We start from the raw sequence: 144,179 nt of genomic DNA on the forward strand, positions 1-144,179 counted from the left end.
ACTTGCAATGTTTAAATATACCTGTAATGTTAATATGTACCTGTAAAGTTTTCAGACTTAAATAATAAAATACCTGTAGTAAAACACCCATTACAAGTTCCCTCAACAATACAATACACAAATGTGTGTTTGTGGCGGCGCTTAAAGAGACAAAGAAAGCACAGATATTGCAAAGAAAATAAAAATTTTATTTAACAAAAAATAATTGGGTTTAGGATTGGGGTCTATCTGAGGGTGATATGGGGTGGACCTTGGGGGTGTGGAGCTGAGAGGATTAGGTGGTAGTTGATGAGGAAGGGGTTACAGGGGAAGGGGCAACAAATTGAAGGATTGGATCATGGATGGAATCATGGGAATGGATAGCCAAACTGGAAGGTACAGACACAAGGGAAGGTAGTGACACATTTGACAACAGACACATTGCTAGGTGAGGGTGGAGATGGTGGGTCCAATTTTGGCAGGGTTTTATTCCTCCGGGTCTTCGTCCTGGTGGTAATCTGTTTTTTTGTCCTTTGTTTTCTTGACCGAGTGGAAGTGGTGGCCTCTGTAGCAGTCTTCTGACGTGCTGCTGGACTGGGCAGCGTGGTGGATGCTGCAGACTGCAGGGGTGCTGAACTTGGGAGTGTGGTGGATGCTGCTGGTTGCAGGGATGATGAACTTAGGAGCATGGTGGATGCTGCTGGCTGCAGGGATGATGAACTTGGGAGGCTGCTGAATGCTGATGACTGACAGTTTTACATACACACACCGTACAGCGGTGTACGCTCCTCACACACTACCGTGTACCGCCTTCTAGCACGGACAAATAGAAGCTACCTCTGTGTTACTCTGGGAAAAAAAAACGAGGAGTTTTTCCATTTTTCCAGACCGACACCTTAGAGTCGTGTCCATTTTTCAAACAGATTCGTATATCTGCTGTTTGATAACGGTCAAAACTAGACAGAGACAGCGTGTGTCAGTCCATATACAAATACACGTAGCTTGACAATTTTACATACACACACCGTGCAGCGGTGTACGCTCCTCGCACACTACCATGTACCACCTTCTAGCATGGACAAAGAGAAGCTACCTGTGTGTGACTCTGGAAAAAAAAGCCGAGGAGTTTTTCCATTTTTCAAGACCTACACCTTAGAGTCGTGTCCGTTTTTCAAACAGTTTCGTATATCTGCTGTTTGATGGTATAAACTAGACAGACAGCGTGTGTCAGTCCGTATACAAATACACGGAGCTTGACAATTTTACATACACACACCGTACAGCGGTGTACGCTCCTCACACACTACCATGTACCACCTTCTAGCATGGACAAATAGAAGCTACCTGTGTGTGACTCTGGAAAAAAAAACGAGGAGTTTTTCCGTTTTTCCAGACCTAAACCTTAGAGGCGTGTCCGTTTTTCAAACAGTTTCGTATATATCTGCTGTTTGATAACGGTCAAAACTAGACAGAGACAGCATGTGTCAGTCCGCATACAAATACACGGAGATTGACAATTTTACATACACCCCGTACAGCGGTGTACGCTCCTCACACACTATCATGCACCGCCTTCTAGCACGGACAAATAGAAGCTACCTGTGTGTGACTCTGGAAAAAAAACGAGGAGTTTTTCCATTTTTCCAGACCTACATCTTAGAGTCGTGTCCATTTTTCAAACAGTTTCGTATATCTGCTGTTTGATTATGGTCTAAACTAGACAGATACAGCGTGTGTTAATCCATATACAAATGCATGGAGCTTGACAATTTTCCATATACACATCGTATAGAGCTGTCCGATTTTCCAACAATATTGTATATCTGCCGTTTGCATTAAAATCACTTTTATACCTAGTCAGCGTGTGTGTGACACTCCGTAAATACATATACGGAGATTGTTAGTAGCACAAAAATTGTATACAGCTGTACACTTCTGATACAGTTCCGTATATCTGCTTGTTGGATTACGGTCCAATACATACTGTGAGAGAGTCTGTGACTAACATAATATGTATGTTGATTTAATTTGCTTAATACACCTTACACAGCTGGACGCTCCTCATACAGTACCATCTCTCCGCTGGTATTTTTGGTACATTTTCCCAAACATGAGGAAGTATGGTAGATGAGGCCGTGGACGTGGGCAGGAGGGCGCAGCTGGTACTGATGGTGGTGGTGCATTGGCTGGTTCTGGCAAAAGCACAATAACAGCTAAGGCAGGAGGTGTTGAGCCTGCGTCATCCTCTGGCCCAAGAAGGCAGGCCTGTAAGGATGCCTTTTCTTGGAGTAGGAAAACCACTTTTAAAGCCGGAGCATCAGGAACAGGTTTTGGCGTACATTGCCTAAACAGCCACCTGCTCTATTGCCTCCTCTTCTGAATGGTCGAAACCTGCAAGCATGGAGTCATCAGTGCAGGGTTCTGGTCATAAAAAACACCTTTCCTTGTGTCCTTCATCCCCACCAAAAGTTAAGGATGCGGCAGCCAACACTTCAGATTACTCTATGGAGCTCTTCTGGGTTATCCAGTCAAATCCTGAATTCCCCAGCCCAAGATGAATCTTACATGGAGTGCACTGATGCACAGCCACTGCTTGATGATTCTGCTAGTACATTGACCCACAGCACTACACTGCCCTCGCAGTCTATTGAGCCAGAATCTGACCCTGATGAAACCCAGGTGCCCCTTCCTGCATTCTATACCACCTAAAACGGTGACACAGAGGAAGGTAAAGAGGAAGGTGCAGATGACTTTGAAGAGGAGGTGATGAATGACCCAGTTCTGGACTCGGATTGGCATCCATTGGGGGAGGAGGGTGGCGCTGGCAATAGTTCAGATAAGGAGAAGGATCCGCAGCAGGCATTGACATCGCAGCAGCGGTTATCTAGCAGGCCCGTAGCTGTCCTAAAACGTGGAACAAAAACTAAAAGAGTTGCAGGACAGCTTGACCAGATGGTCAACTTATCACAGCGTGCAAGGCCAGAAAATGTTTACCATAGTAGGAAGAGTGCAGTGTGGCACTTCTTTGTCCAAAATCCTACTGATGAGGCAAAGGTTACCTGTAAGAAGTGCGGAAGGACCTTTAGCTGAGGTAAACAAATCAGAAATTTGAATACCAGTTGCATGCTTAGACATTTAATCAACATGCACTTGCAAGCGTGGACGGACTACAAAACCTCAGGTAGCACATGTGCACCTGCTCTGACTGAAGGTAGCCAACAATGCTCCATTGCTACCCCCACTGTAAGACCACCGCCACCATTAAGCACACCACCAGCACTAAATGTGGAGGTGTCGTCGCAAGGCAAAAGCACTCAGGGAATCACAATGGTTTTGCAACACAACACTGAATCTAGGCCATCACCACCAATACCATCACCAACCCCCTTTTACTCCATCCGGTCCACTGCTACTTCCCATATATGCAGCTCTCCAGTCCAGCTCACCCTACCAGGCACTCTGAGTTGCACAAGAAAGTACTCATCCTCTCATCCGCGTACACTGTGTTTGAACGATTACATTGACAAACTAATCTCATTAGAGATGATGCCCTACAGTTTGGTTGAAAGCAAACCTTTCCACAACCTCATGGCCTACGCTGTCGCATGCTATGACCTACCCTTTCGGCTCTTCTTTTCTCAAAAAGCCATCCCTGCCCTCCGCTGACATGTGAAAGACCGCATTGTCCATGCACTAAAACAGTCAGTGAGTGGAAAGGTGCACCTCACAACAGATGCATGGACCAGTAGGCATGGCCAGGGCCGTTACGTGTCCATCACTGCGCACTGGGTTAATGTGGTGGATGCAGGCTCCACTGGGGACAGCGCCGGTGGTACAGTGCTGCCTAGCCCACGGTATAGGAAACAGTTGGCTGTAGGCTTTAGCTCCTCCTCCTCATCTTTCAGCGAAAGCTCATCCACAGAGCGCAGTCGCACGAGCACTACATCCACAACTGGCAGTGTTGCACACGATGTGTCCCACTATTGAACAGCTAGTGGTAAGCATCAGCAGGCTGTTTTAAAGATGATGTCTTTGGGCAACAACAGACACCTTGCGGAGGTACTGGCCGACTACTTGCAGTGATAAGCAGAGTCATGGCTGGGCAGTCTACATCTTGAGGCAGGCAAGGTAGTCAGTGATAACGGCCGTAATTTTGTGGCAGCCATAGCCCGTGCAAAACTCACACACATACCTTGCTTGGCTCACACTTTGAACCTGGTGGTGCAGTGCTTCCTTAATAATTATCCAGAGTTAACATCCCTGCTCCATAAGGTGCGAAGACTGTGCTCGCACATCCGTTGCTCGGCCGTACACTCCAGTCATATGCAGAAGCTGCAGCGATTGCTCCACCTCCCCAAGCACCGACTAATCATAGACATTGCAGCAATGGTTGCACATGCACATGGTTGAGAGGCTGTGCGAACAGAGGCAGGCTGTAATGCATTTGTGGGATGATACACGGGCAGGCAGTTTGAGGGAAGACATGGAATTGTCGGGTGTGCAGTGGTCAAAGCTGAAAGACCTCTGTAAAGTCCTTCAGTGTTTTGAGGAATGCACATCTCTGGTAAGCGCAGACGATGCCATCATAAGCATGAGCATCCCTCTTATGCATCTGCTCATGCAAAGTTTGACGCACATTAAGGATCAGGCGTCTGCAGCGGAGGAGGAGGAGGAGGGAAGCCTTGATGACAGTCAGCCATTGTCTGGTCAGGGAACTGTCCTGGACGAGGTGGAGGAAGAAGAGGAAGAGGAGGAGGATGAGGATGAGGGGGATGATTATTTTGGGCAGGAGGATGTTTCTCATGGGGCCAGAGAAAATGTTGGCATTCCAAGGTCAGGGACAGTGTATGTGCATGACTGTAGGGATGTGGATTTGCCAGAAACTGCTCCTCCACCCACCATGGGCAGTGCATCATTGACACCGGGAACATTGGCCCACATGTGCGATTATGCCTTGCGGATCCTAAAAAGGGACCCCCGCATTGCCAAAATGATGAGAGATGATGACTACTGGCTGGCCAGCATCCTCGATCCACACTACAAAGGCAAATTACACAACATTATGCCACATGAGAACCTAGAGATAATATTGGTAAACAAACAAGCAACTCTGGCAAACCGTTTGTTTGAGGCTTTCCCAGCACACAGCAGCGGTGCTGGTTCCCCCACGAGCCGTAGTGGGCACAATGGAAGAGGTGTTCATGGTGCACACAGCAGAAGTGGCGTTGGAGACAGGGGTTTAATGACCATGTTGTGGAATGATTTCTCAAGTACCGCTCACACGACTGCTAATACTGCATCGATTAAAAGTGACAGGAGGCAGCAGTTGTCAACTATGGTTACAAACTACTTTTCCTCCCATACCGATGTTCTCCCTCACAGGTCATTCCCCTTTGACTATTGGGCCACTAAACTGGACGCCTGGCCTGAATTGGCACAATATGCCTTACAGGAGCTCGCTTGCCCTGCTGCTAGTGTGTGATCTGAAAGAGTCTTCAGTAGAGTTAAGCGACTTTAGTCGGATCGGGTTTCATAAAACAAAATTTGTTTCAGATGAAACTGGTCGTACTAGGGCAAAAAAAGTCGGAGTTTCATCCGAAACCCGACCCCAATGCAAGTCAATGGGAAATAAAAGTCGGCATTGAGCGGATGACATTCATCCACTCAATGCCCACTTTCATTCCCCATTGACTTGCATTGGGGTCGGGTTTCGGACGAAACTCCGACTTTTTTTGCCCTAGTCGGACCAGTTTCATCTGAAACAAATTTTGTTTCATGAAAGCTGATCCGACTAAAGTCGCTCAAGTCTAGTCTTCAGTGCTGTTGGATCAATCCTGACAGAAAAAAGGACCCATCTGTCGACCCAAAATGTTGATGATCTAACCTTCATTAAAATGAACCATGCATGGGTTTCAAAGGATTTTGTCCCACCTTCACCTGATGACACATAGGTTACCAAATAAGTGCCTCGGTTTTTTCCTCCTCTTCCTCGGACTTGCCCAATTACGCCCTTTGCAGCAGCTGAATGTCCAGCCAACACATCTACATATGCCAATTTTTAAACCTCCCTAACTGGGCTGCCCACCCCTCCTCCTTCAAAATCCTTTAAAACCCTAACGGCTGGGGTCAAGTCCTGGTGCACCCGGGGAAGTGCCATTGCTCTGAACAGGTGGATGGGCCCACTGATTGCCGACGGCAATGGCGCAGGGCCCCTCATAGTACAATACAGTATCTCAGACGGTGGGAGGGTCCACTCGCCGTCAGACACACCAGCGTACTATGAGGTCCCCTGTGCCAGTACCGTCGGCCACGATTGTCCCCCCCGCTTGGTCATGGCCACAGCACTTGCAAGTTGCAATACTTACCTCTCCCTGCTCCACCACTGTGTAGTCTGGGCATTTACATCCTTCACAGGGACGGCCACTAGAAATTTGGTCTATTGATCAGTGATGGTTAAGATGTAGCTATTGCCTGTCCTGCTGGCCTCTACCTTCAGATGATCAATGGCTACCATTTGAAATAGACGTCAACTTACAAATGGATGCAGTGGTGGTTTATGATCACCTTTCACAGTTGTGATAGTCACAGACGTGTGACATTCCTGCCACCATTTTTAAATGTCTCCTCTCATGCCAATCCAATAGAATCGCCTACGGCCTGTGGCTTCTGTCTTTTGCAGTACAAAATGACCAGACAAATAATGATAGGCAGTGAGGACCATGGGTACATCTCTCCCTGTGATCACAATTTGATGGAGACGAGTAACGGTGATGTGATCCATGCTACTGCGATAAAGAAATCCTTTCTTCACAAAGAACCTTTTGTGCTTTCTCCACAGACACAGTAATTGAGGGTCTGCATCGCCTCTGCAACATCTACTGGGATGTTTTCCCATGATGTGTAATTTCAAAATTTCTGCTAACACTCGACTTTGCGTCTATACTTGTATCCATGTAGTTTCCAGTAGCACAGATTCTGGACTGGCTTACTGAGATTGAAATATATACGAAGATTTAAAAGTACCACAACACTGTATACTGGTGTACACTATGAATACCTTTCCCTTTTTCTACTTTTTTAATTCTGGTGTAATACATAGTGAGCCTGTGAGTGTCTGTGTCTGACTCCGGAAGTATAGACAGAAATTTAACCCTAGACTGGAACACCTGGTATGTGCTGATACAGTACCTTGTTTCAAAAACTTGTATTAAGGTATCATCTGTAGGATAACCAACTGTGGGGGGGACCCTCTTCTTGCCGCAGACAAACACGAGACTGAGACAGAGTTTGTATTGAACAGGTCCGTTTTTAGTGCCCATCCTTCTGTCGACAATAGCAATTCACCACAGCCGTTTCATATTTCTCTGTACACAGGTCCCGATACCTTCACTTTGTAACTATAATCGTGGCGTCCTCTGTGGCTCTTCCACTGTGGCTGGCCTAGGCCCAACCACCACAGCGCTGCACCATTCTGAGGACACTGTCCGTATCATAGCCCAAGGCCGTCTTCGTCTGCAGCTACCATCCTCTGGGCCACCCCCCCATGACCGCGTCAACTGTCAGTCCTCTCTGGAGCCTTTCCACTGTCTCTATTTCCTCAGCAGAAGGTCCTCTTTACTGTGCTCCCTTCGCTGACTGACTCTTCCAGAACCTTCCCTCAGCCTTTTATACTTCCAGTACTGGCAACTCCGCCCACCATCACCTAACAGTTTCTCTGACCAATGGCAGTTATTCAGTCCCACTCCTACACTCTCGACTGCTCTCCAATGGGCAAGCTAAAGCACTGCACCCTTTCTCTTTATCTTAGCGGTTTCACACCTACACTGCGCTACACCTCTGCTTCTCACTACAGGCTGGTTTGTCTGTCAGTCCTCCTTCCCTACATCATCTATAGTGAGTGAGCATGTGTGGGTTATGCCTTCTATATATACAGTGAATCAGAGAAACAAATTTTTACACTATACTCGATACAACTTGCATCTTGTTATACAGTACCTTTGCTCGACATTTAGCATTACGGTCAAATCCATACTGTGTAAGCATCTGAGAGTGACTACGGGACTATTTATATGGAGATTTCAATTGTACCCTAAAAAATATATACATGCTATCTTGTTATCCAGGACCTTTTTTACAACATTTTTTATTATAGTCAAAACCAAACTGAGTGAGCGTCTGAGGGTGACTACGGAAAAAATATATCGATATTTTCAATTTAGCCAACACTGTATACAGCAGAATGCTTCTGATACAGTAACCTTTTTAGCTATTTAGATTCTGGTGTAATCCATAATGAGCCTGTAAACGTCTCTGTTACTCCGGCAATATATTTGGAACTTTAAGATTACCCCACCACTGTCTGCAGCTGTATGTTTGTGTTACATAACCCATTTACAGCTTTTCATATTCTTGTGTAATCCATACTGTGCCTGAGAGTGTTTGTGTCTGCTTCCTGAAATACGGAGAATCAGAATGTTTACACTATACTACATATATACCTTGTATCTGGTGATACTGTATCCTTTTTCAACTTATTTTATTGGGTAATGCATACTGAGCCTGTGAGCATCTGTGTATGCCTCATGAAATATATACGGATATTTACTGTTATCCATAGACTGTATAGAGCTGTGCGCTTCTGATACAGTACCATATATCTGCTGATATTTTAGGTGTCAGGATCCTGACAGCGCCGGCGTGCAACCTCCGCTGAGCAGGGACTCACCCGCACTGTAGCGACCCCTGGGGACAGGAACAGCCGGGAAATACAGATGCACAGGACCTGAACGCAGAAGTTTAGCAAGCTGGCACAGGACCTACGGTCTTGTGACTGCAAGGGGGCGGGGCTTAGGCCTCTTTCACACATCCGGCTTTTGTAATCCGGCACGATGCGGCGAAATTTTTAATAACCGGATCCAGCACCGGATCCGGTTTTGTCCCATAAGCTTTCATGGTCGCCACATCGTGCCGGATGGTTATGCGTCATGTCCAGTTGTTGCCGGACACGGCATAAATTTGCCGTCCGGCATCTGCAAAAAACGTTCTCTGCAACGTTTTTTGTCAGTGCCGGACCGGCTTTTTCCACAGCGCATGCCCGGACTCTGTGAATGTTAACCCCACAAGTGCCAGGCGAGAGAGAGAGAGATCTCTCTCTGTCACCCGGACACTTGTGAGAGATCTCTCTCGCCGGGCACTTGTGGGGTTAACACTCACAGTGTCTGGGTGAGAGAGAGAGATCTCTCTGTGGGGTTAACCCCACAAGTGCCCGGCAAGAGAGAGATTCTCTCGCCTGGACACTGAGTGTTAACACCACATGTCTCTCTCTCTCTCCAGCCCCCTCTCCCCTCCCCTCACCTCCCCTCACCTCCCTTTCAGCAGCTGTCTCTCTCAGCGGCTGCCTCTGTCCACCTCCTCCTGCGGCTCCTTTAAATCCTGTCCGAGCCGTATCAGACGCCGCATACACATCCGGTGTCACGGCTGCACGCCGGATCCGGCAGCCCGGCTGTTCGCCGCACGCCGCCGGACCCCACACACCGGATGTGTGAAAGTAGCCTTAGCGTCTTGCTTTCAGAGAATGTATAAAACTCAGAGTCGGGCAAAACCGAGGTCATAGACAGTACGGGCAAACGAGGTACAGGATGGATAAACAGACGGGAGGTCAGACAAAGCCAAAGGTCATACACAAGAGGGCGGTGCGGTTCCAAAGGGACGAGCAGAGAGCAGTCGAGTCACAAGCAGAGAGTCATACATGAGAGAGCGGTGCGGTACAAGAGGGGCAGGCAGAACTCGTAACAGGGACAGAACCGGATCACAACCAAATAAGCAACAAGTTATCAGGCACAAGGCACATGTATACAAGAGGTCAACTAACTCAGCCAAGGGCAGGAGTATAACTAACACTGGACCTAAATCCAGTGAGCATTAAATAGCCGCCCTCTGCCAGGGAGATGCAGAAACAATTAACCCCCTGTCTGACCAGGATGGGCCAAAGCGAAACCCCGTCCTGGATCATAACAGTACCCTCCACTCAATGGGGTCCACCGGACCCCCAGGTCTCTCAGGGTACTTGGCGTGAAAGGCCCGGACCAACCGATCCGCATGAACCGATCGAGCAGGAACCCACGAGCGTTCTTCAGGACTCTAGCCTTTCCAATGTACCAGATATTGAAGGGTACGACGGACCAACCTGGAGTCAACAATTCGTTCCACCTCATACTCCGACTGCCCGTCTACCAAAACCGGTGGCGGGGAAGCTGATGATCCCTCCCCACCGGACCTCACAGATTTCAAAAGGGCCCTATGGAAAACATTTGGGATCCACAGAGATGGTGGGAGACGCAACCGAAAAGCCACTGGGTTAACTGCTTCAGTAATTTCTTAGGGACCAATAAACTTGGGTCCAAGCTTCGCAGAGGGGACCTTGAGCCTTATATTCTTGGTGGACAACCATACCTTATCCCCAATCTGAAACACCGGTCCCGTGGATCATTTTTTGTCTGCAAACAATTTAAATTTGTCCTGGACCTTCGTAATGTTACTCTGGACCTCGCGCCATACCTCCCCCAACCGCTGGATCGTCTCATCCACCCCAGGACACCCAGAATTCAAACGGGAAAATTCTCCGAAATGAGGATGAAACCCATAATTGCAAAAAAAGGAGATGTACTTGTAGACTGGTTAATGCGGTTGTTAAATGCAAACTCAGCCAACGGTAACACAGAACACCAATCATCCTGTCGGGCTGAGGTCAAGCAGCGCAGAATTTGCTCCAGAGACTGATTGGTCCACTTGGTCTGCCCATTAGTCTCTGGAAGCGGATGAAAAGGACAGACCAATACCCAACCTCTTACAAAAAGCCCTCCAAAATTGGAACCAAATTGCACTCCTCTATCAGACACCACATTCAAGGGTACCCCATGCAACCGCACCACATGCTCAACAAACAATCTGGACAATGTTTCCGCATTAGGTAGAGCTGCCAAAGGTACAAAATGTGCCTGCTTACTAAACCTGTCCACCACAACCCAAAAGACGGTATTACCCTTGGAAGGGGGAAGGTTGGTGATGAAATCCATGGACAAATGAGTCCATGGTCTCTCAGGAATTGGCAGTGGTACCAATTCCCCGGCCGGCCAGTTATGGGGGGTTTTCGCACGGGCACAAACATCACATGCAGACACATATTCCCCAACATCAGAGGCTAAAGAAGACAACCAGAATACTCTAGCAATAGCCTTCCGGGTAGCCGAGATCCCTGGATGTCCACCCAGAACTGAGTCATGAAATTCCCGGAGGACCTTGAGACGAAACTGAGCTGGCACAAAAAGTTTATCCACCGGCTTAGCAAGAGGTGCAAGAGACTGGGCTTCCCGAATCTCCTGTTCCAACACATTAGAAATACCTGCCACCACAACCCCAGGCTGAAGAATGGAGGATGGAGGTTAGGGGGAGACACCGGATCCAGACTGCGTGACAAGGCATCAGCTCTGGCATTTTTGGATCCTGGCCGAAAAGTGATCGAGAAGTTGAATTGGGAAAAAAAAGTGACCATCTAGCCTGTCTGGGAGTCAACCTTTTGGCTGACTCAATGTAAGCTAGGTTTTTATGGTCCGTAATTATGGTTATAGGATGGACAGCCCCCTCCAAAAAATGCCTCCATTCTTCAAAGGCCAACTTAACAGCCAGAAGTTCTCGATTCCCCACATCATAGTTTCTCTCCGCAGGGGAGAATTTCTTCGAGAAAAAGGCGCAAGGTCTCAAATTGGTCAAAGTGGCGGGTCCCTGGGACAGTACCGCCCCCACCCCCACCTCTGAGGCATCTACCTCAACAATAAATGGTTCAGACAGGTCCGGTTGAATAAGAACCGGGGCAGACACGAAACATTTTTTCAAAAACTGAAATGCCGCTACCGCTGCAGTTGACCAATTTTTGATATCCGCCCCCTTTTGAGTCATGTCTGTGAGGAGTTTAAACACCTGTGAGAACCCCCTTATAAATTTACGATAATAATTAGCGAACCCTAGGAAACGCTGCAGAGCCTTCAAATCACAAGGTTGAACCCACTCGACAATGGCCTGCACCTTATTAGTATCCTTGCGATACCCTTCAGCAGACACGATGAACCCCAGAAAAGACAGTTCTTGAACAAAAAATAAAAATTTTTCTAGTTTAGCAAAGAGACAGCTCTCCCGGAGCCTTTGGAGAACTGCCCGAACATGACCAATGTGAGCCTGTTTATCAGGAGAGTAGATCAATTTGTCATCCAAATATACCACCATAAAATGTCCAATAAAATCAGAGAACATGTGATTTATGAAATTTTGGAAGACCGCTGGAGCATTGGTCAGGCCAAAAGGCATGACCAAATTTTCAAACAACCCTTCAGTAGTGAGAAAAGCGGTTTTCCACTCATCTCCGTCCCGGACTCGGATAAGGTTATACGCTCCCCGTAGATCTAATTTTGATCTTAGCTCCGGACAACTGGTTGCATAAATCAGGAATAAGTGGAAGGGGATACGTATTCCTCACAGTTATCTTGTTTAACTCACGAAAATCGAGGCATGGGCGTAAACCACCGTCTTTTTTTTCTTTACAAAAAAGAACCCCGTCGCTACGGGAGAAACAGAAGGACGAATGTGTCCCTTACGGAGACTCTCGGAAATATATTCCTTCATTGCAGCCCGTTCTGGACCCAAAAGGTTATACAAGCGGGCTTTGGGCAATTTAGCATCTGGAATCAGGTCAATGGCACAATCAAATGGGCGGTGTGGTGGTAAAACCTCAGCCTCCTTTTCGGAGAAAACGTCTGTATAGCCTTTCAGGCACTCCGGAATACCTTCCAGACCCACGGACGACACAGACACAGTAACAAGACATTTTTCAGAACAATAGGGACCCCATTTAACAATGTCCCGATATTCCCAATTAATCACAGGATTATGCAATTGTAACCATGGGAACCCCAACATCAGTCCCGCAGGCAGATTGTCCATCACAAAACATGAAATATGTTCCTGGTGCAAGGAACTCACTTTAAGGAGAAACTCTTCAGTACGAAACATAACATCATTCTTAACCAGTGGCGTTTGTCAATGGCAACAATGTGAATAGGAGTCTCCAACCTAACTGTCCCTAACTTACACCTGACACCAAGTCATAGTCAATAAAGTTAAATGACGATCCGCAATCCACGAAGGCAGAAGTGGATGTGGAGACACTCCCACAACAAAGTTCCACTTGCAACAACATTTTTGAAAAGGCAGAAAAGGGTACCTGAGAGCCTGGGGGACCTCCACGACAATTACCCGGGCTCAGTCGCTTGTTGGCCAGTGGACGGGAGGGGCAATCCTTTTTCCAATGTCCAGAATCGCCACAGTGAAAACAGCATTTTCCCACGTGCCGTTGTCTCCTTTCATTCTCTTTGAGGTCGATGGTTCCCATCTCCATGGTTTCCAATGTCGGACTGGCTCCCCTTCCTTGGGAAAATAACGGTGTCTCAATTTGCATCACTCCCTTCACCCGTAGCCTGCGATCCATTCGGACGGCCTGTGTCATAGCCTCCTCCAGGGAATCAGGCGGAGGGTGGAGAGCCAAAGCATCTTTCAGATGTTCAGATAGACCTCTACGGAACCAACCCCGGAGGGCGGCATCATTCCAGCAGACCTCAGCAGCCCATCGTCTGAACTCTGAGCAAAACCACTCGGCTGAATGCTTCTCCTGGCACACACACATCACCATGTCCTCTGCCATACGCATCCGATCAGGCTCATCATAAATGTGCCCCAGGGCCTCAAAAAATGCATCCACAGTCATACGCTCAGGGGCTGTGGTCGGAAGGGAGAAAGCCCAAGCTTAGGGGGCTCCCCTTTACAGAGCCATAATGACCCCCACTCTCTGACGTTCATCCCCAGAAGAGTGTGGTCTCAAAAAAAAAAAAGCTTACAGCCCTCCTTGAAAACTCTGAACCCCTTTTTATCTCCAGAAAAGGTATCCGGTAACTTAACCGGAGTCTCAGGGGAAACTAATATAACATCCCAAGCCCCCGATGAAAACACCCCCTGCACAGTGTCAGCGATCAGCTGCTGAGACTGAGCCAGGACTCTTTGTTCTCCAAGGAGTTTCTGAGACATCTGAGTCAGGTGCTTTACCTGCTCAGAAAAAGCATGCATAGGATCCATCATACACACAGGAGAAGGGGAGCAGAGAGAAAAAAATGGTAATGGTCAGTTATAATGTCAGGATCCTGACAGTGCCGGCGTACAGACTCCGCTGAGCAGGGACTCGCCCACACTGTAGGGACCCCCTGGAGACAGGAACAGCCAGGTTCTACAGATGCACAGGACCTGAACGCAGAAGTTTAGCAAGCCGGCACAGGACCTACCGTCATGTGACTGCAAGGGGGCGGGGCTTAGCATCCTGCTTTCAGAGAATGTATAAAACTCAGAGTCGGCCAAAACGGAGGTCATAGACAGTACGGGCAAACGAGGTACAGGAGGGATAAAAAGACGGGAGGTCAGACAAAGCCAAAGGTCATACACAAGAGGGCGGTGCGGTTCCAAAGGGACGAGCAGAGAGCAGTCGAGTCACAAGCAGAGAGTCATAAATGAGAGAGCAGTGCGGTACAAGAGGGGCAGGCAGAACTCGTAACAGGGACAGAACCGGATCACAACCAAACAAGCAACAAGTTATAAGGCACAAGGCACATGTATACAAGAGGTCAACTAACTCAGTCGAGGGCAGGAGTATAACTGACACCGGACCTAGTTCCAGTGAGCATTAAATAGCCGCCCTCTGCCAGAGAGAGGCAGAAACAATTAACCCCCTGTCTGACCAGGACGGGCCAAAGCGAAACCCCGTCCTAGTTCATGACATTAGGTCCATTTTCCAAAACATGAGGAAGTATGGTGGAAGAGGACACGGATGTGGGCGTGGAGGGCCACCTGGTACTGATGGTGGTGGTGGTATATCTGCTGGTAGTGCCAGAAACACAATAGCAGCTAAGGCAGGAGGTGTTGAGCCAGCATCATTGTGTAGCTTTGGAAGGCCTGTAAGACTCCCTTTTCTGGGAGTAGTAGACTGCTTTTAAAGCCAGAGTATCAGGAACTGTTTGTGGCTTACATTGCTGAAACAGCCTCCAGCTCTATTGCCTCCTCTTCTGAAGTTGTAAAAAATGCAAGCACTGAGTCGCAACTGCAGGCTTCTGGTCAGGAGCAACCCCTTTCCTGGTGTCCTTCACCCACACTAAAAGTGAAGGATGTGGAAGCACACACCTCAGATTACTCCATGGAGCTCTTTTCACATACCATGCCTTGGTTAATTAAAAATAGGGCCCATCATGTACTGGAGCAATGTAAATGGGGCAGATCAGACACTGGAGCAGCATCTAAGGGGCCCATTATACACTGGAGCATTACAAATGGGGCCCATTATATATGGAGCATTATTGGAGCCCATCATACACTGGAGCATCATCCATGAGGCCCATCATGTACTGGAGCATTGTAAATGGGGCAGATCAGACACTGGAGCAGCATCTAAGGGGCCCATTATACACTGGAGCATTACAAATGGGGCCCATTATATATGGAGCATTATGTGGAGCTCATCAGATACTGTATGGAACATTATATGTGACTAATTATTTGGTGTCATGATCCAGCGTGGATCTGACAGTTTAAATGGATAAGTGAACTTTTTTCCTTTGGCTAGGTGCCAAAGTGATGTGATTGCCCCCGGTGGCCATTAGAATTATTACACGTGGTGTCATTCATTCTAAGTTGCCCAGGTGGCGGTGAGTGGTAGTGCACTTTAGTTTCTTTGGTTTAGTGCACGTAATTATAAATCAGATGTGAGGCTCTTTAAAAGAGTTCAGGTGCGTTTGATGACTGTTGGTGAGATTGTGTTCGTCATTTGGGAAGCAAGCCTGGGTGAGGAAGGAGCTGAACATGAGTCCTGCGCAGCCCAGCCAGAGGGGACGAGTGGCAGCTAGGTGGTCTGCAAGAAGGGCTGGTGGAGTCACAGTTTATGGTGTTGGCAGGAAGTGCTTGCATGACTTGGTGGAGTGACGACTATGGAGAGAGTTGCACTCAGCATGCAGGACTTGGTTGCTGAGAGCTGGACTCAAGCATGTTTGACTTTTTGGGCAGGAGCTGAACTCATCTTTGGGACTCTGTTACTGGACTTCTGCAACTGGTGGTGGACTCTGCTCCAAGGCTGCACTATGGTGAAGGATCCAGTTATGGTGATGGATCCGGGTGGAGGAGAAGATGCACACAGGTAGTGGGCTCTGTTGCTAGGAGCGTACGCAACAGAGCAAAGCTAAGTGGTGTTTCCCCTGTTTTGTCATCTTTCCTAATGTGTGTTTTAGTGCAGTAGTGGGATTAGTTTCCGCACCGACCAATTCCCTAGTGAGGGTTTAGGTCAGGGCGAGCTAGGCTTTTTAGGTTCCTGTTGCGCGCCCGGTGCGGAACCGGCATAGGGAACGTTAGGAGTGCAGGGACACTGGCTCAGGGGAGTTCAGGAGGTCTCCACTTCCCTATTCCCTATCGCAGGGCCCATCATTGTTAATGTTTCCCAGGTTTCCCTTATTGTTTAAATTCGCCTTACTGGAGGCGGGGTTTCCAGACTTGTATATACATGTAATGTCTGAATTCGCCAGTTGGAGGTGGTGTTTCCAGCTGCACGTGTTTATTATTTAAATTCACCCCACTGAAGGCGGTGTATCCAGGGTCACGTGTGTCATATGGGTTCGCCTTGCAGTACTCGCTGCGTCCAGACACACGTGACCATGACATTTGGTATGGAGAAATATATGGGGCTCATTATTCTGCATGGCGCACAATGTGGTGGCCAAAACACTGTATGGAGTAATATACTGTCCTGTTTTTGAGCCATTGTACAATTTAAAATAGATCAGTCATTTCATGCAAGCAGTGAAGTATGTGTCATTGTACTATACCTATATTTCTGTGGCGTATCGGAGCATCATGAGTTGTGGTATGTGTTAAAGGGGCGCACTGACACTCTTTGAGCCATGGCACACGAAAACCTGGAGCCAGCCCAACCCCCCCACAACTTTAGCCAAATAACATCCAGTTTTCAATGCGTAACTATTATTAGGAAGTAAATTAAGGTTGACAAGCTTCAGTTATAAGAATTGATGTTTTTGCATTGAAATGGGCACTGTAGGTGTGTTTACTGTCTTCCACTCCCTGCTGACTTTGCATCCCCATTGACTTGCATTGGGTTTCGTGTTTCAGTCGGCCTCCGACTTTTCCCTATAGTCGGCCGATTTCGTTCGACCCGACTTTTGCGAAAGTCGGATTTCATGAAAAAAGGCCCGAAAAAAGGCAAAGTCGCTCATCTCTAGTGGCTGTATTTCAGCTGCATGGACAGGATGATGAAATCCTCTTCCAGAGTGCTCTGGACCTCAGACTTGGCCGAAGGTTCACCTTCCAACAAAACAATGACCCTTAGCACACAGCTAAAATTTAAAAGGAATGGCTTCAGAACAACTCTGTGACCGTTCTTGACTGACCCAGTCGGAGCCCTAACCTAAACCCAATTGATTATCTCTGGAGAGACCTGAAAATGACTGTCCACCAAGGTTCACCATCCACTCTGATGGAACTGGAGAGGATCTGCAATGAAGAATGGCAGATGATCCCCCAAATCCAGGTGTGAAAAACTTGTTGCATCATTCCCACATACACTCATGGCTGTACTAGCTCAAAAGGGTGCTTCTTACTCAATCCTCTCTCCTTCTGTACTTATGTGTGTCTTGTATTGCTCATGTTTATTGTACTTGTCTATATTTGCCCCTTTCACACGTAAAGCTTGCTGAAAAAAATATAGTAGGTCACTTATCTGAATAAAGATAACGTTGTTAATCCCAATATCCTTGTGCCTACGCGTTTCGCCCCCTCCAAGTTTAAGGGCTCATCGGGACCGTAAATAGGAGCACGTCATAGTAGCGTGTAATACTATTCCTGATCACTGAGACTATTCAATGGACTTATAAGTGGTTGAGACACTATATTATTTGCCTGTTTGAAGCACAGTTGCACCTTATCCCTAGTCATTATTTGATAACTGTAAAGGAAAAGTCATATCTAATGTGGAGGATACTTTAAGTGAGAATTTTCATCGCTTGTATCTCCAATTTGCTTTCATAAACATTGTGGCATTGCATGTCTCTGGCTAATCTAGTTAATTTTTATTAGAGTTACTCTTACTGGATTTAACAATTTAACTAAGAATATATTGTATTGCTTCTAGTCAGCCTAACAAAAAGGATTGAAGTTTTATTATACTCAGAGAGAGACTTAGTCAAAGTGAACTATAACTTCAAGTATTCCTCGAATAGACACTATGAGATATACGCCTCAGATAGATCAATAAGTGTTTGTGTGCATGGTTTTGGGTTTTGGGCATGGGTAATTGATAGGGCACTGCAGGGATTTTAAGGGACAGCCGACGCTGAGTGGAGGCGCCACATCGAAATTTAGGGTGCCAACCTCCACTGTTAGGAAGGTGCACAGACTATTAGGGACCGATCAGGGTCAAAGCAGGATTTTATAATCACGAATCCATATCCCTGTCCCGGCATGGTATGCCAATCATTCTCTAGCCCTTTTTGGTGTTGGTAATTTGTACATTTTATAGTAACATTTGTCATATTTTTAATCTATTATCAATAAAAGGCATTTTTTTAGGGTTGTTTTCTTTTATGGTGATCAAATTGAGTATACCTGATTTGTATTTATTTTGGTTTATCACATTTAAAAAAAACCAATCAACATGAATTAGCAATGTAAAGAAAATTAGTAAATTATTTTGTGAATAAAGATTTTTGTGCCTGTTTTTTTAATTTTTCTTACTGGGTTAGTAATGAAGGTGTCTGACAGACACCTCTCCATTACAATTTGCAGGGGTTGATGCTAGTCGTGATTTTTGACAAATCATAGCTACGATCATCCCCAAATCCCATTACCCAATTTGCCACCACACCAGAGCAATCAGGAAGAGCTGAGACTTGGCACCCGAATTGGCACATCTAAACTGATGTGCCAGCTCTGTGGCTGCAGCGGGCTTTTTAATAATAATAAAAAATAATAAATTTTATTTCTATAGCGCTGACATATTCCGCAGCACTTTACATTTCAGAGGGGACTTGTACAGACATTAATCATTACAGCATAACAATAATCACATAGATCATAACAGATACCAAGAGGAATGAGGGCCCTGCTCGCAAGCTTACAATCTATGAGGAAAAAAAGGGGAGACACGAAAGGTGGGTGGTAACAGTTGCCCTGATTGTATGGACCAGCCATAATGTTAAGTGTGTAACAGTACGGATGCAGAGGGCTAATGGATGCATAAAGCATGTGGGAACATGATGCGGGGAACATGGTTATGGTAAAAAACTTTTGGCTGTGCCACACAGGGATAGATTAGGTTAATATGTTGAGGCGATAGGCCAGTCTGAATAAATGCATTTTCAGGGCACGCTTAAAATTGTGGGGATTGGGGACTAATCGTATTGACCTGGGAAATGCATTCCAAAGAATTGGCACAGCACGTGTATAGTCTTGAAGACGGGAGTGGGAGGTTCTGATTGAGGATGCTAACCTCAGGTCATCAGCAGAACGGAGGGCGCGGGTAGGATGGTATACTGAAACAAGGGAGGAGATGTAGGGTGGTGGATGGGTAGCCAGTGTAATGACTGGCACAAGGTAGAGGCATCGGTGTAACGACTGGCGAGGAATATGATCCTGGCAGCTGCATTCAAGACAGATTGGAGGGGGGAGAGTTTGGTAAGAGGGAGACCGATTAGAAGGGAGTTACAATAGTCGAGATGAGAATGAATAAGAGAAACAGTAATAGTTTTTGCAGAGTCAAAGTAAGAAAAGGTCGAATTCTAGAAATGTTTTTGAGGTGCAGATAACAAGAGCAAGCCAGTGATCGGATGTGGGGGACAAAGGAAAGCTCAGAGTCAAGTATGACCCCAAGACAGCAGGCATGTTGCTGGGGAGTAATAGTAGAACCACACACGGAAATGGCAATGTTGGGTATATGTACATTAGTAGCGGGAGGAAACACAAGGAGTTCAGTCTTTGTCAGGTTCAGTTTCAGATATAGTGAGGACATGATGTTAGACACAGCGTTTAGACAATTGCCGGTGTTTTCTAGAAAGGCTGGCGTGATGTCAGGAGAAGAAGGGTATAATTGGGTGTCGTCAGCATAGAGATGGTACTGGAAACCAAATCTACTGATTTTTTGACCAATAGGGGCAGTATACATAGAGAAGAGGAGGGGGCCTAGGACTGATCTTTGAGGAACCCCAACAGTAAGGGGAAGATGAGAGGAGGAGGATCCAGCAAAAGATACAGTAAAGGAGCGGTCAGAGAGATAGGAGGAGAACCAGGAGAGAACGGTGTCCTTGAGGCCAATGGAACGGAGCATAGTGAGGAGGAGCTGATGATCCACAGTGTTGAATGCTGCAGAGAGATCCAAGAGAATTAGCATGGAGTAATAACCATTTGATTTAGCTGTTAGTAGATCATTAGAGACTTTAGTGAGGGCAGATTCAGTAGAATGTAAAGAGTGGAAGCCGGATTGGAGAGGGTCGAGAAGAGAGTTTTCTGAGAGATAGCGGATAAGACGGGAGTGGACCAGGCGTTCCAGGAGTTTAGAGATGAAGGGAAGATTAGAAACAGGTCTATAGTTAGTGGCACAGTTTTGGTCGAGGGATTTTTTTTAAGTAGTGGATGTATGATGGCATGCTTAAATGAGGGAAAGATACCAGAAGAGAGAGAGAGGTTAAATATTTTAGTTAGGTGAATGGTGACAGCAGGGGAAAGGGTCTGGAGTAGATGTGACAGAAATGGGTCACTGGTGCAAGTGGTTGGGCGAGAAGATGCAAGGAGCCTGCTTACTTCTTCTTCTGTGACTGGTTCAAAGTCAGAGAGTGAGCTAGATGCAGTGGGGGAGGGAGGACAGTGCATGGTATGAGGTGATTGGGAGATAATTTCCTGTCGGATCTGGTCAATTTTTTCTTTGAAGTAATTGGCCAGATCGTCAGCTCGAAGCGCCGTGGTAGGGGCCTGCACTCTTGGGTTGAGTAGAGAATGAAAAGTGTCAAAGAAACGTTTAGGGTTATTGGACAGTGAGGTGATGAGGGTGTTGAAATAGGTTTGTTTTGAGAGGTGAAGGGCAGTGTTGTATGTTCGAAGCATAAACTTATAATGGATGAAATCTTCGGTAGGTTGGATTTTCTCCACAGACGTTCGGCGCACCTGGAGCACCGCTGCAGGAAACGTGTTTACACGGTGTGCCAGCGTTGTCGCCATCTGTGTTGTGGTCTTCTATGTATAGGAGGAGCAAATTCATCCAGGGCACTTTGAAGTGTTTCATTGTAATGCTTCAATGCAGAATCAGGACATGAAAGGGAGGAGATAGAGGCCAATGAAGTGTGCAAGTTCTTCATAAGTTTCTGGGTGTTATTGGCCTGTATGTTTCTATAAATATGGGCAGTGGGGGTGACCTGAGCAGCCTGGCAGTTCTTGATAAAGAATGAAAGAAGGTTGTGGTCAGAGAGCGGGAGAGGGGAGTTTGCAAAATCATCCACTGCACAAAGCCGAGAGAAGACCAAGTCGAGGGAGTTCCCGTCTTCATGCATTGGAGAATTAGTAAGCTGCAAAAGGCCAAATGAGGAGGTTAGAGATAAAAGGTGAGTAGCAGATGGGGAGAGTGGAAGAGCAATGGGGATGTTGAAATCGCCCATGATGAGGGTAGGGATGTCACAGGAGAGAAAATGTGGAAGCCAAGTGGCAAAATGATCCAGGAACTGATGGGAGGGGCCGGGAGGACGATATACCACTGCCACTCGCATGGAAAAGGGGGTGTAGAATCTGACGGCATGGACCTCAAAAGAAGGAAAGACAAGTGAGGGTACTTGAGGGATAACCTGAAAGGTACATTTTGATGATAGGAGCAGACCAACGCCTCCACCTGCTCTATTGTCTGATCTTGGGGTATGAGAGAAGTGTAGTCCCCCGTATGAAAGAGCAGCAGCAGTGGTAGTATCTGACTGCTGAATCCAGGTTTCAGTAAGAGCCAGGAGGTTAAGAGAATTAGAAAGGAAAAAGTTGTGAATGAAGGAGAGTTTGTTACACACTGAGCGAGAATTCCAAAGTGCACAATTAAGAGAGACAGATGGCATGCAGGGAATATTAATAAGATTAGAGGGATTTCTGAGTGTAGCATTTGGGGGGGTTTGACTTTCTATAACATGAGGGACCAGGGTTGGGAGCAATGTCTCCTGCGACTAGGAGAAGGAGGATAGAAAGAGTGAGCGGAGGGTTAAGTGATTTGTGAGAGCGTCTCTTATGTTGAATGGTGGAACTGAATGGATCTGTGCAATTTAGCAAAGTGAAAAGAGCGTGAGTGCTATACATAGGAGAGTAAAGGAGTGAGGGGCCAATATGGACGGAGTGTAGAGAGTTAATACCAGGGCGGTGAATGTGCATAAATGCAGCGGCCAGGATATAAATTATACAAATGCATATGGTAAATATTTGGGGTTGCCCAAATGTACAGGGAAGAGATATATTTATGTGTCTTACCTGTCTCCTGCCCTGTATAACTGCCATGTTATAACTGCCAGCGTACTTAGATACATGTACTTTGATTACATGTACATAAATGCCCCCTGCATAAATAATAAATTTTTATTTTTAAGCTGGGAAGGGGCCAATGAGCATGGATACCACCAGTCTGATAATATCAGCCTGCAGCTGTCTGCTTTGCCTTAGTTGGTTATTAAAAATAAGGGGGACCCCACTTCATTTTTTTAAATTATGTGTTATTAAGAACATCAGTGAAGTAAGATCAGAGATAGGCCGGGGTCACACTAGCGATTAAAACGGACGAATGCAATGCGATAAAAAATCGCATTGCATTCGAACCCATGTTATCCTATGGTGCTGCTCACATCATGCGATTATTTTATCGGATCCGTTCCTCGGACCGAGACAATCGCTGCATGCTGCGATTGTTACCGATTTTCGGATCGGATTCGACAATGCAAGTCTATGGATGCGATAAAAAATCGCATGGAAAACGCACCACACGTGTGACTTGCGATTAAATCGCAAGACTTCTCCTGGGCAACAGGAAAGAGCAGGAGGCATGGCCAGGAAGCTTGGGTATGCAAATTTCTCAAGCAGCATAAAAAAAAAACAGGAAGAACGCCTCCACGGAGTCCTCCATCATGTCCACGCCAGTGAATGTGGAAATGCTGATAGTTCTGGTCCAGGAGAGACCAGAACTATGGGACCAGAGAGATCCCCACAATGCTGATCGCAGACGCAGGGAGGCAGCGTGGACAAGAATCTGTGGCCAGATGTTCCATGGATATGCGGCAAGACCTCGGGAGGAGCGGGACCAAATTAGTAAGTGAAAGAATGTGTTCACATAATCAAATCCCCTAATCTAATCTGCACAATGTAAGGCCCAATAAGTCATTGCTCAGATATCAGTAATTAATGACTTCGCCTTTATTTTTTTTGACCATATTTACATCATCTACATTCCAAATCCTGGTGGCAGCATGAAGATTTTGCGTGAAAAAAGTTTGATTTATTTAGCTAATTGTTCTGCCACCAAATGCAGTGATCTTCTATTTTTTTGGGCCCATATCTTAGCCACTATATACAGTAACTAGTGTTTTTGTAATAAAAACAGCATAGATGCTCGCATTATTACCACAGGATTTTTTAAATTTGGTTAGCAAATATGTTGTTTCGAAGGTCCTTTGTAGTAGGCCTCAACCTTTTTTTTTTTTTGGTTGATTGGTGTGGAGTCAGCAGGAATATAAATCATATCATTTGTAAAATGTGTGCCTAAGCATGGGGTAACCCTTGATTCCATAGCCATATGTGTGTTGTAACAAAATCCTGTGTTTTTGTTAACATTGTAGTGACTGATGTGACAAGGCGTTGGCGCAGCTGCAGGGACACATATAGGAGGGAGAGACAGCTGAGGTCCCGTAGTGGAGCGGCCGGAACCACAAAGAGGAAATACCTCTATTACGACCACCTACATTTCCTGGCTCCTGTGATGGAGCTGAGACCGTAAGTACATGGTTTAATGTAGTACTTTGTATATTCTGTAAGCACAATTTACTTGATGTGATTTTTACCATTGTAGCACCGAGTCAAACCTCACAGAGAGGGAGACGGGTTCCGACTCTGAGGTGCTAAATGATCCTGAGTCGGATGTTGCTGCAGGCTCCGGCCCATCTTCTGGACTTTCCAGAGCAACACCAGCACCACAACCAAGATCACCACCACCAGAATCAGTTTGCCAGCCAGCACAGCCTGGTGACCGGGGCAACAGTAGCAGCCCCACCATGCCACTGGAGACCTCGCCACAGCCTTCTGCCCTACCACGACGAGGCAGGCGCAGGAGAGAAGGAGCAGCTTCGGGAACAAGGATGCAGGTTGACCGAGGTGTATTGGACTACTTGTCGACAGCTGCTCATGATGATTGGGAGGAGGCATATGGGTGCAGTCTGGCACAGTATTTGAGGGCAATTCCCCGTGGGTACAGGCTGCGTACGAGAGGGGCTCTCCAAATCATCTTGGATGCCAGCACACCACCCAGTAATCCCCGCAGTGTCTTTCAGTTTCTTGAAAGGTGGCAGCTGTCAGAGGAGAATCAGATTGATAGGCTGGTTGGACTTGATGTGACAAGTCAACCATCCTTGGAACCTGTTCCCCCTCCTCCTCCTCCTCCTCCACGGGTGGCAACACCTCCGCCTCAGCCTGCACACATCCCCAATGTGGCTCCACAGGTCCAATATATGGGCCAGGGCGCACATGTCCAATATGGCCACTTTAACTTACCCAATGTTGGTGGTTGGCCCCAACATGGGTATTTTAGACATGGACATATTGGGGGATATGGGCAATTTGGGCAGCCCTACCAGGACTACCCACAACAATTACAAAATTACCCCTACCAAAACCCACAAATAGATCCTGCCAGGATGCAACAGATGTCACAGCCACCTGCCAGTGCACAGGGGGACAGAGATGTGGCCCAGCAACCAAGGCCAAATGTCCAAACAGGCCCCCCACCTTCACCACCCCCAACCTACCATGACTGGTAGGTTTTCATTTTTACCTTGTTGTTAGGTTTGGTGTATTGTCCATGATGTTTTTTGTTTGCCTTGAAATGTTTAATCCTAATGTGCTGATAACATTAGGCCAAAGGCAACTACTATGGTTATATGTTACCGCAATAACCCAAAAAAATCAAGTAATAAACTTGTTTACATTCACTATGTGTGTCTGTTCATGTACGTACATGTTCTGTAATGTGTTAGATAGATATAGTAACAAGTACTGGTAAAACAAAAATTTAACACAAAGGTAAAGCCAAAAATCTTTATGAGAACACAACACTAACAAACCACTACATAGATAAGGCATCATCTTGCCATGGAGTTGCACCCTGAGGTGTTACGAAATAATTTGTCAACACATCACGGACTTTGAGTCCGGAAATTGGACGACGAGGTGGGTTTACATGTGTCCTAGGCCTAGACACATTAGCAGAGTCCACTTCAGCATCATCATATGAGGGGCAGTCATGTATCCTTGTGAAGTTATGTAGGACAACACAGGCTTTAATAACTTCATTGACATTAGCTTCACTCAGCTGAATTGCGGACTGTAGGACCCTCCATTTGGCGATAATAATGCCAAAGGCACATTCCACCATTCGCCGAGCACATGATAGGCGATAGTTAAATATTCTGCGCCGGTGGTCAAGGGTTCGTCGTGGATATGGCCTCATGACATGTCTGCTCAATGGGAACGCCTCATCTGCTACAATAACATAAGGCACCGGTTCCAGATTTGAGTTGGGAAGCTGACGTGGTGGTAGGTCAAGCTCATTATTACGCAGCCACCGACCCATAATGGAAGAATTGAAGACTCTCGAGTCTCCAGTTCTTCCATAGGCCCCAATATCTACAATTATAAACCTGTAGTGAGTGTCAACCAAAGCCAACAATACTACTGAAAAATATTGTTTATAATTATAGAATTGGGACCCTGAGTTCGGCGGCTTACGCACACGGATGTGCTTCCCATCTAGGGCTCCAATACATTGTGGAAACTGGCACGTGTCCTCAAATCCACAGGAGATACGCAACCAGTCAGGCATTTTGGGCTCCGGCATTACCACATGATGGAGTCTGGTCCAGATTTCGGAGCATGTAGACCGTACAATGCCAGAGATTGTTGATTTCCCAATTAAAAATTCTAAATGCAGACCAGCATGTGAAAGGCCAGTTGAAAGGAAGCTAAAAAAAACAAAGGAAAAAAAAAAAATTAGGACATAGCCAAACAAACAACAGATACAGTTTCAAACACATTTAAAGTCGAGGAACTCTAAAGTAGGCATGATGAAGATTACATTACATGCCATGGCTTGGTTATGAAAGCCACAAGCATAAAATTTTTGTTGTTAAATGTTTTGGAAATAAATTAAGATAATAGGGCAATACGAAATATGATTAAAGATGTGTTAAATAAATATGCAGCTTCACACATCATCAACATATTGGTTTGAGACATACCGTAAGGTGAGGAGCAGACGCTCCTCAGCAGAAATAGCTTTGCGCATCCTCTTGTCCTGAAACGTTATCCCAGGGCGCACAATCTCCAGCAAAATATCAAAGGTCGCAAGGCTCATCCAACAATATTGATAGAACTTCTCAGGATGGCTACGCAGAGATGTATAAAGACGGTGGAAATGGCCTTTAGATATCCTTCGGAGCAAAAGGGATGGACCCACATTCGCCTACGCCTCCTCGGATCCACAATCACAGGGTATTGCTCCCCAAAACGTCGGGATAAAACCCAATAGAAAAGAACACGTTCAGTGGTGTTAAAAGTGAGCCTATCTGTCATGTTTAGCACAAAGCAGAGCTAACCAAATCCAAGCAGTGACTGTATGTCAAAGGTAGCAGCCTCACACCTGTTGGAGAGGCCATAAATATAGGGCGGGATAATTTTTTAAATGAGTTTCAGGCCTAAGAACGGTTATTTGTCAATTTTGGAATGGTCAGAGAAAAAATCAGCAGACGGATGTAAAACGGATGTTTACATGCGATTAAAATCGCATCACTGAAAAAAAATCGCATCAAAAACGGATCACTAGTTAAGAGACCTTTTTGCGATTTCGTACCGTTAAAATCGGACCTTTTTTTAATGGTTGTGTGTGACTCCAGCCATAGTGTTTTTTTTCTTCTCTTTTTTTTATTTTACCTTATATACAAGTCATTATACAGGAAAGAATGCTTCCTAATTTTGTTTCCTGAAAAATCCATTTTTTCTTTTGCTTAGTATGTTTTGTTGTCAGTCCATTAATCCCTTTACCCCCAAGGGTGGTTTGCATGTTAATGACCGGGCCAATTTTTACAATTCTGACCACTGTTCCTTTATGAGGTAATAACTCTGGAACACTTCCATCGATCCTGGTGATTCTGACATTGTTTTCTTGCGACATATTGTACTTCTTGTTAGTAGTAAAATTTCATTGATATAACTTGAGTTTATTTGAGAAAAAATGGAAATTTGGCAAAAATTTCGCAATTTTCCCACTTTGAATTTTCATGCCCTTAAATCACATAGATATGGCACACAAAATGCTTAATAAGTAACATTTCGCACAAGTTTACTTTACATCAGCATAATTTTGGAACCAAAATTTTTTCGTTACGAAGTTATAAGGGTTAAAAGTTGACCAGCGATTTCTCATTTTTATAACACCATTTTTTTTAGGGACCACATCACATTTGAAGTCAATTTGAGAGGTGTATATGATAGAAAATACCCAAAAGTGACACCATTGTAAAAACTGCACCACTCAAGGTGCTCAAAACCACATTCAAAAAGTTTATTTACCCTTCAGTTGCTTCGCAGGAATTTTTTGAATGTTTAAAAAATATGAACACAACTTTTTTTCACAAAAAATTACTTCAGGTCCAATTTTTTTTATTTTACCAAGGTAACAGGAGAAATCGGACCCCAAAAGTTATTGTGCAGTTTGTCCTCAGTACGTTGATACCATTGTTTTGGTGCATGGCAAAGCATGGAAGGGAAGGAGTGCCGTTTGACTTTTTCAATGCAAAATTGGCTGGAATTGAGATCGGACGCATTTGGAGAGCCCCTGATGTGCCTAAACAGTGGAAACCCCCCACAAATGACTCCATTTTGGAAACTTGACCCCCCAAGGAACTTATCTAGATGTGTGGTGAGAACTTTGAACCCCCAAGTGCTTCACAGAAGTTTATAACGCCTGGGCGTGAAAATAAAAAAAAATATTTTTCCACAAACATGATCTTTTAGTCCCCAATTTTTTATTTTCCAAGGGTAACAGGAGAAAGATGACCACAAAAGTTGTTTTCCAATTTGTCCTGAGTATTCTGATACCCCATATGCGGGGGTAGACCACTGTTTGGGCGCATGGCGGAGCTTGGAAGGGAAGGAGCACCTTTTGACTTTTTCAATGCAGAATTAGCTGGAATTGAGATCGGACGCCATGTTGCATTTGGAGAGCCCCTGATGTGCCTGAACAGTGGAAACCCCAATTCTAACTTCAACCCTAACCCCAACACACCCCTAACCCTAATCTCAGCCCTAACCCTAGCCCTAACCCTAACACTAACCCTAATGGGAGAATGTAAATAAATACATTTTTTTAATTTTTTTTATTTTTCCCTAAATAAGGGGGTGATACAGGAGGGGTTTAATTTACTATTTATATTAGGTTTTTATGTTTGGCAGCTGTCACATGCTGAAAGACGCTTTTTATTACAAAAAATAGTTTTTGCATCACCACGTTTTGAGAGCTATAATTTTTCCATATTTTGGCCCACAGAGTCATGTCAGGTTTTATTTTTTTATTGATACCATTTTCGGGCACATGACATTTTTTGATCACTTTTTATTCTGATTTTTGGAACATAGAATGAACAAAAACCAGCAATTCATGAATTTCTTTGGGGGGGGGCGTTTACACTGTTCCACGTGTGGTAAAATTAATAAAGCAGTTTTATTCTTCGGGTCAGTACGATTGCAGAGATACCTCATTTATATTTTTTTTATCTTTTGGAGCTTTTTTACAATAAAAACTATTTTATATAAAAAATTATTTTTACATCACTTTATTCAGCGAGCTATAACTCTTTTATTTTTTCACTGATGATGCTGTATGGTGCCTCGTTTTTTGCAGGACAAGATGACGTTTTCAGCGGTACCATGTTTATTTATATTCATCTTTTTGCTCGCGTGTCATTGCACTTTTTGTTTGGCGGTATGATGATAATCATTGTTTTTTTGCCTTTTTTTCGAAGGGGTTTACTAAAGAGGTTAACTAGTGGGACAGTTTTATAGGGCGGTTTGTTTCCGGTGCAGCGATACTAAATATGTGTACTTTTATTGCTTTTTTATTTACATAAAGAAATGAATTTATTGGGGAATATTTTTTTTATTTAGGAATTTTTAAAAAATTATTTTTACACTTGTAATTTTTTTTTTAACTTTTTTACATTGTCACAGTGTGGGACATTACAGTGATCTGACAGGCAGTGCAGGAGGCTTCTCAACACCTGCTCGCAGCAGGTACTGAGAAGCCACCTCCCTGCAGGACCCGGATGGACCCCATGGCCATCTTGGATCCGGGGTCCTGCAGGGAGGAGGCCTCAGAACAACGTGATCACATCGCGTTGTTCTGAGCGTCTCAGGGAAGAAAGCAGAGAGTCCCCTCCCTGCATGATGCTTCCCTATGCCCCTGGAACAGGGCGATCATGTTTGATCGCAGTGCGCCGTGACTGCTCCTGGCACATAGTGCCGGGTGTCAGCTGTGATAATCAACTGACACCCGGCAACGATCAGCTGCACTCCCCCTTGAGCGCAGCTGATTGCTATGACGTACTATCCCATCCATGGGCATTAAGCCCCAGGGTACATGGACGGGATAGTATGTCATATGTCAGAAAGGGTTTAAAGTAGCGTAATACTAAATTATTCCCAGCTGCAAACTGGGAGTCAAGATGCATCTACTGGTCTTCCCCATGCTGTTCTCATTCCATTTCAACCATGTTTCCATCTATTTCTACGATATTAAAGCCTCTCCAGACTTCTTGGTAGGGCCTGCCAGAAAAATGCTCTATTTTCTTATTGACTTCCATTAAGCTCATTACTCGAAATGAGCACCTGAGCATTACGATTTGCTCATTTCAATTAACAAGCACCCTAGCATTTTAGTCCTCGCCCATCACTACTAATTACCCAAAAACTTCAAATGTTGATTAGAAAACAACCACTGAGTAAATTTGTGCATTAAAGGTATAATTTTAATCTGTATAGCAGCGAGATTATGACTATGCCTTTCCTAAATTATTCTCTTTAAAGACTACAAGGCAAACTTACTTCTGCTATATTCCCTACTAGCCCAAAGGATATCTTTCCACCCACTACAAGACCTGGGTTAAGGTTCAATTAGTTGTTCACATAGCTAATCATACTGGCTGACAATATACCTACAAGCATCAGTGGTTAACCAGCAGCCTACTCAAAACTCTTTCATACCCATATCATTCACAGCACAACTCCCCTGCAGACAACTATTGGTCATTTACTGTGTGACTTATTCATAACACGTCTTTTCAAAAAACAGGTGGACAACTCCACTCTGAAGTAAGCAATCATGCCAGCAGATGATCTCCTTTCACAGCTCCTCAAAAACCAAATAGACAAGAACTTTGGCCCACAGTACACCAATGTAACACATCGACATGTTGACAATCCCAGTGACCAAGCTACTGGCCTACCTTTTAATCAGACAAACTATTCTGCACATTCCAACATAAACTTCAGGCTCCACCTAAATGTGCCAAAGCTCCCTTGTGCCCACTCTTACACTCAGTGTTGGGGTGCAGTTTGTTTGAGTTACTAAGCTCTGTCCCACCAGTAGAGTTGAGCGAATTTGTTCAATTTCAGTTCCGAATACGATCGTCAGCGAATATTGTTTTTGCAATATTCGTCGAACACAGCTGAACGTCATTAGAGTCAATAGGAGTAGAAATTACCAAATATGTTCGGAACCGATCATCAAACATATATTCGGCACAAATAGGATACCCATATGGCATGAATATGTCAAATTCAGATTCGGCAATTGAATCCAAACAAATTCGCTCAACTCTACCCACCAGGCAAAATGAAGATGTTTTTAGGCCTAGCTAGGACAATGCTCCTCCATGAGCATCTGTGGCCTATTCTCCTGCAACTCCTGTAAAGCAAGAATATATATATATATGTTGTAAAACACACTATACACATTACTGTACACAGAACAAATAAAATTATGGCAATTTCTCAGCAAACTTTATTCCTTATAGGGACATGCAGCAAAATATATACACAGCACTACGTAACCTGCACCTTAATAGGATTTCATGAAATAGGGATCAAAGCAACTTACCACATGTGCAGTTTATTCTTAATTGTTTACCAAAGCATAGATCCATAGTACGTGAGCTCGCTAATAAATTAGGATACAGAGCTAAGTTGGCAATCACAACATTCCAACTTCTACAATCTTTATAAACATCAAGTCCATAGTGAAACCACCCAATGCATTTGCAACTATGAACGAGCATGCTTCACCACTAGCAATACTCGATCGAGCATTGAGGTGCTTGGGCATGCTTGGTACTTGTTTGAGTATCCCTGGTGCTTGAGTGCCATGCTCGAGTCCCCACCTTGCATGTTTCTTGGCTGTTTTTTAGCCACTTAACATGAGGGAATTGTCAGCCGCTTCATATCATTGGGACTATATAAAATGCAATGTTCGCCACACTTTACCCTGGAAACAGAGTAGGGATAGCTGCTGGAGAAGAGAAAGTTTGCCTTAAAGACCTATAGTCAGGGTTTATTTTGCCGTAGAATCTTTGCTGGAGAAACATAAAACCAACAGTCTTTATCAGAGCTTCATCTATTCTTTTCAATATAAATATCGCTGTTAGCTATAGTGTAGGAGAGGGGAAAGTTTGTATTATAGGCCTATAGTCAGGGTTTATTTTGTCTTATAGTCCTTATTGCTGAAACCTATAACAAAATTCCCCTTTTCAGGCCTCCATCTATTCTATTTAATATAACTACCATATTTTCGGATTATAAGACGCATCCCAAATTTTGAGGAGAAAAATAGGAAAAAAAATTTTTTTTAATAAAATGGTGGTGCTTCTTATAATCCATGCGTCTTATTGCTTACTGGCGGTGGTGGCTGCTGGAGTAGCCAGGAGTGGGGTGATGCTGCAGGCTGGGATGAGAGGGAGTTCCAATGTGTGGTGCGCTGCTGCGGGTATTTGGTGCTGCTGTGGGTGTCTGGTGCTTCTGCGGGTGTCCGGCATCGCTGCGGGTGTTCGGCGCTGCTGCCCCATGCTGCTCCGGGTGTCTCAGGTGCTGCGAGTGACTGGCAGTGCTACCGGGGTGTCCGCCGGTGCTGCCCATTGCTGCTGTGGGTGTCTCCGGTGCTGCAGGTGCCCGGTGGTGCTACATGTGTGCCCGGCGGTGCTACCCGGTGCTGCTGTGGGTGTCTCTGGTGCTGCCGGGGCTCTGCCAACATTTTGTGAAAGGGCAGAGCCCTGGCAATTCCATGGTTTTATGTGTGATGGACTGCAGGAAAATGGCCACCGGGGGTGGCGCATGCGCAGATGGAGATCTCGGCACCAAGATCTCAAGAGATGAGATTTCATTTATATTTTATATTGCCTTATTGTCCTTTCTGCAGAAACCAACAATCATTATCAGTGCTAAATCTGTTCTATTCAATATAAATACCACTGTTAGCTGTATTTAGTGTAGGGATAGCTGCTGAAGAAGGGAAAGTTTTCATTATAGGACTACAGTCAGGGTTTATAATAACTTACAGGCCTTCCTGCAGAAACCTATAACTAAATAATCATTTTCAGGGTTCCATCTATTTTAATTAGATGTACAGTAAAAACCACTGTTACCTGTAGTGTATGAATAGCTGCTGGAGAAGGTAAAGTTTGCATTACAGGCCTATAGTCAGGGTTTATATTGCCTTACAAATTGGAAAGAAATCTGACACTCACGTGTAGAATAATTACTTATTTAATCTAGTGAAATCCAAATAATTAGATGTTTCAGTCCATCCCAAGCATTTGTCAATCTGTATTTTTGAATTGCCTTACAGTACTTGCTGTTGAAACCTATAATTAAATAGTCCTTTTCAGGGTTCCTTCCATGCTATTCAACAAAAAACTACCATGAGCTGTATTTAGTATAGGGATAGCTGGTGGAGTAGAGATTTGCAGATGGGGGTAGGGGCAGGGGTTGCAACAGGGAAGCCCCAGGACAAAGAATCAGCTTTGGCATTTTTGACCACTGGATGGAAAGTGACAACAAAATTGAACCTAGTAGGAAACAGGGACCATCTAGCTTGCATAGGGTTGAGACGTTAAGCCAATTGAAGATATGAGAGGTTTTATGGTCAGTAGTAACAGTAAAGGAATAGACAGCCCACGCCAACCGATGTCGCTATTCTTCAAATGCTATTTTAATCGCCAACAGTTCCTTATTGCCCTAGTCATAATTTCTCAGCCAAGGACAATTTCTTAGAAAAGAAAGTGCATGGATGCCATTTACCCGGGGACAGACCCTGAGACAACACAGCCCCAACTCCCACCTTCGACTCATCAACCTCCACAACAAAGAGTTGGGAAACATCAGGTTGACTGAGTATATTGCCAAGGCAAAACAGCTCTTTAGGAAGGAATAAGCTTGCAGGGCAGCTTCAAACCATTTGGAAAAATTAGACTCCTTCCTTGTCATGTCATTAAGGGGTTTCACAACTACAGAATAATTTTGGACGAATTTACAGTTAAAATTAGTAAGGCCCAGAAAACGTTGCAGTGACTTTAGGTTCTCAGGATGGTCTCAATCATGGACAGAACGGACCTTCTGCGGATCCATCCAAAAATCCAAAGATGACAACAGGTACCCCAAAAACTACACCTCCTGGACGGCAAAAACACATTTTTCTAGTTTGGCATATAGTTTGTTATCTCTTAATATTTGCAACACCTGTTTATCATGCCCCCGATGTGTCTCAAAATCCAGTGAGTAAACCAAAATATCATCCAAATAGCTCACAACAAACCTTCCCACCAAAGATGGAAAATATCATTAATGAAATGTTGGAATACCACAGGTGCATTGGTCTGACCGAAAAGGCATGACCAGACTCTCCAAATGACCCTCAGAAGTATTGAACACCATTTTCTATTCATTCACTTTGATTCTAACCAGGTTGTAAGCCCACTTAAATCCAACTTAGAGAACACCTTAGCTCCCCCAACCTGGCTGAACAGATCTGGATCAGATGAAGAGGGTATAGAACTCGGATGGTAATCTGATTTAATTCCCAGAAATCTAAACAGGGATGTAGACTGACATCTTTTTTCTTCACAAAGAAGAACCTTACCACCACGGGCGAAGATGAGGGTCTGATAAGTCCCTTCTCCAGACTTTCCACAATGAAATCCTTCATGGCTTGTCTCTCATGGCCAGAAGGATTATACAGTCTGGACTTTGGAAGATTAGCTCTGGGGGTCAGGTTAATAGGACAGTCATATGTATGGTGAGGAGGAAAATCCTGACACCCCCTCTCAGAAAAAATGCCCTCATTGCATGACAAAAATGCAGGTATAGTTGATGTAGAGACTGTAGAAAGAGAAATATTTAAACAGTTTTCATGGCAGTAATCTCACCACTCAACAATCTCCATGGCTCGCCAATCCACCAATGGATTATGTTTCACCAACCAGAGAAGACCCAATACAATTGGGGTGGGAAGACCGTCCAGGACATAGCAAGGAATTATCTCACAATGAATCAACTCCACCCTCAGTCTTACATTATAACCAATCTTAGTCAGAGCATTCTGTGCAAGTTGCGCTGTCAATGGCAAAGAGGGGAATGGGCTAAACGAAAGTACATGTCAGCCCATGAGTTCTAGCAAACTCAACATCAATCATGCCGACTCCAGTTGCACTGTCATCAAACAGAAATCTCCTCTATTTTGCTCTCCAGCACCACATCTGCTGTCAGGACAAAACGAGAACTGCAGGTTGGTGAAAAATGCACTCCTTGCTTCTTCAATTCTAGACTACCAAGGGTTAAATGAGTCTCCTTTTGCTTAGGCATCAAAGGACAGGTCCCAATAAAATGTCTTTTTTCTACAAAAAACACACTCCTTTCTTTTTGTGAATCTCCGGGGAAATGTACAATGTAGAGGCAAGCCCTTACTGCATAGGTTTCTCCACCTTCCCCAGAGCTGGTTCACCGCTAGACTACTCCCCTGGCAAAAGAGCAGTACACCAAAAAAGAGGCTCCGGAGAAGGTGGTCTTATACACCTATCCTGAAGGCGTCTATCAACATGAATAGCCAAAGACATGGCAGCCTCCAAGTACTCAGGGGTTTCATGCACTGCCAAAGTTCCCGTCAACCTTTCAGTAAGGCCCTAAAGAACTTGGCTTCTGAGAGCCAGGTCATTCCAATTTGTATCAGTTGCCAATCTGCGGAATTCAGCGCTATATGTTTCTACTGACTGATTCTCTTGCTGAAGGCAACGCAACCTGAACTCAACACGCTCAGGGTCATCATAGATATGGGCTAGAGACCAAAAAATCCCCCCACAGACTGGAGACAAAACGAATCCTGCGGCAAAGAAAAATCCCACAATTAAGGCTCTCCTTGCAGCAGAGAGATCACAATACCAACTCGTTGCTCCTTATTTCTGGGGCAGTGAGGGAGAAATTTAAAATACAGTTTGCAAGCTTCCTTGAAAGCCAAAAACTTGTCTCTACCTCCAGAAAAACTGTCTTAGAGGGCAATCTTGGGTTCCAGCTCGTCCGACCTACCTGCAGAGACTCCAACATCAGCAACCTGCAGCCGCTGTTGCTGCTGCTGAACCTCATAGCGGAGGTCATTCACCTCAAAGAGACAGACAGAGCAGCTGCTCTGCCAGTCCTGAAACCGGATCCATAACCAAGGGAGAAAAAAAACATACACAAATAAAACCAAAGGACAGTTTTTTTTATTTCCCTAAATATGCACGGCTGGTGATAATGTCACGCACAGTGTAGGAAGACTAAGTGCAACATGAGGGGAAGAGGAAGGGAAGAACCCAGACATCAGTGAAGTGGAAAGTGGAGACCCCTAGGCAGATCTAAAATCACCCTGTCTGCCCCAAACCTCCCTATGTAGGTTCTGCACCTATCGCCGAGCAGGAACCTAATCCCTGCCTTACCCTAGTGAAGGGCCCTTGTTTAGGAGAGGATGGGGTAGGCACTAGCAGTCCCCACTATAACTAAAGAGAGAGAGGATAAACGAATGACGGGAACACTTATCTTGACCAGACTCAAAGAGAAAACACCAAACGTCCTACAACAGCACCAGAGAGGAAGATAGCCGACTACTATAGATCCAAGCCTTCACAAGGGAGAAATGTGAATATCACCGGCAATTCCCAGAAGCAAACTGGGAGTCTATAAACACCCAGGTCCAGGTGTGTCAATTAGAGCCGGAGAGAGATTGCCACTTTGTCCAAGAGTCAGAACAATTAAGAAGGCATCTGCAAAGCCAAACTCAGATACCTTCTGCAGTCAGATGCAGAGCGACTGTCTGCAGCATCTGACACACCCATGACAGTTACAGTGTAGGAGCAATATAGGCATGCATTTGATAACCAGCCAAGTCTGTCTGCATGCTTTTGATGCACAAGTGACAGTATAAATTGTGTATAATATTTCCCTCTTCAGAACAATTTACAGGATTAAGAGCAAAAAGAATATTATTAGCCTTGAGAACCTGAAGGGCTTTTGATATGAGTTGCAGCAGAAATAACATGAAATTGGCCTTATCCTGTCCTACACCATCCCTTCAGCACAATCTTTCCCTAAGTGCTACTATCGGCAGTATAAATATTGATTATAATTAGCCCTTATAAGGTTTGTTGCTGAAGTTGAAAGAAAGATTGCAGGTGCCTAATCCCTGCCTACTGTATATACAGCTACAATTTTGTCCCTAGCTCAGCACCTCTCCCTACTATGCATGTGTCTGTTGGTACACTGTAGTAAGCTTGGCATCACGAGTCTTGTGAAGACTCGATGACGCGATGCGGCCAGCCAATCACAGTAATATCACAACCAAAATGGCTATGACATTATGGTGACACACAGGCAATACCCTCATGTTTATTGGCTGTCTAGGAAGCACCAAACATGCGGGGTGGGCACATGAGCTTGTGCTCAAGCGGTGACGAGCTTGCTTGCTCATCATTAACCCCTTAATGACCACCGATACGCCTTTTAAGGGCAGCAGTTAAGGGTATTTATTCCTCAGCTATGCTTTTTAATAGCGCTGAGAAATAAGGTTATAGCGCCCTCCAGTGTCAAAAAATCTCCGGGGTCTAGCCAAGACCCCAGGGGACATGATTCGGGTCAGTTTTTACTGACCCCAGTGTTGCAATCACTGTTATTGCCGGAATAATGGCGACCGCAAAAACACGTCAGATTTCCAATTTTTTTCTCTCTCCTCTGATATGATCTAGCACATCAGAGGAGAGAGAAATGGGGATCCCCGAAGTCCCCCGATACCTGAGATGGCCCCCTGTCCCTCAGGCTGTGTCCCTGGGCCCTCAGCATCTTCTACTGGGAAAAAAATGGTAGGCACCTGCGCAGTGCACCCGCCGAGATCTGCCGGCCAGCACCCGGCAACACTAGAGGATTTCTCCTATTGGCTCATTTTGATCACTGTGATAGACCCTATCACAGTGATCAAAATAAAGAAATAGCAAATCAACCCCCCCGTTTATCACCCCCTTAGTTAGGTAATAATAATAAAATAAAAAAATTTATTTTTTTCAATTTTTCTATTAGGATTAGGGTTAGGGCTAGAGTTAGGGTTATGGTTGGGGTTATAGCTAGGGTTAGGGTTGGGGCTAGGTTTAGGGTTATGGTTGTGGTTATAGTTGGGGTTATAGCTAGGGTTAGGGTTGGGCTAGGGTTAGGGTTGGGGCTAGGGTTATAGTTGGGTCTAGAGGTGTATCTAGGGTTAGAGTTGGACAAGGGTTAGGGTTGAGGCTAGAGTTAGGGTTGGGGCTAGGGTTATGTTCGGATTAGGGTTGTGTTGGGGTTAGGGTTGTGGTTAGGGTTATGGTTTGGGTTGGGTTTAGGGTTATGGTTAGGATTGGGATTAGGGTTAGGGGTGTGTTGGGGTTGGGGTTACTGCTGTGTTAGGCTAGTTTCACACTTGCACCTTTTAGTGCTGCGTTTTGAGCGCACACCAAATGCATGGAAAAAACATGTGCAAACGCTTGTAAACGCTGCGATTCTTCGTTGCATCATAGTGCACATTTCGACAAAAAAACGCAGCGTTTGTGTGCATTTTCAAGCGTTTTCTATGCGTTTGCATTTTTTGTGCGCATGATGTCACAATCACAGGAGAAAAATTCTAGAAAAATTCTTGCAACAGACACCACCAATGGGACATCAGTGGGTGTGTGTTATGTTAATTCTTTATATCGACCCTGTCTACAGCCGTACTCTTCACATTTGCTTTCTTTTTCTCGTGTCAACATGGATCTGCGCTGGAAGAGTTTTCACTTTAACTTGGATCTGGACATCAGGATGGCTCAGGCTTATGCAGTTGCTTGCCATCAACAAAGGGAGAGAGAGAGACAGTGAAGACGGCAGCGGCGGCATTTGTGGATACATCCGATTGTTGAACTCTGGGAGAGCCGGGGAGCGTACCACACCCTTTACAGTGAGCTCCAGGCAAACCCAGAGAAATTTACTGATTACACATGGATGTCCCAACAAAGCTTCAGGGATTTACTTGCTCATGTTGAACAATCCATCCAGAGACAGGACACACAGCTCCGTCGTGCGATTCCTCCTGAGGAACGGTTCCTGGTCATATTACGGTACGTTATATTTACAAACTAATGCCTGCATAATTTCCTTTCTTGTGACATGTACTTTTCCAAACCTGGCAGAATTCTTTTTATGCTATGTACTAGATTTTTTTTTCTGTTTTTCTGTTATTGTTTTAAAAAGCGATATACAGAAATATTAATTTTACTTCTTTCTCTGTTTCGCAGATTCCTGGCGACTGGAGAGACCCTATCTTCACTACACTTCCAATACCAGATTAGAATCTCCACCTTGTCGGGAATTGTTGCTGACACCTGCCGGGCTTTGTGGGACGTTTTCTGTCCAGAATTTATGCCCCTGCCCACCACAGAAAAGTGGATGGAAATTGCTGACAAATTCTGGACAGTCTGCAATTTCCCCAACTGTTTGGGAACTGTTGATGGTAAACACATACGGATCATCAAACCAAAAAGAACTGGATCTGAGTACTATAATTACAAAAAGTACTTTTCTACAGTACTTATGGCCATTGCGGATGCCGGATGTATGTTTGTAGCAGTGAACATTGTGGCATTTGGCCGTGGGAATGACTCCCAGGCTTTTGGCCGGCCGGACCTGAGAACTTTTAGAACGAGCGCACACCCCACATGCAGTCACAAACTTTTTAATATCTGTTACCATAGAGTGCTACCAGAAACCCCTCACAATTGCCCCCCAGGTAGCTGCAATCCCAGGGTGAGCACTCAACATAGAATCGTGAAATTCCTGCATAAGTCTGAGACGGAAACTTTCCGGTACAAACAATTTACCCGGGGGTTTACCACCCGGAGCCTGAGCCTGGGCCTCCAAAATCTCTCTCTGTAACTCAGATGAGATTTCGGCCACCACTACTCCTGGCTGAAGAATGGAGGAGGGAGGTTCTGGAGGGGACACCGAATCAAAGCTTTGAGATAAGGTATCAGCCTTGATGTTTTTAAATCCTGGGCGGAATGTGATAGAAAACTGAAATCGAGAAAAAAAAAAGCGCTCACTGAGCCTGTCTGGGGGTCAATCTCTTGGCAGACTCGATATAGGCCAATTTTTTGAGATCAGTGATGACTGTAATGGGATGAATAGCCCCCTCCATGAAATGCCTCCATTCTTCAAGAGCCAACTTTACCGCCAACAACTCTCTATTGCTGACATCGTAATTTCTCTCGGCAGAGGAAAATATTTTAAAGAAGGCGCAAGGCCTCAGATTAGTAAGGGTAGGAGGGCCCTGAGACAAAACTGCCCCCACCCCTACTTCCGAGGCATCAACCTTCACGATAAAAGGTCTTGACGGGTCGGGTTGCACCAATACAGGGGCTGAAGAAAAGCACTTTTTTAATGTCATGAAAGAATTTTTTGCAGCTACAGACCAATTTTTTACATCAGCTCCCTTGAGAGTGAGGTCCGTTAGAGGCTTTACCACCTGTGAGAAGCCCTTAATAAATTTCCTATAAAAGTTAGAAAAATATTCAGGATTGAGAGTCCTTAGTAGTTGATACCTTTTAATGGCTAACTGAAAAGATGGTAATACATTGCATCTTTTCAGTTAGCCATTAAAAGGTATCAACTACTGAGGACTCTCAATCCTGAATATTTTTCTATCCAATGGCTAACACGGTACAAAGATATACATCTTTCCTGTATAAAAGTTAGCAAAGCCTAAAAATCGCTGCTACCCTTTAAGTCATGAGGCTGCACCCAATCTGTAACAGCCTGGAACTTCTTAGGATCCATGCGGAACCCCTCCCCTGACACAATCAACCCCAGAAAGGATACTTCTTGCATGAAAAATGAGCATTTTTCCAACTTGCCATACAAATGATTCTCCCTCAGTCTCAGGAGAACCATCCGCAAATGGTGCAAGTGAGATTGACTGTCCACCGAGTACACCAGAATGTCATCCAAATAGATGACCACAAAACGACCAATTAAATCAGAAAACATTACATTAATAAAATTCTGAAAAACAGCAGGAGCGTTGGTGAGACCAAAGGGATAACCAAGTTTTCGAACAGCCCTTTAGTTATCAGGAATGCTGTTTTCCATTCGTCCCCTTCCCGGACTCTTATAAGGTTGTATGACCCACGTAAATCCAGTTTAGAGAACCACTTGGCCTGGGTGAGTTGGTTACATAGATCAGAAATTAGGGGGAGAGGGTATGTATTTCTCACAGTAATTTTGTTTAATTACCGAAAGTCGAGGCACGGCCGCAAACCACCATCTTTTTTCTTAACAAAAAAGAAGCCCGCCGCCACAGGTGAAACAGAAGGCAACCTCCTCGATTGTTACCCAGACTCAGTCGTTTTCCTGACGGCTTCACTGAAGAAGGGCAAGAAGGACAGTTCCTTCTCCAATGTCCAGCGGATCCACAGTAAATGCACAATTGGTTGTTTCTACTACGTCTCCTCTCTTTTTCCTCCAATGACGTGGCACCAACCTCCATGGGCTTAGGACTAGATGCAGAGTCTCTCAGATTGGAGAATAATGGGGTCTCCTGCAGCATGACCCCTCTTGACCACAGCCTACGGTCCATGCGGACAGCCTGGATCATAGCGTCCTCCAAAGAATCCGGTGGAGGATTAAGGGCTAGGGCATCTTTCAAACATTTGGACAGGCCTCTACAGAACAAACCCCGGAGGGCAGAATCATCCCAGGAGACCTCCGCTGCCCAGCATCTTAACTCAGAGCAGAACCATTCAGCAGAGTGCCTCCCCTGTGTCACACTCATCAACATATCCTCTGCCATACGCACTCTATCAGGCTCATCATAAATGTGCCCCAGAGCCTCAAAGAACAAATTCACAGACATACGTTCAGGAGCAGAGGAAGAGAGAGAGAAAGCCCATGCCTGTGGAGCCTCCGGAAGTATCCACCAACTGTAGCTGGGTATGGGCCATCATGCGCTGTTCCACATTAAGTTTGTGGAACATTTGGGTCAGGTGCTTGACCTGATCAGCCAAAGCTTGTATGGGATCCATGAGGATAACACACTTTTTTTTTTCTCTTCAGAGGAAAAAACTGAAATGGTCAACTATAATGTCAGGAACACCGCACTGCACTTGCTCACTGAGCCAGTGCGCGTGTCCTGAGTACAAAGACTATGCACAAAGATACCTGCAGAGCGGGGTCTCAGTGGTGACGATGCATGTTCCAAGCTCACAGGACCTGAAGCACGTGACTGCTGGGGGCGTGGCCTCAACACCACAGAGCCAGGAGCTGCAGGGAATCTCCTAGAAAAGTAACTACTGGACAATGTTACCAAGGGGCATAGACAGAGACAGAAACCAGATCAAGCTGGGTCAAAGCACGAGATAGCAATACAGTACCAAAGGGTTAGACAGAATGGATAGTCAGGACGTAGCAATAGATCAGAAAACCAGAACGGCCAATAGACGGTACAATAGGGACAAACTGTAACGGAGTAACGATAGCCAAGCCAGGAGGTCAGAACCGGAAAAGACAATAGTACCAATACGAGAGACGGAGTACAGAGTGAGGGACCGGATCGGGTCATACACAGGAAGCAAACAAGCAATGCAGAATACACGCACACCAGGAGTCAGACACACAGAACAACAGTATAGCTGACAGAGAACCCTGGTAAAGAGTGAGTATAAATACCCCTCCCAGATCCAGAAAGAGGCCACAAACACTTAACCCTGTGAGTGCAGGGCAAGAACCCTGCTCAAACCATGACATCAGTGCCATCAGGAAAAACAGTGAAAGCAGCACAACTCAGCAATGCAATACCCAAAGCAGTTAATGTTGATCCAGATATACTGTTGTGTTTATTGCTAGAATATATTTAGTTGGAAACACAACAGTGTCATCAAGGACAATAGTCACTGCGTCATCACAGAGCAGGGCAATACTTACGAAACGCCTTTTTGGAGGTAGCAGGGGTGCTGTCCCAGCCATCTATCAATGCTGCGGCCACCTCATTCCATAGCCACTGGGTCACCACATTGTCCTTGTGAAGCTGGTCACGGCTGTCCCACAACAGGACACGCTCCTGGACAAGGCGGATCTGGTGTTCATTATCCAGGTAGACGTCTTCATCCCGTTGTGGAACCTATAAAACAAACACTCATTAGAATATTGGAATTTTGTGTGAATTAAAAAGTTCTAAAAAGAAACAGAAAAGAAGAAAGATAGAAGGTAAAAAAAGGGACATTCAAAATCATTTTATACTTACATTGCGTCTCACCGCCGGGACTTGGCTTTGCTGCTCCCCCTGTTCGGCCTCACTAGCCGTGTCCACTGAAGATGATGTCTGAAAAAAAGAACAAAAATTATTAGACATTTGTAGGTGCAGCAGCTATACTTACCCAAAGGCACGAAAATAATCACCTCATGCTCTGCTTGGGCCAGTTCCTCCCGAGATGGTGAATAATTTGATCCTGAAGACATACTGTATGTAAAAAAGAACATTAGTACATAATACAGGCATACATTTTAGATGTAAGAATACTCACATTCTTGCTGCTGAAGCTTGAATCCAAAATTCTATGTTGTTTTTCAAGGTGTCTGCTCTCCAGGCTGTCTGTAGAGTTGTGGTTCAGTACAGGCAGACACCTTCTTTTATCTAGACTCATCTCAAACAATGTTTCTTGTGTAGGGGGTGGTTTGAACTAGTGTCTAGACATTGTTTACTCAAACTTTCCATGCGCTGATAAGCGCTGAGCCATGCGCTTGCCAGCGCACCCATAGACTGTAATATTATTTTTTTGCACATTACGTGCGCACATGTACGCATGCGCTTTTTTAAGCGGTTGGGCAGAACAAAAAATGCAACATGGAGCGTCTGGGCGCACACCTGGAAAATGCACAGCGCACGACAAACACTGATGAACGCGTGCAAGCGCTATACAATGCGTACTCATGTTAAAGATAGGGGAGCATTGCGCATGCTTACTATAGCGCATGACGCGCTGCGCGATAAAACGCTAATGTGAAACCAGCCTTAGGGTTGGAGTTAGAATTGGGGGGTTTCCACTGTTTAGGCACATCAGGGGTCTCCAAACGCGACTTGGTGCCAGCCATTGATTCCAACCAGTTTTGTGTTCAAAAAGTCAAACGGTACTCCCACACTTCTGATCCCTGCCATGCGCCCTCACATACGGGGTATCGGTGTACTCAGGAGAACTTGCACAACAAATTTTGTGGTCCATTTTCTCCCTACACCCTTGTGAAAATAAAAAAGTTTGGTTCCAAAATAATTTTTTTTGTGAAAAAAGTAAAATGTTCATTTTTTCCTTCCACATTACTTTCATTCTCGTAAAGCAACTGAAGGGTTAATAACCTTCTTGAATGTGGTTTTGCGCACCTAGAGGGATGCAGTTTTCAGATTGTGTAACTTTAGGGTATTTTCTATCATCTTGACCTCCAAACTCACTTCAAATGAGAGGTGGTCCCTAAAAATAAGGTTTTGTAAATTTTGTTAGAAAAATGGGGAATTGCTCTCTTTAATACAGGTAACAAGTTGATTAGCAGCGTGTAACTGGTCTGTAGGAACCAGAACTCTTAATAGTTGGTAGGGGATCAAATACTTATTTCTCACGCAAACTGCAAATAAATTTATAGAATTTATACAATGTTATTTTCTGGATTTTATTTTTGATATTCTATCTCTTAATGTTAAAATTAACCTACCCTTAAAATTGTAAACTGATCATGTCTTTGTCAGTAGGCAATCTTACAAAATCTGCAAGGGATCAAATACTTATTTCCCCCACAGTATGTGATGTCCCGACATGGTGGAATTCCACTCTGCACATGTTGCATTGACTGTGGCAGCAGCAACGAGCCCTGACACAGTATGGCATGTCGTATAGCCTGGGCCAACGCAGCACGGATGTGACGCATATCACGTTTACAGAGTGGGCACAGATTAAGGACCTCTGCACACTTCTGCACAGTTTCAAAATGGCTACTAAGATGGTTTTTGTTGATGACTCCGTCAACAGTATCACTATTCCGGTCATCTTTGTGCTGGAGCAGACTTTGAATAGCCTGCGGGAGGAGATGGTTGTCCCAGAAGAAGAGGAGGAAGCAGAGGAGGATGTGGAAGGGATAACATTGTCTCTAAGTTCAAGACTGTCGTTACACAGGCGGGTGCCAAGGGAGTTTGGATTACTGCAATTGATGGGGGCTGGTGATAAAAGACAGACTGTTATCAAAGGTGCAAAATCCGAGTAATAAATGGAGGAGGAAGAGGTGATGGGCGAGCAATTGTCAGATGAAGAAGATATTCCTACACTCTCTGTTGTTCGTGGTTGGCGGGAGGGGACGGAAGAAATGAGCCTCATTGTTAACCAGCCACCAACACAGCATGGGCTTGAACCTCATGGTAGAGCTCGACATATGAGTGCCTTCTTGCTGCATTATCTGCAACATGATCTCTGTATAGTTATGATTAGTAATAAGACTGACTACTGGGTTGCCACTCTGTTATATCCACATTATAAAACCAAATTTTGCCAGATGATTCCTGCCTTAGAAAGGGACCCATCATGAATGCTGTAGTATTGAAACAAGCTTTTACACAACCTTAGAGAGCTTTTCCTCAAGACAGCAGTGAAGAACACAGTTCGCATCGCAGCTCTAGACTTCCAACATCCGGCGCCTCAATTCATCAACACTAAAACATTAGCAGCAGCAGTGGTGAATGTGAAAGAAGCTATTTCTGTGAGTCCTTTGACACTTTCTTTATACCAACTTGTGCACCAGAACAACAGAGTCAAAGTCTTACATGTGGTGAGCGAATGGAGATGATGGTGCAGGAGTTTCTAGAACTGAATATAAATACCACCAGGGAGGGTTTGGACCCTTTCACATTTTGGTCTTCAAAAAGGATGAGTGGCTGGAGCTCGCCTCACACGCCTTGGAGGTTTTATCGTGCCTGGCAGCCAGCGTTCTCTCAGAACGTACCTTCAGCGCTGCTCGTGGTGTCCTGATGGATAAGCACAGTCCGCTGTCCCCTGAAAGTGAAGAATGCCTAACTTTCATTAAGATGAACAAGTAATGGATCTCCAAGGACTTTTGTACCCCAATCGCAGACTGTACAGATTAGGTGATATTGTATCTTCCAGTGTGATGCATTAATGCCACGTAACTGCACTCTGTGATATCTTTAGTGTGGTTTCTGTGCCAACTGTGGCTGCCGATGATGATGTTAACACATATTTGTGGAAATCTGAACACTCATGGTTGGTCTATATCTCCTGGGTTAGCTGTAGTGAAAGATGTGTTGGTCCTAATTATACTATTTCTATTCTTGTGACAGTTATTCCACTTCTGTGGTGTCAGGCCTTCATTTTTTACTGTGGTGAAATTGATGCCACTTTGGTGATGTGTGCCAGTAATTTTTGGAAATGTGAACCATCTGATGGGTGTCCATCTGCTGACTTGGGTGTAGTGGATGACCTGTCAGTCCCTATTACACTATTTCTACTCTTGTGAAATTCATGCCACTTCTGTAGTGTAAGGCCCTCATTTGTTTAAATGTGAACACTCCAGGTTAGGTGTCAAAAAGATATAAATAGGAATCAAAAATATGTAAATAAACTGAAGTAGTGGGCAGCAACTAACAGAATGGTTTTTAACAGGGAATAATTCAAAGTACTACATCTGGGCAATAAAAATGAAAAATGCATATATAGAATGGGAGGAATAGAGGTAAGCAACAGCACATGTGAAAAAGACTTGGGTATACTAATAGATCATAAACTAAACATGAGTCAACAGTGTGATACAGCAGCAAAGAAGGCAAATACAATTCTGGTATGTATTAACAGAAGCATATAGTCTAGATAACATGAAGGCAATATGCCCCTCTACTCCTCTTTGGTCATACCTCATCTGGAATACTGTGTTCAGTTTTGGGCACCACATTTTAAAAACGACATCCACAAACTGGAGCGAGTTCAGATAAGAGCAAACAGAATGTTGACCCTTCTGCAAACCATGCCCTGTGAGGAATGGTTACAGGATTTGGGAATGTTTAGCTTGCAAAAAAGAAGAGAGTAGACTTAATAGCTGTCTACAAATATCTCAAAGACTGTCAAATTGTGGAAGGATCATCTTTATTCTCACTTGCACAAGGAAAGACTATAAGCAATGGGATGAAACTGATTGGGAGGAGACACAGATTAGATATTAGAAAAAACTTTTTGACAGTGAGGGTGATCAATGAGTGGAACAGAAAACCATGAGAGGTGGTGATTTCTTCTTCAATGGAAGTCTTCAAACAGAGGCTGGACAGACATCTCTGTGGGATGATTTAGTGAATCCTGCTTTGAGCAGACGGTTGGACCAGATGACCCAGGAGGTCCCTACCAACTCTATCATTATGTGATTCTATAATGCTATGATCTGCTGGATTGGGTTTAGTGGAAGACCTAACCTATCGGTCCATATTATACTATTTCTGCTGTGGTGAAATTGATGCCACTTTGGTGGTGTCTGCCAATACATTTTGGAAATGTGAACACTCCTGGTTGGGTATCCATCTTTTGGATTGGGTGTAGTGGAAGAACTGTCGGTCCCTATTATACTATTTCTACTGTAGTGAAATTGATGCCACTTCTGTGGTGTAAGGCCCTCATTTGCGTATATGTGAACAATCCAGGTTTGGTGTTCATCTGCTGGATTGGATGTAGTGAAAGACCTGTCGGTCCCTATTATACTATTTCTACTGAGGTGAAATTGTTTCCACTTTTGTGGTGTCTTGTCATGATCTGCTTAGTTCATGGGATGAGGTAGTTTAGAGGTGAATCTGGACCGGCCTCACTCTGAGATTCTGGGAGGCTTTTTATAGCCTCATTGTGGGCTCATTCCTCGTCACTTATACTCAGATCCTTGGCCGAGTGTTTGTGACCCTGGTGTGCTTTGTGACTGTGATACTTTATGCTTGTTTGGTTTTGATCTGGTTCTGTCCCTATTACGAGTTCTGCCTGTTCCTTTTGTACTGCGTTGCTATCTTTGTGTATGACTCATTGCTTACGTTCTGACTATTCTCTGCTTGCCCCCCTGGTACCACGCCTCCCCCTCTCTGTGTATGACCCCCCCGTTTGTCTGACCTGAGTTTCCCTAGTCTTTACTCCAGGATTCCTGTAATAGAATCCTACAGTTATCTCCTGCAGCAGGACGCTAAGCCACGCCCCCTGTGGTCACATAACCGTAGGTCCTTGTACTCTTTTCTACCTTTAGTGTCGCAGGTTCTGTTCTCGGAACTTTCCCTGCAGTATCGGACCCCGGGCTCTCCCGTAGTCTGGGTGAGTTACCTTGCTCAGCCGCAGCAATCAGGATCCTGATATTATAAGCGACCTTACATTTTTAGGTTTGGGGAAGGTTGTGTTTATTTTCTGGGTAAATTAGCACTATGGATCCCCTGCAGGCTTTGGCTGATCAGGTCAAAAATGTAACCCAGATGTTCCAAAAACTCAGTATGGAACAGAGCATGATGGCCCATACACAGCAACAGTTGGTGGACACCGTGCAGGGGGGTGTGGCAGCAGGGTCTCCTGGTCCCGGGAATAGGGACATATATGTGGTATCCCCTGAATCTCCGGTCAAATTGCCCGACTCCTTTTCAGGGGATAAAATGGAGTTTAGGTCCTTCAGGGAGGGATGTAAGCTTTTTTTTTTTCTTTAAGGCCCCGTTCCTCTGGTGATGAATTCCAGAGGGTGGGGGTTGTTATTTCTCTTCTGCGGGGTGCCCCCCAAGCTTTGGCTTTCTCTCTGTCTTCCATCACCCACGAGAGAATGACAGTGGATGCCTTCTTTGATGCCCTGGCCCGCATATATGATGAACCTGACAGAATGCGTGTGGCTGAAGATATGGTCATGAGTGTGCGTCAGGGTAAACGCTCGGCTGAGTGGTTTTGTGTGGAGTTCCAACGCTGGGCAGCGGAGATCTTGTGGGATGATGCGGCCCTTCGGGGTCTATTCCACAGAGGCCTGTCCGAACGCCTCCAGGATGCACTGGCCCTTCACCCTCCACCAGACACTTTGGAGGTGGCTATTACGCAAGCAGTGCATATGGACCGCAGGCTAGGGGCATCATGCAGTCTGAGACATCTTTATTCTCCGGCAGCAAAGAGACTGGTGTCGCACCTGCTACTCCTGAGCCTATGGAAGTTGGCGTCACCTCTGTCAGAGAAAAAGAGAGAAAAGGTCGCCGGGAGAAACAGCTCTGCTTTTACTGTGGGGAGTCCGGCCACTGGAAAAAGGAGTGTTCCTTGTGTCCGTCATCCTCCAAGGTGACAGGAAACGACTAGGTCTGGGTAGCAATCGAGGAGGCTGCCCAGACCTTCAGGTACTTTTTTCCTCACGTGCTAAGATTTTTCTAAAGGTTGAACTGTTGGTAAACAATTATGGCTTTTTCTCTACAGCACTGGTGGACAGTGGTTCATTGCTCAACCTGGTCAGCTCTGATATCGTTTCCCAACAACAGATAGGGACAGTCAGGCTTCATACCCCACTTAAAGTCGTGGCCATCGACTCGTCTCCTCTCACCCGAACGGGGATCCTTTCTATTTTTGAGAAATTTGTGTTGAAAATTGGTTCTTCCCACGTGGAAGAAATTGAATGTTTTGTGATGGACAAATTGCCCGCAGGGTTGGTTTTGGGCATGCCATAGCTTCAATGCCACAATCCAGTGATTGACTGGGAATCGGAGGAAATTGTCAAGTGGGGGCCCAAGTGTGTTGACTGTGACCGTAAATCTGTTTTTTGTGTGAAAATTTTAAAACCTGTCACTGTGTCTTCTTTCAGTCCAGAGGGTATTCCAGAGTACCTAAAGGACTTTGAGGACGTTTTTTCAGAAAGTGAGGCAGAGGCATTACCACCCCATAGGCGATTTGATTGTGCCATCGACCTTATTCCAGGAGCCAAATTGCCCAAAGCTCGCTTGTTTAATTTGTCGGGTCCAGAGCGTCTAGCTATGAAAGAATATATTGCTGAGAGTCTCCGTAAAGGGGCACATAAGACCTTCAGTTTCCCCAGTAGCAGCTGGATTTTTCTTTGCTAAGAAAAAAGATGGCGGCCTACGTCCCTGCCTCGACTTTCGAGAATTAAATAAAGTCACGGTCAGGAACACATATCCCCTGCCTTTGATTCCCGACCTCTGTAATTAGCTCTCAGGATCCAGATGGTTCTCTAAACTGGATCTCAGAGGGGCCTATAATCTGATAAGGATACGGGAAGGGGATGAGTGGAAAACTGCTTTCCTTACTTCTGAGGGTTTATTTGAGAACTTGGTGATGTCGTTTGGTCTCACGAATGCACCAGCGATTTTCCAAAATTTTATCAATGTTGTGTTCTCGGACCTCGTCGGCCGCTTTGTAATTGTATACCTGAATGATATCCTGATATATTCCACCGATAAACAGTAAGATTTTTTACATGTTAAAACTGTACTCCAGAGGCTCCGAGAAAATCATTTGTTCGCCAAACTCGAGAAATGTTCATTTTTTGTTCAAGAATTGTCATTTTTAGGTCTTATAATCTCACCTCAGGGGTTTCGCATGGATCCCAAGAAGGTGCAAGCTATTGTGGAGTGGGTCCAGCCTCGGGACCTTAAGGGACTCCAGCGCTTCTTGGGAATCGCAAATTATTATCGCAAGTTTATTAAAGGGGTTTCACAGATAACTAAACCCCTCACGGATCTCACTTGTAAGGGGCAGATGTCAGGAACTGGTCCCCGTTAGCTAAACAGTCATTTCTAACATTAAAAAACAGTTTCAAATCTGCTCCTATCCTGGATCAACACGACCCTTCGATGCCATTTGTGGTCGAGGTTGGTGCTTCTGAGGTTGGGGTGGGTGCAGTGTTGTCACAGGGATCGGCTTCTCTAACCAATCTCAGGCCTTGTGCCTATTTCTCTAAAAAAGTTTCTCCCGCGGAGAAAAATTATGACGTAGGCAATAGGGAGCTCTTGGCTATTAAATTGGCATTCAAAGAATGGAGGCATTTTTTGGAGGGGGCGACTCACCCTATTACAGTTATCACGGACCATAAAAATTTAAAATATATCAAATCTGCTAAGAGACTGACTCCCAGGAAAGCCCGCTGGTCACTTTTTTTTTCCAAATTTCAATTTTCCATCACTTTTCGTCCAGGGTCAAAAAATGTGAAGGCTGATGCTTTATCGCATAGTTTTGAACCATTGTCCGCCCCTCATCCGCCGTCCTCCATTCTTCAACCCAGCATTGTGGTTGCTGAAGTGTCATCGGAATTGGAGCGGGAGATGGTGGGGGCTCAATCTTTAGCACCAAGGTCAAAACCTGAAGACAAATTATTTGTTCTGCAGCATTTGCGCACCAAACTCCTGTGGCAGTTCCATGATTCGAAGTTGAGTGCTCATCCGGGTATTGCGGCCACACGAGAAGCAGTGGCAAGTTTTTTGGTGACCCCTAATGGCTTCGGATGTTAAGAAACATATCGCTGCATGTGGAATATGTGCCCGTTCTAAGAGCTCTCATTGCCAGCCAGCCGGGGAATTGGTGCCTTTACCAATTCCGGGAAGACCATGGACTCATTTACTCATTTGTCCATGGACTTCATTACCAATCTGCCATCATCCCGTGGAAATACTGTTATTTGGGTAATTGGGGATAGATTTTCTAAATTAGCACATTTTGTACCCATGGCAAGGTTACCATCAGCAGAGACACTCTCTAGACTTTTCCTTTCTCAGGTGGTACGTTTGCATGGGGTGCCTATGAATATTGTATCTGATAGAGGGACTCAATTTGTGTCTAAGTTTTGGCGGGCATTTTGCAAAAAACTGGGGATATCTTTGTCATTTTCCTCAGCGTATCATCCAGAAAGCAATGGGCAAACTGAATGCACCACCAACCAGTCACTTGAACAGATCCTGCGGTGCTTGACTTTTACCCTGCAAAGTGACTGGTCTGATGGCTTACCGTTAGCAGAGTTCGCCTTCAACAACCGGGTAAACCAGCCTACCGGTAGTTCACCATTTTTTGTTATTTATGGGATAAACCCTCATTTTGGCGAATTCTCACTTATGGATTCTGGTTGCCCGGGGGCAGAGGATGGGATCAATCATCTCAGGGATCTTTGAGCTAAGGTTCGACTAAATATTTCTAGGGCTCAGGAAAAATATAAATGTTTTGCAGATAAAAAATGGGACTCTGCTCAGATGTTGCGGTGTGGGGATAAGGTTTGGCTTTCCACACAGAACATAAGCCTTCGATTGCCTTCCGCCAAACTTGGACCTAAATTTATTGAGGTGGTAAATCCGGTAGCCTATCGCCTTCGTCTTCCCCCCTCTTTAAAACTCCATAATGTGTTTCATAGGTCCTTACTTAAACCTTTGGGCTCTGTGAGGGAGGATGCAGATGCCGGTCCTTCTCCAGTCTTGGTTGATGGGCATATGGAGTTCGAAGTGCAACATATTGTGGACTCCAGGCGGGTTCGGGGGTCTTTGCAATATCTGGTGTATTGGAGGGGGTATGGTCCGGAGGATCGGTCATGGGTACTAGCCAGATCGGTACACGCTGACCGTCTCATTCGTGCATTCCATGCCCGGCATCCTGGGAAACCTGGTGGTCCGGAGGCCCCCCATTGAGAGGGGGGTACTGTCATGATCTGCTAAGTTCATGGGATTAGGTAGTTCAGAGGTTAATCTGGACCGGCCTCACTCTGAGATTCTGGGAGGCTTTTTATAGCCTCATTGTGGGCTGATTCCTTGTCGCTTAAACTCAGATCCTTGGCCGAGTGTTTGTGACCCTGGTGTGCTTTGTGACCGTGATACTTTATGCTTGTTTGGCTTTGATCTGGTTCTGTCCCTGTTATGAGTTCTGCCTGTTCCTTTTGTACTGCATTGCTATCTCTGTGTATGACTCATTGCTTATGTTCTGACTATTCTCTGCTTGCCCCCCTGGTACCACGCTGCCCTGTCTGTATATGACCCCCCGTTTGTCTGACCAGAGTTTCCCTAGTCTTTACTCCAGGATTCCTGTAATAAAATCCTACAGTTATCTCCTGCAGCAGGACGCTAAGCCACAACCTCTGTGGTCACATGATCGTAGGTCCTTGTACTCTTTTCTACCTTTTTGTATCGCAGGTCCTGTTCTCGGAACTTTCCCTGCAGTATCGGACTCCGAGCTCTCCCGTAGTCTGGGTGAGTTACCTTGCTCAGCCGCAGCAGTCAGCTGGCGCTGACAGGATCCTGATATGTCTGCTAGTAATTTTTGGAAATGTGAACACTCCAGGTTGGGTGTCCATCTGCTGTATTTGGTGTATTGGAAGACCTGTTGGTCCCTATTATACTATTTCTACTCTCGTGAAATTGATGCAACTTCCAAGGTATAAGGCCCTCATTTGTTTAAATGTGAACACTCCTGGTTGGGTGACCATCTTTTGGATTGGGTGTAGTGGAAGACATGTCAGTCCCAAATACACTATTTCTATTCTCGTGACAGTTATTCCACTTTGGTGGTGTCAGGCCATCATTTTTTTTAATGTGAAAACTCCAGGTTGGGTGTCCATCTGCTGACTTGGGTGTAGTGTTAGACCTGTCGGTCCCTATTATACTATTTCTATTGTGGTGAAATTGATGCCACTTCTGTGGTGTAAGGCCATCATTTGTTTAAATGTGAACACTCCTGGTTGGGTGCCCATCTGCTGGATTGGGTTTAGTGGAAGACCTATCAGTCCCTATTATACTATTTCTACTGTAGTGAAATTGATGCCACTTTGGTGGTGTCTGCCTATAATTTTTGGAAATGTGAACACTCCTGGTTGGGTCTCTATTATGTGTTTTGCCAGTAGCAGTAGGCCTTCAACACTGTCAGGCCTCCACTTCCTTGGACTCAACTACCCAGGTTACAATCCTTAAATTTTTCTGACAAATGGTAGTCTACAAACCTGATATTTGTGCCACCTGAGTGTAGCTCAGCATGAAAGCAGGTAGAGGGGTTGCATATGATATCAGGGCTCCCAGCAAATGTCGCTCTACACCGATCCCTTACCCACCTCGTCTTACTGTGACGTTCAATTGAAAGCTGTAAATGCTGTCCCAGACCCCGATACCTCATGCCTGGCTGATTGCTGCAGCTCCATGCTAAAATTTGTACTATTGGTGAATTGAGGCTACTTTCCTGGTGTCTGTCCCTCATTTGATGTGTTTTGGCAGCATTTGAAGCCATTATAAGGTGATGTGCATGCGTTTGCTTTTTGCCTCCGACTGACCTGAATGGCATTCGGTTATGTTCAATGAATATTCTATGAATTAATCGGAGAATATTGTAAATTCAGCGATCATAATCTGAGCCGAATATTGAAATATTCACTCATCTCTACTCCTTATTATTAACGAGCACTCAAACATTTTAGTGCTTGCTCTTCACTTATGGTTAGCTCTTATTCTTAGCTATATACACTCTACTGAGTGCAACTCCTTCCTAATAAAGAGAATGAGGCTGAGATGCAAAACCAGATGGAGTTCATGAAGAGATGTGGTATTTCTGCAATGAAAACAGATGTGCTTTTTATAATGCTGTAATAATACAAAAACAGTATTGAGAGATTTTGTAAGCTTGCAATACAATTCTCCTTTGTTAATACAGTATCACCTTAGCCATTTTTCTGATGCATGTCTGATTTATATTCATGTCACCTTAACAATTTATTTAGATCTATTTGAGCATTTACTATTTTCAGACAAGTTGAAACCTAGCAAGGATTGTTAGACATCTTGTGTGGAGGTTGTTTTCCATCCTGGAATGAATCACCAAATAAACTTAATGATCATTTTTATAAGATTGTTATTTCTTTTTTTCCTCCTGTTTTTAATTTTACTGTCTCGTTGTAAGCATTTTTTGCTTTAAAATTAAGAGTCTAGATATTTCTGTATTAATTTACTTTGCATAATCTCTCACATATTCAATGTTTAATGCTATATATAATTTAATACACATTAATATTTGATAAAATGACAAAAGTTTTTCTATTAGCGAAAGATGATGGTTTTAAACATTACCAAAAAAACATACAGCATGTGTCATGCAGTTGAGGAAAGAATGCACGAAACACTCTAGTTACTGTTTTCGCAAGTATTGAAAATCATGAAAATATAATATTACATGTTTTACATACAGTATTAACCCCTTAATGTCCATTGATAGACACAGTCCGTCAAGACCGGGTGTAAGTTCCTGCACCAGGACAGACTGTGTCCGTTCTGCATTTAAACTACGACAGCTGAGAGGCACGGCAATGGGTGCAGGAACCCATACAGTCGGTCCCCGCACCCAGATCGCTGTGATCGGTTAGTCAATCTGACTGACCGATTACAGCATGACCGTGCAGGAGATGCTGAAATATCAGCGCCTCCCGCCTGGTCAGTGCAGGAGCTCAGCGCTGCCAGTGGCTGAGCTTCTGCACTAAAAGCCAGGAGTGGCGTTCGCGCTGCCCCTGCCTGTTAACTCCCTAATTGCTGCGATCAAGCGCGATCACAGCATTCAGGAGTAAGGCAGAGGGACAGTAGCTCCCTCTGCCTTCAGATCAGCGTCCCCATGACATCTTCGCGGGGCTCGATCGTTGCCATGGTGACCCGGGGTCATCATGATGACCCCCTGGGTCATCAATCAATCTACCGAAAGCATCTGAGACCATGATCACAGCATTGTGTCAGAAGCTTTCAGTATAGGTATAATGCACTGCATTGCTGGAGCATTGCAATGTATTATACCTGCAATCAAAGTAAGAAAAGTGAAAGTCCCATAAAGGGACTAGTTAAAAAAGAAAACTTTTTAAAAAATATGCAAAAAAAGTTAAAAAATAATAATTACTATAACAAAAAATCCACACACATTTTTATGTAAAAAAGATTCTATAAAAGTTTTTATTGAATAAAAATGCCAAAACATAAAAAAGCAATATAAATGAGGTATCGCTGCAATCATTCCAGAATTGCTGGTTTTTGTTCATTCTGCCAGAATAGAAAGCGATCAAAAAATGTCATGTGCTCGAAATGGGACCAATAAAAAAGTCAGCTTGTCCCGTAAAAAACAAGCCCTCACATGACTCTGTGGGACGAAATATGGAAAAATTATGGCTCTCAAAATATGGTGATGCAAAAACTTCTTACAAAAAAAAATCTTGAAGGCTACTTTCACACTTGCTTTTTTTTGCAGCGCGTTTTTCCCGCAAAAAAACGCATTAAAAAAACGCATACAAACGCATACAAATGCTGCGTTTTTTTCAAGCATTTTTATGAGCATGCGTGAAAAAAACACAGCGTTTTTATGCGTTTTTAGTGCGTTTTTACCGCATTTGCGTTTTTTTCCAACATTAGGTGGCCCCTCACACTAACCCAAACCATGACTTTACTAACCCTGATCCTAACCCTGACCCTAACCCTGACTTCTAACCCTAACCCTTAACCAAACCATACCCTAACCCTTAACCAAACCATACTAACCCTAACCCTAACCCTACCCCTTAACCAAACCCTACTAACCCTAACCCAAACCCTAACCCTAAACCCTAGCTAACCCTAACCCTGACCCTAAACCCCCTTAACTAACCCTAACTCTAACCCAAACCCCTAAATTCCATTGTCTAACTAATGGATAAAAAAAAATGCATGTGCAAAAAAACGCATACATAAGCATGCCAATGCGCACATATGCGCACCCATAGACTTATAATGGGTGTCTTGCTGTAAAAAAAAACGCATTGCGCGCATGCGTTTTTTTGAGGCAAGTCGGACGCCCAAAAAATGCAACAGGATGCATTTTGTGCGCCCGAGCGCATACTGCAAAAAACGCATGCATGGAAAAACGCATACAAACGCATGTGTATGCACACATAAGCGCATCCCATGCAAAATATAGGAAAAAAACGCATGCGTTTTTAGCGCTAAAATCCAGCGCAAAAAAACGCAAGTGTGAAACCAGTCTTAGTGTGTGACAGAAGCTAAATATAAAAAAGCATATAAATCTGGTATCGCTGCAATCGCACCGACCTGAAGAATAAAGTCGCCTAATCACTTATATCGCACAAGGAACGGTGTAAAAAATAAAACCAATTCTTCACCTTTTGTGGATTTATTCATGCTGCCTCCCAAAGATCGCAGTAAGGCGATCACAGTGGTTTACCCCCACATATGAGGTAGCAGCGTACTCAGGACAAATTGCACGACAAATTTTGGGTCCAATTTCTCCTGTTACCCTTGGGAAAATAAAAAATGGGGGCAAAAAGATCATTTTTTTGGAAAAAATATGATTTTATATGTTCATGGCTCTACGTTATAAACTTCTGTGAAGCACTTGGGGGTTCAAAGTGCTCAGCACACATCTAGAAAAGTTCCTTGGGGGGTCTAGTTTTACCACCTGTGCTGCCCCAGCCTTTATCAATGGAGTTCTGCTGCATCATGCTAGTGCATTACTCAGGGTTTGGTGAGTCTACCTTTCATTTCATATGTGTTTTTTTTAATTTATTATGTTCGTTGTTTGAGATTAGTGTTTGGGACTCGCAAAATTTGGGGACCCTTGACGTTTGGGTTGCAAGCTTATCTGCTTTGGCCAAAATAGTAACTAATACTCTATGTTTTTTCATCTTTTTTTGCACTTTTTATCATTTATGCAGGATGCAGCTAGGCCTCTTTATGTTAGCTTGGTTTTTCTGTGTGATGCCTATATATAGTGCTGAGCGGCCAACTGCTAATATTATGGGCATCATTAATAGGCTGTTCAGACACTTTGCAACACACTTATCTGTGTGACTGATATCCTATGCAAGCCTTATTTTTGTGCATTTTTCCACTAGGCAGCCAGCTCCGCTATTGTTTTGTTGGGTGACTGGCTGTCTTCATCAGTGGGATGCACCTGTGCTGCCCCAGCCTTTATCAATGGAGGTCTGCTGCATCCTGCCAGTGCATTAGTCAGGGTTTGGTGAGTCTACCTTTCATTTCATATGTGTTTTTTTCTCATCACACATCTAGAAAAGTTCCTCGGGGGTCTAGTTTTAAAAATGGTGTCACTTGTGAGGGGTTTCTACTGTTTAGGCACATTAGGGACTCTCCAAATGCAGCATGGCGTCCCATCTCAATTCCAGCCAATTTTGCATTGAAAAAGTAAAATGGCACTCCTTCCCTTCCGAGCTCTGCCATGTGCCTAAACAGTGGTTTACCCCAACGTATGGGGTATCAGCATAATCAGGACAAATTTCCCATCTTTTGGGGCCCAATTTTTCCTGTTACCCTTGGGAAAATAAAAAATTGGGGGCAAAATGATCATTTTTGTTGAAAAAATATCATTTTTTATTTTCACGCCTCTACGTTATTAACTTCTGTGAAGCACTTGGGGCTTCAAAGTTCTCACCACACAGCCAGATAAGTTCCTTGGGGGGTCTAGCTTCCAAAATGGGGTCACATATTGGGGGTTTCTACTGTTTATGTACACCAGGGGCTCTCCTAACACGACATGGTGTCTGCTCTCAATTCCATCCAATTTTACATTCCAAACCTCAAATGGTGCTCCTTCCCTTCCGAGCCCTGCCTTGCACCTAAAGATTGGTCTTCCTCCAAACATGGGGTATTGGTATACTCAGGAGAAATTGCACAACAAATATTGTGGTTCATTTTCTCCTGATACCCTTGACAAAATAAAAAAAATTGTATCCAAACTAAACTTTTTGTGAAAAAATATTAAATGTTAATTTTTCCTTCCACATTGCTTCAATTCTTGTGAAGTACTTGACGGCTAAATAAACTTTTTTGACGCAGTTTTGAGCACCTTGAGGAGTGCAGTTTTTAGAATGGTGTCACGTTTGGGTATTTTCTGTCATATTGACTTCTCAAAGTGACTTCAAATGTGAGGTAGTCCCTAAAAAAATGGGTTTGTAAATTTTGTTGAAAAAATGAGAAATTGCAGGTAAAATTTTAACCCCCACAAAAAATGAAATTGTTTGTTAAAAAATGGTGTGACAACTCAACATTTTTCTTAGTTATGCCAGGTGTAAATTGTGTAGGTCCAGAATCATTAACTGTTGACTCTTCTTGTGGGACAAATATTGGCCACTGATGTTGTCTCCTATAGCTTGTCTTCTGTTATCTTTGCAAAACAGTGAGGCATGGCCACTGAACAAAGATGTTTGCAGAGAGGTAAAAACTATGCAAATAGTTTGAATATTCAAGTAATGCTACTTGATCTCATCCCATTGCTCATCTTATCTGTGATGCTAGACTGAAGGACACTTGTTAAATCTAAAAATAGCTTACATGCCATTACATAAAGAGACTTTTTCTTCTGATCGGTGTGACTCTTCAGGATCTCAGCTGAGGGTGCTATGGACCCGGCTGGAAGAACACAAGACTGCTTCGTTAACCATCACTGAAACCCCAGAGATATCTTAAAGAATCCAGGACAATCGGTTCACCTGGCAGCATACCTCACTGCTCTCGGTTAACTTCCTATGATTGTTGTTACCTCCTCTCTGTGGAGGCCCACCAAAAGTGGGGAGCCACTGGTAGGGGTATACCACACTGGAATCAGCTCTAATCCAGGTGAGTAGGTGGAAGGGTGAGACTCTGTAATTTGCACAATCTTGGGTATTTGCTGGGACTGTTCTGTATGCTATTGTGTGTTGTGGTTCAATAAAGTATTTCCACACTGTTTTACCCTCACCCTTTGTTGTCTGAATAATGTTCTGCCCACGGGGAGAGAGAGCGGGCATTCAGTGCTATAAGCCCCGGTCCATGCAATCTTGCTAATGACAGCCAGGCCGGCGGACGAGAGCACCCACTGACCCCGTGTCTCCACAAATAGCATTGCTTTATTTATACTTCAGTCTGATGCTTCCATCTGAGTTGTGCAAAATTGTCCTGCCATTGTAATACAGCCTTTTTTTTTGATCTGTGAAATTTTATATGCCATTTAGTGTGCTACAGTTGAGCCCCAAAACTTCCTGCCAAAAAAGTTAATTAAAAAAATCACATTGCTATATTTATACTGCAGTCTCATACGTCCATCTGAGGTGCACAAATTTGCCTGGTATTGTAATACAGCCTTTATGTTGAGCTGTGAAAATTTATACAACATTTAACATGCTACAGTTGGGCCTCAAAACCCCCGAAAAAATAAATTCTTAGGCTACTTTCACACTTGCGTTTTTTTCCTGCGTGTTTTTTGCGCACACAAACGCATGAAAAAAATGCATCATGCATTTGTGTGCATTTTTTGAGGGTTTTGGTGCATTTTTTACAAAAAAAGGCATGTGTTTTTTGCGCATACGTGCGCATTACAATGCGCACGTATGCGCACCCATAGACTTTAATGGGTGTTTTGCAGTAAAAAAATGCATTGCGTGCGCATGCGTTTTTTGGGGGCAAGTCGGATGCACAAAAAATGCAACAGGATGCATTTTGTGCGCCCGAGCGCACACTACAAAAAACGCATGCGCATACAAACGCGTACAAACGCATGTGTATGCGCACATATGTGAACCCATGTTAAAGTATAGGGGAAAAAACGCATGCGTTTTTTTGCGCTAAAACAGCGCAAAAAACGCAAGTGTGAAGCCAGCCTTATACTGCAGTCTCATATGTCCACTTCAGTGTGCAAATTTTGTCTGGCATTGTAATGTACCTTTTTTTGAGCTGCAACATTTTATACAGCATTTATCATGTTGGAGAGGGCCTCAAAAGCCGCCCCCCAAGAAAAACCTTTGTTAGAAAACATTGGACTGCTATATTGATACTGCAGTCATAATCATCCATCTGAAGTCTGCACATTTTGCTGGCATTGCAATACTGCCATTTTTTTCAGCAGTGACATATTATATGTAATTTATCATAGAAAAGTTGCACCCAAAAGCACAAAATAAAAATTGGTTTCAAAAGCATTACTATATTGATACTAAAGTTTTATATGTCCATCTGTAGTGGGCAAATTTTGCTGGCATTGTAATGCTGTCTGCAATGTTTTCTGAACAGGAATATATCATAGATAATTTAAAATGGGAAAGGCACATTGTAGGGACAGGAAAGTGGATGTAATGCTGATGCTGAGCCCAGAGGCTGAGGACGTGGGCAAGGTAAAGCTATGCCTGCTGCGAGAGCACAACAAACACACAAATCATGTTGATCTAGCCTCCTGTCCCACTTTCTAGGGGAGCGCAGAACACCACTCTTGAAGCCAGACCAGTGTGAACAGGTTGTTGGACAGATAGCAAAAAATGCTTCCAGTCACTTTACCAGCACCACCCTATCTACCACCCGGTCCAGTCTCAGTAACTGTGATTCTGGACCACATAATCCTCACCCTGATCCTCCTTCCTCCCACCATGCTGAATGCAAGTCATCCCACACTTGGACACTCCGATGACCTGTTCAAATTTCCATTTATAGATTTTGGCCTCTCGCCTTGCCAATTGGGACATGAAGAGGTCAGGTATAGCGATGCTCAAATATTTAAGAAGTCAAGCTCACAAGAAGACAACAGTGGGAAAATGCAATTACTGTAGCAAGAGCTGGATGATGATGAGTCAAAATTGCCAACAAGTGATGTTGTTACATCAGCAAGTCAGAAAGAGGACCAGGTTGAGGAAGTGGAAGACGAGGTGGTGGACGATGAAGTCACTGAGTCAACCTGGGAAGGTGACATGCACAGGGAGCACAACAGCACAAAGTGGGAGGGATCCACATTTACACAGCAGTAAGGAAGAGGAATTGGATGGCCAGAGACACAAGGTTGGCAACTGATCTCCAGAGCACCAACACAGGTGAAGTTGACAAGCTAAGGTTTAGGTGTTCATGAGTCTGGCGCTTTTTTAAAGACAGTCCAGTGAACCAAAAATGGCCATTTGCAACATCTGCCATCCCAGCATCAGCAGGGGCACCACACCTACCAGCCTAACCAACAGCAGAATGCTCAGTTTATGTTCCACTGCTTTTCCTGTGACCCTCGCCTTGCACACATGTTGGGCAACACTAATTACTGGTTGTTCACCCCTCTAGGTCTATGGTACAAGGAGAACTTTACATCTTTCCTTCCTGTGTCAGAGAGTTATAATAAAATGTTGCAGTACCAGAAGGCCCTAGTTGAAGAATTGTTAAAAAAATTCCCATCTGACAATGATTACAGAAGAGGTCACAGTTTCTTGGACAACCAAGGAGTGCAGACTAAAGAGACACACACCAGATGGACCAGAGGCAGAGGAACACTCTCAAAGGTCTAGGACAGTTTTCTCAGACGCTCCCAGCACCCATGCCCTTATGCTCAGGGTACTCTGACAAGGAGGGAAAAGTTTTGCAAGATGCTGAAGAAGTACCTTGCCAACCGTATCAGCATCCTCCATGATTCCTCTGTGCCTTACTTATATTCGGTATCCAAGCTAGACACGTTGCATGAACTGTCACTACAAGCCTTGGAGGTCCTGTCCTGCACTGCCACTAGCATTTTGTCAGGGTGGGTTTTTAGTACTGCTGGGGGTTTTATAACAAGTGCATCTGTTAACTGAAAATGCTGACAGGCTGACTCATCAAAATGAACAAAGGCTGGATTGGGCCAAACTTCTATAATCTACCAGATAACAGCAGCAGAACATAAACTCAAATCCAGTGTTTTTTTTCTGATCTATTAGCATGTACTCCTTCTCACCCAAACATGGGTATATGTGTTAGGTTTTCGCCACTGCACAGGGGGAATCTCAAGCCATGTCTTCTGTAGTCTCCCATTTTTACTTAGCCACAGAGGTTCTTGCTCAGCAGAGACGTTGGTCCCAGCGTCTTGCTCAATCTAAAGCTATGCATCTGGTTGCTGCTGCTGCCCCAGGTTCAGCTATAGCATTCAGCACTTGTCAGAAGGGAGCAGACGCTCCTGGGACCAAGTCCTGCTTTTCTCCAACTGAACATGCCCATGAGATGACCACTCATTGGTGGTCGGAGATCACATGCTCAGGTCCTCAAGCAGCTCGGATTGGGCCATCAGCAAGGTCCTGGAAGGCTGTGGTTATAAAAGGATCGCACTGCCGCACGGCTGTGCGTTAGTATAGACCATGTGGAGTGAGTGTTGTATGAATGTCTTTGGTGAATGACTCATTATGAAACCCCTACCCTTGGTACATATGTGTTGTTCAGTCTTGCCAGTTAGTACCTAGGCTGCAGGTAGGAGGCAGAGTCAGGGTCAAGCATCAGCACCAAGTAGTGGCTTGCCTGTTTGCCACTGTGCACTTTGTCTGCACTCCAGAGTAGCCAGCGTCGATTAGTGACGTTCGCAGGTGCGACACCACATGCTTAGTGGGTCTAGAGGGACTGTAACCCTGTGTCTTTGGGAAAAGAGTCCTGTGACTGTTCACTAGAGCTCAGTTTGCTGAGCTCTGTGAGCTTTAACAGACTACGGCATTTATATTCAGCTGTAGTGCGGCTCTGTGGGGCAACAGAGTCCGCCTCTGTACACACCAGGTGACGTTAACCAGCGTGTGTTCATCTATTATACCGCCATATAGCGTCCGCCATTATCGGGCAGCAGGTAACATCTCTGCATGGTGGACCCCCGGCTGCGAACGCACCTTATTACTACCTTTTTATTATTTGGTGCGTTCCCCTAGCCCTAACAATATGCTTATATATATACCCCCCAGGGGTAAATGTTTCCAGCCCATGCACTTACTGCATGGGCATGACCAGTCTTGGATAACCACTCCTTAATAATGGGGAAAAAATGTTTTCTGAGGCCCTCCTTTATGTCTCTTTAAAGGGGTATTGGAGTGCCTCCTTCTAATTTTTGGCATCTCATGCACTTAGTGCATATGCTTTAACAGTGTAGATGACCCACTCCTTTATAATGGTGAAAAATGCTTTTCTGTGAATCCACGTTCTACTTGAGGGAAAAAAAATTTAAAACAAAAGAACCGATAGATTCTACTGGTATATGATCCAGCGCCTTGTTGTGGCCTGTCATGTGGTCATCACGTAGGGAGTTCTCACACTGCATATAGGATTTAACAGCTAAGTTTGTACAGTAAGTACAGTAGATCCTGGTATCCTTCATATCAGGATGAGTAGGTACTCCACTATATTCCCCATCATGGTTGATGAAATCACAGTCCTAGATGCTGGTACATTAAAATAATAGGGCTAAATCAAATAGATTCTAATCTATCATAATTAGAGTTGAGCGAAACGGGTCGAAAAAATTCAAAAGTCGCCGACTTTTGGCAAAGTCGGGTTTCATGAAACGAAACCTGACCCTAGGATGAGGTCGGCCACGAGGTCGGCGACTTACGCGCCAAAGTCGCGTTTCAAAAGTTTGTTTTGCGCTCTTTTTCAGCCAATCAGGATCCACGGACACTGTGGGCAACGTGATGACATAGGCACGGGTCACCACCATCTTTCAGAAGGGCATGCAAGTGATTGGCTTGCTTTGGTGGGCGTCACAGGGGGTATAAAAGGGCGTGCACGCCGACCGCCATCTTACTTCTGCCGATCTTAGTATAGGGAGAGGTTGCTGCTGATTCTGTAGGGAGAGCGTTAGGCAGGGAAGAAGACAAAAAAACTGCTTCTGCTGCTAGCGATTTGGCCTGCACAACACACAAGTCACTGTGTGTGCAGTGCAAGGGGAGGCTATATAGTGGTGTATCAGTGGTGTTGGTTGTTGGGCTGCCTTCTAAGGCTTCCTGACACGCTGGCATTGCTGTTTACCCACTGCTCCGCAAACTGCTTTTTTAAAAGCAATCCAATCTCCCTTATCCTCTAGTCACTTTTGTCACAGCTGTGCCATCGAGCGTGTCACATAGCGCTCAGATATCAGTGGGCCTCACACAATCCACAAGTGTCCAGTGTCCAAAAGTGTGCGCAGAGATTCAAAATCTCCATTATCCTCTCGTCACTTTGGTCACAGGCAGCTGTGCCATCGAGCGTGTCACATAGCGCTCAGATATCAGTGGGCCTCACACAATCCACAAGTGTCCAAAAGTGTGCGCAGAGATTCAAAATCTCCATTATCCTCTCGTCACTTTGGTCACAGGCAGCTGTGCCATCGAGCGTGTCACATAGCGCTCAGATATCAGTGGGCCTCACACAATCCACAAGTGTCCAGTGTCCAAAAGTGTGCGCAGAGATTCAAAATCTCCATTATCCTCTCGTCACTTTGGTCACAGGCAGCTGTGCCATCGAGCATGTCACATAGCGCTTAGATATCAGTGGGCCTCACACAATCCACAAGTGTCCAGTGTCCAAAAGTGTGCGCAGAGATTCAAAATCTCCATTATCCTCTCGTCACTTTGGTCACAGGCAGCTGTGCCATCGAGCGTGTCACATAGCACTCAGATATCAGTGGGCCTCACACAATCCACAAGTGTCCAGTGTCCAAAAGTGTGCGCAGAGATTCAAAATCTCCATTATCCTCTCGTCACTTTGGTCACAGGCAGCTGTGCCATCGAGCGTGTCACATAGCGCTCAGATATCAGTGGGCCTCACACAATCCACAAGTGTCCAGTGTCCAAAAGTGTGCGCAGAGATTCAAAATCTCCATTATCCTCTCGTCACTTTGGTCACAGGCAGCTGTGCCATCGAGCGTGTCACATAGCGCTCAGATATCAGTGGGCCTCACACAATCCACAAGTGTCCAGTGTCCAAAAGTGTGCGCAGAGATTCAAAATCTCCATTATCCTCTCGTCACTTTGGTCACAGGCAGCTGTGCCATCGAGCCTGTCACATAGCGCTCAGATATCAGTGGGCCTCACACAATCCACAAGTGTCCAGTGTCCAAAAGTGTGCGCAGAGATTCAAAATCTCCATTATCCTCTCGTCACTTTGGTCACAGGCAGCTGTGCCATCCAGCGTGTCACATAGCGCTCAGATATCAGTGGGCCTCACACAATCCACAAGTGTCCAGTGTCCAAAAGTGTGCGCAGAGATTCAAAATCTCCATTATCCTCTCGTCACTTTGGTCACAGGCAGCTGTGCCATCGAGCGTGTCACATAGCGCTCAGATATCAGTGGGCCTCACACAATCCACAAGTGTCCAGTGTCCAAAAGTGTGCGCAGAGATTCAAAATCTCCATTATCCTCTCGTCACTTTGGTCACAGGCAGCTGTGCCATCGAGCGTGTCACATAGCGCTCAGATATCAGTGGGCCTCACACAATCCACAAGTGTCCAGTGTCCAAAAGTGTGCGCAGAGATTCAAAATCTCCATTATCCTCTCGTCACTTTGGTCACAGGCAGCTGTGCCATCGAGCGTGTCACATAGCGCTCAGATATCAGTGGGCCTCACACAATCCACAAGTGTCCAGTGTCCAAAAGTGTGCGCAGAGATTCAAAATCTCCATTATCCTCTCGTCACTTTGGTCACAGGCAGCTGTGCCATCGAGCGTGTCACATAGCGCTCAGATATCAGTGGGCCTCACACAATCCACAAGTGTCCAGTGTCCAAAAGTGTGCGCAGAGATTCAAAATCTCCATTATCCTCTCGTCACTTTGGTCACAGGCAGCTGTGCCATCGAGCGTGTCACATAGCGCTCAGATATCAGTGGGCCTCACACAATACACAAGTGTCCAGTGTCCAAAAGTGTGCGCAGAGATTCAAAATCTCCATTATCCTCTCGTCACTTTGGTCACAGGCAGCTGTGCCATCGAGCCTGTCACATAGCGCTCAGATATCAGTGGGCCTCACACAATCCACAAGTGTCCAGTGTCCAAAAGTATGCGCAGAGATTCAAAATCTCCATTATCCTCTCGTCACTTTGGTCACAGGCAGCTGTGCCATCGAGCGTGTCACATAGCGCTCAGATATCAGTGGGCCTCACACAATCCACAAGTGTCCAGTGTCCAAAAGTGTGCGCAGAGATTCAAAATCTCCATTATCCTCTCGTCACTTTGGTCACAGGCAGCTGTGCCATCGAGCGTGTCACATAGCGCTCAGATATCAGTGGGCCTCACACAATCCACAAGTGTCCAGTGTCCAAAAGTGTGCGCAGAGATTCAAAATCTCCATTATCCTCTCGTCACTTTGGTCACAGGCAGCTGTGCCATCGAGCGTGTCACATAGCGCTCAGATATCAGTGGGCCTCACACAATCCACAAGTGTCCAGTGTCCAAAAGTGTGCGCAGAGATTCAAAATCTCCATTATCCTCTCGTCACTTTGGTCACAGGCAGCTGTGCCATCGAGCGTGTCACATAGCGCTCAGATATCAGTGGGCCTCACACAATCCACAAGTGTCCAGTGTCCAAAAGTGTGCGCAGAGATTCAAAATCTCCATTATCCTCTCGTCACTTTGGTCACAGGCAGCTGTGACATCGAGCGTGTCACATAGCACTCAGATATCAGTGGGCCTCACACAATCCACAAGTGTCCAGTGTCCAAAAGTGTGCGCAGAGATTCAAAATCTCCATTATCCTCTCGTCACTTTGGTCACAGGCAGCTGTGCCATCGAGCGTGTCACATAGCGCTCAGATATCAGTGGGCCTCACACAATCCACAAGTGTCCAGTGTCCAAAAGTGTGCGCAGAGATTCAAAATCTCCATTATCCTCTCGTCACTTTGGTCACAGGCAGCTGTGCCATCGAGCATGTCACATAGCGCTCAGATATCAGTGGGCCTCACACAATCCACAAGTGTCCAGTGTCCAAAAGTGTGCGCAGAGATTCAAAATCTCCATTATCCTCTCGTCACTTTGGTCACAGGCAGCTGTGCCATCGAGCGTGTCACATAGCGCTCAGATATCAGTGGGCCTCACACAATCCACAAGTGTCCAGTGTCCAAAAGTGTGCGCAGAGATTCAAAATCTCCATTATCCTCTCGTCACTTTGGTCACAGGCAGCTGTGCCATCGAGCGTGTCACATAGCGCTCAGATATCAGTGGGCCTCACACAATCCACAAGTGTCCAGTGTCCAAAAGTGTGCGCAGAGATTCAAAATCTCCATTATCCTCTCGTCACTTTGGTCACAGGCAGCTGTGCCATCGAGCGTGTCACATAGCGCTCAGATATCAGTGGGCCTCACACAATCCACAAGTGTCCACTGTCCACAAGTGTGTGCAGAAATTCTAAATCTCCCCTGTCCTATAGACACCTTGTACCTTGTTTTACATTACTATATAGTTTGTTGGATTTTGTCTACATTTCTACCAAAAATGAGGAAGGCTGGTGGAAGAGGCCGTGGAATTGGGCGGGGGTTGGCAGCTGGTAATGATGGTGTTGGTGGTGGATCTGATGGTAGTGGCAAGAGCAAAATAGGACCGAATGCAGGAGGTGCTGACCCTGCGTCATCGTCTGTCTACATAAGGCCTCAAACGCTTAGTTTTCTAGGAGTTGGCAAACCACTTTTAAAGGCAGAGCATCAGGAAAAAGTTTTGTCTTACATTGCTGACTCAGCCTCCAGCTCTATCGCCTCCTCTTCTTCAGTTGTAAAAAGTAAAAGCACTGAGTCGTCATTGGAGGCTCATGTTCATGAACCACACCTTTCCTTGTGTCCTTCACCCCAACCAAGATTGAAGGATGACGCAGGCCATACTACTGATTACTCCATGGAGCTGTTTTCACATACCATGCCTGGATTATCAAGTGAAATGGTGAATTACCCAGGCCAAGATGAATCTGACATGGAGTGCACTGATGCACAGCCGCTGATGGATGATTCTGCTGGTACATTCACTCAGAGCACTACATTGTCCTCGCAGTGTACAGAGCCAGATTTTGACCCTGATGAGACTCAGGTGCCCCTTCCCGCACACTATACCACCATACACGGTGACACAGAGAAAGGTGCACATGACATAGAAGAGGAGGTGATGGATGACCCAGTTGTTGACCCAGATTGGCATCCATTGGGGGAAGAGGGTGCTGCTTCCAATAGCTCAGATGAGGAGCATCCACAGCAGACATCGACATTGCAACAGCTGTTATCTGGCAGGCCCGGAGCACTCCAAAGACAGGTTCCAAACATCAAAAGAGTTGCTGGACAGCTTGTCCAGAGGGTCAAAAGATCACAGCGTGCTAGGCCGCAAAATGTCTGACAAAGTAGGAAGAGTGCAGTGTGGCACTTTTTTGAACAAAATCCTCATGATCAGGCCAAGGTTATCTGTAAGAAGTGCGCAAAGACCTTTAGCCGAGGGAAAAATCTGAAAAATTTGAATACCAGTTGCATGCTTAGACATTTAACCAGCATGCACTTGCAAGCGTGGACACAACACCAAACCTCAAGTGCCACATGTGCAACTGATCACAACGAAGGTAGTCAGCAACGCTACATTGTTTCCCCCACTGTAAGCCCACCGGTTAGCACAGCAGCAAATGTTGAGGTGTCGTTGCAAGGCCACAGCAGTCAGGGAATCCCACTGTTATATCAACGAAAGACTGATTCTAGGCCATCAGAAAGAACACCAACTCCATCACCATCATCAACCCTCTCTCAGTCCACCCTGTCCACCGCTACTTCCACCATATGCAGCTCTCAAGTCCAGCTCACCCTCCCAGACACTATGAGTACGTCAAGAAAGTACTCAGTCTCTCATCCGCGTACACTGGGTTTGAACGCCCACATTGTCAAACTAATCTCGTTTGAGATGATGCCCTTTCGGTTGGTGGAAAGCACAGCTTTCCGCGAACTCATGGCCTATGCAGTACCACGCTATGACCTACCCAGTCGCCACTTCTTCTCTCGCAAAGCCATCCCAGCCCTCCACCATCATGTGAAAGACCGCATTGTCCATGCACTCAAGCAGTCAGTGAGCGGAAAGGTGCACCTCACAACTGATGCATGGTCCAGTCGGCATGGCCAGGGCCGTTACGTGTCCATCACTGCGCACTGGGTTAATGTGGTGGATGCAGGGTCCACAGGGGACAGCGGTGGTGGGACAGTGCTGCCTAGCCCACGGTATAGGAAACAGTTGGCTGTAGGCGTTCGATCCTCCTAGTCCTCCTCCTCCTCCAGAAGCGAAAGCTCGTCCACAGAGCGCAGTCGTACGAGCACTCCATCTGCAGCTGCCACTGTTGCACACGATGTGTCCCCCTATCGAGCAGCTAGTGGAAAGCGTCAGCAGGCTGTGTTGCAGATGATGTGTTTGGGCGACAGACACACCGCCGAGGTGCTGGCCGAGTACTTGAAGCGACAAACTGAGTCATGGCTGGGCAGTGTACATCTTGAGGCAGGCAAGGTAGTTAGTGATAACGGGCGTAATTTTGTGGCAGCCATAGCCCTTTCAAAACTCAGCCACATACCTTGCTTGGCTCACACCTTGAACCTGGTGGTGCAGTGCTTCCTCAAAAATTATCCGGAGTTAACAGCCCTGCTCCAGAAGGTGCGAAGACTGTGCGCGCACATCCGCCGGTCGCCTGTACACTCCGTTCGTATGCAGAAGCTGCAGCGATTGCTCCACCTTCCCAACCACCGCCTCATTATCGACATTGCAACAAGGTGGAACTCCATCCTGCACATGGTGGAGCGGCTGTGCGAGCAGAGGCAGGCCATAATGCATTTGTGGGAGGATACACGGCCAGGCACTTTGAGAGCAGACATGGAGTTGACAGGCGTGCAGTGGTCGAAGCTGAAAGACCTTTGTAAAGTCCTTCAGTGTTTTGAGGAATGCACACGGCTGGTAAGCGCAGACGACGCCATCCTAAGCATGAGCATCCCACTTATGCGTCTGCTCATGCAAACTTTGACGCACCTTAAGGAGCAGGCGTCTGCAGCCAATGTTGATGAGGAGGAAAAGGAGGAGGGAATCCTTGATGACATTCAGCCATTGTCTGCTCAGGGACCTCTCCTGGACGAGGTGGAGGAAGAAGAGGAGGAGGAGGAGGATGATGGGGATGATTACTTAGGGGAGGAGGATGCATCTCGTGGGGCAAGTGAAAATGTTGGCGTGGCAAGGTCTGGTACAGGGTTTGTGCGTGACTGGAGGGATGTAGATTTGCCAGAAAGTGCTCCTCCACCCAGCACTCGCAGTGCATCATTGACACCGGGAACATTGGCCCACATGTCAGATTATGCCTTGCGGATCCTAAAAAGGGACCCCCGCATTGCCAAAATGATGAACGATGACGACTACTGGTTGGCCAGCATCCTGGATCCACGCTATAAAGGCAAATTACAAAACATCATGCCACAGGAGAACCTTGACCTAATATTGGCTAATAAACAAGCAACTCTGGTAAATCGGTTGCTTGAGGCATTCCCAGCACACAGCAGCGGTGATGGTTCTCACACGAGCCGTACGGGCCGGGGGCAGCTTGGCAGAGGTGTTCGTGGTGCACACAGCAGAAGTGGCGTTGGAGACAGGGGTTTCATGACAATGTTGTGGACTGATTTTTCAAATACCGCTCACACAACTGGTAATACTGCATCGATGGAAAGTGACAGGAGACAGCAGTTGTCAACTATGGTTACAAACTACTTTTCCTCCCATATCGATGTTCTCCCACACAGGTCATTCCCCTTTGACTATTGGGCCGCTAAACTGGACACCTGGCCTGAATTGGCCCAATATGCCTTACAGGAGCTCGCTTGCCCAGCTGCAAGTGTGCTATCGGAAAGAGTCTTCAGTGCAGCTGGATCAATCCTGACAGAAAAAAGGACCCGTCTGTCAACCCAAAATGTGGATGATCTAACCTTCATTAAAATGAACCACGCATGGGTTTCCAAGGATTTTGTCCCACCTTCCCCTGATGACACATAGGGTGACAGAAAAATGGCTTGCTTTGGTCCACCTCTTCCTGGTACTTCACCTATTTCGCCTTTTGCATCAGCTGAATGTCCAACATCAACATATGCCACTTTCTAAAACTCCCTAACTGTGCTGCCTCCCCCCCCATGGCCGGGGTCACCACCTAGCGCACGACACCGTGCGAGTGCCGTTGCCCTGGACAGGTGGGTAGGCCGACTCTTGGGCGCGGGCACTGGCACAGGGTCCCTCATAGTGCAATCAAGTGTCTCTGACGGTGGTGGTGCACACCCGCCGTCAGACACACCGCTGTACTATGAGGGGCCCAGTGCCAGTACCGACGCCCACGAGTGGGCCCCCCTTGCTTGGGCAGGGCCCCAGCATTTGCAATCTTTACCTCTCCCTGCTCCTCCGCTGTGTAATCTGGGCCGTCAAATCCATACTGTGCCTGACACCGTCTGAGCCTGCCTCCTGAGACATATATTTTGAATGTGTACGCTATCCATACATGTTATCCGGGGATACGGTACCCTTTCTAACCTTTGTGCAATCACGTGCAATCCATACTGTGCCTGACACCGTCTGAGCCTGCCTCCTGAGACATATATTTTGAATGTGTACGCTATCCATACATGTTATCCGGGGATACGGTACCCTTTCTAACCTTTGTGCAATCACGTGCAATCCATACTGGGCCTAACACCGTCTGAGCCTGCCTCCTGAGACATATATTTTGAATGTGTACGCTATCCATACATGTTATCCGGGGATACGGTACCCTTTCTAACCTTTGTGCAATCACGTGCAGTCCATACTGGGCCTAACACCGTCTGAGCCTGCCTCCTGAGACATATATTTTGAATGTGTACGCTATCCATACATGTTATCCGGGGATACGGTACCCTTTCTAACCTTTGTGCAATCACGTGCAATCCATACTGGGCCTGACACCGTCTGAGCCTGCCTCCTGAGACATATATTTTGAATGTGTACGCTATCCATACATGTTATCCAGGGATACGGTACCCTTTCTAACCTTTGTGCAATCACGTGCAATCCATACTGGGCGTGAGAACGGCTGGCGAGCTGTTAAGCAAGCTACAGCACCTGTCCAGACAAGTACAGGGATTCCCTAGCGAGGAGACTTATTTGATTGTTTTCAATGTTGGGACAGCAATTTTTGGGGAGCACTATACTCTGGAGAATGATAGATGGGGCCCACCATACACTGGAACATTCCAAAGGTGGACATCAGACACTGGAGCAGCATTTACAGGGCCCATTATACACTAGAGCATTAGAAATGGGGCCCATTATGTTTGGAGCATTATTTGGGCCCATAAGACAGTGGAGCTTCATCCATGGGGACCAACATATACTGTAGCATTATGTGGAGCTCATCATATACTGTTTCAAACATTATATGGGACCAATGATTCTGTATGGAGAAATAGATGGGCCTCGTCATGAGATGTAAAAAGTGAGGTATTTTTCATTGTACTATACCGCTATTTATCTGCCGTATCGGAGCATGATGAGTTGTGGTATGTGTTAAAGGGGTGCTCTTTCGCCCAGGGCACATGAAAACCTGCAGCCAGCCCTCCCCCCCCACAACTTTAGCCAAATAACCCCCATTTTTCAGTGCATAACTTATATTATGAAGTTAATTAAGGTTGACAAGCTTAAGTAAGAAGAATTAATGCTTTTGGCATTCAAATGGGCACTGTAGGTGTGTTTCCTGTCCTCCTCTCACTGCCGACTTTTATTCCCCATTGACTTACATTGGGTTTCGTGTTTCGGGACGACCCCGACTTTTCCCTATAATCGGACGATCTTGCTCGACCCGACTTTTGGAAAAGTCGGGTTTCACGAAACGAAACGCGACCCTAAAAAACCAAAAGTCGCTCAACTCTAATCATAATAATAGCTCTTATGGTATTCATGTAGAGTGAGGTGTTACAGTAGGTATAGTGTATGACAGTCATCTAATCAGTGATTATTTCCTTATAAACTGTAAGATTTGCTGCTGTTTTTTTTCCATTGTGAGGTGCCAAGGGGAGAGGTACTAGAAAACAGGTATATTTCTCCCCGTTTCATTTCATATGTCTTCCTGTACTGATGATGAAGCCAGTTTATTTCACTGTAATCCAGTCCTGGTTTCCTTAGTGATCAGCATGGAAAGGACTGGTAGTTCCCCCTCCACTAATTCAATCCAGGTTTTGGCTTCCTGACTGGTCCAGCTGATATAATCAGGAGAAGCTGGGATCTGAGAGTCTATCTCGTCTGCTGAGCTGGGAGCTGACACAGTAAGATTACATGGACTTGTTTGCTGTTATTTAGGTTTATTTTGTAGTTAGCCTGCTATTGTTAGTTAGTGGCCAGACGGCCTTAGATGTTTTATTTCATGTTTGGCATTTGTAACATTGAGTAACAAGTGTGCACAATAAATATGCCGTGTCCATATTCATGTGGAAATTGCTAGTCTGCTGAAGTGACTTCATAGCCACACGCTTGTGCCAAAGCAAAGATCCCAGCTGAGATGTCTATTCCCCACAAATGGTGTTTCGAATGCGGGCACTTGTGGCTGCTGGACTGTGATTGCAGAGAAAACGCTGTGTATGTCCTGGCTGAAAGCTTCTGCGCTTTTGAAGAGCCAAGAGTCCAGTAATATGGAGGAACTAGTGAAGCAGTTATCGCAAGCAAATGTGCAGCAACAGCAGACTAATACTTGCTTCCAGAAGGAACAACAGATGCAGCAAGAGCAGTTGGAGGCAATAAAACAGGCCTTGGTTCGGCAACCCCGAGATGAGGGAGACCGTGCACAAAGCGCTGCTAGTGCGCAGAAAGCTGTACAGAATACTTTGCTTAAGATGACCGCAGATGATGATGTGGAAGCATACCTCACTGTGTTTGAACGTATTGCAGAACGTGAGCACTTACCGCTGGACAGATGGGCTGAGGTAGTTGCTCCATTTCTGAGCGGAGATCCACAAAAGGCCTATTACGATCTGAGTGGAGCGGATGCTATGGACTATATCAAACTCAAAGGCGAAATCCTGGCAAGGCTGGGAGTAAACACGTATGTACGCGCACAGAGGGTGCATTTATGGAAATTTGTGGAGCATCAGCCAGCCCGCTCACAAATGCATGATCTCATCCATCTAGTAAAAAAATGGCTGCAACCAGAGGCTTTGACGTCCGCACAGATGGTGGAGCGTGTTGTTCTAGACAAATACCTGCGGTCCTTACCCGCTAAGATCCAGAGGTGGGTTGGACAGGGTGACCCAACTACCGCTGACCAGTTGGTGAATATGGTCGAACGCTACAATGCTTCTGAAAGCCTACTCCAAGGGACGTTAGCACCCCACTGGCTCCCCAAGAAATCGCTGGAGAGTCCTGCGAAACCTACTTCATCTTCAAAAGAAGAGAACATCACAAGGAAGGGTAGCAGACCCACAAAGGACTATGGAGGTGGTACGGGCTCACATCAAGCCAGCAGACCTCGTCTGGGATCTCCATCAAGGAGACAAGGGCCTATACAATGTTGGCGATGTCGCGGACTTGGCCATGTAGGAGCTAACTGCCCAATGACTACAGAGCCAATGGACTGTAACGATATGAGGCGTCTTTCGTTATATGTGCAGTCAGTCTGTGTGGCAGAGACCCTCACGGGAAATGAACAACACGTGTGCCACGTCGAGGTTGACGGTTATAGTGTGAATGCCGTCTTGGATTCCGGCAGTCAAGTAACTTTGATACATGCCAGTTTGGTGGACTCTAGCGCCCTAACAAACTTAACCGTGGGCATTAGTTGCATCCATGGGGATACTAAGAACTACCCCACTGCCTGGGTTACTCTTGCCACGCCAGTAGGGACCAAAAGACATCAGGCAGCAGTCATAAAGTCTATGGGACACAGTGTAATCCTGGGGAGAGACTTTCCCTTATTTTGGGACTTGTGGAACTTCAAAAGTGGCATGAACCCTCTAGTTGAAGACGGTGCTCCGGAGCTAGCCCCTGAACCATTGCAGCAAGACGACGGAGAACTCATCTCAGAGGAAGTACTAGAATCTGTGGACTCTCCTCTGGCTGTGTATGCAGGCGAGGCAGACCAGCTAGAGGATGTTTTAGAAATGCCTGATCTTGAGGTGGCCCGTGGTAAGTTCGGGACCGCTCAGCACCAGGATCCTACTCTAGCAAGGGCGTGGGAAAACATAAAGGTCTCCGAGGGAAGACCATTGTACCCAGGGGCTCAAAACGAGTTCCCACACGTGGCGGTGCAGCAGGATATGTTGTATCACATAGACAAGGTGCGAGGGGTGGTGGTAGAACAACTAGTGGTACAGAAGTCCTTTCGCCAGGTAGTTTTGGAGTTGGCACATAAACATCCCTTGGGAGGACACCTGGTGGTAGAAAAGACAAAACACCGTATTCTGCAACGTTTCTTTTGGCCGGGTCTAGTGGGAGACGTGACCCAGTACTGTCGGTCATGTCCTACGTGTCAATTGACCGCACCTATGTCACATTTTAGAAGCCGCTTAGTGCCCTTACCAATAATAGAGGTTCCCTTCGAGAGGATAGCAATGGATATAGTCGGTCCATTAGTAAAATCTGCTAGGGGTCATCAGTACATTTTGGTAGTATTGGATTACGCCACGCGTTATCCCAAAGCAGTACCCTTGCGGAATGCCAAAGGTGAAATCAATTTCAAACGAGCTGGTTAATATGTTTTCCCGCACCGGCATTCCGAAAGAGATACTTACGGATCAAGGGACCCCCTTTATGTCTCGTATACTTAAGGATTTATGTAAACTACTAAAAATCTCCCATTTGCGTACCTCAGTATATCACCCTCAGACTCATGGTTTGGTGGAGCGCTTTAACAAAACTCTAAAGGGAATGTTGAAAAGGGTGGTGGATAAGGACGGGAGAGATTGGGATGCCCTACTACCATACCTCCTGTTCGCTATACGTGAGGTACCCCAATCCTCCACAGGCTTTTCACCTTTTGAGTTGGTTTATGGGCAGTGTCCTAGAGGCCTGTTAGATATTGCCAAGGAGACTTGGGAACAAGAGGTGACTCCTTATCGCAGTGTAATTGAACACATAACACTTATGCAGGACCGAATTGCAGCAGTTATGCCAATAGTTAAAGAGTGTTTAGAGCGCACACAACATGCCCAAAGCACGGTATACAACCGAGCGGCAAAAACACGAGTCTTTCAACCCGGAGACAGGGTGTTGGTATTGGTGCCTACCGTAGAGAATACATTTCTTGCGAAATGGCAGGGACCATACGAAGTGCTGGAACGAATAGGTGAAGTAAATTATAAGATACACCAACCAGACAAGAGAAAGCCCGAACAAATATACCACATAAACTTGCTTAAGGCCTGGCGGGACAGGGAGAGTCTGGTGGCAGGAGCTGCCCTTGAGGATGGGCCTCGAGGGGCACCACCTTCTAAGGTAAAGGACCCCCAGGTAGCTCCGCCAGAAGTGGGTATTGCAGACACGCTATCCGAAAGCCAAAAACGAGAGACCAGGGAGTTCATACAGAGGAACGCAGATATTTTCTCGGAACTTCCTGGCCGGACTCACCTAATTAAACATGACATTATTACTGATCCACAGGCGCGGGTACGGCTAAAACCATATCGAATTCCGGAGGCTCGGAGACAAGCAATTGCCCAGGAAGTGAAGAAGATGTTAGAGCTCGGGGTCATTGAGGAGTCCCGGAGTGATTGGGCTAGCCCTATCGTACTGGTGCCCAAACCCGATGGGACTATCCGATTTTGTAACGATTTTCGGAAAGTAAACGAAGTATCGAAATTCGATGCCTACCCGATGCCAAGAGTCGATGAACTGATAGAGAGACTGGGTTCGGCCAGGTACATATCCACTATTGACTTAACAAAAGGTTATTGGCAGATTCCTCTCACGGAATCAGCCAAAGAGAAAACTGCCTTTGTTACGCCCCAGGGATTATTCCAGTACCGAGATATGCCATTTGGGTTGCATGGTGCCGCAGCCACCTTCCAACGTCTAATGGATATTGTCCTAAAACCCCATGGCCAGTATGCATCCGCGTACTTGGACGACATCATTATCTTTAGCGAAGACTGGGACACGCATTTGTCAAAAGTACAAGCCATCTTAGACTCCCTAAAAACAGCTGGGTTGACTGCCAATCCCAAGAAATGTATGTTGGGATTGGAAGAGGCTCGCTATCTGAGATATAGCATAGGGAGAGGCGTCGTGAAGCCTCAAGCCAATAAAGTGGACGCTATTCAAAATTGGCCACGACCGGTAACCAAAAAACAGGTTGGAGCTTTTTTAGGGATCATTGGTTATTATAGGCGGTTCATCAAACATTTTGCGACCATGGCAGCTCCTCTCACAGATCTTACTAAGGGGTCGAAATCTGTCACAATAAAGTGGAACGCAGAAGCAGAGGAGGCTTTTCAGCGATTGAAAACAGTCCTCTGTGACCAACCAGTGTTGGTTGCACCAGACTTTAAACGGGAGTTTATTGTCCAAACGGACGCCTCTGGGGTGGGCCTCGGCGCAGTTTTGTCTCAAGAAGTAAATGGTGAGGAACACCCAGTGGCCTATCTAAGCAGAAAGCTTACGAGAGCAGAAAAGAACTACAGGGAAGTTGAGCGGGAAGCCCTGGCTGTGAAATGGGCCCTGTGCACCTTGCGCTATTATTTACTAGGTTGCCAGTTTAGACTAGTGACGGACCATTCACCCCTAACGTGGATGTCCCGGGCAAAAGAAGGCAATGCGCGGGTGACACGCTGGTTCTTAGCATTACAAGGGTTTAAATTTTCCGTTGAGCACAGGGCGGGCACAGCGCACAGAAATGCAGATGCGTTGTCTAGAACGCACTGCTTGGTGACTCGTCGTGTCCGACCCCACAGGCTCGAACAGAGGAGGGGGGTGTGTGAGGTGCCAAGGGGAGAGGTACTAGAAAACAGGTATATTTCTCCCCGTTTCATTTCATATGTCTCCCTGTACTGATGATGAAGCCAGTTTATTTCACTGTAATCCAGTCCTGGTTTCCTTAGTGATCAGCATGGAAAGGACTGGTAGTTCCCCCTCCACTAATTCAATCCAGGTTTTGGCTTCCTGACTGATCCAGCTGATATAATCAGGAGGAGCTGGGATCTGAGAGTCTATCTCGTCTGCTGAGCTGGGAGCTGACACAGTAAGATTACATGGACTTGTTTGCTGTTATATAGGTTTATTTTGTAGTTAGCCTGCTATTGTTAGTTAGTGGCCAGACGGCCTTAGATGTTTTATTTCATGTTTGGCATTTGTAACATTGAGTAACAAGTGTGCACAATAAATATGCCATGTCCATATTCATGTGGAAATTGCTAGTCTGCTGAAGTGACTTCATAGCCACACGCTTGTGCCAAAGCAAAGATCCCAGCTGAGCTGTCTATTCCCCACACCATGTACTCATTGATCAATTCATGTTTTTTACTATGTTCTTTACTCTGAAATTCATCAAAGCAGGCAAAATGAAATTATTCACAGTTTCTCTGTAGCATCTGTATGGAAGAGGTAGTGGTGTGAGACTTTACGCTACTAGAGCTGGAATTACCACTTTTGAACTCTCCAGTGCTTTGTTTCCCTCAATTTATGGGTGGTTCTTGAAGTATGTTTTGGGGTCATTGTCTTGCTGGAAGACACATGACCTACTCTGATGCAAACCCAGCTTTCTGACTTTGCACTACATTGCGACACAAAATCCTTTGGGAATCTTCACATTTCAAGGCACAAAGGGCCACAGGCACCAAAACAACCCCAAAATATAGTTGAATCTCCACCATATTTGACTGTAAATACTGTGTTCTTTAATTTGTAGGCCTCTTTCCATTTACACTAAACAGTAAAATTATGTGCTTTACCAAAAACCTCTATCTTGGTCCCATCTGTCCACAAAACACCTCCTGGCCCTCTAACAATAGAAAGGGTCCCTGATGGCCATCTACAAATAGTGATGGCCAGCTGATGGCCCTGCAAAAAAATAAAATAATGACTTTAAATGGTCAGATCATGTCTCTCGCACCACATGGCCAGATAAGTGTCACGCATAGTGTAGGACAGACTAAGTGCAAGACAAAGGGATAAAGGAAGGGGAACCAGACACTAGGGGAGGGGGAAAATAAGATCCTTTGACTGATCTAACATCACCCTGTCTGTCGTACTGTCCCTTTATAGGTTCTGCACCTATTACCGAGCAGGATACCTAGTCCCTGTGTGACCCTGGTGATAAGCCCTGCATCAGGGAGAGCTCAGTCAATACCACCAACACTAAAGACAGTAAGAATAAATGAAACCAGTGGGACAATTAGCTTGAGTAGACTCAGAGAGAAACGTCAAACTCCAAGAGTTGACATCTATATGCATTGCAATATACAATCCCTGGCAAAAATTATGGAATCACCGGCCTTGGAGGATGTTCATTCAGTTGTTTAATTTTGTAGAAAAAAGCAGATAACAGACATGGCACAAAACTAAAGTCATTTCAAATGACAACTTTCTGGCTTTAAGAGACACTAAAAGAAAGACATTGAGGAAGGCCTCATTAAAAACAAGGCCCAATGTTAAGGAGCAGATCTCCTAGACTTGTAATGCCCATACACGAAGTGTATGGTGTTGTGAGTTCATTCTCTGGTTCACCAGTTGTGAGTTCTCCTTCCGGACTCCCTCTGCTGGTGACGGGAGGTAGTGAGGCTGGTTTGATCGGTGAAGATTTGCCACCTGAGAATGAGGATGACGATTGTACCTCGGGAATCTCAGATTGGATTTAAGACAGCCGACGTCCTATTCAGTTGCTGGTGATTCCTTCTGGCTTGTCAGCTCTTGGTTTTCAGCTCTGTTTCAGTCATCTAAAGCTAAGTTTTTCTGCAAATGTTCACACTTGATTTTGTTGGTCTATTCAGTTTTTTGTGTGTTCAGCCAGCCCCGGCTGGGGGCTGTGCTGAATTTCCACTCTTATTTATCAGTATTTTGCCAATTTGCTTTTTGTCCCTTACTAGTTTGGTCTTTTGTACAGTCCTGTGGGACTTGTTCTTGGTCTAAACCCTGTTCTCGTTCTAGTGGGTTGCTGATGCCCTTGCTGGTGCCCAAGAGGCCATGGACCCATATCTCAGTGGATTTTATTTCTGATCTTCCTGTGTCTCAGAGAATGACTGTTATCTGGGTGATTTGTGATAGATTTTCGAATATGGTCCATCTTGTACCACTCCCAAAGTTGCCATCTTCCGCTGAGTTGGTGCCCTTCTTTTTACAACAGGTGGTTCGGTTACATGGGATTCCTGAGAACATTGTGTCCGACAGAGGAGTCTAGTTTGTTTCCAGATTCTGGAAAGCCTTTTGTTCCAATCTGGGAATTCAGTTATCTTCTCCTCCGCGTTTCATCCCCAGACCAATGGACAGACTGAGAGAACAAACCAGACTTTTGAGGCTTATTTGAGATGTTTTATATCTGCTGATCAGGATGATTGGGTCTCATTTTTGCCCTTGGCCGAATTTGCACTGAACAATAGAGCTAGTTCTGCCACTTTGATGTCACCCTTTTTCTGTAATTTTGGGTTTCATAGATTCTCTTCAGGGCAAGTGGAATCTTTGTCCTGCCCAGGTGTGGACACTGTGGTTAAGAGAATGCAGCAGATATGGGGCCAAGTGGTGGCTAAGTTGTCACTCTCTCAGGAAAAGACCCAGCGATTTTCCAACCGGCATAGGACCATTGGTCCCCGGTTTAAAGTGGGTGATATGGTTTGGTTGTCGTCAAGAATATTCCTATGAAGGTTGCATCTCCTAAATTTAAGCCAAGATTTATTGGTCCTTGTAAGATTTTGAAATTTTCATTTCACCATGGGGGTTAAATTTAGACAAAATATACTATGGGCATCATAGACACCCTTGCCAAAAATTGGACTGCCTGTAGCAGCACAGAACACGTTAACCTTGGTGATCTTGTGATACAAGACCACTGATGATCTCCCTTGATCTGGGGCTCCACACAAGATCTCACGCCGTGGAGCTGAAATTATCACAAGAACAGTGAGCAAAAATCCCACAAACACACAGGGGGACCTACTGAATGACCTGCATAGAGCTGGGACCACCGTAACAAAGGCTACCATCAATAACACACTATGTCACCAGGAACTCAAGTCCTGCAGTGCCAGACGTGTCCCCCTGCTTAATCCAGTACATGTCCGGGCCCATCTGACACTTGCTAGAGAGGATTTTTATTATCCAGAAGACTATTGGAAGAATGTCATATGGTCTGATGAAACCAAAGTAGAACTGTTTGGTAGAAACAAAAATCGTCATTTTTGGAGGAGACAGAATGCTGAGTTGCATCCAAAGAACACTATACCTGCTGTGAAGCATGGGAGTTTCAAAATGATGACTGTTTCTTTACAAAGTGTCCAGGATGACTGATCCATGTACATGAAAGAATGAATGGGGCCATGTATTGTGAGATTTTGAGTGCAAACCTCCTTCCATCTGAAAGGGCATTGAAGATGAAACGTGGATGGGTCTTTCAGCGTGATAATGATCCCATCCACACTGCCAAGGCAATGAAGGAGTGGCTTCATAAGAAGCATATGAAGGTCCTGGAGTGGCCTAGCCAGTTTCCAGATCTCAACCCCATAGAAATATTTTGGAGGGATTTGAAAGTCTGTGTTGCCCAGCGACAGGCCCAAAACATCACTGCTCTAGAGGAGATGTGCATGGCGGAATGGGCCAACATACCACCAACAGTGTGTGCCAACCTTGTGAAGACTTACAGAAAACGTTTGGCCTCTGTCAATGCCAACAAAGGATATATAACAAAATATTGAGATAAACTTTTGTTAATGACCAAATACATATATTCCACCATAATTTGAAAAATAAACCTTGCCAAATGAGACAAGGCAATTTTCTGGATTTGCTTTCTCATTTTGACTCTCATAGTTGTGGTCTACCTATGATATCAATTACAGGTCTCTCTCATCTATTTAAGTGGGAGAACTTTCAAAATTGGTGGCTGACTAAATACTTTTTTCCCACTATGTTAATGTCATTACAAGCAGAGTGATGTATGTCAAGTGTTTATTTCTGTTAATGTTAATGATTATGGCTTACAGCCAATGACAAGTCATTATCTCAGTAAATTAGAATACTGTATAATGCCAGCTTGAAAAAATTATTTTAAAATCAGAAATGTTGGCCTAATGAAATATATGTTCAGTAAATGCACTCAATACCAGGTTGGGGCTCCTTTGGCATCAATTACTGCACTAATGTGGCGTGCCATGGAGGTGATAAGTCTGTGGCACTGCTTAGGTGTTATAGAAGCCCAGGTTGCATTGATAGTAGCTTTCAGCTCATCTGCATGATTGGGTCTAATGTCTCTCATCGTCTTCTTGACAATAAACCATAGGTTTTATATATTTGGCTAAGGTCAGATGAGTTTGCTGGCCAATCAAGCACTGTGATACTGTTGTTTTAAAACCAGGATTTGGTACTTTTTGCAGTGTGGACAGGTGCCAAGTCCTGCTGGGGAATGAAATGTCCTTCTCCAATAAGCTTGTTGGCAGAGGGAAGCATGAAGTTCTCTAAAATTTCCTGCTGGATGGCTGCTCTGACTTTGGTCTTGATAAAACACAGTGGACCTACACCAGCAGATGACATTGCTCCCAAAACCATCATTGATTGTGGATACTTCACACTAGACCTTGGAAATCAAATCCCAGAATCTGGAGGAAGAGTGGAGAGACAGACAATCCAAGCTGCTTGAGGTCTATTGTGAAGTATCCCACACCTCGGCAATGGAACAAGATCTCTTTGCCGAGTTCTCAATCTGAGCATGCATTGCCTCGGCGGCCATTTTCACGGAGACCAACACATTGCAGCAATGCATATGCGGGGGGCTCCGGCTTTCACAAAATGCCGTTAGAGCCCCCCACACCACAAAGCACCGCAGCCATTATCACCCATAGCGGCGCACATCAGAACACATCCCAGCCTGTGGCTTACAGCAACGCGCCACTCTTTCCTCCTCCAGCAATGACCCTGGGACCCTGCTCCACCTTGGCCGATAAGGTATATCCGCATTATAAGATGGACCCCCATTTTCTGCTCAAATTTTGAGGAAAAAATGCGTCTTATAATCTGAAAAATACAGCAATCAGATCGGTAGCGAGAAAAAAAATCAAAAAAACAAAATTAAGTTTTTTGGTAGCTGCAACCATTTTAATAACAGGCGATCAAAAGATAGTATCTACACTAGTAATGGTATGGATAAAAACGTCAGCTCGGCACCCAAGAAATAAGCACTCACCCAGCCCTAAATCCCAAAAATGGAGATGCTACGGGTCTCGGAAAATGGTGCCATTTTTTTTTACAAACTTTGAATTTTTTTGACTACTTAAATAAAAAAGAACTTGCACTTTTTTTGCAATTTCACAGCATTTGGAATTTTCCCCCCGTTTTCCAGTGCACTATATGGTAAAACCAATGATATTTTTCAAATTGTACAACTCGTCTTGCAAAAAACCAAGCCATGACGTGGCTATATTGATGGAAAAATAATCAAGTTATGGCTCTGGGAAGAAGGAAAGCAAAAAACAAGAATGCAAAAATGGAAATTTCAATTTTTTTTCATACATGAACGCAAATCATATTGAGCTAAATTTACCAGTAACATGAAGCATGATTCCACAAAAAAGTATCTCAGAATCACTGGACTCTCTGGAATCATTACCACATAAAATGACATGTCAGACAAAAAATTTGGCCTGGTCAGGAAGGTAAAAGCTGACTTTGGCGTTAAAGCCATTAACAAGCTATGCTGTACATAACGCTGAACAGTCACTGTGCAAATAATTACATTGCACTCGGGTGAAGTGCGATTGCAGTGCAATGTTTAACATGCATCCATAGACTTTTATGGGGGGGAAGCAATCCGATTCAAGGATGCAATCGCAGCTTGATCCAATTGTTTTCACATGCCGAATCAGCATGAAAAAATAATCACAGATATAAGCTGCCCTTATAGTTTTACATTGGGCCGAATGCAATCTGATTTTTTACCGGATTGCACTCGTGACATGCTTGATGGCTTTTTCTGCGTAAGACTATGTTGACACTTTATCTGATGGTCAAAAACAATGAGCGTTCCCTATAAATCTGCTTCAGGAAACTCCTTTGGGTTTTTTTTTTCAGTTTTACATTTCCTAAAAAGTTTTTCAAACATTTTTTCAGGTTTTTTCTTGAATCTTGAAAGTGTGAAGTGTTTAAAGTAAACTCAAAAGCCTCAATATATAAACAGGAATACTATAATGCTACTTATCCATGAGTGTTAGCTTTGCATGTAGATCCAATATCACAGAGGACAACCGACACCATCTGAGACACATTTCTTTAATCAGCAATCTTTTGGAGATATAATAGTCAAAACCCAAGGGGGACATTAGCGGGTCATTAACCACAAAAAGTACTTGGTTTGAAAAATTAAATGGATTAAACTAATATGGTCGGCCATTTTGAATAATTTATTCTGAAATATTTGTAATATTGTCAAATGAATAGTGATGTTACTTTATTATCACACAGGAATTTGTACTTTCTCAAGAAAGGTAAATAGCATTTTGTTTATTGCAGATTGCTTTTATAACTACAGCAAATTATGGCTATGTTAGGGGTCATTTGAAAAGACACTGAAGTCTTTCATGTTGCCTTTACAAACTTTAACACTGTCCTTTTCTGGGTGAACCTTTTTCATTTCCATTTCAGTAACATGATGTGACAGATACACCCTTATGTGACACATCACAGTGTAACTCTTCAACCAGGAAATTTAAATGGACAACAGCTCCAAAATCGCTCTAGGGGGAAATAAAAAAAAATACTTTTTTTGCAAATGGAGAGAAACTCTATAGAGCATGAATGTGATCTTGTGCTAAATATTTTTAGACTATTCAATTCTGGGGGTGTTTGCTTGCTTCTTTGACACCTTCAATAGAGTATGACTTCTATTATAAGAAGTCTTATAGTATCAGTTTAAACAATTTTACTGTACTGCCATGGCTGTAATACAAAATCATGTGAATGATTCTATTCTGAAGAATGATCTATAAAAAATAAAGGTGAATCGTGGGAAGAAACGCTGTAAGTGTGTAAAGTATATGTAACCATTTCAAATATCTAAACGATTGAAGAATTGTTTGGAATGCTATTCAAACTGTGCATTAACAAATGTATGGACTTTGAAACATTCTTATTAAACCTAGACAAGTACCAATTGTGTTACAGATTTTTTTCACCTCTGCAGAGTATCAATGCAAGAAAACTTCCTCTGTTGTTGAGATAATACAAGTAAGATGAAGAAAAGAAATGAAAAAAAATAATAAAAGGAGATTGTCTTACATGTATAACAAGAAAAGATATACTGTAGAGTCTTTTACCACTGTAAAGATTGAGAGAATTAATATATTTAATAGGGAAATGCTTAATATAATGGGTTAATAAGAAGTTATCAATAATGCAATTAATTGATATTCTGATAAAATAAACAATTATAATTCTTCATTATAATGTTGAATACCTTTAACAGAATAATCTTCTAAGCATAATTTACATAATTTAAAGGGTTGAGTAATCCCAGCAGCAGCGTCCCCTCACGACACCCTTTTCTTCTCCCTGCAGGGATGCCGATGTACTCGCCTGCCACAGCTATTCCGTAGCTTCCTTCTACAGGGCCTGCACACATTGCAGCAGGTCTACCAGCAGTGCGCTTAGGGCATGCGCACTCTCCACTACTTAAAGGGTCAGCTCACACACAACACATATGTCCCCAGCCAATAGCTGGGAGGCATCACATACTTAAGGCACCCTCCCTTCTAGGAAGGTGCATGAGCAAAATTATCTTTTAATTTGTCTGCAAGCCCGTTGTCAGGTCTCTGTTTCTGTACCCTTCCTGTTACCCAGCATCTGAACCAGTTCTGCCTTCTTGAACCTGTCCAGTCTGAACCATTAGCTGCATCTCCTACCAACCTGTCTGAAACTCTATATCCTCTACATCTGATCCTGCTATTCGATTCCAACTGAACCCTGAGTCAATTCTATGGCACTGATTCTGCTCCATCTAAACCAGCTTCAATATCCATTCTGGCTGTGATTCTGTTCCTTCCCTACCAGCTACTTCAAGTCCATACTGCTTGTCCCTATCTCTTTGTGGTCAACTGCTGCGGTCCTGAAGTGATGCCTGACATCCACCTGTGGCTCAAGTCTAACCACACCATCAGGGGCTCTAGTGAAGAACCAGGCGGTCGCTTAGTAGCCCCCCTCCAGGCTCTTCCAGGTACACACCCACCAGCGTGACAGATTGTCCAGTACTTTTATATTGATGACCTATCATAAAGGTAAAATGGTGCTTGACTGGTAGCTAAACTGTCAGAATTATTCATATTTTTGCATAAATTTAATCTAAAACTGGAGATTTTCACACAAGTTCTAAAAGTAAAGAACAAAATAAAACATGTGAGTTAAAAACATTAGAATTTATTATTTTCAGGATAAAGAGCCACATCTGTTAGCGGCAAAAGCATGTAAACCTTTAGGATTAGCAAATAAATTGAAGGTGAAATTAAGGAAGTGGCAGACTAACAAAAATCACTTCTAGAGCAAAGCATATAATAGTCTATAAAGTCAAAAGGAACCCAAGATAACCTCTAAGCAACTAATGAACTCTCTTATATTATTCAATGTTAATGTTTTTGAGTTCACCAACAGGATGACATTGAACAACAATGGTGTGCATGGCAAGATTGCAAACAGAAATCCACTGATCTAAATATAAGTACATTGTTGTCACTCAAACGTATGATAAAGATTAGTCATGAGCGAGTGCTAAAATGCTCAAGTGGTCAATACTGGAATCTAGCAAGTCGCATGCTCGGACGGGCTCGACTCGAACAGCAATTATAAAGCAAGTCAACGGGAAACTCAAGAATTTTTCCTGCAGACTCTCCCAGGATCTCTGGAGGGGTAGGAAAATCGCTGAAATGGATGGAAACAGCATGGGGAAGATGCCTGGATGCATCTCTGACTCCCAAGTCACTGCAGGGAACAATGTTGTCAGAGTATTACACCACTTTTATGGACTGTTAATAAAATATATAAAACCGATGATAAAATGGATTTTAAAGGAAAAAATGTTTGGAAATATTATTTCCTATATAATGACTTGTAAATAAGGCAAATTAAAAAACAGAAAAAAAAACTCCTCCTCCATCCCTTAGACGTACACTATGTTCACACATAGCATTTTGTGCTGTACTTTTACACTTTCTCATTACTTTCAATGGTGAAAAAAATCATTCACCGGTAAATGTAATTTTAACATTTTACTACTTTATCTGGGCTTGTTGTTTGCATGACATGTTCAGACACATTGAGAAATTATGATTCCCAACCATTGCTCCTCCATACCTGAGGAGTGAGGAGGTAATTTAACCCCTTCCTTACATGTGCTATATACACACCGTGCTGCGTACCACAAGGCGAAGTGTATATACAACGTTGCTATTCCCAGTCACTGTGCTTCACCATACAGTTAAGATGGCTGCTGGTCTGTACTGCCTCCCTGCGTTGACAATCACTGTAATTGGCTGATCATTTCTGACCAGCCAATCATAGTGATGCAGCAATAAAGCTTAAAAAAATAAATAAATCCATGTGAAATACTGTGATTGGTGTTTTCTGAGACAGCACCAACCACAGCAGTCAAAATGGGTAAAGTGATAGCCACTAGTGATGAGCGAGAACTAAAATGCTTGGGTGCTCGTTGCTCGGGTCAAGCAAATTGGAATACTCGGGTACTCGGACAGAACAACAAGCCCAATGTAAGCCTATGGGAGACCCGAGCATTTTTACCGCGATCCCCCCGGGGGTCCTTTCAAAGTCTAAAAAATGACAAGCGACCATCATGGCAACTGCCTCTGTAAGCATTTCCCACTCCTAGGTCACAGCTCTAAACAATGTTGTCAGAGTTTCACGCCCTTTTAACAGGCGCACCAAAAAAACTACCAAAGCGAAACCAATATGGATTTTGCTGGGAAATATGTTAAGGAACAGCCTTTCCAGGTTAATGACCTTTATCTAAGCCAAAATAATTAACCCAAATGAAAAATGTTCCTCCACCACTTGGGCTATGTTCACACACAGCGCTTTTGAGGTGTTTTGCAGCTTTAGCAATGCTTTCAACCAATACAAATGCATTCACTGGGAAATGTCATTGTAACATTTAACAACCCTAGCTGGCCATGTGGTGTGTGACACATAAGCAGGCACATCTTGTTTAAATTATGAGGGAGGGACTCAAAGTCACAGAGCCTATCTTTACAGGGGCATCAGGCAGCATTAATCTTCTTAAAGGGCCATTATTAAATAGTGGGTCCCCTATGCTGTTATTGCCTATGCAGTGAGTGGATGGGTTGCCAAGAATTACAACACACCCCAATACCCCATTCACGAAAGATACAGGAGGGCTTCCTGAAAAAATATTGCATTGAATGCAAGGCCTGCCCTGCCCCAAAGTTACATGCACCCCAATAAGCTTTTGAAGCCACGTGCTGGCAACATCCGTCATGTTGGTGTTGCAGGGAACAGTTGCCTGTCTTCTGTCTGCAGCCACCACACTGCTTCTTCCTGTCTGAAGAGGTGCTACGCCTCCCTCCCCCTGTGTGCTGCTGTCCTCACTGTGCATGTCCTCCTGCCAGGTTGGGTCAATTACTATATCATCCACCACCTCATCTTCCACTTCCGCACCCTGGTCCTCCTTTTGACTTGCTGGGAAATGTGTCTCATCATTGTCCACCTCTTGTTACCATGGCTGCTCAAATATTTGAGCATTGCTACATGGAATCTCATCTTGCCCTGCTTCAAGTGGACCAGACGAGAGGCACGAATCTATAAATGGAAAACTGAACATCTCTTCAGAGTGTCCGAGTGTGGGATCAGTTGTCTCAGGGCACTCAGCATGCTGGGAGGAAGGAGGATCAGGGTGAGTAATATGTGGTCCAGATTCATGGCTACTCAAATTCGACCATGTGGAAGACAGGGTGCTGCTGGTGGTGGATAAGTAACTTGAAGAATTATCCGCTATCCAGCCAACAACCTTTTCACACTGCTCTGGCTTCAATAGTGCTGTCTTGCTGCGGTCCCCTAGGACTTCGGACACTAAGGTCCAGCGAGAAGATGTGGGTGTTTTTGGTGGCCCAATTTCAGCTTGCCCACAGCCTTGGCATGCACCATCACCTTCATGTCCACTTCCCCGTCCCTTGCCACACGCCTTACCCATTGTAAATGGACTAGAATATTATACACGTTCACTACAAGTGGCTGAATTGAGAGCGAACTTGTATGTGATATGTGTGTGGGAAAACCACACTTTAAACTATCTGGACTGTAGTTAAAAATGTTTTTTTTGGTTATCAATTTGGTGTCAATAAGTAAGTTGGCATACTGCAAAAACACTAGAATATGTAGGCCTAAAATGGCCAAATTTTTTGCACAGATAGATGAGGCTAGTCACGGAGATACCACGCTGCCAAATATGTGGCTTTTTTTTTAAATGCAAAATAGTGCTGTATATAACTAGAGTGACAGACAGGAAAACACTGGAATACCTGCCTAAAATGGCCAAACTTGGACCAAGCAGATATATGAGGCCTGACACGGAGATACCACACTGCCAAATATGTGGCCTGTTTTTTTTTAATGCAAAATAATGCTGTATATAACTAGAGTGACAGTCAGCAAAAAAAATTGAATTTAGGCCTAAAATGCCCAAATTTTTAGCACAAGAATGTATGAGGCGTGTCACAGATACTGTATACCACACTGTAAAATATGTGGCCTGCATGTATTTTTTTGGGTTCAGCAAAATGGTGTAAAGAAATTGTGTCAGACAATCAAAAAAATTCTACTATATCGTACCACATAAAAATGAAATGATTTCTCTGCGCACTCAAAAGTGATTTTTGGGACCCCTTTAAAATTGCTGGATTTTCATGCTGTGCTAGGAAAAGGATCTGGCTGTATTCTTCAGTGTCAAAAAGCAAATGGAGAAAAAAAGAGCTCTGGATTGCTTTGCAATAAAATAATCTCTATTAACCTGTCAAAAAAATGTTTCCTAGCCAATTATACCTGGGGCTAGGTATATGCGGTCAATATATCCTATAGGTAGCAGCAGCAGACAGGAAGGGTATTGATGTATGCAATGATATCTATATACACACAAACAGTGCCTGCAGGCCTTGCACTGATATGTATAGAGCAATGTACACTCCCCTGCCTACCTAACACTGCAACCTTTATACTTCAGAATTAGTCCTTAGAAGAACTGTTGGTTTAGCTGGATTTGAGTAGATTAGGATGGTATGTCGGGGTAGCTATTTAGGGAGGGCTAAATTAACCCTTCACGGTTGAGCCAGTGATGTCCAAATTATTCCACAGAGTGTTGCTAGCAACTCAAATGACCTCACGGAGACGGGGTCTCTGTACGGGAGGATCGAGACAGATCACTAAGCCCCTTTATTTCAGTCACTTCTTTTATAACATTTTGCTTAATTATGCAAATTTCTTAACTACCAATAACATCATTTCACTTTGTAAGCCAATAATATTGCAAGAAAACCAGAAACTACATATACTGTATGTCCGTATCCAAATAGAAAGTAGTATAATGGCATATTCTTCAGAGTTTTACACCCCGCCTCCCTTATCTTGCACCTGATGGGAACAGTCTGGCTTCATGACAGTTTGAACTTTTACCTAATTACAAAATTTATCTTACAGCAACAAAAACGGAGAAATGAAACCTTCAGAGAATGGATAAAACGAAACTTCAACTCTGATTTTAGTATTAACCCTTCACATTCCCCCCTAGATAAATTTTGTTAACACATATGCAGCATCAGAGGTGCTATCCCAAGCTAACAGCTTGAGGGGTACTGGTCTTCACATGACTGATGCCGTGTTACCAGTCATGGCTGTCGCGGCGCACCCGTCCCCCCTGTATACTGCAGTTCACGAATAACAATTTTTTTGTCGACAGTGGTGAGGATCTTTTGTAGGTAGCCATGCGCTTGGCTTCAACATCTTCATCAAATAGCCTTTTGAGATCGGTGCAGAGAAGAGCAGGGGCAATGACGCCTTTGGTATCATCATTAGCTGGCTTAGTGTAGAATTTCCTAATACATACAGAAATACACCAAAAGACAAGTTTTAGTATCACATATACCACAAGGATACAGGCAGCAATGTGTAACAAGCTTTGTAAGATCCCAGCTATCCAGCCCCCAATTCCCTTAAACCAATTGGCTGGATTGAGAAAGGAGAAGGTGTCTGACTTTTGGCTCGTCTTTCATCGTTTTTAAGAGATCTCAAGATGGAAGAGGCCAGGAGCCATTTGGTGAGCTGCATTTCTTGCTACATGTTCACAGATTTACCAGTGGAAAAGCCAAACTTCACATGCCACAAATGCAAGCTTGTGACCCTGTTGGAGGAAAAGTTGCAAAATCTCGAAGAGAGGTTAGCTACATTGAAGATCATTAAGGAAGGTGAAGAGTTCTTGGACAGAACAGAATTATCTCTTCATGTTACAGAAAGAGAAGAAATTCGAAGTGCACCTGAAGAAACAGAGGAATGGAGACATGTGACCCAGAGAAGCAGGAGGATCAGGAGGCAGTCAGCACCCATACTGCTCAGAAACCAGTACCAGGCTCTCACGCAGGAAAACGATGAAGAAATACATCAGGATAAGACTTTGCCAACAAACAGCAACCTTGTACGCCTTCAGAGTCCTCCTGGATGGAGAAAGAAAAATGTTGTGAAGAAGAAACGGAGAGTGGTGGTCATGGAGGATTCCCTGTTGAGAGGAACAGAGGCCGCTATCTGCAGACCGGATATAACTTCAAGAGAAATGTGCTGTCTTCCAGGTGCAAAAATTAAAGATGTGTCTGACAGGATATCAGGACTCTTCAGACCTACAGATGACTACCCATTCCTGCTACTACATGTGGGGACAAATGACACCGCAAGAAACGACCTGGAAACCATCTGCAGAGACTTTGAAGACTTAGGCAAGAAAGTGAAAGAACTGGGAGCGCAGGTGGTCTTCTCTTCCATCCTCCCAGTGGATGGCCATGGAACAAGGCGGTGGAATAAGATTCTGCAGGTGAACAACTGGCTACGTCGATGGTGCCGTCAGCAACGATTTGGATTTCTGGATCACGGAGTGAACTACTTATACGATGGACTACTTGCTAGAGATGGGGTGCACCTTACGAAGACTGGAAAGCAGGTATTTGGAAGTCGCCTTGCTACACTTGTAAGGAGAGCTTTAAACTAGAACAACATGGGAAGAGAAGCAAAAGACCAGAAAAAGCCATACACCTGACAAATGCTATTGAGAACTTTGCTATTAGAAGTGGAAAGGAAGAACAAAGACGAAAGAATCTAATTAATAAAAATATTGGAGAAAGAGAAACCAATCACAAACTAAAATGTTTCTATACTAATGCACAAAGCATGGGCAACAAACAAGGAGAATTGGAACTACTAACACAGGAAAAGAAATATGATGTCATTGGAATCACTGAAACTTGGTGGGGCAATACACATGATTGGAATACAAGACTAGAAGGATACAACTTATTTGCAAGAAACAGACTTGATAAACGAGGAGGGGGTGTCGCATTGTATGTTAGAAACGCGTATATCTGCACAGAGATTGAAGCTTCAGAGACTGGGAGTTCTGTGGAAACTGTTTGGGTAAGAATACAAGGACAGAACAATGGAAAGGACACCATTGTAGGCATTTACTACAGGCCGCCTGTGCAAGCTGAAGATATGGATGAACTCTTTATGCATCAAATGGCCAAGTTCTCCAAAAAAATATGACATAGTTGTCATGGGAGATTTCAACTATCCAGATATTTGTTGGGAATCTCTCTCAGGCAAAACTAACAGGTCAAGGAAATTCTTATCCTCTCTTGCTGACAACTTTATCTTCCAAAAGGTAAGGGAGAAAACAAGGGGAACTGCTACCTTGGATCTAATTCTTATAAACAGGGAGGAAATGGTTGAGGAGGTAAAAGTGGCTGGGACCCTAGGAGGTAGCGACCATGCTATTTTAGAATTTTGGATAACTAGAGGCGGAAGACCTGTGAAGACTCAGACGTCAAGGTTAGATTTCAGAAAGGCAGATTTTAAGGGATTCAGAAAGAGAATTGGAGGGATCCAATGGCTGGATATCCTTAAAGACAAAAATGTCCAGGAAGGATGGGAAATCTTGAAAAATGAAATTCTCAAAGCACAGTTGTTAACAATTCCGAAAAGAGGGAAGAATAGGAAGCATTTAAGGAAACCAGGATGGATGAACACAGAACTTAAGCACATGCTAAAAAGGAAGAAAAAAATGTTTATAAAATGGAAAGAGGGAGGCATATCTAAAGAAGAATATAATGCTGTCTGCAGAACCTGCAGGGCACAAATCAGATTACTAAAGCTGAAAATGAATTGAGGCTTGCAAGAGATGTCAAAAGCAATAATAAAGGATTTTGGGGATATGTCAAAAGTAAAAGAAAAGTCAAAGATGCTATAGGATTTTTACAGGATGAAAATGATGAAATGGTAAGACAGGATGTTGAGAAGACTGAACTTTTAAATTCCTATTTTGCATCTGTTTTCTCTCAGAAAGGAAATGTAACATCAACTGTTCTTCACTGTCCTATTAAGGGAATAGAAGAATCCAGGATATCTATAAACAGAAAGATAGTGAGGAAACACTTAGCTAACCTAAATGAATTCAAGTCTCCAGGTCCAGATGAATTACACCCCAGAGTACTGAAGGAGATAGCAGAAGAAATTTTTGAACCCCTCTCCATAATCTTTGAAAATTCTTGGAGAACAGGAGAAGTGCCAGAAGACTGGAGAAGAGCAAATGTTGTTCCTATCTTCAAAAAGGGGAAGAAGGTGGACCCAGGCAACTATAGGCCGGTGAGTCTGACTTCTATACCAGGAAAGATCTTTGAACAAATTATTAAACAACATGTATGTCAATACCTGGATAAGAATGAAGTGATTAAGCAGAGTCAGCATGGGTTTGTAACTAATAAGTCATGTCAGACTAATTTAATTTCCTTCTATGACGGTATTACTGATTGGGTGGATCAAGGAAATGCTGTAGATATAGTATATCTTGACTTCAGCAAAGCATTTGACAAAGTCTCTCATACAATCCTTATTGAAAAAATGACTAAGTATGGAATGGACAAGACAACTGTTAGGTGGATTCATAACTGGCTTAGTGATCGGACGCAAAGAGTGGTCGTAAATGGCTGCACATCCAGTTGGAAGAATGTCTCAAGTGGGGTACCACAGGGCTCTGTCCTGGGCCCTGTATTGTTCAACATCTTTATCAATGATTTAGATGAAGGAATTGAGGGTAAACTGATTAAATTTGCTGATGACACAAAGCTAGGAGGGATAGCTAATACTAGAGAAGAGAGAGAGAGGATTCAAAAAGATTTAAATAAACTGGAGAAGTGGGCAGCAACTAACAGAATGGTTTTTAACAGGGGGAAATGCAAAGTACTACATCTGGGCAATAAAAATGAAAAAAGCATATATAGAATGGGAGGAATAGGGCTAAGTGACAGCACATGTGAAAAAGACTTGGGTATACTAATAGATCACAGACTGAATATGAGTCAACAGTGTGATGCAGCAGCAAAAAAGGCAAATGCAATTCTAGGATGTATTAACAGAAGCATACAGTCTAGATCACGTGAAGTCATTATTTCCCTCTACTCCTCTTTGGTCAGACCTCATCTGGAATATTGTGTCCAGTTTTGGGCACCACATTTTAAAAAAGACATCAACAAACTGGAGCAAGTTCAGAAAAGAGCGACCAGAATGGTGACCGGTCTGCAAACCCTGTCTTATGAGGAAAGGTTGCAGGATTTGGGAATGTTTAGTTTGCAAAAGAGAAGACTGAGAGGAGACTTAATAGCTGTCTACAAATATCTAAAGGGCTGTCACATTGTAGAAGGATCAACTTTATTCTCATTTGCACAAGGAAAGACTAGAAGCAATGGGATGAAACTGAAGGAGGAGACACAGATTAGATATTAGAAAAAACTTTTTGACAGAGTGATCAATGAGTGGAACAGGCTGCCACGAGAAGTGGTGAGTTCTCCTTCAATGGAAGTCTTCAAACAGAGGCTGGACAGATATCTGACTGGGATGATTTAGCGAATCCTGCTTTGAGCAGGGGGTTGGACCAGATGGCCCAGGAGGTCCCTTCCAACTCTACGATTCTATGATTTGACCACCAACTGTCCTTAGTACGATCATTATCTTTATCGTATTGATCTCTGAGTCATTGAATATCTTCTAACTTTAACTTTTAACTTCTACCAATAATAATATGGAAAATGCGAAAAACCAAAACATTATGCCCCTTCATTTGCTATTGGCTTGTTGGGTGATGAGGAGAACTTCATAGGGACCATCATACAAGGGTTCTAGTCCATGCTTCCTGACATGCCTTTTCACGACTACCAAATCACCAGGCTTCAGGTTATAACAGGTGTCGGTTTCTGCTGAATCTGGAAAAGAAGAGGAAACTAGAACATGGGTGTTAGCAAGATTTTTACTAAGCTGAATAACATATTGAACAACACGGTCAGTCTCTTCTGATAACTGCTGGGGCTGGAAATTTGCAACTGGGGGCCTAGTACCAAACAATATCTCATATGGGGACAGGCCATGTTTTGCAATAGGGGTAGTACGAATGTGGTATAGTACAATGGGTAGGAGCTCTGGCCATGGAGCTGTAGTCTCCCGCATCATTTTGGTCAATTGTCCCTTCAGTGTGCCGTTCAGCCTCTCAACTTCACCACTGGATTGTGGGTGGTACGGAGTATGAAGGGCTACATTGGATCCAAGCATTGTCAGAACTTCTTGGTACACATGAGAAGAAAAGGCCAGGCCTTGGTCACTTTCAGCAACTTCTGGAACCCCATATCTGCATATAACTTCCATCACCAGTTTCTTCGCTGTGGTTTTTGCAGTCATGTTGGTAACGGGGAATGCTTCCGGCCAACTGGAGAACATGTCAACAACAACCAAACAGTATTCATACCTTCCAGACTTAGGCAACGTGATATGGTCCACCTGGAGCCTTTGGAAAGGATAGTCGGGCTTAGCAAGATGCTTCGGGGGTACACGTTGAAGGTGACCGGGATTACAAGTCTGACAGATATTACAGGCACGGTTGAGCGCTGACAAAACTGTGGAAATTCCCGGGGCCCAGTAGATTTTTCGCACCAGTGCGAGGGCCTGATTCTTTCCTCGATATGTAGGTCCACGTGCCCATGTGGCAATAGCAGGGTGCATCCGCTTAGGGAGACACACAAGTTGGTCCTTTTTCCAGAGACCATTATCCATACGTGTCCCATCAGTCTTCCATCAGTCTTCCATTGCTTCACCTCTTCCTTTGGAGACATTCTCTGCATCGTCATTAAGCGGTCTCGCAGGGTCCGACAGAAAGCTTCAGTCTGTTGTAGATCATCAGGTTCTTGTAGGGTCAGTGCTTCTTGTAACTGTTTACGTTGACAGCGAGTGGTCACCATAGTTGGTATGGTTGGTTCAACGGGTAAGAGAGCGGCGGCTTTTGCTTGCATATCCGCAAATGCGTTGCCAACAGTCTGTGGACTGGTCCTAGGACCGTGCACCTTAACTTTGATAATAGCCACCTGAATAGGTAATTTGATCGAGTCCATGAGGGTTTTAACAGCTTCAGCATTTTTCACTGGATTTCCGGCAGTAGTAATAAACCCTCGATTGGCCCATAGAGCCCCAAAATCGTGAGCAATACCAAATGCATACCGTGAGTCCGTGTATATATTAGCCCATCTGTTCTTGGCCAAAGTACATGCAGTAGACAGAGCCTGGAGTTCTGCTTCTTGTGCTGACTGTGAGGGCAGGAGCGCAGCTGTGTGCACTACAGTGTCGTCTGTGGTAACAGCATATCCCATGTGGAATCTACCAAACTCATCAGCATATCTTGAACCATCCGTGTATAACACCAGATCAGGATTTGGGAGTGGATTCTCACTGACATTTGGAGGAGTAGCTGTTTCTTCTATCAGAAGTTGGGAACAATCATGTTGGAGATAATCCTCATCACTGCCATCTTTCCTTATAATTCATTATGCCATCTTTCAAGGCATTGTAAAGGGGTTGCATTATATGGGATGCATCCTGTATCCACTGACAAAAATAAGTGCATAGTCCAAGAAAACGCTGGAGTTCAGTTTCATCTTTTGGGAAAGGAAGGGAGCTGACAGCTATTTTTCTTTCTTCTGCGAGGTGTCTGGCACCCTGAAGGAGACAGTGACTCAAGAATATCACTTGACCAAGGTAGAACTGAAGTCTCGATGCCGAAACCCGACAGTTCAGTGCTGCCAGATACTTAAGGAGGCTATCAGTGGCAGAAATAGCAAAAGACACCTGCTCATATTTTTTTGCAAACTGGTTGGGACTGTTTTGGGCCCCTTGTGGCATAACTGTCCATATTAACTGTCGTCCCTGATAAGTGAATGCAAATAGAAACTGGCAGTCTGGGTGTAACGGAATGCTAAAGAAGGCATTGGTAAGATCAATAACTGTAAACCAAGCAGCATCCTGGGGTATTTGGGACAAAAGAGTATGTGGATTAAGCACCACTGGAGTTTCCAGAATAATAGCGGCATTAACTGCCCGTAGATCTTGTACCAGCCGGTACACAAGGGGCTGGCCAGGTGGGGTCTTTTTCTTAACGGGAAACAAGGGCGTATTACATGGAGAAACACAGGGTAGCAGAGCACCGTTATCAAGTAACATTTGTATTTGTTCCTGGAGGCCCAGCTCCTGATCATGTTTCAAAGGATATTGATGGACTTTGGGAAAAGGGGCACCAGGTTTGAGAAACACTTTTACTGGTTCTTCAGGCATTTTCCCTATATCATTTGTCCCTTTTGACCAAAGTGTAGATGGTATCTCTAAGAGGTATGGGGTGAGTCGTTGATCCTCAGGCAATATTGGGGGTGGATCTGGGCCTATCAGGGCCATCATAACTGTAGGAAGGGCATGCAAAATACATATTTCCTCACTGTCTTCATCTACATAGGGATTATATAACATAAGAGCCATCTGACCATCATCTTGAAATTGTATTCCGGAGCGGAACTGTGATAATGAATCTACCCCCAGTAAATTTACTGGACATATGGGAGAGATTACGAATTGAGCAGTAACCTCGGGGAAAGGCCCCACAGGGATGGGTTTTGTAAGAGAATGTTTATTGGGTCTGCCATCTACTCCAATTAAAACAAGCTCTTGATCTGAGAGTTGAATAGGGATATCCGTAGGTACATCTGATGACTTGATTATAGAATTGGCCGCCCCATTGTCTACTATGAACTTAACAAGGGTATCCCCTACAGGGAGCGTGACGGATGAGCATGCCCCAGGTTTGGTGGAGGACATTGTGATGGCAGACCCTGGTTGGCCACCCCTTCAGTATGGACAATTATCAGGATTTTGGGGCTGTCCGTAACCGGGGTATCCTCTGGGTTCCCAGTATTTAGATTACGATTGGAAGAGGGAACTTGAGGGTAGCATCTATCAGCGGGAGTGTGACAGTCTCTCTGAAAGTGACCAATTCGGCCACATCGCCAGCATTAGCAGGGAGGGGCTGAGGAGCAGGGTTCCCAGTAGCTGAAGTCTGAGGGGGGCCAGAGTTTGCTGTGTGCTCCACTGATACTGATAAGAGACTGGCTGTGTACTCTCAGCTGCGGTGGGGGCGAAGGGGGATATGGTGTGGGCTAAGATGGGAGGGGGTACTGAAGCAGCTGCAAGCTTGCTTTTTTTTTTTCTTTTCTTTCCTCTCTCTCTCTGCTGAACAAAGCGGGTTAAAGTCTTCTGAAAATTTTTATTTTCCCTCTGGATCGGGTGAACGGGGATTGAGGCTGGCTGCGGATGATAATAGGTACCGTCAGCATTCAACAACGGAGAGATGGGGGCTGCAACTCTCGGTCTTCTTGTGCCACAAATATAACAGACCTCTCTCCACTGAGGATTAGTAACTCTACATACAGCACAGAGCCACCCGGCAGGATCATAGGGTGGGGGCATACTGAGTTTCGGTAGACCAGGATACATCGGTGCCTTAGGGTTAAGGGGCACAGAGCTTACAGTCGGGAGGAGAGGCTTGATTTCCTGCGGAAGGACCTTATCATCTAGCAGGGAAACTTCTTGTTTCAAATCATTCTTAACCATCTGTCTGCCTGACACATTAGCCTCGATCTCAGTGTCTTCTTTAATCACATTCTCAATTCTTTCCTGTACCACAACACTTTCTGTCTTTTTCACAGTGTTAGACAATTTTCCTTTTTTCCACATAGCAATAAAAACAATCAGAATTCACTTGCTATTCAATTTCCACATAACCTTCATTATACAATTCATGTGCCAAGTGTCAGGAACACCGCACTGCACTTGCTCACTGTGCCAGTGCGGGTGTCCTGAGTACAAAGACAGTACTCACAGATACCTGTGGAGCAGGGCAGCAGCGGTGACGATGCGTGCTTCAGAGTATCAGGACCTGAAGCACATGACTGCTGGGGGCATGGCCTAAGCTCCACAGATCTAGGAGCTGCAGGGAAACTCCTAGAAAGGTAACTACGGGGCAATGTTACCAAGGGGCATAGACAGAGACAGAAACCAGACGAAGCCAGGATCAAAGCACCAGATAGCAATACAGTACCATGGGGTTTAGACAGAAAGGATAGTCAGGACGTAGCAATAGGTCAGAAAACCAGAACGGGCAATAGACGGTACAATAGGGACAAACTGTAACGGAGTAACGATAGCCAAGCCAGGAGGTCAGAACCGGAGAAGACAGTAGTACCAAAGCGAGAGACGGAGTACAGAGTGAGGGAACAGGCCGGGTCATACATGGGAATCAAACAAGCAATGCAGAATACACGCACACCAGGGGTCAGACACACCAGAACAACAGTATAGCTGACAGAGAACCCTGGTAAAGAGTGAGTATAAATACCCCTCCCAGATCCAGAAAGAGGCCACGAACACTTAACCCTGTGAGTGCAGGGCAAGAACCCTGTTCAAACCATGACAGTACCCCCCTCTTAATGGGGGGCCACTGGACCCCCAGGCTTGTCTGGGTATCTGGCGTGGAAAGCCCGCACCAGGCGATCGGCATGCACCGAACTGGCCGGAACCCATGACCGATCCTCCAGAGAGTACCCCTTCCAGTGTATCAGATACTGGAGTCTCCGGCGCACCCACCGGGAGTCAACAATGCACCCTACTTCATACTCCAGCTGCCCCTCTACCAGCACTGGCGGAGCATTTGATGAGGGATCCTCTCTCACCGTCCCCACAGGCTTTAACAGGGACCTGTGGAAGACATTAGAAATTTTAAAGGAGGTGGGCAGCTGCAGTCGGTAGGCTACTGGGTTAACAACCTCCACAACTTTGTATGGGCCAATAAACTTGGGGCCCAGCTTTATAGAAGGTATCTTAAGCTTGATATTGCGGGTGGATAGCAACACCTTCTCCCCTACTGCAAATGCTGGACCTGGCCCCCTCCTCCTGTCAGCAAACCGCTTATAGTTTTCCTGGGCCTTGGAAATATTACTCTGAACCTCCCTCCAAAGAATTCTAAGATGTTGTGTCACATCCTCAGCACCAGGACAACCTGAATCCATACGGGAAAACTCTCCAAAATGTGGGTTAAAGCCATAGTTGACCTGAAAAGGAGACTTCCCAGTAGACTGACTCACACGACCGTTGAATGCAAACTCTGCCATGGGCAATACCTCACACCAGTCCTCCTGCCTGGAAGAGGCCAAGCATCTCAGAATCTGCTCCAACGATTGGTTCGTGCGCTCCGTCTGTCCAATAGACTCTGGGTGGTAGGCAGGGGAGAAGGACAATGAAATCCCCAGCTTTTTGCTAAAAGCCCTCCAGAACCTGGCTACCAACTGTACCCCTCTGTCTGACACCACATTCATAGGCACTCCATGTAACCTAATTATATGCTGCATAAATAAACGGGCCAGGGTTTCAGCAGATGGTAACGCGGGGAGAGGTACAAAGTGAGCTTGTTTTGAAAACCTATCCACCACCACCCATATCACCGAGTTGCCCCTGGAAGGGGGAAGATTTGTGATAAAATCCATGGACAAATGTGTCCATGGTCTATCCGGAATTGGCAAAGGCACCAATTCCCCGGCCGGCCGGACCTGAGAACTTCTAGAACGAGCGCACACCCCACATGCAGTCACAAACTTTTTAATATCTGTTACCATAGAGGGCCACCAGAAATCCCTCGCAATTGCCCCCCGGGTAGCTGCAATCCCAGGATGAGCACTCAACACAGAATCATGAAATTCCTGCATAAGTCCGAGACGGAAACGTTCCGGTACAAACAATTTACCCGGGGGTTTACCACCAGGAGCCTGAGCCTGGGCCTCCAAAATCCCTTTCTGTAACTCAGATGAGATTTCGGCCACCACTACTCCTGGCTGAAGAATGGAGGAGGGAGGTTCTGGAGGGGACACCGAATCAAAGCTTCGGGATAAGGCATCAGCCTTGATGTTTTTAGATCCCGGGCGGAATGTGATGGTAAACTGAAAACGAGAAAAAAAAAGTGCCCACCGAGCCTGTCTGGGGGTCAATCTCTTGGCAGACTCGATATAGACAAAATTTTTGTGATCAGTGATGACTGTAATGGGATGAACAGACCCCTCCAGGAAATGCCTCCATTCTTCAAAAGCCAACTTTACCGCCAACAATTCTCTATTGCCGACATCTTAATTTCTCTCAGCAGAGGAAAATTTTTTAGAGAAGAAGGCGCAAGGCCTCAGGTTAGTAAGGGTAGGAGGGCCCTGAGACAAAACTGCCCCCACCCCCACTTCTGAGGCGTCAACCTCCACGACAAAAGGTATTGACGGGTCGGGTTGTACCAATACAGGGGCTGAGGAAAAGCACTTTTTTAATGTCATGAAAGAGTTTTTTGCAGCTACAGACCAATTTTTTACATCAGCTCCCTTGAGAGTGAGGTCCGTTAGAGGCTTTACCACCTGCGAAAAGCCCTTAATAAATTTCCTATAAAAGTTGGCAAAGCCCAAAAATCGTTGCAACCCTTTCAAGTCATGAGGTTGCACCCACTCCGTAACAGCCTGGACTTTCTTAGGATCCATGCGGAACCCCTCTCCTGACACAATCAACCCCAGAAAGGATACTTCTTGCATGAAAAATGAGCATTTTTCCAGCTTGGCATACAAATGATTCTCCCTCAGTCTCATGAGAACCATCCGCAAATGGTGCAAGTGAGATTGACTGTCCACCGAGTACTCCAGAATGTCATCCAAATAGATAACCACAAAACGACCGATTAAATCAGAGAAAATTACATTAATAAAATTCTGAAAAACAGCAGGAGCGTTGGTGAGACCAAAGGGCATAACCCAGTTTTTGAACAGCCCTTCAGTAGTCAGGAATGCTGTTTTCCATTCGTCCCCTTCACGGACTCTTATAAGGTTATATGCCCCACGTAAATCCAGTTTAGAGAACCACTTGGCCCCGGTGAGTTGGTTACATAAATCAGGAATTAGGGGGAGAGGGTATGTATTTTTCACAGTAATTTTGTTTAATTCCCGAAAGTCGAGGCACGGCCGCAAACCACCATCTTTTTTCTTAACAAAAAAGAAGCCCGCTGCCACAGGTGAAACAGAAGGCCTAATATGCCCTTTGCGGAGACTCTCAGTAATGTACTCCTTCATGGCAAGACGTTCGGGCCCGGACAAATGGAACAGGCGAGCCTTGGGTAACTTGGCTCCAGGGACTAGATTAATGGCACAATCAAAGGATCTATGTGGTGGTAGCGCCTCAGCCTCACTTTCAGAAAATACGTCTTGAAAATCTTTCAGGCACTCCGGAATACCTTCCAGATCGACAGACGACACTGACACAGATTTTACTGGGGTGACAAGGGTTGTCAAGTTACAACATAGACCATTAGCCATACAACCCCACTGAATGATCTCCCCTGTGACCCAGTCAATAGTAGGATTGTGACGTTGAAGCCAAGGCATACCCAGTATCAGTCCAGCCGGCAGATTATTTATGACAAAACATCTTAATTTTTCCACGTGAGTGGAACCCACTTTCAGAGAAAAGGTATCAGTCATGAAACAAATTCCCTCCTGGGTGATAGGAGAAGAATCAATTGCCACGATTTTAACAGGATCTTTTAACCTGACTGTCCCTATCTTATGAAAAGTCACAACTTTGGCATCGATCAGATTAATAGAAGAACCACAGTCAACAAAGGCGGTAGTCCCAACCGGGCCGCCTGTAAGTTCCAGTTCCACCGGAAGCAGAATTTTAGTAAGCGAGTGAAAGGGTACCTGGGAGTCTGGGCAACCTCCTCGATTGTTACCCAGACTCAGTCGTTTTCCTGACGGCTTCACTGAAGAAGGGCAAGAAGGACAGTTCCTTCTCCAATGTCCAGCGGATCCACAGTAAAAGCACAATTGGTTGTTTCTTCGGTGTCTCCTCTCTTTTTCCTCCAATGACGTGGCACCAACCTCCATGGGCTCAGGACTAGATGCAGAGTCTCTCAGATTGGAGAATAAAGGGGTCTCCTGCAGCATGACCCCTCTTGCCCGCAGCCTACGGTCCATGCGGACAGCCTGGATCATAGCGTCCTCCAAAGAATCCGGTGGAGGATGAAGGGCTAGGGCATCTTTCAAACGTTCGGACAGGCCTCTACAGAACAAACCCCGGAGGGCAGCGTCTTCCCAGGAGACCTCCGCTGCCCAGCGTCTGAACTCAGAGCAGAACCATTCAGCAGAGTTCCTTCCCTGTGTCACACTCATCACCATATCCTCTGCCAGACGCACTCTATCAGGCTCATCATAAATGTGCCCCAGAGCCTCAAAGAACAAATTCACAGACATGCGTTCAGGAGCAGAGGAAGAGAGAGAGAAAGCCCATGCCTGTGGAGCCCCTCGAAGTAGGGAAATGATGACCCCCACCCTCTGGAACTCATCCCCGGAAGAGCGGGGCCTCAGAGAAAAAAAAAGCTTTCATCCTTCTTTGAAAGACCTGAACTCCTTTTTATCCCCTGAGAAAAGGTCTGGCAATTTGACCGGAGATTCTGGGAATGCCAATGACACATCTCTATCCCCAGCACAAGAATCCCCTGTAGAGGCAGCCCCTGCACCGTATCCACCAACTGTTGCTGGGTCTGGGCCATCATGCGCTGTTCCACATTAAGTTTGTGGAACATTTGGGTCAGGTGCTTGACCTGATCAGCCAAGGCTTGTATGGGATCCATGAGGATAACACACTTTTTTTTTTTTTTCTCAGAGGGGGAAAAAAAAAACTGAAATGGTCAGCTATAATGTCAGGAACACCGCACTGCACTTGCTCACTGTGCTAGTGCGGGTGTCCTGAGTACAAAGACAGTACTCACAGATACCTGTGGAGCAGGGCAGCAGCGGTGACGATGCGTGCTTCAGAGTATCAGGACCTGAAGCACATGACTGCTGGGGGCGTGGCCTAAGCTCCACAGATCTAGGAGCTGCAGGGAAACTCCTAGAAAGGTAACTACGGGGCAATGTTACCAAGGGGCATAGACAGAGACAGAAACCAGACGAAGCCAGGGTCAAAGCACCAGATAGCAATACAGTACCACGGGGTTTAGACAGAAAGGATAGTCAGGACGTAGCAATAGGTCAGAAAACCAGAACGGGCAATAGACGGTACAATAGGGACAAACTGTAACGGAGTAACGATAGCCAAGCCAGGAGGTCAGAACCGGAGAAGACAGTAGTACCAAAGCGAGAGATGGAGTACAGAGTGAGGGAACAGGCCGGGTCATACACGGGAATCAAACAAGCAACGCAGAATACACGCACACCAGGGGTCAGACACACCAGAACAACAGTATAGCTGACAGAGAACCCTGGTAAAGAGTGAGTATAAATACCCCTCCCAGATCCAGAAAGAGGCCACGAACACTTAACCCTGTGAGTGCAGGGCAAGAACCCTGTTCAAACCATGACACCAAGCCACGGAATTCCTCAGCGTCTTTAAGTAATCCATCATCAGTCAACCTCCCTTTATTTTTTTTTTAACTCCTTCATCCCATAACGTAGGCTGCAACCTCCCGCCCTTAGGAAATCCCAGAATCGAAAATATTTTTCCTGCATTCCTGACAGATTTCTTTCCTCGTCTTTGAATCATAAGACTAACAGTATCTGATCCTTCACACAATTCCAAACTTTTCTTTTTCTTCCACAGAAACATAATTCTCTCCTTTAGAGCTAAATATCCTGACTTAAATTGTGCACAATACCGAAGTGGCCGTCTCCGTTTGTTCCACCGGGTCAACCCCCTCTGGGAAGCCCAAAAGACAATGCGGTACTCAGTGGAAGGAGGAGGGCGTCTCAGACTATCCCTCCGGACACCTCTGGTTATATATAGCTATCTATATATACCTGAGTTACGTATCCTACCCATCTTCGATCACGTGACCACGCCTGATTACTAACAATGATCAGTAGAGTTGAGCGACTTTTGGTTTTTTAGGGTCGCGTTTCGTTTCGTGAAACCCGACTTTTCCAAAAGTCGGGTCGAGCAAGATCGTCCGATTATAGGGAAAAGTCGGGGTCGTCCCGAAACACGAAACCCAATGTAAGTCAATGGGGAATAAAAGTCGGCAGTGAGAGGAGGACAGGAAACACACCTACAGTGCCCATTTGAATGCCAAAAGCATCAATTCTTCTTACTTAAGCTTGTCAACCTTAATTAACTTCATAATACAAGTTACGCACTGAAAAATGGGGGTTATTTGGCTAAAGTTGTGGGGGGGGAGGGCTGGCTGCAGGTTTTCATGTGCCCTGGGCGAAAGAGCGCCCCTTTAACACATACCACAACTCATCATGCTCCGATACGGCAGAGAAATAGCGGTATAGTACAATGAAAAATACCTCACTTTTTACATCTCATGACGAGGCCCATCTATTTCTCCATACAAAATCATTGGTCCCATATAATGTTTGAAACAGTATATGATGAGCTCCACATAATGCTACAGTATATGTGGGTCCCCATGGATGAAGCTCCAATGTCTTATGGGCCCAAATAATGCTCCAAACATAATGGGCCCCATTTCTAATGCTCTAGTGTATAATGGGCCCTGTAAATGCTGCTCCAGTGTCTGATGTCCACCTTTGGAATGTTCCAGTGTATGGTGGGCCCCATCTATCATTCTCCAGAGTATAGTGCTCCCCAAAAATTGCTGTCCCAACATTGAAAACAATCAAATAAGTCTCCTCGCTAGGGAATCCCTGTACTTGTCTGGACTCCTCGTCGTCCCCATCTTCCATCTCACTGCACAGTATTTCAACTTTGCAAGTGCTGTGATCCTGAGCAAGCAGGGGGGGCCCACTCATTGGCGACGGCACTGGCACAGGGCCCCTGATAGTACGGTGGTGTGTCTGATGGCGGGTGGGCCGAACCTGCACTTTCATCTGCAGCTTCCTCTTTGTCACCGTGTAAGATGGAACTGTATATGGGAAGGGTAACCTGAGTTTCATCAGGGTCAGATTCAGGTCGTGTAGCGTGCGAGGGGAATGTAGTGGTCTGGGTCAATGTACCAGCAGATTCATCGAGCAGTGGCTGGGCATCAGTGCACTTGTGTCGCCCCCAGGAGTACGGTCGCCACAGTGGCATTACCTTCTTCCTAGGGAGTGTGATGTCATGCTTGGGAGCAACGAACGATCTCTCTAGCAGGTTAACTGATTGGGCGGCGTTATTCCCACGAGTCATGACCCTCCAAACAGCATTCATGAAGGCAAAGTGTTTGTTTTACGTGGGCAGTATGGTTGCAAAGCTGAACCTTAAAGGAATGTCCAGAAGGGCACCACCAGGAGTGGAGCCTACGGTTAAATTCGACTCCACCTGGGAAACCTCAACCATGCCAGCTACAGAACAGATGCACACATTGCAAGCTTAATTCCGTTAACGAACGAGACTCCGTCATGCCCCGCGGTCCGAGTCCGGCTTACTAGAGGGACACGTGAGGCTCTGGCACATGAGATTGGCCAATAACTGGTGTGTCATGCCCTTACATGTCCGTGGCTGCATGTGCGCTACACTGAAAAGGCCAGCGTTTGTCGCTTACAGGTGCAGATAACCCGCTGAACAACGTTAGTGATGGGGATCACTGATTACAATTATTACCCGCGAACAATGATTTCCCAGTAAGTGCAGGTCAACTGCAGTTCCGGAATTAGGCCTAACTGTCATTCCTGAAAAAATGAAAAACTTACGTATGCAAACCACAGGTGCTGTAGCTTGCTTAACAGCTCGCCAGCCGTTCTCACGCCCAGTATGGATTACACGTGATTGCACAAAGGTGAGAAAGGGTACCGTATCCCCAGATAACATGTATGGATAGCGTACACATTCAAAATATATGTCTATACATCAGGAGGCAGGCTCAGACGGTGTTAGGCCCAGTATGGATTGCACGTGATTGCACAAAGGTTAGAAAGGGTACCGTTTCCCCGGATAACATGTATGGATAGCGTACACATTCAAAATATATGTCGATACATCAGGAGGCAGGCTCAGACGGTGTTAGGCCCAGTATGGATTGCACGTGATTGCGCAAAGGTTAGAAAGGGTACCGTATCCCCAGATAACATGTATGGATAGCGTACACATTCAAAATATATGTCTATACATCAGGAGGCAGGAAGACGGTGTTAGGCCCAGTATGGATTGCACGTGATTGCACAAAGGTTAGAAAGGGTACCGTTTCCCCGGATAACATGTATGGATAGCGTATACATTCAAAATATATGTCTATACATCAGGAGGCAGGCTCAGACGGTGTTAGGCCCAGTATGGATTGCACGTGATTGCACAAAGGTTAGAAAGGGTACCGTATCCCCAGATAACATGTATGGATAGCGTACACATTCAAAATATATGTCTATACATCAGGAGGCAGGCTCAGACGGTTTCAGGCACAGTATGGATTTGACGGCCCAGACTACACAGCGGAGGAGCAGGGAGAGGTAAAGATTGCAAATGCTGGGGCCCTGCCCAAGCAAGGGGGGCCCGCTCGTGGGCGTCGGTACTGGCACTGGGCCCCTCATAGTACGGCGGTGTGTCTGACGGCGGGTGTGCACCACCACCGTCAGAGACACTTGATTGCACTATGAAGGACCCTGTGCCAGTGCCCGCACCCAAGAGTCGGCCTACCCACCTGTCCAAGGCAACGGCACTCGCACGGTGTCGTGCGCTAGGTGGTGACCCCGGCCATGGGGGGGAGGCAGCACAGTTAGGGAGTTTTAGAAAGTGGCATATGTTGATGTTGGACATTCAGCTGATGCAAAAGGTGAAATAGGTCAAGTCCCAGGAAGAGGTGGACCAAAGCAAGCCATTTTTCTGTCACCCTATGTGTCATCAGGGGAAGGTGGGACAAAATCCTTGGAAACCCATGCGTGGTTCATTTTAATGAAGGTTAGATCATCCACATTTTGGGTTGACAGACGGGTCCTTTTTTCTGTCAGGATTGATCCAGCTGCACTGAAGACTCTTTCCGATAGCACACTTGCAGCTGGGCAAGCGAGCTCCTGTAAGGCATATTGGGCCAATTCAGGCCAGGTGTCCAGTTTAGCGGCCCAATAGTCAAAGGGGAATGACCTGTGTGGGAGAACATCGATATGGGAGGAAAAGTAGTTTGTAACCATAGTTGACAACTGCTGTCTCCTGTCACTTTCCATCGATGCAGTATTACCTGTTGTGTGAGCGGTACTTGAAAAATCAGTCCACAACATTGTCATGAAACCCCTGTCTCCAACGCCACTTCTGCTGTGTGAACCATGAACACCTCTGCCAAGCTGCCCCCAGCCCGTACGGCTCGTGTGAGAACCATCACCGCTGCTGTGTGCTGGGAATGCCTCAAGCAACCGATTTACCAGAGTTGCTTGTTTATTAGCCAATATTAGGTCAAGGTTCTCCTGTGGCATGATGTTTTGTAATTTGCCTTTATAGCGTGGATCCAGGATGCTGGCCAACCAGTAGTCGTCATCGTTCATCATTTTGGCAATGCGTGGGTCCCTTTTTAGGATCTGCAAGGCATAATCTGACATGTGGGCCAATGTTCCCGGTGTCAATGATGCACTGCGAGTGCTGGTTGGAGGAGCACTTTCTGGCAAATCCACATCCCTCCAGTCACGCACAAACCCTGTACCAGACCTTGCCACGCCAACATTTTCACTTGCCCCACGAGATGCATCCTCCTCCCCTAAGTAATCATCCCCATCATCCTCCTCCTCCTCCTCTTCTTCCTCCACCTTGTCCAGGAGATGTCCCTGAGCAGACAATGGCTGAATGTCATCAAGGATTCCCTCCTCCTCTTCCTCTTCATCAACATTGGCTGCAGATGCCTGCTCCTTAAGGTGCGTCAAAGTTTGCATGAGCAGACGCATAAGTGGCATGCTCATGCTTAGGATGGCGTCGTCTGCGCTTACCAGCCGTGTGCATTCCTCAAAACACTGAAGGACTTTACAGAGGTCTTTCAGCTTCGACCACTGCACACCTGTCAACTCCATGTCTGCTCTCAAAGTGCCTGGCCGTGTATCCTCCCACAAATGCATTATGGCCTGCCTCTGCTCGCACAGCCGCTCCACCATGTGCAGGGTGGAGTTCCACCTTGTTGCAATGTCGATAATGAGGCGGTGGTTGGGAAAGTGGAGCAATCGCTGCAGCTTCTGCATACGAACGGAGTGTACAGGCGACCGGCGGATGTGCGCGCACAGTCTTCGCACCTTCTGGAGCAGGGCTGTTAAATCCGGATAATTTTTGAGGAAGCACTGCACCACCAGGTTCAAGGTGTGAGCCAAGCAAGGTATATGGCTGAGTTTTGAAAGGGCTATGGCTGCCACAAAATTACGGCCGTTATCACTAACTACCTTGCCTGCCTCAAGATGTACACTGCCCAGCCATGACTCAGTTTGTCGCTTCAAGTACTCGGCCAGCACCTCGGCGGTGTGTCTGTTGCCCAAACACATCATCTGAAACACAGCCTGCTGACACTTTCCACTAGCTGCTCGATAGGGGGACACATCGTGTGCAACAGTGGCAGCTGCAGATGGAGTGCTCGTACGACTGCGCTCTGTGGACGAGCTTTCGCTTCTGGAGGAGGAGGAGGGTCGAACGCCTACAGCCAACTGTTTCCTATACCGTGGGCTAGGCAGCACTGTCCCACCACCGCTGTCCCCTGTGGACCCTGCATCCACCACATTAACCCAGTGCGCAGTGATGGACACGTAACGGCCCTGGCCATGCCGACTGGACCATGCATCAGTTGTGAGGTGCACCTTTCCGCTCACTGACTGCTTGAGTGCATGGACAATGCGGTCTTTCACATGATGGTGGAGGGCTGGGATGGCTTTGCGAGAGAAGAAGTGGCGACTGGGTAGGTCATAGCGTGGTACTGCATAGGCCATGAGTTCGCGGAAAGCTGTGCTTTCCACCAACCGAAAGGGCATCATCTCAAACGAGATTAGTTTGGCAATGTGGGCGTTCAAACCCAGTGTACGCGGATGAGAGACTGAGTACTTTCTTGACCTACTCATAGTGTCTGGGAGGGTGAGCTGGACTTGAGAGCTGCATATGGTGGAAGTAGCGGTGGACAGGGCGGACTGAGAGAGGGTTGATGATGGTGATGGAGTTGGTGTTCTTTCTGATGGCCTAGAATCAGTCTTTCATTGATATAACAGTGGGATTCCCTGACTGCTGTGGCCTTGCAACGACACCTCAACATTTGCTGCTGTGCTAACCGGTGGGCTTACAGTGGGGGAAACAATGTAGCGTTGCTGACTACCTTCATTGTGATCAGTTGCACATGTGGCACTTGAGGTTTGGTGTTGTGTCCACGCTTGCAAGTGCATGCTGGTTAAATGTCTAAGCATGCAACTGGTATTCAAATTTTTCAGATTTTTCCCTCGGCTAAAGGTCTTTGCGCACTTCTTACAGATAACCTTGGCCTGATCATGAGGATTTTGTTCAAAAAAGTGCCACACTGCACTCTTCCTACTTTGGCAGACATTTTGCGGCCTAGCACGCTGTGATCTTTTGACCCTCTGGACAAGCTGTCCAGCAACTCTTTTGATGTTTGGAACCTGTCTTTGGAGTGCTCCGGGCCTGCCAGATAACAGCTGTTGCGATGTCGATGTCTGCTGTGGATGCTCCTCATCTGAGCTATTGGAAGCAGCACCCTCTTCCCCCAATGGATGCCAATCTGGGTCAACAACTGGGTCATCCATCACCTCCTCTTCTATGTCATGTGCACCTTCCTCTGTGTCACCGTGTATGGTGGTATAGTGTGAGGGAAGGGGCACCTGAGTCTCATCAGGGTCAGAATCTGGCTCTGTACACTGCGAGGACAATGTAGTGCTCTGAGTGAATGTACCAGCAGAATCATCCATCAGCGGCTGTGCATCAGTGCACTCCATGTCAGATTCATCTTGGCCTGGGTAATTCACCATTTGACTTGATAATCCAGGCATGGTATCTGAAAACAGCTCCATGGAGTAATCAGTAGTATGGCCTGCGTCATCCTTCAATCTTGGTTGGGGTGAAGGACACAAGGAAAGGTGTGGTTCATGAACATGAGCCTCCAATGACGACTCAGTGCTTTTACTTTTTACAACTGAAGAAGAGGAGGCGATAGAGCTGGAGGCTGAGTCAGCAATGTAAGACAAAACTTTTTCCTGATGCTCTGGCTTTAAAAGCGGTTTGCCAACTCCTAGAAAACTAAGCGTTCGAGGCCTTATGTAGCCAGACGATGATGCAGGCTCAACACCTCCTGCATTCGGTCCTATTTTGCTCTTGCCACTACCATCAGATCCACCACCAACACCATCATTACCAGCTGCCAACCCCCGCCCAATTCCACGGCCTCTTCCACCAGCCTTCCTCATTTTTGGTAGAAATGTAGACAAAATCCAACAAACTATATAGTAATGTAAAACAAGGTACAAGGTGTCTATAGGACAGGGGAGATTTTGAATTTCTGCAGACACTTGTGGACACTGGACACTTTTGGATTGTGTGAGGCCCACTGATATCTGAGCGCTATGTCACAGGCTCGATGGCACAGCTGTGACAAAAGTGACGAGAGGATAAGGGAGATTTTGAATTTCTGCAGACACTTGTGGACACTGGACACTTTTGGATTGTGTGAGGGCCACTGATATCTGAGCGCTATGTCACAGGCTCGATGGCACAGCTGTGACAAAAGTGACGAGAGGATAAGGGAGATTTTGAATTTCTGCAGACACTTGTGGACACTGGACACTTTTGGATTGTGTGAGGCCCACTGATATCTGAGCGCTATGTCAGAGGCTCGATGGCACAGCTGTGACAAAAGTGACGAGAGGATAAGGGAGATTTTGAATTTCTGCAGACACTTGTGGACACTGGACACTTTTGCATTGTGTGAGGGCCACTGATATCTGAGCGCTATGTCACAGGCTCGATGGCACAGCTGTGACAAAAGTGACGAGAGGATAAGGGAGATTTTGAATTTCTGCACACACTTGTCGACACTGGACACTTTTGGATTGTGTGAGACCCAATGAATATCTGAGCGCTATGTGACAGGCTCGATGGCACAGCTGTGACCAAAGTGACTAGAGGATAAGGGAGATTTTGAATTTCTGCACACACTTGTGGACACTGGACACTTTTGGATTGTGTGAGGCCCAATGAATATCTGAGCGCTATGTGACAGGCTCGATGGCACAGCTGTGACCAAAGTGACTAGAGGATAAGGGAGATTTTGAATTTCTGTAGACACTTGTGGACACTGGACACTTTTGGATTGTGTGAGGCCCACTGATATCTGAGCGCTATGTCACAGGCTCGATGGCACAGCTGTGACAAAAGTGACGAGAGGATAAGGGAGATTTTGAATTTCTTCACACACTTGTGGACACTGGACACTTTTGGATTGTGTGAGACCCAATGAATATCTGAGCGCTATGTGACAGGCTCGATGGCACAGCTGTGACCAAAGTGACTAGAGGATAAGGGAGATTTTGAATTTCTGCACACACTTGTGGACACTGGACACTTTTGGATTGTGTGAGGCCCAATGAATATCTGAGCGCTATGTGACAGGCTCGATGGCACAGCTGTGACCAAAGTGACTAGAGGATAAGGGAGATTTTGAATTTCTGCACACACTTGTGGACACTGGACACTTTTGGATTGTGTGAGGCCCAATGAATATCTGAGCGCTATGTGACAGGCTCGATGGCACAGCTGTGACCAAAGTGACTAGAGGATAAGGGAGATTTTGAATTTCTGCAGACACTTGTGGACACTGGACACTTTTGGATTGTGTGAGGGCCACTGATATCTGAGCGCTATGTCACAGGCTCGATGGCACAGCTGTGACAAAAGTGACGAGAGGATAAGGGAGATTTTGAATTTCTGCAGACACTTGTGGACACTGGACACTTTTGGATTGTGTGAGGCCCACTGATATCTGAGCGCTATGTCACAGGCTCGATGGCACAGCTGTGACAAAAGTGACTAGAGGATAAGGGAGATTGGATTGCTTTTAAAAAAGCAGTTTGCAGAGCAGTGGGTAAACAGCAATGCAGGAATGTCAGGAAGCCTTAGAAGGCAGCCCAACAACCAACACCACTGATACACCACTATATAGCCTCCCCTTGCACTGCACACACAGTGACTGGTGTGTTGTACAGGCCAAATCGCTAGCAGCAGAAGCAGTTTTTTTGTCTTCTCAGCAGGACAAAAAAAAAAAATTGGGATTGCTTTTAAAAAAGCAGTTTGCGGAGCAGTGGGTAAACAGCAATGCAGGAATGTCAGGAAGCCTTAGAAGGCAGCCCAACAACCAACACCACTGATACACCACTATATAGCCTCCCCTTGCACTGCACACACAGTGACTGGTGTGTTGTGCAGGCCAAATCGCTAGCAGCAGAAGAAGTTTTTTTGTCTTCTTCCCTGCCTAACGCTCTCCCTACAGAATCAGCAGCAACCTCTCCCTATACTGAGATCGGCAGAAGTAAGATGGCGGTCGGCGTGCACGCCCTTTTATACCCCCTGTGATGCCCACCAAAGCAAGCCAATCACTTGCATGCCCTTCTGAAAGATGGTGGTGACCCCTGCCTATGTCATCACTTTGCCCACAGTGTCCGTGGATCCTGATTGGCTGAAAAAGAGCGCAAAACAAACTTTTGAAACGCAACTTTGGCGCGTAAGTTGCCGACCTCGTGGCTGACCTCATCCTAGGGTCGGGTTTCGTTTCATGAAACCCGACTTTGCCAAAAGTCTGCGACTTTTGAAATTTTTCGACCCGTTTCGCTCAACTCTAATGATCAGGAATTCAGGATATTTTGACTATAAAGAGAGCCACAATCACTGGTCAATCCTGGGTGTCTGTCCCTTATGAGGTGCGGTTCGAGCACTGGGCCCCCAATGGGACTACACCTCCATATGATTCCACCCATGAATCACCCCACCACGGGGACAAACCTCAGATCCTCTTTGCAGCAACAAGTACAGGAAAACCACACCAACGGTCAGTCTGAACAGTATAACTGCCAATTTACCGTGGTTGTTGTGGAGGATGATCAGTCTCAATTTTCCAGCACCCGTGTCCGCTCCGAGGGTCCTTTGTCTTGTTGTCCCCTGGGGGCAGAGGCATCCCTGTTTGGGGGCCCCACGTTGGGCACCAAGCTGTCTGGGTAGCTATTTAGGGAGGGCTAAATTAACCCTTCACGGTTGAGCCAGTGATGTCCAAACTATTCCACAGAGTGTTGCTAGCAACTCAAATGACCACACGGAGACGGGGGTCTCTGTACTGGAGGATCGAGACAGATCACTAAGCCCTTTTATTTTAGTCACTTCTTTTATAACATTTTGCTTAATTATGCAAAGTTCTCAACTACCAATAACATCATTTCACTTTGTAAGCCAATAATATTGCAAGAAAACCGGAAACTACATATATGTCCGTATCCAAATAGAAAGTAGTATAATGGCATATACTACAGAGTTTTACACCCTGCCTCCCTTATCTTGCACCTGATGGGAACAGTCTGGTTTCATGACAGTTTGAACTTTTACCTAATTACAAAATTTATCTTACAGCAACAAAAACGGAGAAACGAAACCTTCAGAGAATGAATAAAATGAAACTTCAACTCTGATTTTAGTGTTAACCCTTAATAATAATAATAATAATAATTGTTATTTATATAGCGCCAACATATTCCGCAGCACTTTACAATTAAGCGGGGACATGTACAGACAATAAATTCAATACAAGTTAAGACAATTCAAACAATGACATTAGGAGTGAGGTCCCTGCTCGCAAGCTTACAATCTACAAGGAAATGGGGGGACACAGTAGGTGAGAAATGCTTGTTAATTCAGGTCTGGCACAGGTAGACCCCATACTGACTAATAAATCCCCAAATCTGACCCTATCTTGGCAGCAGCTCTCCCTACACTATCTCAATCTGGAGCTGAATGCACCGAGCAGGGCGGCGTCCTGTCTTTTATACCCCTGATGATGCTGTGCGGTCAGCCAATCACAGCAAGACCACAGCAAAGATGGCTGTGGCGTTACAGTGCGTGGCAGAAAATCCCTGCATGGTGATTGGGTCTCTAAAGACCTCCAAAAATGCAGGGTGGAGACCCGAGTTCCTGCCGAGTAATCCCGGAAATGCTCGGTGCTTGCCGAGTACATCGAGTACAGTATAGTCAGGTGAGTAACGAGTAGTGGCGAGCATGTTCGCTCATCACTAATAGCCACATCACCTCTCCAGACTAACCCCTTTGGTGCTGATTGACTGAACAATAGTTTCTGATCAATCAGCACCAAATGGGTTAATCTGAATAGTGATCACCACTCTACATGACATCTTTACCTCAGAGTTGCATGCAGAATGGTTGTATACCCCCCTGTTACCAGAGAGAAAGAAAAAATCATTGGTAGCCAGTGCGATCCTCTTGCAATCTGTGCTCTGCTGTGTCTCCTGAGATCCTCGTGCAAACTGTGCTGTGTTGTCTCCTGGCTGCTGTGTGACTGATCTGGGATCACAGCAGCAGCAGTTACCTAATCCCTGTTCCAGTCCCCATCATCTCGCCTACCATCCCTCCCTCCAACTCTCAACTGAATTTTTGTCTCATTTAATTTGAGCTTTTTTCATGTGCACAGTGCCCTGTGTTGAGCATTCATGCTCTTCCTGTGGCTGCAGAACTCTGATCAGCATCGCTGCTGATCGGAGACTGCGCCAAGGGACTTTTTATTTCTATAGCTAGTTAGAGTAGAAGACGTCTCTGTGTAAGTGACATCCGAATATTTTTAGAAATAAAAAATGTAAGTAGTTAGTATAGTGTAGTTTTATAGGTAGCAAGTTAGCGCATTAGAGTAGCGGACGTCACAGTGCTAGTGATGTCTGATTTTCTTTTAGAGAAAAAAAACAATAGTAGTTTGTACAGAGTAGTTTTATAGGTAGTGAGGTAGCGTATTAGAGTAGTGGACGTCACAGTATTCATGACGTCTGATTTTCTTTTAGAAAAAACATAATAGTCGTGAGCACAGTGTAGCTGTATAGGTAGCATATTAGTAGCAAATGTCACAGTGACTTCTGATTTTCTTTTAGAAAAAAAATAACAGGTAGTACAGAGTAGGGTAGCCTCTTTCTTTTGCAAAAAAATAGTTATTTCTTAGCTAGTGCATTAGAGAAGCATACGTTGCAGTGTTAGTGACGTTGGTTTTTCTTTTGCAAAATCGAGAATAATTTGTGTAGAGTAAAACTTATCAAAACTTTTTCTTTTACCTCTGATTTTTCTTTTAATTTTTTTCTTCTAAATGTTTCTTCTAAATGTTTTCTTTTTACTTTTATCACTACTTTTGTGTCTCTAGTTTTTTCTCTCTACTTTTTATTGTAAATAGCACCCTATACACAAGCTCCACGTGATACATGTGTAAAAGCATCACTTACACACTTCCCCAGTGTTTAAAAAATAAATAAATAAATAAAAAGTGCCCATTTGTCCAGAAGATGGTATTCACCAGAGGAGGCATACGCTTTCCTTGCCTCAGACACACATTTAGGCAGTGAGGAAGATCCTACATTCCTCTATTTCTCTTCCTTCTGCTCATCTAGTCATCTAGTGAGGAAGGATCCCCAGAAAGTTGACCTAGGACCCAGACAACCCTTATTGCAATCAATCCAATATAGACTGCACCCCCAAAAAATTATCAGCATGATATTCTGGATTTCATCAGGCATCTTAGGAATCCAATTTTTATGCCTATCAATTTTTCATTCAAATGGCAGATTGACCGATGTAAATAGAATTGAGATTTTCGGACATTGGGCTGCATATGGGCATTGTCCGAAAACCAGAACTTCGGCAATACTGGAGTAATGAAATATTCTACAGCACACCGGTATTTTGCATGGCCATGACAAGGACACAATTTGAAGCAATCCCCAAATTTTTGAATTATATCAATAATGCTCATTGTCCTTCCTGAGACAATCCTAACTTTGATCGTTTATACAAAATTCGACCAGTAGTGACCACTTCAGCATAAAATTTGCTGAGGCATACAATCCCCAAAGGGACATCTGTATAGATGAATCTCTGGTTCAGGGAAGCTAAAATTCCGACAATACCTGGTCAGTAAGAGAGGCAGATATGGAATTAAACTGTACAAGCTATGCGAGAGCACCTCAGGGTACACCAACAAATTTATGGTCTATGATGGGAAGGACAAACAGCTTGACCGCCCTGAATGCTCCCTTATCTCCCTTAGGGTGAGTGGGAAAATTGTGTGGAAATTGCAGCAACCACTGCTTGATAAGGGCCATCACATCTACATAGATAACCTTTACACCAGCATCCCACTCTTCAAGACCCTCTCTGTCAAAGGAACAGTTGCATGCAACACCTTGCAAAAAAAATCAGAGATGCCTCCATAAGCTGCTAACTGGGCAACTGCTGAGAAAGAGGGAAAGCAGAGCCCAATGCAGTGACAACATGCTGGTAGTCAAATATAAGGACACGAGGGATGTCCTTATCTTAACTACCATACACCGTGACAACAGCTCCCATGTCACAGTCCGAGGTACCAAAACACAAGTCCCAAAGCCAGATTGTATCTTGGATTATAATAAGTACATGGGGTGGATCTCTCAGAACAGGTCCTCAACCCATACAGTGCCATGTAAAAAGATAAAGTATAGTACAAAAAATTGGTTGTGTGCTTTGTACAGATGGCCCTGTACAATGCTTTTGTGCTGTTTAGAGCTGCAGGCAATACGGGGACCTACCTTCATGTCAGGAGGTAGTCATCAAGGCCCTAATGTTTGTCTCTCAGGTAGGTGAGGGTCCCAGTACTTCTGAATCTGATGGTGCCCGTAACATCCCAGGTCAACATTTTCCAGTAGAGGTTACCCAAACAGCGAAGAAGGGAAGATCACAAAAAAGCTGCAGAGTATGCTCCAAGAGGGGAATCCGAAAAGACACAATTTACCATTGTGAGACATTCCCTGAGAAACCTGGCCTTTGCATTAAAGATTGCTTCAAAGCATACCACACATCCACAAATTAATAACATTGTTTTTTACCCTGTTGGCACAACACACTTTTATGATCTGATGTACTCCGCACAACTTACACATACCACCACATTGTACATTCATATGTGGGAAGGAGGACTCCAAGACAGTGAAAGGACAGGTGCCCAGAGGACCGCCATCAGGGTTCCTGAGGGAACGATACTGGGAGGACAGTAAAAGGAAAGACTTGACTGCAGCTGTCAGGGAAACAGGGGGCGGGGCAAGCTTAAAAGGAGCAGGGGGCACGCTGAAGTGGCAGTTGACAGAGAGCAGGACAACAGAACAACAGACTGGAAGCCGTGTGAGACAGAGAGGATTGAGGGAGCAGACGGTGTGTTGTGGAGAGACCGACAGAGGCCTGTGAAAGGAAAGCTGCGGACTCACCAACTAGTGACACGTGAAAGACTTGCACTGGCGGCCGCTCCCCGCGTACGGTCCCATACAGCCACTCCTGCTGCTTCCTACCCTGTTGTGGCAAGGCGGCTACCTCAGGCGACCTCTGCGACGACAGACCATTTCTTTACAGCGGTCAGGACACTGTCCCCCTGCCTTCTCCCACAGCTGCGGCTCTGTCATCACCGGCCCCAGGGGGCGCCACCTCGATAGTAGAAGGCCCCCGTCCGGTTTGCTAAGGGACCCTGAGCAGAGGTTGGTAAATGGTTATATTTGGAGACTGCGTCGTTACTGTGCCCCATCAGCACCGTTTCTTCGGTGCCTATTGCGCCCCACCTGCATCGCTTCTTCAGGGCCTGTTGCGCCAGACCGACACCATTTCTTCAGATCCTGTTGTGCCCCACCGGCATTGTTTCTTCAGGGCCTGTTACGCCCCACCGGTATAGTTTCTTCAGGGCCCAACGAGCCCAAACCTTCCCGGAAAATCGAGGCATCAAGGTAGCTGCATCAACAACCTCGAAGCGGCCGCATCTGCAATCCTGAGCGACGCATGGAAGGATAAGTGGACTCTAGAAAATAAGTTTTATAGTTTGGCCATAGTCTAGCTTCCGTCGCCCAGACTAGCCGGGTTACTCGCATTTACCCAAAAAGTACCGTTTAGTTCATTAAGTCCCTGCGAGGACAGATTGCTTGTTCCCCCCGTTTTGTCTGTTCAGTATAGCCCTAGTGGCTTCAATTTATAAAAGTTCATTATATAAGTCATATCCTGTCTCGTGTCTCGTCACTGCATCCTGAGAACCTGCTAGAACCCTACACTTGGCATAGTCGGCAGGATGCAGTCTCCGAGCACAGACAGTGGTGCCCCAGATCAGGGTAGAGCTGTAAACTCTACAAATGATGAGGGTCCCCGTACCAGCATATCATTGGGGGCCATGCTGAACAAGCTGCCTAGATTTTCCGGCTCCAATACTATGTTATGGAGCTGGACAGAGCGGATGCGGGGGCTCTTTCGGATGCACCCAATGACCCCTGATCGGGAGGCTGAGGTGGCACTCATGGCACTGGACGGGGAGGCGCGGAGGTCAGTGATGTTGAAACCTCCGGGTCACCGCAACACTTTTGAAAAAGTGTTACAGATAGTAGAACAGACCCATGGGGACCCTACTGATGTGGGAGAGTTAAGAACCCATTTGTTTAGTCAGATGCAAGTAGAGGGGGAGACGATCACAGAGTATAAGAATGTCCTCCAAGAATTGCATACGGCTATAGAAAGAAAGGACGGGGTAGGGGCAGGACCTGTTGACATTACCCTACGTGACCTACTGGTAACTGGTTTGCGAGATCCATTAGTCAAACAGGCACTGCGGGAACAGATCAGGATGAATCCCCAAATAGATTTTTCAGAGGTGGGAAGTCAGGCACATGCTCGAGAGCAGGAGCAGGGGATGGTGGTCCCCGTGGGGAAAGTCCAAGGTGTGGAGGCCTCCGCGAATGTAGTCAAGGAGCCTCAGTGGGTGGAAGAGATGATGCAAGAGCTGAAAAGTATTAAGGGCGAGTGTTACTCTGGGCACCGCACCAGGCCAAGCGGAGTTCTCTGGAGTGGACCCTCTGGACCGTGGCACCGAAGGACGCCGGACGAGCAACCAGGTGTGGCCGACCCCTATACAGGGACCGTTAGGCGCAGGTCCGGGGGTTCGAATGCCACGGTAGCCGGAACCAAGAGGGGCGGCTTCAGAAGGACAGCAGATATGGACTCGGGTAGGCAGTGCTGGAGCAGGTATGGACACAGGACTGGAACAGGTACGGACACGGGGCTGGAGCAGGTACGGACACAGGACTGGAGCAAGTACGGACACAGGGCTGGAGCAGGTGCAGACACAGGACTGGAGCAGGTGTGGACACAGGACTGGAGCAGGTGCGGACACAGGGCTGGAGCTGAGGAGACAAGAGAGATTAGCACTAGGAGCCTGAAGACAGGCGAGCGCACGACCCTAGAGTGCTATAGGAACAACAGCGGTCAGGCGCCTCCACTAAGGGAGGACGACCTGATATAGCCGCCGCTGTGCCCCCATTGGTCTGGCGGCGCTATCAGGGCAGGGCGCCGCCGGAGGCCGGGTCAGATGGGAAGCGCCGACCGCAGCCTACGGCGCATGCGCGAGACCCGCGGTGATGTCACCAGCCACGGGCCGCACAGAGGAGGAAGCCGACGTCGGGGCTGGGAGGAGCGTGGCTGCCGGACGCGGTAAGTATGGCCGCGCGCGCTGGGGCACCTGGCGGGGAGCGTGGCAGGGGACCCGAGGGCCGAGAGAGCAGGACCAGGGAGCGTGACAGTACCCTCCCCCTCACGCCGCCCCCTACTGCGGTTGGCAAAAAATCTCCTGAGAATGCGGGGGCGTTGATGTTCTCCCGTGGCTCCCAGGATCTCTCCTCAGGACCAAAACCCTCCCAGTTAACAAGGAAAAAGGTCCTCCCTCTAACTCTCCTCATGGCAAGAATATCCCTTACCTCGAAGGTGTCATCTGAACCCACCGGCAGAGGAGCTGGAGCAGGGGAAGGATGAAACCGATTCAGGACCACAGGTTTCAGGAGAGAGACGTGGAAGGTATTCGGGATACGGAGCGAAGCAGGCAACCTCAACCTGTAGGCGACTTCGTTGACTCGTTCCAGGATCTCAAAAGGACCAATGTACCGGGGGCCCAGCTTGTAAGAGGGTAGTTTCAGTCGGATGTACTTGGATGACAGCCAGACCTTATCCCCAATGTGAAACGGTGGGGGGTCCAGCCTTCTCTTGTCTGCGTGTCTCTTCATTCGCTCGCTGGCTCTCTTGAGGGCTGCATTGGTCTCGGACCAGATCTCAGAGAATTCCTGGAACTGGGAATTGGCTGCCGGTACCTCGGAGGCTGGGGTGACAGGAAGAGGTATGTTAGGATGTTTGCCAAATACTACGAAAAAAGGTGATTTGGTAGAGGATTCGCCGGCATGATTATTATAGGCGAACGCCACCCATGGAAGCAGCTCAACCCAGTCTTCCTGATGGGCGTTGGAGAAATGCCGAAGGTATGCAGTCAGCGTCTGGTTGGTTCGTTCTACTTGCCCATTGGTCTGCGGATGATAGGCAGATGAAAAATCCAAGGATATGTCCAGAAATTTGCAAAGCGCCCTCCAAAACTTAGCCGTAAACTGTACTCCACGATCAGACACAATTCGTTGAGGAAGGCCGTGTAATCTAAAAATCTGATGAACGAAGATCTTGGCTAAACCAGGTGCAGAAGGAAGGCCACTTAACGGAAGGAAATGCGCCATCTTAGAAAAGCGGTCCACGACCACAAGGATCACCGTACAGCCAGACGAGCAGGGCAGATCTGTGATAAAGTCCATGGCGATACTTTCCCAAGGAGACTTCGGTATCGGTAAGGGAAACAGCAGGCCAAAAGGAGAACGACAAGGTGTCTTATTCCTTGCACAGGAGGAACAGGAGGCGACGAAGTCTGCCACATCCTGACGAAGAGTGGGCCACCAGTAATACCGCGTTATGAGGGCCCGGGTTTTCCCAATTCCGGCATGACCAGCCACTTTGGAGGAATCACCCCACAGAAGAACTCTCCTCCTGACGTTCTCTGGCACAAGAGTTTTGCCCGGGGGTGGAGACAGCAGCGTCAGCGGAGCCACTGTAAATATCTTTGTTAGCTCGATAACATAGGAAGGTTCCTCCCCGGATTCAGTTGGCTGAAAGACCCTGGATAAGGCATCGGCTTTAGTGTTCCTGTCTCCGGGGCGAAAGTGCAGCTCGAAATCAAAACGAGCAAAAAACAGGGACCATCTAGCCTGTCGAGGATTGAGCCTCTGGGCGGACTGGAGGTAGGCTAGATTCTTGTGGTCTGAATAAACAACAAATGGATGGACAGCTCCCTCCAGAAGGTGACGCCACTCCTCCAATGCCAGTTTGATGGCCAAGAGTTCGCGGTCGCCAATCGAGTAGTTACACTCGGCTGGGGAGAAGGCTCTGGAGAAGAAACCACAGGGACATAGGCGGCCCGAACCGGTTCTCTGGGATAAGACAGCCCCGGCGCCAGTCGAGGAAGCGTCCACCTCCAGCACAAAAGGTTTGCCGCTCTCTGGACGGATCAAAACGGGAGCCTTGGAAAACGCTTGTTTTAGCGACTGGAAGGCCTCTTCGGCTTCGGGTGTCCAAGAATTAGTAGAGATCCCCTTACAGGTAAGGGCAGAGATCGGCTTGGAGAGTGTGGAAAAATGCGGAATGAATTGCCGGTAGTAGTTGGCGAACCCCAAAAAACGTTGGATGGCTCTTAAGCCAACGGGACGAGGCCACTTGAGAATGGCGGAGCGTTTCTCAGGGTCCATCTGCAGCCCGGCATCAGAGACGCTGTAACCCAGAAATGGCAGTGAGGTCTGCTCGAACAGGCACTTCTCCATTTTGGCATATAAATGATTCTCCCGAAGACGCTGAAGAACAAGGCGGACGGTCCTCCTGTGAGATGGAAGATCTGAGGAGAAGACCAGGATGTCATCCAGGTATACATACGACACAGGAGTACAGGAGGTCCCGAAAGATTTCATTGACGAACTCCTGGAACACCGCCGGGGCATTGCACAGACCGAAGGGCATCACCAAGTACTCGTAATGACCGTCACGGGTGTTGAAGGCGGTCTTCCATTCATCGCCGGCACGGATGCGGATGAGGTTGTACGCCCCCCTGAGGTCCAATTTGGAGAAGATGCGTACCCCTCGGAGACGGTCAAACCACTCCGGGATAAGAGGGAGCGGGTACCGGTTCTTGATAGTGATGCTGTTCAATCCTCAATAGTCGATACAAGGACGCAGAGAGCCGTCTTTCTTTTTAACAAAGAAGAACCCGGCGCCCGCAGGAGACGAAGACTTCCGAATGAATCCCTTGGCGAGGTTCTCCGTGACGTATTCAGACATGGCTGCGGATTCTGCAGGAGACTGCGGATAGATCCTGCCCCTAGGAGGAATAGAACCAGGGATTAACTCGATCGGGCAATCGAAGGACAGATGTGGTGGAAGAACCTCCACCTCCTTCTTGTCGAAAACATCGGCATAAGCCCAATAGGCTGATTGAAGTCCCGAGAGCTCCTGAGGTGGGTGGGAACAACCGGATGAATGGGGTTCAGACAGCGACCATGACACGGATCTCCCCAGCGCAAGACCTCCCCGGTCGCCCAGTTGAGTACCGGCTGGTGTGTCTGTAGCCACGGGAGGCCAAGTAGAATGGCATGAGACAGATCGGGCAATACGTAGAATGCCACTCTTTCTCGGTGGAGAGCGCCGACTTGCAGGACAACCTCCTCTGTGACCGCGGAGATGGATTCCTGTAGCGGTCTACCGTCAACGGAAGCGAGAAGCCGGGGGTTCTTCAGGGTGACCACGGGAATACGATACTTATCCACCACTTCACGCCGGATGAAGTTGCCTGCTAGCCCGAATCCACATAGGCCACCTCGGACCCACGCCTCTCACCTGAAAGTAAAAGAACAGAAAGTGTAAGGGCCTGAGAGGACTCATGATCACCTAGGACGGCCTCTCTTACCTGGCCTAGGTGGAAGAGTTTCCCGGTCTCTCAGGACAAGAGTGGATGAAGTGGGATGGACTTCCACAGTAAAGACAGAGACCCTGCTCCCGTCTCTCCCTCTGACGTCTCTCAGTCATCCGGACCCGATCTACCTGCATAGGCTCGGGAGGCGGGGTATGTACCGGACCAGGCGAGCATGGACTAAAGGGCCGACTAGTGGTCGGAGCAGGCCGAATGGGTCTCCTGTCCCTCGCTGATTTCCGGGCGCGCTCCAGGAACCGGAGGTCAATTCGAGTGGCCAGGGAGATGAGGTCCTCGAGGGTGGTGGGGGTATCCCGCCCTGCCAACTCATCCTTAATTCTGCCTGACAACCCCCGCCAAAAGGCCCCGACCAATGCCGCGTTATTCCAACCTAACTCAGAGGACATGGTGCGGAACCGAATGGCGTACTGACAAACAGTAAGGGAACCCTGGTGGAGGTTGAAGAGTGATTCCGTAAGCGAGGCTATTCGTCCGGGCTCATCGAACACCTTGCGAAAGGTGTCCAGGAAGACCGGAATATTAGAGACCATGGGATCGTCCCCCTCCCAGAGCGGATTTAGCCAGGACAAGGCCTCTCCCTCCAGATGGGACATGATAAAGGCCACCTTGGCCCTATCGGAGGGATCCTGGTGAGGCTGAAGCTCAAAATGCAAGCCACTGGTTTAGGAACCCCCTACACTGTTTGGGGTCCCCACTGTACCGGTGTGGTTTAGCCAAGTGAGGAGAGGGAAACGGAGCGGAATTGGGAAGGGCGGCCGAGGCTGCGGCGGCGGACTGGAGGTCTCCCAGACGACTGTCTACCGAGGCCATATAGGACAAAATATGGGACTGAGCGTCCCGTTGCTGGCTCAACTCCTGCTGGAGGCTCGCCAGCTGAGCAGCATTCCCGGGATTGGCTGCCTGAAGAGCGGACAGACGGGACTCCATGGACTTCATGACCGACATGATGCGCCCCTGGTTCTCCCGCAAAAAGAGCAACTCCTTTTGACCGGGAGCAGAAATACCGGCGGGATCCATGGCCTGACTGCACTGTTACTCTGGGCACCGCACCAGGCCAAGCGGAGTTCTCTGGAGTGGACCCTCTGGACCGTGGCACCGAAGGACCCCGGACGAGCAACCAGGTGTGGCCGACCCCTATACAGGGACCGTTAGGCGCAGGTCCGGGGGTTCGAATGCCACGGTAGCCGGTACCAAGAGGGGCGGCTTGAGAAGGACAGCAGGTACGGACTCGGGTAGGCAGTGCTGGAGCAGGTACGGAGACTGGACTGGAACAGGTATGGACGCTGGACTGGAGCGGGTACGGACCCAGGACTGGAGAAGATGCGAACACGGGACTGGAGCAGGTGCGGACACAGGACTGGAACCGGTACGGACACAGGACTGGAACAGGTACGGACACAGGACTGGACAGGTACGGACACAGGACTGGAACAGGTACGGACACAGGACTGGACAGGTACGGACACAGGACTGGAACAGGTACGGACACAGGACTGGAACAGGTACGGACACAGGACTGGAACAGGTACGGACACGGGGCTGGAGCAGGTACGGACACAGGACTGGAGCAAGTACGGACACAGGGCTGGAGCAGGTGCGGACACAGGACTGGAGCAGGTGCAGACACAGGACTGGAGCTGGTGCGGACACAGGGCTGGAGCTGAGGAGACAAGAGAGATTAGCACTAGGAGCCTGAAGACAGGCGAGCGCACGACCCTAGAGTGCTGTAGGAACAACAGCGGTCAGGCGCCTCCACTAAGGGAGGACGACCTGATATAGCCGCCGCTGTGCCCCCATTGGTCCGGCGGCGCTATCAGGGCAGGGCGCCGCCGGAGGCCGGGTCAGATGGGAAGCGCCGACCGCGGCCTACGGTGCATGCGCGAGACCCGCGGTGACGTCACCAGCCGCGGGCCGCACAGAGGAGGAAGCCGACGTCGGGGCTGGGAGGAGCGCGGCTGCCGGACGCGGTAAGTATGGCCGCGCATGCTGGGGCAACTGGCGGGGAGCGTGGCAGGGGACCCGGGGGCCGAGAGAGCAGGACCAGGGAGCGTGACAGCGAGTTGGCCGAAGTAAAGAGAAGAACCGAGACCGGGACTGGAAGACCTGGCTTTAACCCCGGCTTCTGGGGATCATGCTTCCCGCGGGGTGGTCAACCTACACAGGACCGGTGTTTTGAGTGTGGAGAACCAGGCCACTTTGCCCGAGAGTGTCCGCGGCATGGGAGATACCCACCCCGGTCGCCATTAAACTAAAGGGCTGGGGGGACGCTGCTCGGAGCCGAAAACCACAACTAGGGGTGGTGGAAGTCCCGAAGATTTGGTAGCAAAATGCCCGGTGGTTTGGGCAGAAGTCGAGGGCTGGGCCGTCTGGTGCCTGGTGGACACGGGGTCACAAGTAACCACTATGCCCACTATGTTCATTATACAAATCATACCCTGTCTCGTGTCTCGACACTGCATCCTGAGAACCTGCTAGAACCCTACACATTCACCAGTAAAACCAAAAGCATTATTATCATTACTATAACTATGCCTCCAGATAAATTCCTTAAGGGGTGTAGTTTCCAATTTGGGGTCAAACTCTCACGCCTTCCCTTCCAAACCCTGCTGTGTGCCTAAATAAGATTATAAACTGTAGACAGGGGCGCAATATCTCAGTTTCCAAATTAGCTATTAGTTTACTGTAAGGTAAAATTCTCACCTTTACACATTGTGAGTATGCACAACACATATAGTAAGTATCATATGAGGGCTGCAGAAGGCACCAGACCCGCGAAGGATAGCCAATCTATGTACCTGAGGAAGTGGACAGGACATCCACGAAACACATAATTTTACAGCCCTGAATAAAGTATGCAACTCTTCTGAACTCTGTGATTCCCTTGCCAGATTTTGGAGGAGCGTCAAATTGTCAGCATCTTGAATATCCTATCCAGAATTAAATAAGATTACATAACAAATTTTGATGTGGAGATGAGTCATAGAGTGCCACAAGGCCAGGGATACAAAAGGTCTATAGGCTGCATGGCATATGGACAACAACATAGGGGGTACAGAGTTAATCATAAAATTCAAAATATACCATGGAGCAAAGAAACTGGTATAGCAAAAATATTAAAATAATAGTGATGCAGTGCTACAATTAAATGCTCAAAATAATATGGATAGATCCTAAATAAAGTGACAACACTGTAGCCCAATAATCCAACAGTTCATTCAGTACAGTTAAATAAGCCGCTATGTTGATGGAAATTAAAACCATTCAATATAGTCTCAGAGGTCTCTAATGCTGCAAAGGGTATCATATAAGTAAGCTTATAGACAAATAAGGGCAAAGCACCTGTTGTATTTACCTGGCCAATAGATGCGACAACCCCAACGCGCTTCGCATCAGCTTCTTCGGGGGTTATGGAGAACCCAGTAGACAGCACAATTTCTAATCCAAACAAAATGGGCATCATGTTGCAGATAGTGTAGCAAGAAGGTGCTCATGTGTCAGGCACTTACATGAGATCCAAATCCATGATGTGTTGATGGTGAGGTTACACTCAAGCTTGCTTCCTTCAACACCTCTCACCAACCATAGATAACAAAGAGGGGATCGTTTTGTTTCTCATCTCCTGACTGTTGCGGGCCCATCATCTTTTCCCCTTTATCCTCCTCCATTTGTTCCTCAGCTCCTACACCTTCACTAACAGTTTGTCTGGTACCATAAGCCACCCTCAATCACTGTAATCCACTCTCTATGGCACCCGCCTGTGTGACTACCATCCTTAACTTAGAGATATTGTTATCCCTTCCACATCCTCTTCTATTTCCACCTCTTTCTCTGGACCACCACCACCTCCCGCAGACTATTCAAAGTGTGTACATTTACATATCTGGAAAAGTGATGCTTTTGATGGCATCTTTCGCGCTAACTATCTTAGTAGCCATTTCAAAGCTTTGCAGAAGGGTGCAAAAGTACTTCATCTGTGCCCATTCCGCACGTGAGATTTGCACCACGTCCGTACTGCATTGCCAAGGCTTTGCAAAATGACATACTGCACCAGGGCTCATCGCAATTCAAATGGTTAACCAGTAGGCTGAAAGACCTATGTAGCGATGCGGGGTGGGATCGTCAGAAGTAAAACCACAGCGACCATGCTATTTGCAGAAGCACATCCAGACTGGGATAGTGGCAACAAAATTGTTGTACCACCAGGTTGAGGACTTGAGCCATGAAAGGCAGGTGTGTGAGGTTGTGCTGGTGTAGGGTCACCAAAGAATTCTTGAGCTGTGTGACTGCAATCTCCAAGACACATTAATTTATACACTGCCTGATTGCGGTGAGCCCTGGCTTCGCAGTACAGAGGTGGAAGGGATTCTCTATGCACTGTTGAAACATGTATCTCATTAAGGGAGAAGCTGAGGTTAAGGGAGAAGTTGAGGGCACAGGTGGAGGTCCTAGAAGAGATGAAGGAGCCAAAAGCAGTGGAGAAAGTGTAATATACAGAGGTTTGTCCCACAAGTCTTGGAGATTCCAAGAACCCTGGTGCAGACACTAGAGTATTGCACACACAGACACAAGAGTCACCCAGTGACCATTTAGCAAGATGCAATGCTCCTGCCCATATTTGCTCATCCAGGTGTCAGTAGTGAAATGCACCTTGGTAGACATAGATTTTTTCAGTGAACTGGTGATGCTGTCTGTGACATGCTGGTGTAGTGCATGCACAGATTTCTGAGATAAGTAATCTCAACTGGGAAACTGATATGGGGGGGGGACTGTGACGGGCATCAACTTTCAGAAACTGTCTGTTTCCACCAAGCAGAAAGGCAGCATTTCCGTGGCCAACAGATTGGAAAATTCAAGCACTTAGCTTTGGCATCTGTAGGAGGAAACATTATTAAATGTTACCACAACTGTGGTACCGAGTACTGGCTGCTGTGGTGAGAGAGGGTGGAGTAGGATGAACAGGACATATTGCTTGACTGTGAGGTGCAGATGGAGATGTTATGGTGGATTGAGAAAGACATGGTGTGCTCAGAGAAAGAAAAGCAGCAGGCATCTCCACTTCCATAACAGCTGACGGACTGTCACTCACCTCGACTTTCGTGGGTAAATAAGTGGAGGCCTATGTGAGAACACTTACCACAGTGATGGAGGAGGAAGAAGGAGCAGATTTGGTTGATGGGATGGCCGGCGAGGCCTTCTTTTCCTCATTATAGCACAGTGTGATTCCCAGACTAAGGCATGTTAATCGTGGATGTGCCGTTTCATGCATATAGTAGTCAAATTATTGAAATTTTTGCCTCTACTGAGTCATTTTTTGAGTTAGGTCAATCTTTTCAGTCCTACAAAAGGTCCAGGCTAGGTAATTCTTGTGGCCTCTGCGACCTACAGACTCATGACTGTTGCTGGCCGCAGCCACAGTTGTGGCTAAGGATGCATCACTACGTGTCTGTGTGACAAGCTGCAATGTAACCTCCTCATTTTCTTCCTCCTCAACCTCTACGCAGCTTGCCTCTGAATTCACACCAAGTTGAGCGATTGGAAAGTTGTGACACGGGGGGAAACAATTGTGATTGGGGTGCTACCTCTGAGGATTGTACTGTATGTGATGTTAATTAGAGTTGAGCGAACCGGGTCGGTCATATTCAAAAGTCGGCGAAGGACAGAGCAGCAGACCTTGCTGGACACACATCAGGAGATCAACTGACGTGACTGAGGCCAAGTAACACAGGAGCAATTGTGGATTGTGCTGACGCCACTTCAGAGCTGTCACTGGCGGGGTTGGAGGCCAGGGTAAATACTAGAGACAGTGGAGCCAGAGGCCTAAGTGGAGCAGGGTTAAAAATCAGTTGTAGTTTGAATGTGGATGGAGCAGGAGACTTTGCCGTCCACACAGCAGGGGAGCAGCTGGCATTACTGAACCCCACTAACACAGGAGCGAGTGTTTATATCTGTGCGGACGGCACTTCCAGGCTACAACTGGCTGCGTTGTAGCCCAGGATCAATGCTCCGAGTAGGCTGAGGCCTATTTGGAGCGAGGAGAAAAAGCGTTGTAGTGTGAGTTTGGAGGCAGCTGGAGACTTTGCCGTCCACACAGCAGGGGAACATCTGCCGTTACTGAACCCCACTAACACAGGAGCGAGTGTTTATATCTGTGCGGACGGCACTTCCAGGCTAGGGGAAATACTAGAGACAGTATTGCCGGAGGCCATAGTGGAGCACGGTTCAATCAGTTGTAGTCTATTACCTCTATAAAACGTGCTGCAAGTTGGCCTCAGCCAGATCCATGCCTCATCCTGGAAGTGCCGTCTTCGCAGAGAAACACACACTAGCTACTGTGCTAGTGGGGTTCAGTAATGCCAGCTGTTCCCCTTCTGAACACCAACTGGCATTGTTGGAGCCCAGGATGAGGCATGGAGCAGGCTGAGGCCTGATGGCGTTGGCATGTGGAGGCAGCAGGACACTTTTTGCCATCTACACAGCAGGGGAACAGCTGCCATTACTGAACCCCACTGACACAGGAGCTAGAGTGTTTTTCTCTGCGGAGACGGCACTTCTAAACACCAACTGGCGTTGTTAGAGCCCAGGATGAGGCATGGAGCAGGCTGAGGCCTGATGGTGTTGGCATGTGGAGGCAGCAGGACACTTTGCCGTCTACACAGCAGGGGAACAGCTGACATTACTGAACCCCACTGACACAGGAGCTAGTGTGTTTTTCTCTGTGAAGACGGCACTTCTGAACACCAACTGGCATTGTTGGAGCCCAGGATGAGGCATTGAACAGGCTCAGGCCTGATGGTGTTGGCATGTGGAGGCAGCAGGAGACTTTGCAGTCTACACAGCAGGGGAACAGCTGGCGTTACTGAACGAGTGTTTATATCTGTGCGGACGGCACTTCCAGGCTACAACTGGCTGTGTTGTAGCCCAGGATGAAGCATGCAGCAGGCGGAGGACAACTTGCAGCTGGTTTTATAGAGGTTGTAGACTACTACTGATTGTCACCGTGCTCCACTATGGCCTCCAGCTCCACTACTAGCAATGTGAATGTGGACAGAGCAGGAGACCTTGCCGGACACACATCAGGGGATCAACTGATGGGACTGAGCCACAGTAACTCAGGAACAAGTGTGGATTGTGCAGACGCCACTTCACATCTGTAACTGGCGTGGTTGTTGGCCAGGGGAAATACTAGAGACAGTGGAGCCAGAGGCCTAAATTGACCAAAGTTACAAATCTGTAGTAGTTTGCATGTGGAGGCAGCAGGAGACTTTGCCGTCTACACAGAAGGGGAACAGCTGGCATTACTGAACACAGGAGCTAGTGTGTTTTTCTCTGCGGAGACGGCACTTCTGAACACCAACTGGCGTTGTTGGAGCCCAGGATGAGGCATGGAGCAGGCTGAGGCCTGCTGTTTTTTGAATGTGGAGGCAGCAGGAGACACTGCCGTCCACACAGCAGGGGAACAGCTGACGTTACTGAACCCCACTAACACAGGAGCTAGTGTGTTTTTCTCTGTGAAGACGGCACTTCTGAACACCAACTGGCGTTGTTGGAGCCCAGGATGAGGCATGGAGCAGGCTGAGGCCTGATGGTTTTGGCATGTGGAGGCAGCAGGAGACTTTGCAGTCTACACAGCAGGGGAACAGCTGGCATTACTGAACCCCACTAGCACAGTAGCTAGTGTGTGTTTCTCTGCGAAGACGGCACTTCCAGGATGAGGCATGGAGCTGGCTGAGGCCAACTTGCAGCACGTTTTATAGAGGTAGCAGACTACAACTGATTGTAACCGTGCTCCACTATGGCCTCCGGCTCCACTGTCTCTAGTATTTCCCCTGGCCTCCAACCCCGCCAGTGACAGCTCTGAAGTGGTGTCAGCACAATCCACACTTGTTCCTGTGTTACTTGGGCTCAGTCCCGTCAGTTGATCCCCTGATGTGTGTCCGGCAAGGTCTCCTGCTCTGTCCTCATTCCCACTACTAGTAATGGGAATGTGGACAGAGCAGGAGACCTTGCTGGACACACATCAGGGGATCAACTGACGTGACTGAGGCCAAGTAACACTGGAACAAGTGTGGATTATGCAGACGCCACTTAAGAGCTGTCACTGGCGGGGTTGGAGGCCAGGGGAAATACAAGAGAGAGTGGAGCCAGAGGCCTAAGTGGAGCAGGGTTAAAAATCAGTAGTAGTTTAAATGTGGATGGAGCAGGAGACTTTGCCATCCACACAGCAGGGGAGCAGCTGGCGTTACTGAACCCCACTAACACAGGAGCTAGTGTTTTTCTCTGTGCAGACGACACATCTGAGCGACAACTGGCTGTGTTGAAGCCCAGGGATTACAGTTCAGGTGGTAGAACCATGAACACAACAGGAGACCCGGATACAGTTGCCAAACAATTATTTAGTCGGGAAGAGGACTGGCAAATTCTGGGGAGATCCAGGCCTTGTTCATTTTCAGAAAAGTAAGCCGGTCGACGTTATCGGAAAGAAAGTCGCATGCGACGGTCTGTTAGTATACCACCTGTGGCACTCTCAGAAAGGAAATGTAACACCAACTGTTCTTCACTGTCCTATTAAGGGAATAGAAGAATCCAGGATATCTATAAACAGAAAGATAGTTAGGAAACACTTAGCTAACCTAAATGAATTCAAGTCTCCAGGTCCAGATGAATTACACCCCAGAGTACTGAAGGAGATAGCAGAAGAAATTTTTGAACCCCTCTCCATAATCTTTGAAAATTCTTGGAGAACAGGAGAAGTCCCAGAAGACTGGAGAAGAGCAAATGTTGTTCCTATCTTCAAAAAGGGGAAGAAGGTGGACCCAGGCAACTATAGGCCGGTGAGTCTGACTTCTATACCAGGAAAGATCTTTGAACAAATTATTAAACAACATGTATGTCAGTACCTGGATAAGAATGAAGTGATTAAACAGAGTCAGCATGGGTTTGTAACTAATAAGTCATGTCAGACTAACTTAATTTCCTTCTATGACGGAATCACTGATTGGGTGGATCAAGGAAATGCTGTAGATATTGTATATCTTGACTTCAGCAAAGCATTTGACAAAGTATCTCATACAATCCTTATTGAAAAAATGACTAAGTATGGAATGGACAAGGCAACTGTTAGGTGGATTCATAACTGGCTTAGTGATCGGACCCAGAGAGTGGTCGTAAATGGCTGCACATCCAGTTGGAAGAATGTCTCAAGTGGGGTTCCACAGGGCTCTGTCCTGGGCCCTGTATTGTTCAACATCTTTATCAGCGATTTAGACGAAGGAATTGAGGGTAAACTGATTAAATTTGCTGATGACACAAAGCTAGGAGGGATAGCTAATACTAGAGAAGAGAGAGAGAGGATTCAAAAAGATATAAATAAACTGGAGAAGTGGGTAACAACTTACTGAATGTTTTTTAACAGGGAAAAATGCAAAGTACTACATCTGGGCAATAAAAATTAAAAAAGCATATACAGAATGGAAGGAATAGGGCTAAGCAACAGCACATGTGAAAAAGACTTGGGTATACTAATAGATCACAGACTGAATATGAGTCAACAGTGTGATGCAGCAGCAAAAAAGGCAAATGCAATTCTAGGATGTATTAACAGAAGCATACAGTCTAGATCACGTGAAGTCATTATTTCCCTCTACTCCTCTTTGGTCAGACCTCATCTGGAATATTGTGTCCAGTTTTGGGCACCACATTTTTAAAAAAGACATCAACAAACTGGAGCAAGTTCAGAAAAGAGCAACCAGAATGGTGACCGGTCTGCAAACCCTGTCTTATGAGGAAAGGTTGCAGGATTTGGGATTGTTTAGTTTGCAAAAGAGAAGACTGAGAGGAAACTTAATAGCTGTCTACAAATATCTAAAGGACTGTCACATTGTAGAAGGATCAACTTTATTCTCATTTGCACAAGGAAAGACTAGAAGCAATGGGATGAAACTGAATGGGAGGAGACACAGATTATATATTAGAAAAAACTTTTTGACAGTTAGAGTGATCAATGAGTGGAACAAGCTGCCACGAGAAGTGGTGAGTTCTCCTTCAATGGAAGTCTTCAAACAGAGGCTGGACAGACATCTGACTGGGATGATTTAGTGAATCCTGCTTTGAGCAGGGGGTTGGACCAGATGGTCCAGGAGGTCCCTTCCAACTCTACGATTCTATGATTCTATGATTCCGATAATACACTGGCAGCAGGGCAAGCCAGCACCTCCAATGCATACTGGCTAAGCTCTGGCCATGTATCCAGCTTAGAGACCCAAAACTTGAAGGGGGAAGAGCCATCTGGGAGTATACTCACAGGGCAAGACATGTAGTCTGTCACCATCTGACGGAAACGTTGCCTCCTGCTGACTGGAGCCGTCAGTGATGGTGTAGACAATTGTGGCGGACACACAAAACTTTGCCACATTTGGGCCATAGTGGTCTTGCCTTGTGCTGAGGCGCTGACTCTGCTCCCTCTTTGTGCAGAGTTTCCTCCACTGGGTCGACGCACAGAGGTGCTTTGTAAAGCTCTAGCACCACTGCTGTCGGGTGGAATGGAAAGCATGATGGACTGCACCAGTGTGTCTTGGTACTCCCGCAGTTTACGCTCCCGGTTCAACATTGGTATGAGGGTTTGCAAGTTGCCCCGGTAGCGAGGATCTAGGAGGGTGTACACCCAATAATCAGCCGTGGAGAGAATGTGGGCGATGCGGCGGTCGTTTCTCAGGCACTGCAGCATGAAGTCAACCATGTGCTGCAGACTCCCAACTGCCAAAGAACCTCTGTCCCCTGCTTGAGGCGTGATCTCTGCCTGCTCTGCATCACCCCACCCTCGCTGTACATACTGACTAGAGCTTTGTGTACCTCCCTCCTGTGGAGAGATGTCTTCCTCCTCCATCGACTCCTCCTCATCCTCCTCACAAAGTGTCCCCTGCCTAGGCCTTTGTGAGGAAGCACGTAGCACAGACTGTCCAGAAGCAGATGGCATATGGGACTCCTCATCCTCCACCTCTTCCAAAATCTCATCCCTTAGTGCTTGCAGTGTTTTGTGAAGCATGCAGATAAGGGGGACAGTCATGTTGACTAGTGCATCATCGGCACTCGCCATCAGCGTGGAATCATCGAAGGCACGCAAAACGAAGCAGATGTCCTTCATAGAGGCCCACTCAGTGGTGCTGAAGTGTGACCGGCGCACATTGCGACTTGTTTGCGCCTGATGCAACTGGTACGCCATGACTGCTGCCTGCTGCTCACACAACCGCTCCAACATATGTAACGTTGAATTCCACCTGGTGGATAGGTCACATATGATGCGATGTTCCGGAAGGCGTAATCGGCGCTGCAGAGCAGTAAGGCGTGATCTTGCCGTGCTGGAACGCCGCAAGTGATCGCACTCTCTGCGGACCTTGTGCAGCAGTGCATCAAGATCCAGATAGTCCCTCAGAAAGCTCTGCACGACCAAGTTGAGCACATGTGCCAGACATGGGATGTGAGTGAGGTTGCAAAGGCCAAGAGCTGCCACCAGATTTCGGCCATTGTCACACACTACCAAGCCCGGCTGGAGATTCGCTGGCAGAAACCACACGTCGCTCTCCTGCTTGATGGCATTCCAGAGCTCCTGCGCTGTGTGGCTTCGATTCCCCAATTAAATTAATTTCAGTACGGCCTGTTGACGTTTGGCCATGGCTGTGCTCATATCGGTCGTAACAGGCTCCTGCTGCGCTGTTTCAGAGGAACTGGAGTAGGAGGAGGAGTCAATGTGTACAGACTGGATTCCTGCAATCCGTGGAGTTGGCAGAACACGTAGAGCGCCACTCTCCAGATCTGTACCCGGCTCCACAACATTGACCCAATGGGCAGTGAGGGAAAGGTATCGTCCCTGTCCATGGTTACTGGTCCACGCATCGGTGGTAGGGTGGACCTTGCTACTGACAGCGTTTAGTAGCGCATGCTTTATGTTTGCCTCCACATGTTTCTGCAGGGCAGGGACGGCTCACCTGCTGAAATAAAAGCGTCTGGGCACAGTGTATTGTGGGACTGCCAATGCCATGAAGTCCCGGAAGGTGTCAGTCTCCACCAGCCTGAATGACAGCATTTCAAGGGCCAGTAGTTTGGCAATGCCAGCATTCAGAGCCTGTGCTCGGGGATGGTTTGCCGAGTATGGCCGCCCTTTCTCCCATGCCTGTGCTACCGATGGCTGTCGAGTGGCCTGGGAGTGTGAGGATGACTTGGAACGTGGTACTGTGGGTGGAATGTCACAGGGTCTCAGGACAACAGTGCCAGAGGTTCTTCCTTGGCGATCCTTTGAGGAAGCCGAACCAGCTGTGTGTGAGCTGAAGGAAGAGGCCCCAACAGGAGCTGAAGAGGTGGTAGGTGGTACTGTACGTTGGCCTACGTCTTCAGTGTGTCTGTGTAACTCCAGCTCTTGCTTGGTCCGCACATGTTTCCACATATTAGTGGTATTGAGTTTGCTGACATTTTTCCCTCTTTTGATGACACAGCTGGCATTTGACAAAGCAAATTTCATCTGCAACTGTGTCAAAAAAGGACCACGCACTGCAAGTCTTGGGAGCGCCCTTTTTGCCTTTTGAAAGTGGAATGCTCCTAACGGGTGCCGAAGAGGCTACAGGCAACCAAGTCTGCCCCCTCCCTCTCCCTCCGGTTTTGGCCATTCGGGGAATCTCTTCCTCAGAGCTGCTCCCACCACCTTCCTGTTCCTCACTCCATGATGGGTCAAGGACCTCATCATCTACACTCCCCTCTTGAAACACCTGCTTCTCCTGGGTTGTCTCGCCAGCACCGTACGCACCAGAAAGTGGTAACTGAGTCTCGTCATCATCTGATGCGTACTGAGGTGTGCTGACCATAGGCACTGGCCCACCCGCCTCTTCAGATTCAGAGGGACAAAGAAGTTGCGCATCACTGCATACTCCCTCTTCTTCACATTCTGGAATGCTGCTTGGCTGGCCCCCTCTTTCCAAACCAACAGATTCCGAGAACAGAAGTAGAGACTGTGATGGCTCCTGTCCAGGGCTCTCTGACTGCCTGGGCACTTTGGCAGGTGGTGAGGAGACAGATGGTTGCTCTTCGGTGCTCTGGCCCTGAGAGGATGTGGAAGTAATTGAAGTCGATGCGTTAGCTGCCATCCATCCAACAACAGCTTCAATTTGTTCCTCCCGCAGCAGTGGGGTACGGTGAGGTCCTACAAAGCTGCGCATAAAGGACTGTTGCCTGCTAAAACTGGGGGATGCTGACTCACTGGTGCCAACAGCAGGCACAGAATCCCCACGTCCTCTCCCTGCAGAATCCCCACGTCCTATCCCTTCAGAATCCCCACGTCCTCTCCCTGCTGAAACTCCACGCCCACGGCCACGTGCCTTAGGCTGGTTTCACACTTGCGTTTTTTTTTCGCGGTATTTTTGCACTAAAAAACGCATGCGTTTTTTTTCCTATACTGTGCATGGGATGCGCTTATGTGCGCATACACATGCGCTTGTATGCGTTTTTCCGCGCATGCGTTTTTTTGCGGTATGCGCTCGGGCGCACAAAATGCATCCTGTTGCATTTTTTGGGCGTCCGACTTGCCTCAAAAAAACGCATGCGCACGCAATGCGTTTTTTTACAGCAAGACACCCATTATAAGTCTATTGTATGACAAAGTCTCTCATACAATCCTTATTGAAAAAATGATTAAGTATGGAATGGACAAGGCAACTGTTAGGTGGATTCATAACTGGCTTAGTGATCGGACCCAAAGAGTGGTCGTAAATGGCTGCACATCCAGTTGGAAGAATGTCTCAAGTGGGGTACCACAGGGCTCTGTCCTGGGCCCTGTATTGTTCAACATCTTTATCAACGATTTAGATGAAGGCATTGAGGGTAAACTGATTAAATTTGCTGATGACACAAAGCTAGGAGGGATAGCTAATACTAGAGAAGAGAGAGAGAGGATTCAAAAAGATTTAAATAAACTGGAGAAGTGGGCAGCAACAAACAGAATGGTTTTTAACAGGGAGAAATGCAAAGTACTACATCTGGGCAATAAAAATGGAAAAAGCATATATAGAATGGGAGGAATAGGGCTAAGTGACAGCACATGTGAAAAAGACTTGGGTATACTAATAGATCACAGACTGAATATGAGTCAACAGTGTGATGCAGCAGCAAAAAAGGCAAATGCAATTCTAGGATGTATTAACAGAAGCATACAGTCTAGATCACGTGAAGTCATTATTTCCCTCTACTCCTCTTTGGTCAGACCTCATCTGGAATATTTTGTCCAGTTTTGGGCACCACATTTTAAAAAAGACATCAACAAACTGGAGCAAGTTCAGAAAAGAGCGACCAGAATCGTGACCGGTCTGCAAACCCTGTCTTATGAGGAAAGGTTGCAGGATTTGGGAATGTTTAGTTTGCAAAAGAGAAGACTGAGAGGAGACTTAATAGCTGTCTACAAATATCTAAAGGGCTGTCACATTGTAGAAGGATCAACTTTATTCTCATTTGCACAAGGAAAGACTAGAAGCAATGGGATGAAACTGAATGGGAGGAGACACAGATTAGATATTAGAAAAAACTTTTTGACAGTTAGAGTGATCAATGAGTGGAACAGGCTGCCACGAGAAGTGGTGAGTTCTCCTTCAATGGAAGTCTTCAAACAGAGGCTGGACAGACATCTGACTGGGATGATTTAGCGAATCCTGCTTTGAGCAGGGGGTTGGACCAGATGGCCCAGGAGGTCCCTTCCAACTCTACGATTCTATGATTCTATGATTCTATGGGTGCGCATATGTGCGCATTGGCATGCTTATGTATGCGTTTTTTTGCGCATGCGTTTTTTTTTTACCATTAGTTGGACAATGGAATTTAGGTGTTTGGGTTAGAGTTAGGGTTAGTTAAGGGGGTTTAGGGCTAGGGTTAGGGTTAGCTAGGGTTTAGGGTTAGGGTTAGGGTTAGTATGGTTTGGTTAAGGGTTAGGGTCAGGGTTAGGGTTAGGGTTAGGGTCAGGGTTAGGGTTAGGGTCAGGGTTAGGGTTAGTAAAGTCATGGTTTGGGTTAGTGTGAGGGGCCACCTAATGTTGGAAAAAAAAGCAAACGCGGTAAAAACGCACTAAAAACGCATACAAACGCATAAAAACGCTGCGTTTTTTTCATGCATGCTCATAAAAATGCTAGAAAAAAACGAAGCATTTGTATGCGTTTGTATGCGTTTTTTCAATGCGTTTTTTGCGGGAAAAACGCGCTGCAAAAAAAAGCAAGTGTGAAATTAGCCTTACTCCCTGCCTTCTTCATCTTCCTAGACTGAGAAAGATAGGCAGAAAAGTACAAAGGGGGGCCTTAGTGTGCTTATTCCTGTACAGCTGGTTACAGGTATAAGAAACACTAATTTTATGAAGTGCGTGTGTCGACTGCACTTTAATGGGAGCTAATGTGGCCTACACAACTTTCAAATGTAGTGTTTGGTGAACTTTGTTGTTTTTTTTTGGGGAAAAAAAACTAAAAGGATGTGACCAAAGATTTGAAAGTCAGAGTATCACCAACTTTCTGGAGCTATTACAATGCAGGCAGGTAACCTACAATGCAAAAGATGAGGCTCCAAAAAAATTGGGTAATACTAATCTGGCTGCAGCTGAAGGGCACAAGCCAGAAAAAAGGCTCCTCTATCTACTCCTATATAGTGTTTGCAACCAACCAATGTAGATGGATATGGATGGATGCACATTAATAGGAGAAGAAAAAATGAGCTGCAATTAAAGAAATATATGTGTGAGGCAGTGACGCATGCTGAGCAGCCTACAACCAGACGTAGCTGCAGGATACACTACTCAGCGTGAGCTGCACTCACACACAGTCAGAGACCTCTCAGACAGCCGCGAACAGTGCAGCTAAGTGGGCACTAGCACTGACAGGCTGCAGAAAGGCTCCACTGTGTACTCCTAGAGTGTTTGCAACCACAGTATATGGATACGGATGGATGCACACTAATAGGAGAAAAAATGAGCTGCAATAAAAGAAAAATGTGTGAGGCAGTGACACGCTGAGCGGCCTACAACCAGACGTAGCTGCAGGACACACTACTCAGTGTGAGCAGCACTCACACACAGTCAGAGACCTCTCAGACAGCCGTGAACAGTGCAGCTAAGTGGGCACTAGCACTGAAAGGCTGCAGAAAGGCTCCACTGTCTACTACTAGTGTTTGCAACCAACGTATATGGATACGGATGGAAGCACACTAGATAGAATTTTTAAAAAAATAAGCAGCTCAAAAAGAAAAATATGTATGAGGCAGCAGTGAGGCACGCTGGGCGGCCTACAACCAGACGTGGCTGCAGGACCCACTCCACAGCGTGAGTTGCACTCACACAGCCCTTGCAGACAGCTGTGAACACTGCTGCTAGGGAAAAGCAAGCTACAGTGGTGGTTTATGTAGCCTGGGTAAAGCACAATATTGTTTTGAGAATCGCTATTTCTAACTGTCTCTCACAGTCTTCAACAGCAGCCTGTCCCTAAATGAATTCACAGCAGAGTGACCTGAAATGGCGGCGGCAGTGGCTTTTATAGTGCATCATGACATCATTTCAGCAGCCAATCACAGCCATGCCAATAGTTAACATGCCTACATGCCTAACAGGATGTGCCCACACTTCTGAGGAATCCCATTGGCTGAATCAAAGCAAGCGGGCTGATAGCATTATGGGAACTTCCGATTCCGGTATCCGATATGAAAAAAGTATCGGAAGTCAGTATCGGAATTCCGATACAGCTAATATCGGCCGATACCCGATACTTGTGGTATCGGAAAGCTCAACACTACTTACAACACAACACTTTGTGTGCAGTGACAGGGGAGGCTCTATTTTTGTGCATCAGCTCTGTTGGTTATTAGACTGCCTTATAATGTTCCCTGATAGCTGCACTGCTGTTTGCATACTCCTGTGCAAACTGCTTTTTTAAAAGCAAAAATACTTTTCTTCCTCTTTTCTGCACAGTTACTAAGCGTTCATTTTTCCACCCTTTTGTGTGTGCAGCAGTCCTGCTTATTAGGCTGCCTGCGTCCATACTTGGACTGAGAGCATCATTGTCAGTGTCCTCAAATTTCTAGTGTGATCCAAATTCTCACTAATCCTATAGACACCCTCCACCTTGTCATACACCATCCAATTTCAGCCTGTTACATTGAGGTGTAATATCTCCTGGGCCTGAGACAATAGTTCTGCGTCCTCAAATCTATAGTGAGATTCAAATTCTCACCAATCCTATAGACACTCTCCACCTTGTCATACACCATCCAATTTCAGCTTGTTACATTGAGGTGTAATCTCTCCTGGGCCTGAGACAATAGTTCTGCGTCCTCAAATCTATAGTGAGATTCAAATTCTCACCAATCCTATAAACACCCTCCACCTTGTCATACACCATCCAATTTCAGCCTGTTACTGTCACGTGCCCCGTCCTGTGTGACACGGCCAGCTGGCCAGTAACCGATACAACAGGACACAGCACGTGTAATTGTACAGTGTGACACAGCCCACAGGCCGGTAACTAATTCAATCAGACAAGGGGATAGGGAAAACCTGGGAAACAATAACCATGGTGGCCCTGCGATAGGGAACAGGGAAGTGGAGACCTCCTGCACTCCCCTGAGTCAGTGTCTCTACACTCCTAACATTCCCTAAGCTGGTTCCGCACCGGGCGCCGATCAGGAACCTAAAAACCCTGACTCGCCTTGCACCTTAACCCTCACTAGGGAATTGGTCGGTGCGGAAACTAATCCCACCACTGCACTAAACACACATAAGGAAAAGTGACAAAACAGGGGAACACCACTTAGTTTTGCTCTGTTTTTACACTCCCAGCAACAGAGCCCACCACCTGCGTGCATCTTTTCCTCCACCGAGTCCAACATCTGGGTGTACTGTCCAGCAATGAGGTTCAGCACCTGAGTGCAGCTTCAGCAAAAGAGTCCAGCAACTGAGTGCAGTTGTATACCATAGCTGCCACTCCCCTAAGCTTTCCACAAACTCCTTGCTGACACCATAGCTGCCACTCCAGGACTCTTCTCAGCACCATAGTGCAGCCTTGGAGCCAACAGAGTCCACACCTGCGTGCAGCTGTCCAGAAACAGAGTCCAGCAAATGAGTCCAGCTTTTCTGCCAAAGAGTCCAACATTTTGAGTCCAGCCTTCCGCAACTGAGTCCAACATCCTGAGTGCAGCTCTACACCATAGCTGCCACTCCACCAAGCAATGCCAGACCTCCTTGCAGATACCATAGCTGACACTCCACCAATCCATGCCAGCCCTCCTTGCAGACAACATAGCTGCTACTCCGGCACTCTGACTGGGCTGCCAGTGACTCTCCTTCAGCTCCATTCTTTACCCAGGCTTGCTTGCAAATGAGGAACTATCACCAACCGTGATTGACACACCTGACACACTTTTATAGAGCAATCACACCTGTTACATAATCACGTGCACAAACTAAGGTAACCAGAGTGCAATGACACTAATGGCCACCGGGGGGAAAACTACAACTGAAACCACCACAGTGCAATGACCCTAATGGCCACCGGGGGCAAAACCACCTTTGGCACATAGCCAAAGGAAAAAAAAAGGTTACTTTGTGCATTTAATCTGTCAGATCCATCCAGGA

Source organism: Dendrobates tinctorius, unplaced genomic scaffold (assembly GCF_039654945.1).
Source record: "Dendrobates tinctorius isolate UK_male_01 unplaced genomic scaffold, ASM3965494v1 ptg000035l, whole genome shotgun sequence".
NCBI lineage: Eukaryota > Metazoa > Chordata > Amphibia > Anura > Dendrobatidae > Dendrobates > Dendrobates tinctorius.